The 121,184-nt window shown below is 47.2% G+C and overlaps 1 protein-coding gene and 1 long non-coding RNA gene across 3 annotated transcripts; one reads left to right on the top strand and one right to left on the bottom strand.

Annotated features, from left to right (window-relative positions):
• Positions 1-685: 685 nt before the first annotated feature.
• SLCO2A1 (solute carrier organic anion transporter family member 2A1) lies at positions 686-119,583 on the top strand. 2 transcript variants are annotated; one of them, XM_084639494.1, is made up of 15 exons: positions 686-878; positions 33,937-34,048; positions 60,704-60,841; positions 73,645-73,807; positions 81,380-81,595; positions 86,556-86,654; positions 89,761-89,894; positions 92,373-92,454; positions 93,825-93,989; positions 95,049-95,238; positions 102,332-102,488; positions 107,694-107,863; positions 115,573-115,637; positions 117,451-117,571; positions 118,619-119,583. In XM_084639494.1, exons 2-15 carry the CDS (start codon positions 33,953-33,955, stop codon positions 118,737-118,739), a joined length of 1,917 nt encoding a protein of 638 aa, XP_084495620.1. In that variant the 5' UTR covers positions 686-878; positions 33,937-33,952; the 3' UTR covers positions 118,740-119,583. The 2 variants fall into 2 exon arrangements, with proteins under 2 accessions (XP_084495620.1, XP_084495619.1); XM_084639493.1 differs by lacking the exon at positions 686-878 and having other exon boundaries at positions 33,643-34,048.
• LOC311526448 lies at positions 70,707-72,725 on the bottom strand. The gene is made up of 3 exons (XR_014713012.1): positions 72,690-72,725; positions 71,471-71,627; positions 70,707-71,002 (listed from the first exon to the last, which is right to left on the bottom strand). It is a non-coding gene; the product is annotated as an uncharacterized lncRNA (long non-coding RNA).
• Positions 119,584-121,184: the final 1,601 nt, after the last annotated feature.

Genomic DNA, 121,184 nt, shown 5'->3' on the forward strand with positions numbered 1-121,184 from the left:
GCTAGAACCCAGGGGCTCAATTCCTGTTGAGCACCCGACCAACCAAATCACTACCTGCTCCTATCAGTAGGTGATGCTGGGTTTCTCTGGGCCTAGTCCCCAGGGAGGGAAGCCTGCACATGTGGTGGAAGGATTGTGTCCCCAGCTGGAAACAACATGTGTTCTTTGGTCTGGTACTCCCATGTATCCTCCTGGCCAGGCCCCACAAGACCTTTGTCTTCTGCTTCCTTGCTGAGGCCTGCGGTTCAGTAAACCCTGCCCAATCTGGAGGAGGAGATATTTCCCACATGGAGGAATGTTAGCCTGAAAAGCAAATTCTGGAGCACTTTTGTGATTTTATTTTGTGCTCAACTCTATTGCTTTGTGTGCTGCCACAACTGTCCAGGGACTGCAAATGCCAAGTTCCCCTGCAGAATTCGGGGCTGCCAGGGCCAATAGCAGAGAGGTCAGCTTCAGCCAGCAGGATCCATTTCCAAGGGTGTGGGTCCTCTGGTAGGCAGGGAGGTTGATGTGACTCATGCATTAGGTGGTTCCTTATCATTTTGCACAGAGGGAAAGCCCATGGGGGAGTGGAAGAGAGATAGCAGGCAGCATGGATTAGCGTGTGGGGGAGCGCAACTTGTGCTCTTTGGCTGAGAGCACAGAGAGCTTGCCCTTCTCTCCATTGTGGTGGGGAGCACTCAGAAGCACGCCTGAAATGGGAGCAGCAGGAGCCACTGCTGAGGAACTGGTGGAGTGCACCCACGGAAGAGTTCCAGCTGAGGCACTGGTGGAGCAGCACCCACCCCTGATGGGAGAAGAGGAGGGCTTCCAGGCAGGATTGACCAAACCCCCTCCTCCAATCTCTCCTGGGGGCGAGGAGAAGGAAGGAGTCAAAGGTAAGTAACATATAGCAGGGTTTGATGCAACATCAACCTCTCTGGAAAAGTCTCGAAATCTGCTAAGTGGAAGAAATTGCCTCAAGTTTCCTCTGTAAGATAGTTCTGAGGCCCTGGCCGCCATGCAGATCTCTGGCCCCTTCGCCCCCCTCCCCCCATTGCGGCCGTTCACACACCCCTGTGCAGGGCCCAGGCTCATACCTGGCCTGCAGCTCGTTGTGGTGATTGAGAATTATCTGTATGGCAGCAGCAACTGAGCTCAGCCTGCACAATGAGTGAGAGCCCCTGAGCCACCGACCTTAGAGGGGCTGCCGGTTCTCTGCCGGGCAACCCCTATACAAATCCTGTGCACAGCTTCAGTGGCAGGGGGTTTCCATAGCCAGTGGAGGGGGCACTCAGATTTCCAAGCTCTTCCCAGAGTATGTTTCCCTGCAAGACCCCCCCAATGTTACATGCTCTTGTGTTTGCCATTTCCGTATTGTCTGTTGTTCCTAAGAATGACCTCCTGCGGGGACAACTCCGTGTTTCTCATTCCAGTGCCAGTTTTGGTCACATAACCATCTGCCCAAGAATCTGTGTTTCTGGGGCCCACAACAAGCTGTATAGCCTAAGTTTCCTTCCCCATGACACTGTTTGCGTGGCAGCAATTTCACAGGCCACAGCCTTGCTGCGGTTGTTAATAGGTCTCTGTAACAATTTATATTGAGTTTCCAGGAAGTGGCAGCCAATGGTGCTCCTTCTGGGGCACATGATCTCCTCATTCCCTGACTTTCCCCAACTTATCATTACAGCTTATTTTGTTGTATTCGAGCTGTGCCAGCTTTTATTTATTGTACCTGCACTCCCTTTCCATTTCGAGCTAAGATTGCCCAAAGTCACTTGTTCCAAGAGTTGTTTGTCTGTGGTAAGACTACATCATTTCCTCTTCTAGCTCCAAATGTAATAGAAAGGGAAATTATGAAGTCCCTTCCTCTTTATATCTCTCCATTTTAGGGTTCTGGACTGCACCCATTACCATAGATCAGCTCCCTAGTTAATGGAAAGGCCTAATAAGGGCCCTAATGAACTTGATGGAGTCTTTGGTTCTTTTCCCTTCCCTGGAGGGTAAGTTGTTGGAGAAGGGTAAAGAAGGTCATACAGTGAGATCTAGAAGGGGCTCAGACTGGATAAGTCAGATTTCTTCGGGAAGGTTGCCCCACAGCTGGACACTGTCCATCGAGAATGCCTTTTCTACAGCCTCCCAGGGCATCTTCCTGGCCTCTGTGATCCTCATTCTTTCCGAGGAATGCAGCTGTCTTGGGGAGATGGGACCTGATCCATTCATGGTTCTGAAAATTGGGAACAAGATCTTAACCTGGCATTGGAAGCTGACTGGGAGCCAGTAAAGGGACTTGAGCATGGTCTTGATGTGCCTATCAAGTGGTATCAAGTGGAGTGCCCCAAGGGTCGGTCCTGGGGCCGGTTTTGTTCAATATCTTCATAAATGATCTGGAGGATGGTGTGGATTGCACTCTCAGCAAATTTGCGGATGATACTAAACTGGGAGGAGTGGTAGATATGCTGGAGGGGAGGGATAGGATACAGAAGGACCTAGACAAATTGGAGGATTGGGCCAAAAGAAATCTGATGAGGTTCAATAAGGATAAGTGCAGGGTCCTACACTTAGGATGGAAGAATCCAATGCACCGCTACAGACTAGGGACCGAATGGCTAGGCAGCAGTTCTGCGGAAAAGGACCTAGGGGTGACAGTGGACGAGAAGCTGGATATAAGTCAACAGTGTGCCCTTGTTGCCAAGAAGGCCAATGGCATTTTGGGATGTATAAGTAGGGGCATAGCGAGCAGATCGAGGGACGTGATCGTTCCCCTCTATTCGACATTGGTGAGGCCTCATCTGGAGTACTGTGTCCAGTTTTGGGCCCCACACTACAAGAAGGATGTGGATAAATTGGAGAGAGTCCAGCGAAGGGCAACAAAAATGATTAGGGGTCTAGAACACATGACTTATGAGGAGAGGCTGAGGGAGCTGGGATTGTTTAGCCTGCAGAAGAGAAGAATGAGGGGGGATTTGATAGCTGCTTTCAACTACCTGAAAGGGGGTTCCAAAGAGGATGGCTCTAGACTGTTCTCAATGGTAGCAGATGACAGAACGAGGAGTAATGGTCTCAAGTTGCAGTGGGGGAGGTTTAGATTGGATATTAGGAAAAACTTTTTCACTAAGAGGGTGGTGAAACACTGGAATGCGTTACCTAGGGAGGTGTTGGAATCTCCTTCCTTAGAGGTTTTTAAGGTCAGGCTTGACAAAGCCCTGGCTGGGATGATTTAACTGGGAATTGGTCCTGCTTCGAGCAGGGGGTTGGACTAGATGACCTTCAGGGGTCCCTTCCAACTCTGATATTCTATGATTCTATGATTCTATGGCAGCCCCAATTGCAAAGGAGGTGGGCATCCATGTTCTGCACTAGCTATAGCCTGTGCTTTGTTTTCACATTCCTCATCAGGTGCAGTGAATTACAGTAATTCAGCCTGGAGGGAACAAATGCATGAGCCACCATGTCCAGGTCCTTGCCCAGGAGGAAGGGGGAGAGTTTCCTACTGAGCTGGAATTGGCAGAAAGTGCATTTTGTCACTGTTGCTACCTAATCATGTAGGCTCAGTGAAGAGATAGTCAGGACTCCTAAGTCTTCACAGTAGTTTGACAAACGAAATGACAACTGATGCTTTCAATGGAAAGGGATGGGAACAGTCTCCTGGCTAGTTCTTCAGAGCATTTCCCCTCTCCTGCTCAGCATCACTTGGATCTTGCCTGAGCTGAGTTTAAGTTGGCTACTGTCCCACCGAGAGCTGACCTTTAGTACGTTTGTGGGGACATTGTAGCAACAGCATTGGTTGCATCTGTGAAAAATGATATACAACCGCATACCATCATCATGTTGTTGGGAGCAGAAGGGTTGAAAAGAAGGGGGGAGAAAATGCATCCCTGGGAAACCACACGACTGAGGGCCTTCATAGAAGAGGAGCCATTATGTACTATCATTCTCGGGCTCTGCTGGAAAGGATCTATTAGCACAGAACTACAGCAGGGCTCCATCTACTCCAGCCACACCCTGTGAGCAAGTTAGCAGTACCTTTTGACCTATCCTGTCTAGCAGAGGCCAGGTAGTATGAGCATAGAGATATTGCCTGCATCCATAGTTTTGAGGCAGTCATCATTCAGGAAGCCCCTTAGAGACAGCATAACATCTCCTATCCCTGCCTAGCTTCATGGCAAATATAACCTATGGCTATCCTGTGTTTTCCCTGATGGCTATGGAGAGCTGCCTCCAGAAGGAGGAATGTCAGTGGTGCCTTTGAGTCTATTCTATCTAAATTTAATGGCCATTGTTTGCTTGACAGCTTCATTGTGTATGTATCAAGTTATTTATAAGCATTCCTAACAGCCAGTTGCGGAAGCTCTTATCAAAGCCTCTGTGTGGTGGAGGAATAGGCTACAGGCACTTTCCTGACTCAGATGCTGGACAGAAGAACCCCACCCCAGCCCTGATGGACTGGCCAAGAGGCATGTATTTATCTTCCTTAGTAACGGTTCTCTGAAGGAACCGAGAGGAGAGGCAAGCAGAGGAATAAGATGACCTGTGTCCGTTTCCATCTGGTTGTGGAGACGCCACTTAGTGGTTCCAGTCAAGAAACACTTTCAAAACAATGTAATCGGAAAGATAAAACAGACGAACAGACACTTTTCAAGATGCTATTCCCAGAAGCGGCTTGGTTTTTCTCACTGCTGCAACTCAAATTGAGAGCCGTCCTTGGAAAGGAAAGAAAAGGGGGGCCAGGGGTCAAACAACAGGAACAGACATTGAGGAAATGATACCTAGCTTTAATTAAGTGCATGTGCAAGGATAACATGCCGCTGAGTTTGAGTCATGGGTTTTTCCTTCTCAGTGATGATTGAAGCACAAGTGTTTGTGTGGGCGGAGGGTGTTGTATCTTTGATGCCATTTGGGGCCTAGTCTACCCCGACCAGGAGGAGAGTTTGAGATTTCCTCAAAACAAAGGCAGTGCACATGGTCGGGCTGTGAACACTGGGCCCAAGTCCCCTGGTAACGTTGTTCCTAGGCTTGTTGGGGGAGATTTCCATCGGCAAAAAGGGCAGGTTGGTGCCCATGTCCCTCTGGAGCGTTGGGCTCCTGGATGCTCTTTGTGTCTGTGGAAATCTCCTCCTTCATTGTCCTTACCAAGCTTCAGTGATGCTGGCTAATGCCAGCTCTGCCAAATGTAAACAGTCCTGCTGAACTCCCTTTCCCTCAGGCAGGCTCTGTGAGGGGAGGAGAAGGAAAGGGATTGGTCAATGCACACGGAATGAATCTCTCTGTCTCCCCAAAGGACCATACAACATTCAACCTTCCTTGGATTCTTGAGGTGTCAGTTGTGCCTTTAAGTTCCAGCCCATATGCTGGGGCAGAGTACAGAGCCGCCCCACCCCACAGGCGATTCAGGAGGGTTTCTCCCCCATACACAGACAATGCCTCCTGGAGCTTCCTAGATCCACAGAAAAGGAGCAAACAATTGGCTGTGCTGCTTTAAAGGGATAATTCACCAGGCCCTGCCTACATGCTGTGTGAGCTTGCTGTTAGTTGGCTGCAGCAATAGCTGCTATGTGATGGTGCCCTGCAGACTGTCCAGAGCCCATGAACCATATTGTCTTCTCTTTCGGCATAACCTGAGCTCTCATGACTCCCCCGTCTTTAACTCCTCCAGCTTTGGTCTCTGGGTTGTGATGACAAGGAGTGCTGGAAGTGGGTTTCTCTGGAGCCTCTCACCATTGCTCCTGACTCCATGCAAGTACTCTTATTTTGTGTTTAAATAAAATCTTTGATTAGGTCCAGGAGCTACACTCCAATCACAGTTGCCAGCCGTCAATTAGGAACACAGCATCCCCAGGCCAGATGGACAGTCATAGATTCTAAGGAAGCTTTCTGATCATCAAGTCTCACCTCCTAGATAACACAGGCCAGCAAATGTCACCAAATCATTCCTGCGCCTAGCCCATCCCATCTGGATGAACTAGAGCCTGTCTTCTAGCAGGACATCGGATCTCGATTTAAAGACTTCACATGAGGGAGAACCCATCACGTCCCTTAGTGATTTGTTCCAGTGGTTAATTACCCTACCCGTAAAATATATGAGCATTATTTCTAGTCTGAATTTGTCTAGCTTCAGCTTCGTACTATTGGCTCTTATTGGACCCTGCATATAATGGAAAGACAGATCCAGATGAGGAGCTAATTCATCCTTACATGCAACTGCATTAAAACAAATATTAACATGAACTGTGAGCACATGCGGGGAGCTTCAGTGCAGATAACAATACTGATGCTTCACAAGGCGATCTGTATTTCTTGGCACTGAGTTTTCTTATTTGTGCTTTTAGGTCAGTGATTGTCACTCATCACAGCAGCTGTAAATAAGTCAACCTGATTTCTTCACACAAAGCCCAAGTTCATTTGACCTTGCTGATACCCTGGGAGTGCGGAACTATGCTTGCTGGAACTGGTCCAAAGAAGTGGTCTATGATTCATTCCTTCCTTCAGCTTCACCGCAGCAGAGGTGGTGGTTCCCAGATGTCATGGACTGAAGCAGTTCATCAAACTGAATGCAGAGGGGGAAGTATGTGACCATCAAGACTTCTGGGATAGGCACCATGTTGCTTGCCGGCTTTCGCAAATTTGAATAGATTTAAGAATAAGGACAGGCTTTCAGAGAAGTCTTGTGGACAGCATGTGGATACCAAACATTTCAGTGCTGGGACAATTTCCATGTAAACCCCCCCCCCTATCATCTTTTAAGTCTCTAGTTGCTTGCAAGTGTCTTAGGAACCACAGTGCTGGCATTTCATGAGGACTGAGCCTGGTGTAGAATCTCAGCTGTACTGGAATCTCTAACCAACAGGCCCGTGTGCCTACCTGCCTCCCGCTATTTCTCCAGCCTGCCCCTACTGCTATAGGAATGGAAAGGAGGAGGGTAGGAGAAATATGAGGGAATATTTATTTGGTGTCATTTTTCTTGTCCCTCTGGGGCAGGGAGCAGCCAAGCTGAACATCTCCGGCTTTCGTTTTGTCCGCAGCAATACTCATGTGATGTCCCAGAGTGACAGAGTTACAGCAGGAGCGATCACTTCATTGTTAGGTGCTGCCCCCCTGGAGGAGACATTTAACTGAGATCCCTAGTACCCAGCTCCGGTGGACCTCATTGACATTCTGTCTCTCAATGAGACGGTTTCTATGCAACGGTTTCTCTTGTTTCACGCTGTGAGGGTCAGGACTGACTGGACTGTTTGTTGTTTGTTTGTAGTGTGTCTAGCACTATGCTGCCCCAGCCTGGTTCAGGCCTCTCTGTGCTAGTACAGATGATAATGAGACTTCATTGCTACATTTGGGTATGGTACAGTTACTGGATACAACTGTACTGCCGTTAACTGCCTCAAGTGCTGATGGTGATCTGTTGAGGTATTTCTAACGATTACCTGGCTATTGTTGGGGATGGCTTTACAATGTGAAGGGTATGAAGATGGTAGAAGTTGGGATTTAGGGGTACTCCTGCTGGAGGAAGGGATCAGGCTAGCCGGTGAGCTGACTCTACATATGATTGTAGTAAAGGCTGGCCTTGGCTGGAGTTTCCCTCAGAAACATCAGCCCTGATTCTGTCCAGAGCTATGTGTCATGCCAATCTGGATGGAATGTCTCAAGTGTGTTTGTGATGAGAAAATAGCTCACTCCTGCCACATCCTCCCAGTCACTAGGATCCCTGCAAAGCTGGGCCAACATTTCTGAATGGTTATTGTTACTTTTCCTGACAAAGACGGTCATGTAGGATTGCCCATTTTGGTTGGATGTATTTCTGGAGGTTTCATTGCATGACATCTTTAATTAAAGATTAATCTTTAATTCCTGGAGACTCCAGGACAATCCTGGAGGGCTGGCAACCCTACTGTCATTCCCTCATGAAAAAAGTATTGAGGCCATGCACTAATGTGAAACCAATTTTGACCCTTATTCTCTGCCACAGGGGAAAGAGGACATTTGAATTTATTCTGAATCTGATTGTTCCTTGGTTTATTCCCTCAACCCTTGGCAGCCCCTTACCTCTGCCTTGCTGACTGGGTGCAACAGCTCCTTCCAGCTCTAGACACAGCTTTTGTGGGTACTGTGCTTCCACGCATGGCGCCTTCTACCACAACTGCCCTGGAAGCCCCCACAGGGCAGAGGCAGCATGATCCAGTGGATAGGAGAGTGGCTTGCAATTCAGGACACCTAAGTACTAGTCCCAGGAAATTTGCCCCTTGGGGAATGTGGTTTCATCTAAACCAAAAATTTCTGCAGGAAAATGTCAGTCTTGCCTAAATGCTTCAGTTTTTTGTAAAGAAAAACCAAACAAAATATTACACTGCAAAATTAAATTAAATTTTTCTGTTTCACAACGTCAAATAGAAAATACTTAGGTTTGACACGTGGATTCAAAGGAAACATGATTTCAAATGGGCATTTTGACTTATGTTGACATAAAAATGACTCATTTTGAGGTCAAAATATCATTTTTTTTCATTTTGAATTAACATTTTTAAATGGATTATTGTGTTTCTAAATTGCCAAATTGCCACTTTTCAGAACTTTTCATCCCACAAACATTTCAGATATTTCAAATTGTCATCCTGATTTGGGACAAAAATGTCAAATGATCAGAATTTCCTGGGGGATGGAAATTCCATTTTCCAAACAGCTGTGGGTCCGAGTTCTTCCAAGCAGAGACGGTCTCACAAAGGGGACGGTCTCAGGGGACACCATCACAGGGCCTAATAACATCAGCCACACTATCAGAGGCTTGTTCACCGGCACATCTACCAATGTGATATATGCCATCATGTGCCAGCAATGCCCCTCTGCCATGTACATTGGTCAAACTGGACAGTCTCTACGTAAAAGAATAAATGGATACAAATCAGATGTCAAGAATTATAACATTCATAAACCAGTCAGAGAACACTTCAATCTCTCTGGTCATGCGATTACAGACATGAAAGTTGCGATATTACAACAGAAAAACTTCAAAACCAGACTCCAGCGAGAGACTGTTGAATTGGAATTCATTTGCAAATTGGATTCAATTAACTTAGGCTTGAATAGAGACTGGGAGTGGCTAAGTCATTATGCAAGGTAACCTATTTCCCCTTGTTTTTTCCTACCCTCCCCCCCGACTTTCTTGTTACACCCTGGATTTGTGCTGGAAATGGCTCACCTTGATTATCATACACATTGTAAGGAGAGTGATCACTTTAGACAAGCTATTACCAGCAGGAGAGTGGGGTGGGGGGAGAGAAAACCTTTCATGGTTTGTATGTATAAGAACATCTTCTGTATTTTCCACAGTATGCATCCGATGAAGTGAGCTGTAGCTCACGAAAGCTTATGCTCAAATAAATTGGTTAGTCTCTAAGGTGCCACAAGTACTCCTTTACTTTTTGCGAATACAGACTAACACGGCTGTTACTCTGAAACCTCTCACAAAGTGTGTGTCTAGTGCTCAGTGTAATGGGGCTTTAGAGCTTGGTGGGGGCTTTTAGATGCTAATACCATACAAATAATGAAGGGAGATTCCACCGCATGGAGGGGAAAGCAGAGCTGATTAACCTGTGGTGGGGAGGGAGGAAAAACCTGGAGAAACATAGCTGGCTCTCTAGCCTTGTCCTCTCCGGGCGGGCGGCTGGCTCATCCCTCTTCATTCCACTGAGTAAGAACCATGTGCAGGGAGTTCTGTCGGGGAAGGGGAAGGGAAGAATGTATAGGAGACCTGGATCCCTTTTTTCTTGCAAACACAGGCTCTCCATGAATGCGGAGAGGGCACAGGGAGTCCTTTCCTTTCTGTTTATTACCATGCAGCTGTTGAAAAGCCCACTGTGACCCTTTTGCTTTCCATGCAAGCTTTTCCCTATGGCTCTGTGCTTTTAGGGAATGTCTTCACAGCACAAAATGCTGTGTTCTTAACTCAGTTTAGCCTGTAGCAAAGTGTTGGGTTGAACTCAAGCTGCTAACCCAAGTTCAAAGCCAAGTTGCTGTGTCTTCACTGCTATTTTAATCCAAGTTTGCTAATGCAGGTTAGTGAACTGAGTTAAGAACACACCTTGTTTTGCAGTGTAGACATGCCCTTGGAGGGTCATAGGCCACACTAGTCTCTGATGAAGCAAACTCTTTACATCTGAGTCATTATTATTAATTGTTCCCCACCGTACGCAGCACTACACGCTCATTTGTGAGGACAGGCTAGTGACCCTGGAGTCTCTCTCCCAGTTCAGTTCTTTGTTTCTGTGGATTTCTATTAGTGAATTGTAAATACCCTGGTACCCTTTGAGAAAACTGAGAGCAAGGGCATCATGCCTGGCTGGATCCCACCTCAAGAAAGAGGAGAAAACAAAAGAGAAAGGAATAAAAGACGAGAGAGTGAGGCCATGTCTACACTACAAAATCGTTGACCTAACGTACATCGGCATACAGCTATAAGTTATAAAATTGCTTGTGTCTGCATATAACCTACACATCTTCGGGATGTGGTGTTCTGTCCCATCTTGTGGCACTGAGACCACTTAGAGAGAGAGTTAATGAGTCTACTCAACAGCCTTAGCTAAGAGCAAGTTGGCTTTTAGCTCATGCAGTAGAGGCTCATGCACTAAGCTCCAGAGGTCCCATCCTGCCCGCCGATGACTGGGCTCTGTTGGCATTACAAGTGGGGGCTCGTGTGGGATTTCAACTGGGAAGCCCGCTTATAACGCCGACACACCCCGGTTGTCCGCAGGCAGAATCGAACCGGAGACCTCTGGAGCTTAGTGATTGAGCCTCTACCGCATGAGCTAAAAGCCAACTGACTATTAGCTAAAGCTGTGGAACAGACTCATTTTATCTCTCTCTTTAAGTGGTCTCAGTACCATTAGATGGGACAGAACACCACACCCAGAAGGTGCGTGGGTTACATAGGCACACTTGGCTCCTTGTGTGAGCAGTGAGCATCCTCATCAGCAGCACTTGTATCAATTGTACTATCAATGTGGAGCATTGTGGGATGGCTCCTGGAGGCCAGTAACAGTCAATGTAAGCAATGCAGTGTCTACACTGACACTGCATCAACCTAATTACATCGACCGTGACTCTATACTGCTCGTGGAGGTGGTGTTACTAAATATGCATAGAGAGGCACTTAGTTGGCAGGAGGCAAATTTAAGTGACTACACTTCCACAGCTAGGGTGATGCGAAGCAGCTTACATTGGCCTAACCGTGTAGTGTAGACCAGGTCTACGTGAAACAACCCCAAGCACTAAAGCAGCCTCCAGATGAGGCTGAGTTCCAAGGCTGACGGGAAACAGGAGCCAGCCGCTAAGGAAGGAAAATGAGGACAAGAGGAAAGCCCCACCCCAAAGAGGAATGTCTGCAGGAAGACGGGGTTGCAGGACAAAAGAAGAGCAGCTGCAGCAAAGAGGCCCAGATCTCAATGGGGAAAAAGGGGAGGGGCCATCTCCACAGGAGCAGAGGGAGGAAAAAGATGAAACTATCTAAAAGGTGCAGAAGCAGCAAATAAAATAATTGAAAATCAGAGTTTGTGGAGGTTCCGGAGTTGCTTTTCCAGGGAAATGGAAAAGTCTGGATTTTCTGTGACCCTCTGTCATAAATATAAAGGGAAGGGTAAACCCCTTTGAAATCCCTCCTGGCCAGGGGAAAGCTCCTCTCACCTGTAAAGGGTTAAGAAGCTAAAGGTAACCTTGCTGGCACCTGACCAAAATGACCAATGAGGAGACAAGATACTTTCAAAAGCTGGGAGGAGGGAGAGAAACAAAGGGTCTTTGTGTCTGTCTATATGCTGGTCTTTATCGGGGATAGACCAGGAATGGAGTCTTAGAACTTTTAGTAAGTAATCTAGCTAGGTATGTGTTAGATTATGATTTCTTTAAATGGCTGAGAAAAGAATTGTGCTGAATAGAATAACTATTTCTGTCTGTGTATCTTTTTTGTAACTTAAAGTTTTGCCTAGAGGGGTTCTCTATGTTTTTGAATCTAATTACCCTGTAAGATATCTACCATCCTGATTTTACAGGGGGGATTTCTTTATTTCTATTTACTTCTATTTGTATTAAACGTCTTCTTGTAAGAAAACTGAATGCTTTTTCATTGTTCTCAGATCCAAGGGTTTGGGTCTGTGGTCACCTATGCAAATTGGTGAGGCTTTTTATCCAACATTTCCCAGGAAAAGGGGGGTGCAAATATTGGGAGGATTGTTTATTGTTCTTAAGATCCAAGGATTTGGGTCTGTAGTCACCTAGGCAAATTGGTGAGGCTTTTTACCAAACCTTGTCCAGGAAGTGGGGTGCAAGGTTTTGGGAAGTATTTTGGGGGGAAAGACGCGTCCAAACAGCTCTTCCCCAGTAACCAGTATTAGTTTGGTGGTGGTAGCGGCCAGTCAAAGGACAACGGGGGGAATATTTTGTACCTTGGGGAAGTTTTGACCTAAGCTGGTAAAGATAAGCTTAGGAGGTTTTTCATGCAGGTCCCCACATCTGTACCCTAGAGTTCAGAGTGGGGGAGGAACCTTGACACCCTCTCTGAAAGCTTTAACAACAGTGCTGAGGAATGAGCAGGGCCAGGGAGGTCTGCCATTGCAAGGAGTTCTGCAGAAATCAAAACTGCTCACAGTGGCACATGCAGGCTGGGACCAGCTGATTCATCAACAGAGGTGTGAATGCTTTTTGGGGAGAGAGGGTCATGGGAACCCCAAGGTCTTGGGGAGGCAGGCAGGGTCTGGGTTCTGTGAAAGTTTCAGCAGAATTGCCATGTTCCTGGGGAAGGCTTTGATTCCATCAAATCAGCACGACTGGATGGAAGACTGTTCTGTAGGAAAATACCCAGCCACTCTTCTGTGGGAAAATGCTGATTCGATGGAATCAAAATGTTCTGTGGATACCTGGCCATTCTGTCAAAACTTTCTTTCTCCCTGGGCTAGCTGGGACTGGTGGGCTGCCGGGCTCCCAGGTCCACAGGGCTGGCTCATTCCTTGGTTAGCTCCCAGGCTCTGTGGCTAGCCCCTTCCAAAAACATCCAGCCTCTTCATCCATGAGGAAGGCCATTGGTAAGCCAAAAATTCCATTTAGTCTCCCCTGAAATGAAATTTTTCTGCAAATCCTTTCATGTGAAAAATTTCACATTTTTGATTTTTCATCGTGATTCAGGATTTTTTTTTAAGGTGGTTTTTCACAGGAATGGATTTCTATTTTCCAACAAGCTCTGTTAAGGAGTACCAAGTACGTTCCCTCATCCACACTGGGGGAGCCAGTGCAGACCTCACACTGATGACATCAGGTCTAAGTCCAGACCAGAAGACTGCAGAGAAAGAAGTGAAGAAGCTGTCTGATGTTATATTTCCCTGGGAAAAGTGTGCAGCCCCTACTGGAATGTCAAAGGAAAGGGGAGAATGCAGATTTCAGTGCAGTGAGGGTCAGCAAACAGGAATGGAAAGTAGAAAACCTGAGTGATTCCAGGAGAAGCCTTAGAAAGCAGGAAACAAAGAATGGAAAACAAGGTGGAGAGGGTATGGCAAGACTCCCCAGGGTCCATGGAGACTGTCAGTTGCATGCCATCAATGTGTGAAAAGAGGATCTTCAGAGCTGGTAGAGCAAAGCAGAGCCAGAGGGGGAGGAGATAATGTTCTTCTAAGAAAGGGCCACTGTAAGATGTGCAAAGGTCTGCTGCTGTCATGCTGAGACAGATGGAAGAGAACTGGAGGAAGAAGAGATATTAATAGCAGGTGTGGGAACAGAGTCAGAGGACTCACTCCACTGGTTTATTAAGTTTGTCACAGTGGTATGAAATTAGCCTTTCATGCATGCTTCAAACACTGCTGAAAGGAAACCACTTCTGTTGTATGACCTTCATTAAGTACCATTTTCAAAGGCTCATAACGTGGTCCAGTCAAAACCAATTTGCACTAGAATGCCCCAAAGCGCTTCTCAACAATGATGGCTATTTCCCTGCCAAATTTTCAACTTTCTACCCCCAACTGTTTCACTGAGACTGCTGTTCAAAACAAAGGTGGGAAGAATGTTTTGGGGGTTTTTAATAACAGAGAAAGTGTTTTTCTTTCACTCTCTTCTTAATAGTGGCTGAACTAATTTTGCTCAGAAAATGTCACCTTCTGGCAGAGATCAAACCTGGAAGATTTCAGCCCAAATGGGAAGCGTTTTGGAAAGTTATAAGAAACTGAAAACAAAGGGTTGGTCTTAAATGCTTATAGAATTTGAACTACAGTGGTTGCTGCTACTCTAATAAAATGAGTAAATACTATATAAGAATATTTATTTTGCTACAAGAATGAATTCTCTTTTCTACTGTTTACATTGTGTACTGCTCATCCAAAGGGACCTGCTATTACATACTGAATAGTACTTAGAATTTAAAGACCTTCAGTGCACCCACCATGAACCCTCTGTTGAAGCCAGATATTAGAAATGAAGTGTGCTGGATATTTCTTTAATTCTCTGCCTAGTGAAACAAACCTTTTCCAAAAAATTTCCAATACACTCTGATAAAAAACCCAGCATTCTGGCTTACCTGCCCTTATAAAATAATGCTAAGAGAACAAACATGAGCAGTCTTTCTCTTGGAACTGCCTGGTTTTGGATTGGCTTCTGCCTCCACCAGGTGGTGTTTTTTAGTGTTTAGTATTTATTTCATTTATCATTGTGACTATCTTTTGTGGCTTGTACAGCACTCCTTGTTCTTTGGCAAAGGGCAGAAGTGGGGAGCAAGCAGATTAGAAATAAAATCATTGTTAGGCTGAGATTTTCAAAGCAACCTATGGGATTTGGAAGCATTAAGATTAATGGAAATTGGGTATCCAAATCTCCTAGACAGCTTTTTAAAATCTCAGCTTTGGGTTCTACTCCTTTGTGGATGTGGGTTGTTGCAGAGAACATTTCATCTGTCTGAAGTGCATCAAAGATTGGAAAACTTGTCACTACGGCAGGTCTAAACTTTGCCATGACATTTTTTTCAATGGAAAATGGCTTTTTCCTCTGAACTCAAATGTCTACATTTGTCACTGAAAAATCAAAAACTGATTTTTTTTGTCTTTCTGTTTTTAGAAACCAAAACCCTTAAATTTTGGAGGGTTATAGTTTTGCGAGGTTTTTTTTTACCAAAACCTGAAAATTGTCAAAGAAAAAATGTTGATGAAAATGAAAAAAGTGTTCTTTTTTGTCATAATTTTTCACAAGAGGGGGAAGAAAAACATTTCCCAACCAACTCTACTTGTCAGTTTCACTTTCCTGATGCTGGTCCATAACTGGAGCAGTAGCAAGAGCTGAGCCATCAGCCAAAGATCCAAATAAGTGAGTGGGGGAGCATCCACTGAACAGTGGGGGAAAACAAAAAAAGGAGAAAAACCTCAGGTTTTGTCATTTGTCATTAAAAAATAAAATATGTGGGGGGGGGGAAGAATTCTAGCTCTGTAAGTTGCAAAGAAAAGCTTAAATAATGACTCAAGTGTAACTAATGCAGTTGCGTCTGCCTGAGGGCCTGTCTACACAGAGAAGTTTAGTAGCATAATTTAGCTATTGCGTTAGGTTCTCTGCAGATTCAGGGCTTGTCTACATGTGGAAGTTTACTGGCATAACGATACTGGAATAATCACCTCACTGTAGTTTTACTACTATTACTCCCCGTGTTGACACTCATTTTGCAATAAGAAGGCCTATTTTTGCTTTAGCTTATGTCACACCGGAAGTGGTTTAAGCACTAAACCATAAAGAGGCACTTATTCCAGAATAAGAGTGTCCATACATGCAGTTATACTGGTATAATTATTCCTGTACAGTTATGACAGTAAATTTCCCCATATAGGCAAGCACTGAATCTGCAGAGAACCTGACACAATAGCTTTGAGAGGAGGAACCAATGGAGCGATGTCTGCCTGAATTTGCAGAGAGCCTGATACAATAGCTCTAAGAGGGAGGATCTGCCCCATGTATTTCCATGGAGTGTTAACACCAAGACTCACTGCTCTAAGAAAGCCCACCAAGGGGACTTTTGTGTGGGGCAGAAGGGGAAGAGTACAGCAGGCCTAGCCAGTCCACCCAAGCAGATATCTCCTGCCAGCTGAGGTAAGTACTGGGGTCCCTGTGTTGGCAGCCTTATCTCTGGGGGGTGGGGGGGTGTCTAGAGGGTGTCCCATGGCCAAATTTCCTGGGGACCTGGATTGCATCAATCCAGCTCTGCAAAGAGTGAGAGGGTTCTGCTGGCTAGGGAGCGGCAGCCAGCGGGGCTGAGTGAGGGAGGGAGGAAGCGGGGAACCCCTGCACCCAGACCACTCTGGAGGGAGTGCCTGCAGGAGGTGGCATTTATTTATACACTGGGGAGGAGAGAAGGGGTATGGCTCGGCCAGCTCACTTTTCACAGCAAGGGAGGGGGAGCAGGACCTGAGCTGCTGGGAGCTTCCCAGGCTGGGAGGTTCCATGTCCTTACCTCTCCCACTGTGTAAAGTGGAGCAGCCCATCCTGCCCCTGCCCCTGCCCCCTCACATCAGAAAAAGCAACAGCCAGTGGCAGGGCCCTGCTGGGTCGGGTGGCTCTGGGCATGGAGGGGCCAGGCCGGTGGCTGGGCTGGCTGGCTTTGGGGTTGGAGCCAATGGAGCCTGCACAGAGGTGGGGCCAGGAGGGCCTGACACCTGCTGTGCTGAGGACCTTCCCTGTCCCCCCACAAGCAGCCCAAGAAGGGGTCCTCTCTGCACCCCACCAGACCCCAAATACCTGGGTGGGGAGCTGCTTGGGGGCTCTGTCATGAGCCTACCCCCGGGGCCCAGCCAAGGAGCACATGGCACCCCTTGTACCTAGAGTGACCAGACAGCAAGTGTGAAAAATTGGGATGGGGGTGGGGGGTAATAGGCGCCTATATAAGATAAAGTTCCAAATATCGGGACTATCCCTATAAAATCGGGACATCTGGTCACCCTACTTGTGCCTGGCTGCTGGTTCATGGAGGCAGTGGCGGCGGCGGCGGCGGCGGGGGGAAGCTGCTATTGAGCAGGGGGCTGCTGTGGAGAGTGAGCTGTGTAGGGGAGAGGGGTCAGCAGAGGCTACTGCCCCGGGGAGCGAGGGGCGCCTGAGTGGGCATGTCAGGCATCATGCTATGGGCTGGCACTCAAACACCACGGTGATGGCGCAGCATAACAGCCCCTATAAAATAGTCACAATTTGATCCCTCTGGGGGCCTGGCACTGCATAGCCATGCACCACACCTTATTTGGGGCAGATTGTAAAACTTCAGCCTAAGACATCACAAAAATGACTTATGCTGCATTTCAATAGCCTTCCAAGGAAGTCAACCCTCACTCACATCTGTCCCTTCCCACCTCATGTGCATTTCTGAGCTGGGCGTTGCTGTGCAATTTACAGTCTCCCACAGCTGCAGGAACAAAACTGGGTCAATGGTGGGAACCTGGAATTTGGCTTATGATGCCTGCTGGAAAGGCAGGTGCAAGGTCTAAGCCAGAGCTTTTTGATCCATTTTCTTGCAAATCTTACAACCCGTAGTCACAGGGACTCCATTACCTTCCCAGTGTGGAAATAAGATCAACCGTTTTGACTGTGAATAATTTAAAGTGATTGATTAACTCAGCCTCATTCTCAACTTGCAGTGAGTAGAATTCAGTTTTCTAGAGTGTTCTTTGTTAATCAAATGTACTTACTTTTTCCAACCCACTTGTTTCCCTCTATGACTGGTTCACAAACACTTAGCTGCTGGTATTGTTCCCTGATATTTGAAATTTGAGTTGTCATGAGGCACATAAACCACATGTTATTGTTTCTTTTCCTTGACTGTGGGAGAGTAACTCTTATAATCAGCAGAGCCTGAAAGGGTTTGACTCTCTCCTGCAGAAGTAGAAGTAGAGCAAGGTAGCAGACTAACAGGAATAGGGAATTTTAGCAAAATGTTAAATCTTTCTCTTTCTAGACCACACAAGCCTTGTTTAGGGCATCATTCCTGTCATAATGAGATGACTATAAAATGTATTGTCAAGGAACAGAGTTATATTAAATTCTTTCTCATCACATTCACACAAAGCAATTGCCTGAAAATCCTGCTTTGAATGGGGTAGTTAGCTTCTTGTCTGAGGGCATGGCTACACTTGCAGATGTAGAGCGCTGTGCGTTAAACCAGCCCTCAGAGACCGCAGCAGGGAAAGCACTGCAGTCTGTCCACACTGTCAGCTGCAAGCGCACTGGCATGGCCACATTTGCGGCACTTGCAGTGGCATTGGGAGCGGTGCATTATGGGCAGCTATCCCACAGAGCACCTCTTCCCATTCTGGTGCTGTGGCTTGTGGGAAGGGGGTGGAGGGTGCAGGACATTCTGGGTCCTGTCCCAAAGCCCCGTGATGCATCGGTTCGCATCCCAGCAATCCCTGTGCTTCTGTCCATATTTGGCGCCATCTTTCAATGGTTTTTGTACTGTGCACTCTGTCTTCCCTTTCGGTCTGCGGGAATGGAGCCCAAACTGCTGAGGAGTACGCTGACGAGTCTCGCCAGCATGCCACGTTTGGCAGTCAAGTTATTCTTTATGATCCAAAGTGACAGTGAGGGCTCCGACGATGATATTGACTCAAGTAACGCATTTGACATGAGTTTGCTTGTGGCATTCATGGACATGCTCACCACTGTGGAACATCACTTTTGGGCTTGGGAAACAAGCAGTGAGTGGTGGAATCACATCATCATGTAAGTCTGGGATGACGAGCAGTGGCTGCAGAACTTTCGGATGAGAAAAGCTACTTTCATGGGACTGTGTGCTGAGCTCGCCCCCACCCTGTGGCGCAGAGACATGAGATTGAGAGTTGCCCTCATGGTGAAGAAGTGGGTGGCTATTGCAATCTGGAAGCTGGCAACTCCAGACAGCTACCAATCGGTCGCTAACCAGTTTGGAGTGGGGAAATCGACCGTTGGAATCATGTTGATGCAAGTTTGCAAGGCCATTAATCGCATCCTGCTCAGAAGAACTGTGACTTCGGGTAACATGCATGGCATTGTGGATGGCTTTGCACAAATGGGTTTCCCTAACTGCGGAGGGGTGATAGATGGCACACATATTCCAATTTTGGCACCAGCCCACCTAATCTCCAAGTACATTAATCGGAAGGGATATTTCTTTATGGTTCTCCAGGTGCTTGTGGATCACCATGGGTGTTTCATTGCCATTAACACAGGCTGGCCTGGAAAGGTGCATGACGCACGCATCTTTCGGAACACTGGCCTGTTCAGGAAGCTGCAAGCCGGGACTTTTTTTCCAGACCAGAAGATCACCGTAGGGGAAGTCGAAATGTCCATTGTGATCTTGGAGACCCCGCTTACCCTTTAATGCCGTGGCTCATGAAACCCTACAAAGGGAGCCTTGACAGCAGCAAGGAGTGATTCAACAACAGGCTGAGCCGGTGCAGAATGACTGTGGAGTGTGCTTTTGGCTGTTTAAAGGGCTGCTGGCGCTCTCTGTATGGGAAGCTGGACCTGGCCGAAGACAGCATCCCCGCGGTTATATCCATGTGCTGTACCCTCCATAGCATTTGTGAAGGGAAGGCTGAATGATTCACTCAGGCATGGAACTCAGAGGTTCAACACCTGGAGGCTGAATTTGAACAGCCAGAGAGCAGGGCTATTAGAGGGGCCCAGCGTGGGGCTGCAAGGATTAGGGATGCCTTGAGGGAGCAATTTGAGGTTGAAAGCCACCAGTAATGTCTGGTGCCCTGCATGGGAGTGAAGTGCAGTGGTTCCAATGTTAGTAGGAATCTGTGTTTGCTAAGCTGACTTGCAGTGCCTGTTTCTTTCCTGGGCTAAGGTATCTTTTACTTTATGCAATAATAAAGAATTTTTTCAAAGCTAAAAAATCCATTTATTGAAAAACAACTGCTTAGGAAACAGAAAAGGCAAGGGGGTGAGGTGAGGAACAGTACAACCACAGATTTGCGTATGTCCTGTTATCATAATCAGCCTTCCTGTCTGGAGTGCTGTGCAATAAGTGCTGCACTTCAGGATGGCTATACTGCATGGTGATGGGGATTGAGTGCAGTGGGTAAGGGTCATAGTTTTCAGGGCTGGGTGGTGAAGCTACAGGTGTTGGAGGCAGCTGGTGGCGGTAAGAACCCAGATGTTGGGGAAAGTGGGCTGGAGGTGACATGGGGGCACAAGGGAAAGAGCTTTGGTACAAGGGCTTCAGTGGGGGCATCGGGCATGGTAGTGCTCCATCTGCATGGCTACGACTGCCTGGATCGAGTCCGCTTGGCGATCCATTATGCTGATCAGCTGATCCGTGCTTTGCTGCTGGAGCACTGTGCTTTTGTGCCGGCGCGCCTCATTCTGCTGGTGGATCCTCCTTTCACTGTCCCGCCGCTCCTGCACTTTTCGATTTTCATTACTTGAATGCTGCATTACTTCATGCAACATGTCTTCCTTGCTTCTACACGGCCTCTTTCTGATTCTTTGGAGTCTTTCGGCTGGTGAGAACACGGACGGCTGAGATCTCAAGGTTGCATCTGTAAAGGCAAAATGCAACACTTAACAGAGGCAGCATTGTTCACACCAGACAGAGCAATGATTCTCCTGTACTTAAGGGCAAGCACAGTCTACACAATAGCATAATTTGTCCATCCCAAAGCGAGTGCACATAACCCATGGGAGCCCCAAAATGGGAGTAAGCACAGGGTCGAGCGTGACTGATTGTTTCACGGCTGTACTGTCCTCTGGGTTTCTGTGCCTTGGGGAGAGCCAACAGTGGCAGGGGTCCCCATGCTGAACACTATCCCCACATTTTCCACAGGAGTTCGTCCTGAAAGATATCTTGCTGCTGAGGGTGACCTGAGAAGCAAGGGAGGGTCTTCTACTGCAATGCGGATTCCACCCTGGCCCATATGCAGCTTGCCTGTGTGGAGTATGGAGCAATGGTCCCCCACCCCTCATGGCACAATGGCATGGACAAGTTAGCCTGACTGGGACAAGGAACATAGTGGCTCTCCCAAGAAACCTGGGCAAGTGCATTGCCCAAATTCTGACTGAGACCTTTGAAGAGATCGCTGAGGCCGATTACCACAATGTGAGAGCACACATCAACCCCCTATTCCGCATCTAGGCACGCATGCAGCCCCAACCCTCCTCACCCCAAGAGCCCACACCGAATATCTTCCTTCCCAAAATAAAAGCAGCTTGCCAGGAACCTCCTCTGGTATTTGTCCTTCCCCAAGGACCAGCCACCATGACTGGCTACCTTCCTCTTGGCTTGAGAACAGCTCCTGGCTGCATGCCTCTAGGGATTCTGGGGTGTCTTCCTCCTCCTCAGTACCCTTGCTCCCACTTTGCTCCTCCTCCTCCTTCTCCCGCCTTGTTGAACTGGGCTCTGAAGTGTCCATGGTGGTACTCAGAGTGGAGGTGAGGTCGGCCCCAAGTATCGCGTCCAGTTCTTTGTAGAAATGGCAGGTCACATGGGCAGCACTGGAGCAGCTGTTTGCTTCATGGGCTTTGCGGTAGGCATTCCGCAGCTCCTTCACTTTAATCCTGCACTGCAGGGCGTCCCGGTCATGGCTCCTTTCCATCATGTCCCGTGATATCTGCCCGAAGGTATCATAATTCCTACGGCTGGAGCGCAGCTGGGACTGGACAGCTTCCTCCCCCCCAAACACTGATGAGGTCCAGCACCTCGCCATTGCTCCATACTGGGGATCACCTGGCACTTGGAGGCACGGTCACCTGGAAAGATTTGCTGAGAGCACTCCACGCCTGGCTGAGCAAACAGGAAGGGGATTTTCAAAATTCCCAGAGAATTTAAAGGGTGGGTCTGATGGTTGGTCACCTGAGGGCAGGGCAGTAGAGTTCAAAGTGATGACCAGAGTGTCTAGAACAGGCATTGTGGGACACTTCTGGAGGCTGATCAGAGCACATTAACAGACCAGAGTGTCCACACTGGTGCTGCGGCACTCCAGCGGGGGTGCACAAAACAGTATTCCACTCGTCAAGGTGGGGGTACCAGGAGTGAACCAGCTGCGGAGTCAGAGCGCTTTACGTGCCTTGCCAGTGTGGACGGGTAATGAGCTAGTGCGCCCAGGACTCCTTTAATGCGCTGTAACTTGCAAGTGTAGCCAAGCCCCGTGTCATGTAATTGCCTCTGGTGCAGGATACTGACACTCTAACTTGTAAGTTTTTTGAGGTCTGAACTGTCTGTTTATACAGCTCTTAGGTCAATGACCTCCTGCTCTTTGAGCTGGACTCCGAGTTGCTATGGCAAAACAAACAATTATTTCATTATAGTATTACTATGAGTGTACTGGTCTGGTCCATATTTACTGGTCTGCATCCTGTCACCTTTATGCTAGGTTCTCATTCATGGTCAGCAGACATTTACCAGGCACCCATCTGGCCACAGCCTTGCAAATGATACAAATGATGGGAAAGGATTTCTTAATCCCTGCCCTTTTTATTGAGAATCCCAAGTGAGGTATGCTCGAATCATCCATTTCTCACTTCCTCTTTCTGAAGGTTGAAGGTTGTTTTCCTCTCTGGGCTCTTATGGTGTGAAATGCTCAAAGGCTGAGACTTTAAAATCTGTCTGAGGATTTATATGCCAGGTTCCATTAAAAATAATGGGTATCCATATCCCCACCCCCACCCCACCAAAAAAGGCCAAGCTTCGCCCTTCTGTAACTCCACTGACTTCAGAGGAGTTACCAGCAGGGAGGAATTTGACCCTGAAACTCAAATAGCCTATTTATAAGCAAGACACTCAGAATACAGTGATCAGACAAAAAAAGTCTGCTTAAGAGATCTAGTCTGAACCACTACAAAGCTCATCTAGATAGGCTCCCCTGGGGTTCAGTTACACTACTCTCTAGAAACATAAAGATTCTCTTTCTCCCACCCTGGCCCTTCCAGGATCTCAGCCTGCTAAAGTCACATCCCTCTGGTATCCAGTCTCCCAGATCACCCTCACAGCCTTGTGCCTTTCAAATTTATTTGATGTTCCTGATTTACTATCTACAAAGGCTTGCCTTCACCATCATCCCTCACGGGGGTTGTCTAAAATAGGATGTTGAATTTAAAGCAGGGTCAGTTAACACATTAGCTAACTCTAGACTTTTCCCTAATGTAGAAATAGGTTGCCTTGAATTATCTGGTCGAAATCAATTCTAAGGGGGAGCCTAGAGTGTTACTATGAATCTGTGCTAGGGAAATGGTCAGGGCTATGTTAACTGACCCTAACCTAACCTTGACCTTTTCTCCTAATCTAGACATACCCCAAGGGGTGTTTCCCTGGGCCTGCTCCCATTCCATTCAGGATTGTATTCACCTCTGGGGTTAACCACTGTCACTTCCTCTTTTGGTGTTCAACCTTTGTTTTCTCAAATGTTCCTTGGAAGGTAGAGCCAACAATTGCAATCCTCCACCCTGGGAGGAACTGATTGTCTGCTGTTGGAAGAAGTCCTTTTGGGATTCTGATAAGCCCTCTTTCAAGTGTTTGCTGTTTCTGAAGGAAGGCGTTAGCTTATGAGTCAGCTCAGTCTGTCTTTCAAGCAACAAAAGTTGCTTCCTCTTACCAGCAATGCTGATCTTGATCAAAGATGATTATTGGAAGAGTGAAACCAGTCTGGCTGTCACAGTTTGTAAACTGCTGTCATCACCACAGTCACTGACACAAGGTAATTGTGTGCGCACACCCAGCCCTGGTTGTGAAGGGAGCGGGTAGATCCTTGTCTGGCTCCCTTACTTGCCTCTGTGCCAAGGCTCTGAGGTGGAGTTTTGACTCTCTGCTGTGTCATGTAATGACCCATCCCATATTTCCAGTGAAAATGACTTGCACGTGCAAGTTTAAAAGACTCTACACATGAGAACTCAAGCCTGCAGGGTTCACAGTTAAATCTCAGTGAACAGTTATACTCAGATGTTCATGGGTAACACTTACAGAAAGAGCACAAATGCAGCTGCAGCAAATTCATTTTTAAAAGCTAATGGGATAATGTTGTATCTACCTTAATGCTGTTTGGAACGGCCCAGCCCATGCATTGAGACCAACAATCCCCAAAGAATTCCACCATGGGCTTTCTTTGTTTACTTCTCTAAGATCATTCCATATGCCATAATCCTCCATCCTCTCTTGCTGTCTACCCTTCTATCAAGCCATTTGCCTTCATGCCCCTTTGGCATAGAGCTGGTTGGCAATTTTTTGACTAACAGGTTTTTGTTGGAAAATGCCATTTCATCACACCCAAAACTTTTCATGGGAACATATCAGTTCCAACAAAATTTTCACTAGGAAAAGTTTTTCAGGTCAAAATCAGAGCAAGGACTTGAACCTGGGTCATCTAAATCCCAATGGAGTACACAAACCACCTGCCTATGCTGGAGTGACAGGCTTGTGAAACACCTTCTTGCTCCCAGCCTCCAGCTTGAGAGAGTCATGCTGGTACTTAATGGAGTGTCAGCTCCCGGACAGCACCAGCCTTTCAGTGACTCAAGCACTTCCCTTTGGTCTATGACAGCCCTGACTTTGCCTTTCAGGTTAACACAAAGTGCACCTCAAAGTCCCCTTGAAGCATCCCCCGTGGTACCCAGCCCCTGACATTGGCTACTCACAGACATCCCAAATCCTCTGCCCCAAAGGAGCAGTGTTATCCTAGTTTTACCTTAAAGTACTGCTCCTGTGTAACATACAGCACTTGTAATGAAACGAAAGGTTTATTTAAGAATGAATAGGAAGAGGAACAAAAGGGTATAATGGAAACAAATGGTTACAATACAAAACAAGATAATAAAATGTGAACTATGGACTACACTTATCAATAGTTTCCTTGCCTATCTAATAGAGTTGGTTGTTCCCCCAAAGTTCAGTCTGTTGCAGAGCTGGCTGGTTTTCCAGGAACTAGGATCCAAACTTTCATGAAAAACACCCCCACTCAACAAGTGAATGGATCCAGTGAATGGATCCAGAGGGCCTCTCCCCACTATGAGTTATAATGAAACAGTCTGTCTTTATCCATGGGCAGGGCCAACCCCTGTCTGTTGTAATGTTCCTTCTTGACCTCCAAGGGGTTTCGATTGTTTGCAGTTGTGTTCCATTGACTGTTCTGGGATGGAGCAATGCTGGACAACTGAGCCTGGCATTACATCGCTGGCTGACCAGGGAGGGGTGACCATTCCATTTGCATGAATAGGCCATCACTGAATAATATTACTGCCTGGCGACACCTTTTAACCTTACGACCATCAGGGCATAAACACCAATATAGCTATGTTATTCCTTAAATATCAATATCACGCATACACCAGGATTATGTGCCAGGATTATGCTTTCAATAGAGACTTTATATGTTACCTTTTATGGACAATTACCCTGTAAGCAGTGTATTTGATGTAGTGAATTTGTAGATCTGAGACTAAAGTTGTTTGCAAAGATGAGAGGACTCTTTGCCAAGGGGTCTTTGTATCACAGGATGATCTCCATTTTCCTCCTGGAGCTGTTCTGCTTTATATACATAATTAAATGTTCAGTGGGCCAGAGAGAGACTGACTCTGCAGCCCTATGATTCAGGCAATTAGCTGGGATGTGGGAGACCCAGCTCCAAGTCCCTAATCTGTCTGATTTAATGAAAGGACTTGAACCTGGTTCTCTTGCATCCCAAGTGAGGGCCCTACCCACCTAACTCTTGGCCATTTTGGGGTGTCTCTCTTTCTCTCTCTGTTTTTATATGAAAAATTTCCAGAGGTGTCAGCTTTGCTCCGATACAGAACAGGAATATTTTTGAAAAAGTTTAATGGGATGGGGAAACCATTTCCCACCCAGGTGTACTTCAGTCATCTGTTCCACACCTATCACTGTGTTTAGAGCTCCCCACCTGGCCCTGTGCTGAATGACCAACCTCTCTTCACTCAGCCCCCTCCTTTTAGCTCATGTCCTCCACAAAGCCTTGCACCAGTAACGCATCGGGATGGATAATTTCACATAAAATGACAGGCAATGTTTCCACTGTTTTGTGATTTATCTCTCACCTTGTCAGCTGGTGCATTGTGGGCCAGATTTTCAAAAGAACTCTTGGTCAGATTTCCAAGGGCTCAGCACACTCACTCAATTTACAGAGTACTCAGCTTTCATTTAAGCACCTAACTAGGGGGGCCAGATTTTCAAGAGAGCTCAGCAGTCAATAAGCTTGCATTGTGCTGAATTTCTTGAAAATCAGGCGGGACAGGTCAAACACAGAGAGCCTGACTAGCACTGATTGTGTGTCTCTGTGTTGTACAGTGTGGATCATATTAATAATGCTCCATTGACAATAATAGACAAGAAACATTCAGCTTTGGGTCTAAGTGTCTCACCTTCAGAACATCATGGTTAAATCACCAGACTGGGATTTAGGAGATGTGCGCTTTAGCTCCCAGCCCTGCCACAGGCAATGCTGGGCAAGTTGCGTTATCTGCCTTAGCTCCCCAGCTGTAAAATGGGGAAAATCCTTCCTTTGTCTATTTAGACAGTAAGTTCTTTCGGGCAGGAGCTGTCTTTTACTCTGTATTTGTACAGCACCAAGCATGATGGGACCCTGATCTCAGTTAGGTTCCTGTAATGTAATATAAACAGTAATAATAATACCAGGCATTCCTGTACCAATGAATCTTTTCGGCCATAAGAGGGGAAAAAACAGTAAGACCAAAATTTTCACTGTTCTTAAGAATCTGTGACTCCATGTTTCGTGCCTTTCAGGGCTGAAGCCCAAAGGTTTCTGATTCTATCTTTGCTAGCTTACGTTACATGAAATAGTCCATAAAGTGTTATATATAGCTGCACATTGTCCCTCTCCCATCAGGCTGTGGGGAAAACAACAGCGATTGAAGTGCTTGCTTTCCCCCACAGGAGTAACTATACTTTCATTCTGCTGTATGGGTGGTGCTAAGTGGCTTTGTGTCTGCATTGAAAGATCAGCCAGTGGCTATATAAAGAGTATGTCTTGTGAGTGCAAAATGCCAGGCCAGCATTCTCTAGAAGCTAATTTGGAAGGCTGCAGTGAATGAATTGCCTTTTATTTTAAAAAATAATAATAATTAAACAAACATTTTGCTGAGCCCGACTCCAGTGTAGCTGGTGCCCCCGCCCCCATCAGCACGTACAGAGCACTGTGAAATTATACCACTTGCTGCTGTCCTGGACAGAGGTTCCTCCCAGAGAACAAACAGCAGTATCTCCTCTTGCCTCAGGAACAAGCAGTGCTATTTTTGCTGCTAACACCTTGTACCTGTGTGTGTGGTGCTGCCATTGAGAACTTGCAGGCCAAAGATCACTGGGAGGAATGGGTTGGGTAGAGAGGATAGAGTCGAACTGAGACCTGGAAAACAGTTATTTGGCCAGTGTCAGATGAAAATCAGCTGGAGGAGAGCAGCCAGTCTGGACCTCACCCCTTCGAGGCACCCCCAACTTTTTTGGCACAAAGATGAAGGAAATGAGCAGAATTCCGGTTATTATTAAAGCTGCCTGCGTTGGGGAGGCAGGACGATTTCATCAAGCCTTGTGTAGCACAAGCTGCTACAGGGTATATCCAGGGGCGGCTCCAGGCACCAGCAAAACAAGCAGGTGCTTGGGGCTGCACATTTCTAGGGGCAGCATTCTGGCGCCAACCATGCCGCCCCTAGAAATGTGCCCCCGCCGCCCCAGCTCGCCTCCGCCCGCTCTCCTGAGCGCCCCGCCGCCGCCCCACTTCTCCCCCCTCCCTGCCAGGCTTGCCGCGTGCCAAACGGCTGTTTCCCGCGGCAAGCCTGGGAGGGAGGCGAAGCCGAGCCGCGGTTTGCTCGGGGGAGGCGGCGGCGATGGAGCGGAGGTGAGCTGGGGTGGGGAGCGGTTCCTCTACCCCCCACCGCCCCCGCCGCTCCGCCTGCTCCCCTGAGTGCCCCGCCTCTCCCTCGCGGGAGGAGCAGGCTGAGCGGAGGTGACCTAGGGCGGGGGGTTGCGGTGGGGGAGCTGCAGGAAGCGGGTGGGGAGGAATACGGCACGCCCAGGGTAGGAGGCGGGAAAGCAGTTGGGGGGGGGGAAGCACGTAAAAAAAAGCTGGGGCAGCCAAAAAATTTTTTCCTTGAGGCAGCAAAAATCCTAGAGCCAGCCCTGGGTATGTCTACACTGCGATGGGGAGATGCGGTTACACCACATGTGGATCAATGCTATCACCAGTAAAATAGCAGTGAAGCCCTGCCCACCGCGGACCCTGGGTACAGGCTCAAGTGGCTTGGCTGCTATTGCTACTCAATCTAATTAGACACAAGCTAGCTGAGGTCCCTCTACGCATGCTGTGATCACACCTCCACACGGCTGTGTAGACATACCCTTAGAGGGGAGGTAGCAATCTGCAGGCTGGGCGGAGCCCTCCTGTTTTTGGTTGATTCAAGCTCCACTTAACCATATTTGTTTCTACGGGCTTAAAAGGGCCTGCTTCCCCACGGTGTCCCTTCGCTTCTGCGCAAGTGTTGTTTCACTGCCATCAGTGGGGTGGTGCCAGCCAGAAACTGGAATAACGGAGAGGTGGATCAGGCCCGATATACTTCTGTCCGATTGCTGCTTTGGAGGAGAGTGAGGTGGGGCAAACAGTCTGATGGTGTAAATGGGGGGAAATGGGCCTGATGTTAGGATCTTTGATGGCCTCCTTGAGCCACTTTCATGGCACAAAGGGACTGCAAAGCTGGTGGATCTCACCAGCTGGGAATAAATTCTGCATAGGGGAATCCATGGGTGCCTGAAGCCCCCACTATAGCTTGGAAAAGGGGGCATGGATGGAGTATTCCCAGCAGAGGTGAAAGTAAGCTGGTATGCCCCGGTACGGCATACCGGCAAGAGCCGGTGCACCGTACTGGGGCAGCCTGGCTTCCCCAGGGGGCAATTTAAAAGGCCTGGGGCTCCCAGCAGTGGCTGGAGCCCCAGGCCCTTTAAATTGCCATCAGAGCCCCGCTGCTGGAGCCCTGGGGTAGTGGCAGCAGGGCTCCAGCAGCTATTTAAAGAGCCCGGGACTCCCTTGTTTCTACTGCCCCGGCCCTTTAAATAGTCGCCGGAGCCCCGCCGCTGCTACTCCAGGGCTCGGGGGCTATTTAAAGATTGGGGCAGTAGAAGCAGAGAAGCTGCGGACCCTTTAAATAGTCCCCAGGGCCCTGGGGTAGCAGGTGCTCCAGGGACTATTTAAAGGGCTGGGGTTCCAGCTGCCTCTGCCGCCCTAGTCCTTTAAATAGCCCCCAGAGCCCCCGGGCTGCTGCTACCCTGGTGGTGGGGGGGAAGGGGAAAGAAAAGGGGGGGCACTTACCTTACAGGGTGGGCTGGGCTTGCTCTGACCCCCTCAGCCCCGCCCCTTCCGCCCTAGGCCCTGCCCCATCTGGGGGCCAGAGCTAGCCCCAGCGTACCGGTAAATCACTCGACTTACTTTCACCCCTGATTTCCAGCTCCCTGAATGGCCATTTGCGGCAATGGGGAGCTGGGATTAATTTAGAGAAGACCTGAGGCCTTAGAACTGGGGAGTAGCCAAGGTGATGTATTGTAGACTGAGTTCACTCAGACCTGAGGACTGGGGCCAATACATCTAGTATTCTGGCCATGCATTTCTGAAATACGCGACCAGCTTCCTGCTTTCTACCCTCTGGGAATACTGTCTATTTGTTTTATAGTCCTATTCTGCTGCCCATTACCACATCCCACATATGACCAACTGGCAAGGGCAATCTTAGAGCAGCAGGTGGGAATGCCAATAGTAGTTGGGCTCTCATTCAGTTTACTGCACTGGTTCCTTTTCCTTTAATTCTAAGTGTTTAATTCCAGTGTGGAGTTATTCCATAATAGTGTAAAAAGTATGATGATTTTAGGGAGGATCTGATTTCAAAGCCTCAAAAAGAAAGGCATCCCTAGAGCACTGTAAGCCAAACCAAACCACATGTATCTGTGATTTTCCTGCTAGTACTTAATTTCACCAGTATCACATAACAAAGTGCAATAATAAGAATTTGAAGCTAAATTCCTCTCCCTCTCTGTGCTGTAAATCAGTTTCTTCCTATGCTCTAAATCCACAAGCTATACCACTCAGCTTGCCAAGACTCAACTGTGGAGCAAAGATTCAAAATGAGGAAGATATAGAAAATTCTTAAGATGAGGCAGGATTCATATTTTCAGCAGAAATATGTTTTGCCACCTCCATTGCATGACTCATTGTTTTCAGGGCTGTAATTTAAAATAATATAAGAGCAAGACCACCAGCTCTGTGCAGAATGTGGGTAAATTTGGGTCCAGAATTTGGGGTTTCTCTTATAAGTAGACAGTAGCTGAGAGGTAGGACCACACCTCCATGATGGCCTGGGTTAAGTTGACTGTTAACTGAGTAATCAAGCACCTTCTGCAGATGATGCCTTCAGTGCCACCTGCGTAACCTCTAATTGTTCGAATCCAATAACAATCACAGTCTTAGAATAAATTAAAGTGACAGTGCTTTAAAGAGCAGATTGAAAGGTAAAAATTGAAGCCATTGGTTGATTAGGTTTGTGTGTGGGGAGAGACATGGGAGCTAAACGCGCTTTCATTTGAAAACACACTTTTGAGGCGCAACACTCCCATCAACCCAGAGTCAGACTTTGTGGGTGTCATGTCGCTTGTATACTGGAGAGCTATACAGAGTGATGCTTAGCTGATTAGTGGAAACGCCCCATTTGGTAACAAAGGGTGTGTCTGCCTAGTACCTTCAGACCCAGTTGGAGCATTTTGTTTTTGAGATGGGCTTGGGGAACTGTGACATAATTTTTTGCCAACTAAATGCAAGCAACTGGCTCCTAGCCCCGAGGAGCAATTTGCACAGGGCATGCCCAGCGAGCCAGGGCACTGAAATCCCAAGCGTAACTATCTCCTTGTACAGCAATCAGGCCTGACCCTCACTGCCTTGGACCTATAAAGTCATTTACACAGGTGCAAAGTGCTTCAGATGTTAGCTACCTGGTCGGCATAGACCCACCTTACGGGAGGATAGGGGGAGAAGTCACCATTGTTATTTGTAGTTTACCAATGAGGACACTAAGACGGGAGAGTTAAGTGATGTGAGCAAGGTTACAGAGCCAGGTTTAGAACATTGGAATCCCTTATTCTCAGCCCATGCTCCATCCACGCTGCCTCCTGCTGTTAAACACGCTGCCTCTCCTGCCATTGAAATACCCCCTGTTGTGGCCAGAGGTTACTGCACTAGGTGTTTTGCCGAGGACCTGCCTTGGAGTGGAGGGGAACTTGTGCTCATCCTAGTGCTCACCTCAGCAGCCTGGCTGGCCTTGCCCTCCACATAGTCATGAACTCATCTGGAGTTCTCCTAAACATTGAGGGAGCTAGGGCCAGGGTCTTTTCAGCCCAAGGCTGAGGAGCTTTAGGGGAAATCAGTGGCTGGCTCTCAGACCTGATGATCTACGTTTTCAAAGCTGTCATTGCACATGGGGGTAGGGGCCGGGGGGAGAAATTTAAGGAAATCTGAGAGTTTTCTTAGGCTCCTGGAATCAGTGGGGATCCTTGAGTGCAGGGTCGTGGGCCCCAAATCCAGCTCCGACACACCTCAGTCTCAAATTCAAACCTGCCCCTGTGGTGTTCAGGCAGCAATTCTGTTACCTAAAGGGGAGTTTCTCCCTGGCTGAGCCACTATAACTGATGCTAAACAGCTCCCAGTTTAAAATCCAGAGCACCCCCAGCAGCTCACCCAGAAGTTTATTTACTCAAGTTGGCCAAGTATTCCAAAAAAGAGTTCCTGTGTATTAATTTGATTATTTTAAACTATCAGCTTTGCTCTGCTCCTTCCTTACTGTCTTTGCTTTCTGCTGATGAGAGTAATCAAAGGTTACTGGCCCAAATGTTCTTGGAAAGCAAATTCTAGCATTCATGGTGGAAATGTCTGCATGCTTGTGCAATCAGGATGTGGAGACAATACCATGTGACTTACCTGACCAATCACAGCTAATCAGTTCTGGTCACGTTTACATTTGTGAGCTGTCTAAAGCTTTAAAAAAAATATTTGTTGACTGTTCATAATGAATGAATATAAAGATATCACAGTCCACTCATGGATACTTTGCAAGGAGAAAAAAAGAACAGAGGAATAGCCAGAGTAGATTGGACCATCCAATATCCTGTCTGTAACAATGGCTAAGTGCTTCAAAGGAAGGTGTAAGAAACTCTGTAGGAAGTATAATCTTCCCCCAGGAAAAGCTTTTCCTAATCTAGAGCTTCACTGAAGTGCAGAAGCCCTTCAAAAACCCTTGTTTATTTTTTTGATATTTACTATTATAACTTTGGATATTCTTGTTATCTAAATGTCTAATATCTCTATAAATGCTGCTAAACTAGTATACTCTGTGATATATTGTCTCAATGCGTTCCACAGGCTAATTGTGTGGAAAAAGAGACTAAATTAACTGCATAAATTGCTTCAAGAGAATTATTCACTCAGCTCTGTGTTTAGCACCAGCTATGCCCCCAATCCTGCAAACTGCTTTGTGCAGGGATACTCCAGTATCCACTCAGAGCTCCACTGAAGTCAAAGGGCTCCTGTGTGGGTACAGGGATCTGGCTGCATGAAGCAGTGTGCAGGATCATGTGTAGCTTTTTTATAGGTCATCTTATCATCCCCAAGACCACCTCCCTACTAGCACAACCCTTAGGAAGAAGCAATTTACAACTAGGCTTTTTGGTGTGTTTGGTATGAAGGCACTTGAAGAACACTAAAATAAATTAGACTGCTATTGTGATGCTATTTCCTAGGGGATCCCTTTGCCAGGTTTTCTCTCCCCTGCATGATTGTACACATTGGAAAGCTTCAGGCATCATCCATTCAGTCTGGGGTTTCTGAAAAAAATATTCAAATTGAAACCCAGCTCCTCCTCCGAAGCAAATGAAAACCTGCCCTCCACTCCTCCTCCTCCCCCACCCTCCCGCGTAAGGCAGTTTAAATAAATCAATTCTTTGTGCAAACATAACCCCAGCAAGGTCTCTGAAAGAACAGCTCTCTGGAAATTTACAAACGCAGTTTTTCTGCAAGTGAAAACAAGCAGAGAGCAGAACATGCTAGCATTGTGTGTGCTGCAAACCTCCCACCTGCTTGAGAGAAAGATTTCTTCCTTTCTTTCGCTCGCTCTCTGCTTCTAAAAGTTCCCCTTTGCCAGTCTCACCTGCTAGAGACACGAAGGGCAAATTAGCACAAACATAGTCTGCACGACAAGTAGGCATCCTGTCACCCTTTCCCCCTGGGACACCTGAATTAAAAGATGGATCAGCTCCATCTTTTAGGGTTTTTCCTGCTGCCCATCACTGTAATATAGTGGCATCTTTCATGTTAATAAGAGTGGCAATAGCAAAGCCCCTCTTCCTGGACACTCTAGCTTTCATTAGGTTATACAAACTCTGGTAGGAAAGGGGATTTTGGGTCGGGGGCGAGAAGAGGGTGATTGAGGCCGTGAATATCTTTATGATGGGAAAGCTGTATCAAATGTTTTGCAGCACTGCCTCAGGAATCCAACTCTGCATTGGTGTCTTCTATGAGCCACAGGACATGGGGGGAGGGGAGGAGAGGAAGGGAGGAGAGAGAGAGCCGACCTGTCATTGGAATGTCATATGTGTGACAGATTGTTACTCATACCTGCCTGGGAGGGGTGGTGTTTGAGCCTGGCTCAGCCTCCCTGTGCCTTTAAAGTTCTCTTTACACACACAAGAAAAGAGGGAGGAGAAATAAAGTTTCATCATCACTATTTCAGAAAACAGTCTTATAAAAACTTCATGCTCACACTCACTAAGTCTCACATGCTTGGACAGCTTTCAGTTGTGACTTATCAGAATCCAGGCTGGAGGAAGGGAAGGAGAGAGGTTTATATCAACAGACAGCTGAGCACTTCGGCATTTTGGTATACTTCTGATTTACTGGCAAGTTAGGGAAAAGAGAGAGGAAACTAACTGTGTGCATTGACCTCCAACAGCAATTCTAACCAAACAATGGGAGTTCAGCCTGAAAACAGCAAAGCTCCAGGCGTCAGCAGTAGCCCCCAAAACTGTCGCACCTGTTACCAGAACATCTTTTGCAATATCAAGGTAAGGAGCTTAACTTTGTATTACTTTTCTTCCTTAGCTGATTGGGAGAATGAAGACATATTTGCTTTTCAAATTTTCACAAGTCTTTTACCAACAGCAGCATTGGTCCTGATTCACACTTTTTTTAGCTCCTAGAACTCAGTGCATTTGTTAAAACGCAACATTTCAAACTCCCTTGTTCTCCTGCAACACCAAGTACTAAGAGAAGCTGGCAAGCATGTGGCAGGGCAACAAATGTAGATTTGGGGTACAGTAGTTCTTGACATGGTGAATACTCGCAGTATAGTGCAATGCAAGTTTCTTGTTGAGATAGTTGTTCACAATAAGAGAGGCACAGACACATAGGACTAGATTAACAGGTGGGAGAGCTATGCCGATTTACACCACCTATAGATCTGGCCCCCTACTGTTTAACCCACAGCGTGTCTTTTGTTAGGGAATTATTGGGATCATGGTGTGAAAAGAAAACACTGCCTTAAAATCATATGAATTTGCTTGGAAAATCTCTGCAAGGACAATTCAGTTGTTAATACGGTTAAAAGTGTGAGAGATTTCTCAACTGGTTTAGTTCTCCCTTCCTGTAGTCAACAAAGAGGTGGATTTATTCACCTGCACCCTTTATTTACAGGGTATGTCCACACTGGGAGAGAGGGGTCTTTTTTTTAAAATGCCACAGCTAAAACCCTGCTATAGACAAGGTCTAGAGATGTTAAAACTCCAACTTGCCCTGTCTATGCTAGCATTTTAAAACATGTTAGTGACCACATTTTGAAACACACCTTCCCCCCCCCCCCCCACTATGTGCTTTAGTGCACTCTTTGGGCCAGACCTTAGCTGGTGTAAATGGTGTGACAGGTGTTAATGGAGTTGTGCTGACTTGCACCAGCTGAGGATCTGGCCCTGTCTGTTTTGCTTGTTAGAACTCCCCCTAAGGACATATTAATTCTTTGCTCCCCCAACCCAGAGTCTAAAAAACTGCCAACAGCTCCTAGAGAACTGCTGGGAGATCTGATTCCTAAACTAACCTTGTGAAGCTTTCTCTATTTCACAGACACATGTCTATATTCTTTTACTGGTGTGAGTAGCATGAATGGGAGGGAGTAACATGCACTGTGTCAACAGGGAAATAGCCCAGTGTGTGTGAGAGCATGAGCCAGCAGGTAGGTGTGTGTGAGGGATGACAGAACAGATGGGGTGGGTAGTATGCGGCTGGCTGGCTGCAGGGGTTCAGAGTGGCACAGCAGTGGCATCGCTCCCTGTAAGATCTGACTCCCCAGTGTAAGTGACCGACTGAGAAGCAAGGCAGCAGACCAGCCATCGATCTCCAGGCTGGCAGCAGTTGTCAGTACTGGTGCACTCTGCCCTTGGGGCTGGTGACTTCCCAGTGGCATCAGATAATAGTTGTTTGTTTACCATCTGATAGTAGCACTGTAAGGAAGGTTTGTCAGCACTTCCCTTAGGAACCAAACCTTTTACCGCAGCAGGTCTCAAATGCCCCAGGCTAAGCCAGGCACTGAGCTCCCAAGCACACCTTTTTTCAACCTGATTGTCTTTTTAATCATTTGTTTCCTTTTCCTCTGATGGGCAAAGAACAAGCCCTCCCCCGTCTCACCTTCTGAGGGTCTGATGCTTCTTGGGCAGTCCTACAGCAACACTGACAAAATTACATCAGTTAATTTGTACCATCCCTTCTGCTCTTGGTTACACCAGTGTAAATCCACAGTAACTCCACTGAAGTCTTAGCCCTGACTGTCAGCTGCATCAGCAGCTTTGGACTGCCTTGCTAGCACAGAGGGGCCCTAACCCCACTGACTGGACTGTGAGGGATTCTCCAGTGGTGCAGAGCTGGCTATGTCATCGTGGCTTCTCTACTCCCTGCTGATCTCTGGCTACCATAATTGTTGAAATGTGGTATGCAGGCAGTCAGACTAGATGATCAGATGGTCCCTTCTGGCCTTAAACTCTATGAATCTATGAAATTCACCTTGGGCTGTTGGCAGCTGGTCTAATTTAGATTACTCCAGTTTATACCAAGCGACAGACTCAGGGTACAGCCAGCCCAGGACTGGAAGTCTGAAAACCGGTCTTAAAAACCACCTGAACTGTGCTCTCCTGAGTGGCCGTGTGTGCTCCTCAGCAGCAGCCCAGGTTTGGGCCTAGGCTTTACTGCAGATTTATGCAGTTATAACGGACAGCAGAATCTTTCCCACAGTGCAGCGTGTACTACTCCTGTTGGCACAAAAGGCTCTTGGATGCCCAGAGGGAGGTGGGAAAAATATCCTGAGACCTTAAAGAAATCATTGGTCTCAAGACTGTTTTAAGGTTGAAAAATTTGTTAGAGTGGAAACAGTTATTTTACAGGATAGTCCCCTAAAAATTAATATCCTTCTAACTAGTTTCGGAGTAGCATCCGTGTTAGTCTGTATCCGCAAAGAGAACAGGAGGACTTGTGGCACCTGAGAGACTAACACATTTATTAGAACGTAAGCTTTCGTGAGCTACAGCTCACTTCATCGGATGCATAGAATGGAACATATAGTAAAGATACACACACACACACATACAGATAAGTTGGAAGTTACCATACAAACTGTGAGAGGCTAATTAGTTAAGATGAGCTATTATCAGCAGGAGAACAAAACTTTTGTAGTGATAATCAAGATGGCCCATTTAGACAGGTGACAAGAAGGTGTGAGGATACTTAACTTAAGGAAAAAGAAAAGGAGTACTTGTGGCACCTTAGAGACTAACCAATTTCTTTGACAGGTTTCAGAGTAACAGCCGTGTTAGTCTGTATTCGCAAAAAGAAAAGGAGGACTTGTGGCACCTTAGAGACTAACCAATTTATTTGAGCATGAGCTTTCGTGAGCTACAGCTCACTTCATCGGATGCATGCGATGAAGTGAGCTGTAGCTCACGAAAGCTCATGCTCAAATAAATTGGTTAGTCTCTAAGGTGCCACAAGTACTCCTTTTCTTTTTGCAATTTATTTGAGCATAAGCTACAGCTCACTTCATCGGATGCCACAAGTCCTCCTTTTCTTTTTGCGAATACAGACTAATACAGCTGCTACTCTGACACTTAAACTTAAGGAAATAGATTAAATATGTGTAATGACCCAGCCACTCCCAGTCTCTATTCAAACCCAAGTTAATGGTAACTAGTTTGCATATTAAGTCAAGCTTGGCAGTTTCTCATTGGAGTCTGTTTTTGAAGCTTTTCTGTTGCAAAATTGCCACCCTTAAATCTTTTACTGAGTGGCCACAGAGGCTGAAGTGAAGTGTTCTCCTACCAGTTTTTGAATGTTATGGTTCCTGATGTCAGATTTGTGTCCATTTATTCGTTTGCAGAGAGACTGTCCGGTCTGGCCAATGTACATGGCAGAGGGGCATTGCTGGCACATGATGGCATATATCACATTGGTAGATGTGCAGGTGAACAAGCCCCTGATGGCATGGCTAATGTGATTAGGTCCTATGATGGTGTCATTTGAATAAATATGTGGACAGAGTTGGTATTGGGCTTTGTTGCAAGGATAGGTTCGTGACTTAATATGCAAACTAGATACCATTAACTTGGGTTTGAATAGAGACTGGGAGTGGCTGGGTCATTACACATATTGAATCTATTTCCTTAAGTTAAGTATCCTTACACCTTCTTGTCAACTGTCTAAATGGGCCATCTTGATTATCACTACAAAAGTTTTGTTCTCCTGCTGATAATAGCTCATCTTAACTAATTAGCCTCTCACAGTTTGCATGGTAACTTCCAACTTATCTGTATGTATATATATATATATATATATCTTACTATATGTTCCATTCTATGCATTGGATGAAGTGAGCTGTAGTTCATGAAATCTTATGTTTTAATAAATTTGTTAGTCTCTAAGGTGCCACAAGTACTCCTGTTCTTCTAACTAGTGTTCACCCAAATCCAACATATCTTCATGAGAGAGACAAGGCGGGTGAGGGAATATCTTGTATTGAACAAACTTCTGTTGGTGGAAGGGACAAGCTTTCGAATGCCACAGAGCTCTTCTTCAGGTCTGGGTAGCTCGAAAGCTTGTCTCTTCCCTCAGCAGAAGTTTTTCCAGTAAAAGATATTACCTCACCCACCTTGTCTTTAATATCCTGGGACCATCCCGGCTTCAACAACACTGTAAACAGCAGGTCTTCCTTGTGTTTTGAACAGTAAATTCTGCACCATACCTCTCCATTCATGAAGCTGGCTTGGGTCTGATGGACCCAGGGACCTCCTGTCAGTGGAGCTTTATTCAGCTGATGCGTGCAAAGCTTCAGGCTCCTCTTTGACCCCTTGCTAAGCCTGGATAACCAGGTAGCATGCCTTCTTTCACCTCCAGCTTGATAGGAAGCTCTGTCCCTTCCTCCTAGTTGAGGGCCTAAACACAGAGATCCATGCATTGGTCATCACCAGGCTGGATCAGTATAACTCATTGTATTTGAATCTGAATGTGAAGATGATACACAGGGTTCAGCTTGTACAGAATGTGGCTGCCCACTGTCTATGTGGCTCAGGCCACGGTGAGTACATCAGGCCTGTGTTCACGTCCCTCTGCTGATTCCCAATCAGCTTCCAACACCAATTTAAAGCCTTGGTCCTAATTTTCAAAGCTATTAATGGATCAAGCCCCAGCTACACCAAAGGCCAATTTTGATCTTTGAACCACAATAGCTGCTGTACACCTCTGGAGCAATGCAGAGCCTACAGCCCAGAAGGAAGCATGTGAGAGCTGGGAACAAAGCATTCTCTGTTGAGGGGATTTTGCAAATCCAAAGTCTTACCATCTTTAGGAAACATTGTGAGGCCTTCCTCTTTGAGAAAGACTTTCTACCATAAGTGACATTCAATAGATGAACCACCTCTTCTATTTTCCTCCCTGCCAATGTTGCAAAGGAGCCTTTGAATAAGTTAGTCAGACCCTTTAGCATTTCCAAATGAAGAAACAGTGAACTAGAAGAGTTATTAGTATTATTAATATTAGCTATTTCTTTACCTTGTAAATGTGTAAAAGTTAATGCTTTTCACAAGACAGAGAAATAGCTAAGCCTTTGTGAGACAATATATTATGTATATATATTTTCTACAAGTATCTTAACTAACTAGAAATACTGAGATTTTCTCTCTGTCTACAGAGATAGACAGATGGGATGGAAGTCTGGGTCAAAAATGATTGCCCCTGAGGTTGAAAAGTGACTGACAGCCAGTGGCACCAATGCCCTCAGTCAAAAGATGTAGTGGCAAATACAACAGGAATGGCTGGGAGTGTTATTGTGCCATGTGGGTTTCATCTTTAATCAAAGGGCAATAGTTTGCCCGGCAGCATAACCCCCCAGTTTATAAAGCATTCTACCCGTTATTTAAAAGATACATGCTGGCACGACAAATAATGTATTAAATAAGTAGCTGGCTCTGTACCAATATTCACTTGGGCTCTGCTCAGAAACTCAGAAACAATTACATGATCAGGGCTTCAATGAATAAAGCCAAGTGTCCTCATATAAACAATAGCAGGTGCTGAACACAGCTGTAATTCCAATACACCAAAATTGCTAAGGGACACAACTCCATGCTCTTGGTGTCCCAAAACCTCCAACTGCCAGAAGCTCAGACTGGCTGTCCTGTTCTGGCATTCCCTCTGAAGGACCTGTCACTGACCACTCTCGGAAGACAGAATACTGGGCTATTGGTCCACTGGTCTGACCCAGTGTGGCCCTTCTAACCGTGCACTCCAGGTACTGATAATTTATTAGCTCATATTTATTAGAGGTGGCAGTATTCACAGGCCAGCATATCCAAAGTGCCTTGCTTGAGACTGATTCCCAAAATAACACAGCTTTTTAAAACAGAGCATCCTGTTCCCCCAGCACTCTCCCTCCCTCCCTCATCTACTGTCGAGTGAGCCCAGAGTATCACCCAGTCATTCTGAGGTGGGACGGGCTGTGCAGCTACTCTGTGCGGTTGCAGTTAGAGGGGGCTAGCACTCCTTAATCTCTGTGTTTGGAAATAGGATTGTGTTAGCCAAAGCCCTGAGTGATCTCACCTGCTGCTTTGTTGTCTTGGCCTGGAGAACTGTGGGTAAGAGGAAGCAAGGCAAAGCTCTGGGTGTCAAGCGGAACCAGCTGTTGCTGATAGAATGAAAATAAAGATTTGAACACAACAGCTCTCTGCGTCAGGCTGCTTCTAATGTCCTGCAAGGTCCTTGTAGATCAGGGTAGGACAGGGGACTTCTCCTAATGGATGATTAGAAAGTATCATTGATGAAGCAGGGGGAATAGGCTGAGAGCAGCAATTGAGAAAGGTCTTGTGGATGACATGTCCATGGTTTGTGATTGCTGCTGCAATAACAACTGTGCTGGCCCCCCAGCCTTTGAGGGGTCCCCCTTTGCACCTTATTGTAAGTGTTGTTGGTCCCTTAGGGTGCAGCAATTACTCCCCCTTATTATTTGTGTCACTATGTTTAAATTATAGCACCCAGAGTCCCAACTAAGAGGAGCCTAACAGGAGATAGACTCTGCTCTGAAGCGTTTACAGTCTGAGTAGATAACACAGACACAGAGAGAGGGAGGAGAAACTGAGGTACAGGGAGATGAAGTTACTTGTATGAGGTCACACAGCAGGTCACTGGCACAGCAAGGAACAGAGTCTCAGTTTTCTGAGTCCCAGTCCAGTGCCTTAACTACTAGACCATGCTGCCTCTTATCGCCCTACTGGTGTTCATTCCATCCTTTTAAACAGCAATTGAAAACTACTTTGGCAGAGTCATTTTCTATTTAAAAGTGCCCCCACCCCCTGTGGCAAACAGGCACCTTTCTATTGTGGTTTATTTACTGTATCTTGTTTAGTTTATGGTGTTTTAACTAGCATTGTCCGTGCAGTGCCCTAAGAACTATGATGGGCCAGGACACTATGTACACAAAACAGTTATTAACTTAGATGGACAGGTCTGCACTCAGTGAGCACTGCAACAGAGTGTTTTTCTTTATTGTGTCAAGTGTTTGAAATGTTTTATGGAGTTAAATAACAGAGCTACAAAGTGAAAGTAAAAAAAACAGAGAGCAATAAATTCGAAGACATGGGCAAAGGGAAAGGAGATGTATTTTCAGATGGGCTTTGAAGCTAGCTGGAGTTGCAGGAATGCAGTGCCCGTTGGTCAAGGCTGCGAATGGACCATTATATTCTCAACCCTTTGAGACTGCATAATGGGAAAGAGAGAAGGCCTGAGCAAGATGGTGGGAGCAGACATAATGATGTAGGTAGAAGCAAATCCACAGAGAGCCTAAAAACCAAAGAAGGCATCCTGAAATGAGTTGGGAGGAAGTGGAATCATTTGAATGTTTCTGTGATGAGGTCATGCTTCTCTGTCCACCTGTGAAAGTGGTCAGTGGCACTCTGTTCATGCTGCTATCTGGAGAAGAGAGGGGCCAACAAAATGGAGCTGACATAATCCAGGTAGGGTGAGATGGAGACATGGAGGAGGATGCCAATAGAGGTGGAGCTCAGGTAAAGGCAGCGCTGTACATAAACAATCATAGCGGCAATAGGAAAATCTGTAGATACTGGAAATGTGTGAGGAGACGGCAAAACCAAGGTCAAGGCTTACTTCACGTTTCTTCTGATACTGGTGACACCAGGATATCTAAGTCCAGCAGGGGAATGGAGGAAAAGTTTATCAGGTATTTAGCTTACTCAACTTATGAAGACGACACAGGTCATCAAAGATGTAGAAATATGTATGTATGGTGGAGTAGCCTCAGCCTAAAGCCATTCGATAAGGTATACAAATGAGAGAAAGAAGGTGGATGGGAAATAGCACAGGATCAAAAATGGGCTCATGGGACTCTACCAAAGAGGGCTGTGGTACAGAACAATTACCACCACCAGAGAAAAGAGGGCAGGAATGCAACATTGACAGGAAGGAGGCAGTGACACCTGCACAGATCTGTAGGAGGTCCAGGAAGGACTTCAGACTGCTGAAGGCTCAAGGAGAAGAATGAACCCTGGTCCTTGGAAAGGAGAAGGTGTTTGGTCTATAAAGAAAATCAGTTTGTGTGCCAGGGCTGGAGCAGAGAAGCATACTTATGCTGCTGCGGTAGTTGGAGAGATGAGGGCTACTCTCTCAGGAAATTAGCAGAGGTAGGAAAGGTGGTAGCTAGGATGTCAGGTGAAGTGTTTCAGGATCTAGGGAGGGTTTTTTAAAAAGGGAGCAAAGTGCAACAGGGAACTAGGAGAGAAAGGAAGGGTCTGGGAAGAAAGAGGTTTTGAGGGACTGGCTTACGTCAGAAATGTCTGAGGGACAATGGCATTGTCAGGAAGGAGAGGGAGAAAATAGTTGGAGAGAGATGCGTGAAGAGCAGGGCTGCTGTTTGTCCATAAACATGTGGGGAGTTCATAAGAGAAGGTGAATGAGGGACTCCCAGAACCTAGTTCCCAATCATTCCTTCACACTGCTCTGGCAGTGTTAATTCTGAACTGCCAGAGCGGGGTAAGTCTAATTAACATGGTCCAAAAGGTATAAACAAGAATCACAGCATCCATAAGAAAAAAAAACACACACTTCTGGGTATTTAGTGCCAGGTCTGCTATCCTTACTCATGCCGGGCTGTGCCTTACTCCAAAAGCGGTGCCCCTGAGTTCAGTGGAAGTACTCCTGGAGTAAGGTGCTACTCCTGTGAGTAGGGATGGCAGAGTCTGACCCTTACTGCCTTTATGATATAGTCACTTTCACAGTTGCAATCCATGCTGCCGTTTTTATTGTAATGACTTGGGCTGGGATTTACCAAGGTGCCCAGCTCTCACTGGAATTCAGTGGGATTTGAGCTCCTAACTCTCCAATCTATTCTATATAGGTTCTTATGCTGTAGTCATCACTATAGTATAGTTGAGAGACTAACAACTTTATTTGGGCATAAGATTTCATGGGCTAGAACTCACTTCATGAGATGCATGGAGTAGAAAATACAGGAGCAGGTATAAATACATGAAAAGGTGTGAACTGCCTTACCAAGTGTGAGGTCAGTCTAATGAGAGAATTCAATTGGCAGCAGGATACCAAGGGAGGAAAAATAACCTTTGAAGTGGTAATGAGTGGCCCATTTCAGACAGTTACCACTTCAAAGGTTATTTTTCCTCCCTTGGTATCCTGCTGCCAATTGAATTCTCTCATTAGACTGACCTCACACTTGGTAAGGCAGTTCACACCTTTTCATGTATTTATACCTGCTCCTGTATTTTCCACTCCATGCATCTGATGAAGTGGTTCTAGCCCCCCCAAGAGCTTATGCCCAAATAAATTTGTTAGTCTCTAAGGTACCACAAGGACTCCTCATTGTTTTTGCGGATACAGACTAACACGGCTACCACTCTGAAACCTATAGTATATCTGAGTGCCTTCCAGACATGCATTAAGCAATGTGACTAACATCTGGCATGTGTTTGTGCTCTGATCCTCTCCTCAGGGGAAGAAGCCCATGCAGTGGAACATTTTGTTTTGTGAATGTTTTAATAATATGTGAATATAGACATACAAGTTGCTATCTGTTCCTGGTCCCTCTGATGTAAATCGGTGTTCTGCCATTTACTTTAGTAGGACCAAAGATTTGATGAAAGAAATGTTGTGCTCTATAAGTGTAGCCATTAACCTGTCATGTTGTGGAACTCTGTTCAAAAAGTTGTTGCAATGCACGCTGATTGCCTTTTATTTAGCTGATGAAATATCATTAGAACAGAATATTAACAAAATCATTGGCACCTGCTCAGTAGATAGTTTGATTTCAGGCTGGTAGTCAGGAGATGTCGGGATGGAGGAGATGTCATGACAAATTAGGGGGAATCACAGTTTTAAAGAAGGAAGCAAATCCCTTGTACTTGGCCAGGAAATGCTGAGAAGTAAGTATGAGCTGGATGAGTAGAGAAGGGGATTAATGGCAAGGAAGAGAAAGCAAGAGAGGAAGAGGGAGATTTTGCATTGCTGAGAACATCCCTTTGTACGTGAACAGATTTCCTAGTGGATATGGTGATGGGATGTGTGTGTATTTTTTATAAAGCTCAACTCATGCTTGTAATGATCTGGAGCTGGTGTGTACTACAGGTGGTTTTTTGATAGGGTCAGATTGGTAAAAGGCAAAGAGTTCGCACCATAAGTAAGAGAACTGTAGGAGAAGGGTCAAGAAAGGAGGGATTCAGAGAGCAAGCCAAGATGAAAAGTTTAGTGGGATCAGGTTTCTAGGAGCAGTGAAACAGGGTAATTTTATGAGGGGTGAGGTGGTTCAGTGTCCAACCGTAACCAAGGAGTGGTCAGTATAGATAAGATTATCATGAGCAGAATGGAAGAGGAGTGTTGCTGATAGTGAGAGCTAGGGTATGACCAGGCATATGGGCGTGAGGGGAAGAGACTGTGTAAGATTGTGGGTCAAGGAAAGCAAAGGGAATCTGATATGGGCATGTTGTGGAGAGAAGAGAGCTCATAAACATAGTGAAAGTGCAAGGATCAAACCATATGGCAAGAAAATAAACTTACCAGGGTAATGAAGACTGCACAGCAGAATGACAAGCTGAAGCCATTGGAGTGAGAAAGCCTGAACTGTGGAAATATAAGGCACTGGGAAGAAATTCTACTGGCCAAGCAAATGGAGACATCCAGGTAGATGAGACCTTGATCAGACCACCTGGCTAGACAATGTGTCAATAGCACTTGTAATTACAGCAACAACATATCATGTTCATGTTTCAGTAGCAGCCAGAGGTTTGACTCCCCATTGTTCAAACACATAGCTCTGAAGAGCTTGCAATCTAAACTCAGTGAGTTGTGTTAGAACAGACCATAGTAACTATTTGCTGTGCTAAGGTGGTGAAATGTTCCATCACACTGAGGAATGGCAGAAGCCGCTCCGTAGTTCGTGTGAATGTTATATGAAAGATACTTACATCTGTGTTCTGCATAAAATGTGCATAGATTGTTAACAACATCACCATTAAGGGACATCTCAACTCCTGACCCCTTCTGGTTCATGCCTCTATGAAAGAGACAGGTCCCATCTACTCTGCAAAAATCAACAGTGTTGGGGAACGTGGTTGAAATTCAGTTCTATTTTGCAGTGTGGATCAGAGGTCTTTTAACCATGTCTGTGAATTGTGTCACAGGGTCAGAGAAGACTGGAGTAGGATTTCTTTAGCTCTTTGAAGGGATGTAGGTTCAGATCTAGTCAGCCCCAAAAAGCTCAGTTGGTACTGGAGCTGGTGTTGGTGATTCATTAGGACCCCATCTGGACTGAGAAGAGCCCCAACATAGACTAGTGCAGGCAGGCACTCTGCAACCAGTTCTCTCAGCCCTTAATTCAGGAAAGTATCCATGTTCAGGGAGGTGCTTGACTAGTGTGGGTTTAACTTTAACCATGTGCACAAGTACTTTCCTGAATCAGCGCCTCAGTGAGCATGAACAACAGCCCATGCTCTTCAAAGGAAGACCCATCATCTCAGTGTCTGCTAGAGACAGATATAAACTAAACTCCAGATCTGAACATCCCCAGCCTTGGAGAGATTTGAAATCTGGATCTGAAATTTGAGGCTCGGGCCCACTGCTTCCCTGTAACATCTCTATAGGAGAAGTGAGCACAGCACTTCCACCTATAGCTCTCCCAGTGCCCCCAGTTCTTGCCTAGTGGGAGCAGCATTTATCACTGTTCTGGAAAAAAATCACATGTACACTTGAGATATTGATTAGCTCAGGAAAGGACAAATATCTTTGCATTTGAAGTGTGACTTCAGGAAAATATGGATTGTTCAGCAATAGGAAAACATTATTTATGCTAATACTGTGAAGGGGATGGCCAAGATGGGCTTTAAAAGGAGTTAAAATTTTGTCTAGTTTAGTTTCTTATACTAGAAATAAAATCTAAGCGACGAATTCTGTCCTTGGTTTCTATTGACCGTAGTGAGAGCCACAAGTACGAATGGCAATTTGCCCCCCTGCCCCAATTTACACGGTTTACTAGGGAGCCAGTTACTGTCCCTCATGATGGTTTTTAGTGCAATTTGCATGCCAGTGCAAATGACTGTTTGTAGCAGGGCTGAGAGAGGCCTCTGCTGGAGTGGCTGTGAACTCCTGCCCGAGCAGCATTGCTGCAGCCTTCCTGGGACTCCTGCTTGGATAACTGAACATTGTAAGTGAACGCTGGTTGGTACAAAGTGGCAAGCCAGTGAAGATGGCATCTAAAACAAAAGCCAGTGGGCGTTGGCTGCAAGAGTCTTGACACATTGGTGCGCCTGTGTGTGTTTGTCAAGTTTCGTCTTACAAAAGAAGAGTGCGTTTACTTTTCTTCTGTGTTTGACATTTGACACCTTATGACTCAATCCATTATACATGGAAAGGTTCCCTGGTGTATTAAGCAGTGACTGTTAAAGACTGATTGCAAAGGAGCAGATTCTTATTTCTGCTGTTTGCTGCTCATTAGTGGTATATAAAGATGGCCTGATCAAGTCTGTATTTAAAGGTTCTTATTGTTTACCTTAGAAATCTTAGGAATAGCAAGGTCTGATATTCTGGTTTTTACTGGAGAACTCTTTGGAGGAGCAGGAAAATTGTTCAGCTCTCTTGAAGAAAAGACAATATCGCATTTTTCAGAGAAAGCTTTTCTCCCAAGAGTTGGTGAGGCATTTGAGTTAAACAGTGTATAACATACACACACCATAAAGTGTGTTTTACACATCTGACTAAACATTATTATTTGTAAACGGTAGTGCCCAGAGATCCCAGCCAAGGTCATAGCCTCATTGTGCTACAGACAGGTACTGAGACACAGACCCCGTCCTAAAGGTCTTCCAGTCTAAATAGACAAGACAAAGGATGAGAGGGGAAACAGAGCTAAGTGATGTGTCCAAGGTCAAATGGCTGGTCAGTAGCAGAGCTGGGACCAGAACATGAGTTTTCTGATGCCCACCGAGGTTCCTTATTCATTAGGCCATGCTGGCTCTACACAGCCCCTCCCCATGCAAGTTTCAGATTTTTGGATGTCATCACCACATTAGGCTTCCAGCAAAAATGGAGACGTCAAGACCTGTTATTTCTAATATAAAAAACCAAGCCAATTACTTTTTTAAAAAGGCAGCAGTTTGAGGCCTCCTTTATGCGTTGTAAAAGAGTAAAGCAAGAAAGGGACAAACCCCGTTTTGTTTTGGAGTTCCGCCTTTATGCGACAGCTTGCTGCTTTGGCAGTGAGAACACTGCTCTACAGGCTGAGCCAAGCCCGCTGCAGGCAACAGAACTACTCACCTTGCCTTCAGTGGGACCCATAGAGTACTCGTGACTCTAGACAGGCACCAATGGATACTGCCTATGGAACTCCACTGAAACAGCACAAAATACTAAACAGCAACAACAAAAGCACACCCTTCCCCCCTCCCTGGACTGACTGGGCTGCGTGAGCAATGAGTTACCTGTGAACAGCAAAGCTGATTGTTATCTCCAAACCAGGAGCCATCCAAACCACTGCAGCTTCCAATAGTAGGACCTGTCTTTGCCTTAGCCTGTACCCTATGCCATCATCTTCATAAACTAAATTACAGCTTTGCCCCCATTAACTCATCTTTTCCCTGGAGTGAGTTGACTGAATTAGACCAAGCGCCCAATTAAGACCCCCAACTATATTCAAAATTAGTGGATGAAAGTGAAAGGTACCTTCTTGGGTGTGGCTAAAGCTTTGAAAAATAGTTTCACTTCTAAGCACAAAATAGCATGGCTGGAATTGTAGCAGCACAGCATAGTAGATAATGTTTCCATTGAGGTCAGCAGGTTCTGAACCATTGTACAATTATAATAGCAGCATAGCTACTACAGAAGAGCTAACAAACTTCCTGAAAAGGCCAGCCCTTTCCACATGTTTACATCTCCCTCAAACCCTCCCCCCCCCCCCATTTAATTTTTGGGAGCATGTCTCCTTACCACAACTATGCTTGGTCGAGTCATATATTGGAGTGTATTCACTCAGATGAGTTCTCTAAGTGTCTTCACTTCTTCTACTGCTCCCGAGACAGCTGTTCTGTACATTTTCACAAACGAGGCTCTGACTCTTCCCATCTGGTTAGGCAGCCACATCACCATGGCTGAGCTCCTCAGCACTTATATGGGTGTTGACGAGTGCCTGTAAAAACTGAAATGACGGTTAATGAGGTGGCACAGGTAAGCATTTTGCAAGAGCATAACAGGCCAGATCCTCAGCTGGTGTACATTGCCGTCACTGGGCCTCTCCCAAAGGAGTGACATCAATTTACACCCTCTGAGCACCTGGTCCTAGATATTTTAGGAGCAGTAAAGGGCTATTCAGCCAGCTAGGATTTAAAAACTCTTGCTGCTTCTTCAACTTTGGTTCCTTCTTCTGGGAAGACACCTTGCTGTCTTTCAAATTCATGTTTTTCCATTGGCTTCAGTGACTCTCTCCAGTACTTCAATCTATATATTTATCCCAGTTCTGCCTGGGGGGCAAAGTGTTAGATTATGTCCCTTCATTTTGAAAGTGGTTGCTGGTGGCAAGGAGACAGCATGATCTAGTGGCTAGAGCACAGATCTAGGGCTCAGGAGTGCTGGGTTCAATTCATGGCTCTGCTGTGAGTCCATGGGCAAGTCACTGCCGCTGTAATGAGAGCCTTCCTGTTTGCTCTCACACTATGGGACCTCTGCACCCACAAATCAGCCTGCGACCTCTTCTGGGTGCAATCACCAGTGCCTTTTATTTACAGTGTCAGATCCCACCGCCTTCTATTTACAGACCGCTTCCACTAGCGCTCCAGGGGACAGCTAGCTTCTCCAGCAAGAAGGGACACACACCCTTGGCAGCGGCTGCCGCTCCACCGCCCGCCTGCCTGCCAGCCCTATATTGCCAGCTAATGAGGCCCGTAGGTGCTTCCCTTCTATCAATTAGGCATGGCATGCTTAGCCAGCCCCAATTAATGCTTCTTAATTGGAGCTGGGCTAACAGAGGGCTGGCTCATGACCTCCTGGCCAGCACCCTGTTACATGCCTCCCCCCTTATGAGCCGCCAGGGCTAGCCGACCTCGACCCCTCTGCCTGGGGGGCTCCTCCGGGGAAGTTCCCCGCTCTTGGCCAGGCAATCCCTGGCATCCTCTCCTGGGGTTTTTCCCATCCCCTACCTGCAAAATGTACATTGCTCAGGAGGGGTGGCTGCCCCTCAGTTCCGCCTCTGCCCGCAGGTCATCACACCAGTCGCACCCCTGCAGCATCCCATCCCCTGTATCCCCTTTACTTTTAGTAGGGGGTCAGGATCCATCCCACCATCCTGTGGGACTCTCTGTGCCTCAGTTTTCCCCCACACCACTCAACATTCCCTCCCTGGGGAGTGGTGTTGTGGGGTGCTGCAATTGCCTCCTCTCCTTTTCCAAGGGGCTCAAGCTGGCTAGCTCCCCCATACACCCTTCCTGCCGGTCTTCTTGATCTGGGTTCTGTTGTCTAGGGTTCTCTTCTTTGCTATCTCTGGGACTTTGCTTATCTTACCCACTTGGGATCCTCGGTCTAGGGATATGCTCCTTCAGGGCACCTCTCCACTTCTTTCTCGGTAGTGGGCCCCAGTCCCTACTTAACACCACCGGGTATGGTAGCCCCTCTAGCACCCCAACCTGCTTCCCCTTGAAGCGGCCCCTCACTTCGAGGGGCACCTGGGTCACTGGGCAGGACCTCTTGTCCCATGGATACACTCAGGGGCCATCCTTGCCTCCACGATCAGCCAGTGCGGCTTCACCAGCCCTAGCCCCCTCTGTACGAGCAAGCAGGCTGACACGCTATCTACCAGGCCTGTTTGGGGGTTCCTCCCAATCCTCACCGGGATGGTGGACAGTTTCTGTCCCTCTTTCTACCCCCCAACTTGAGTCCAGCCACAAAACTCAGCCCACCCATACTCCATATCAGGGCAGTCACATTTTGTATGGCCAGGTCTCCCACACTGCCAGCAGACAAGCTTGGTGGGCCTCTTGGGCGCTCCTCGGGGCTCCCCCTTTCTCTCTGGGCCTTTCCCAGAAAAGGTTCCATCTCTTTATTCCCTGACTCCTTGTCTTTACGGGGTCTGTCCTCCCTCTGGGGACCCTCTGCCTTGATATATTCCTAGGTCAACCTGACCTCTGCCTCGACGGTGATAGGCTGATGACACCTCACCCAGATGCGGATATTCTCAGGGAGGCTCTGCAGTCATTGTCTTAGGACCAACATATCCATCATTTCACCCACCGTGCATGTCTCTGGCCTCAGCCAGCATATGGCCCAGTCCATTAGTCTCTGGGCATACGTCCGGGGCTGCATCGCCACCATCAGTCAGGCCACCCAGAACTTTTGGCAGTACTGCTCTATAGACAGGCCCATCGAGTCTAGAATGGCCACCCTCACTACCTCATAGTTCTGGGCTTGCTCATTGCTCAAGGCCATATAGGCCGCTTAAGCCTCTCTCATCAGGCATGGAGCCAGTTGGAGGGCCCAGGTTGCCCTATCCCACCTGGCACCCATGGCTACCCCCTCAAAGGTCCCAAGAATGGCATTTGGATCATCCGCCGGGCTCATTTTACAGAGTCCTCAGCCCGGCGGCCAGGTGCCATCCCCTCCTGCAGGACTCACCACTCTTTGCAGGAGCTGCTGTTGCATGCCAGTCTGCTCCCATATGAACTCTCACAGACTCTGCTGTTGCTCTGCTTGCCAGGACAGTAGGGCCTGGCTCCCAGCCTGGTGGGACTGCTAAAAACTTTGCAGGGCATGCTGCATCTGCTCCTGCTGTTTACCCATCCATTGCAGGGTCTCCTCCATATTCGGGCCACCAACCACTTCACTGGCTCTCGTATCCTGGATGAGCCCCCCATGTGATGAGTGCCTTCCTGATTACTCTTGCACTATGGAACCCCTGCACCCACAAATCAGCCTGAGACTTCTTCTGGATGCAATCACCAGTGCCTTTTATTTACAGTCTCAGCTCCCACTGCCTTCTATTTACAGACCACTAGCACCCCAGGGAACAACTAGCTTCTCCAGCAAGTAGGGACACCCCCTGCCCCTTCACTTCCATCTTGCCTGCCAGCCCTATATAGCCCCCTTGCTAATGAGGCCCGCAGGTGCTTCCCTTCTATCAATTAGGTGTGGCATATTCAGCCAGCCCCAATTAATGCTTCTTAATTGGAGCTGGGCTAACAGAGTGCTGGCTCAGGACCTCCTGGCTAGCACCCTGTTACAGCCTCACTCTGTGCCTCAGTTCCCCTTCCAACCTTTTGTCTGTTTAGACTGTAAGGTCCTTAGGGCAAGGATTGTCTTTCAGCATGGTGGAACTCTGATCTCTGTTGCTCTCTCCTGATGCTACTGTAATGTAATAACCATGGTAGTGTGAGAAAATATACAGTGACTGTAACACTCTTTCATACCTGCGAAAGCTTCCATTTTCCTCTTACTAATTAGTTTAGATTCTTCATGCTTGGAATTATCTCTGTTGCCTTGTGCTGAACCCTCTTCACACTGATAATAGCCTTCCTGAGGCATGGTGACCCTGTACGCGTAGAGTTTCAATCTTCAATTCCTCTGCCCAGAGCTGCCCTAGGGGAGAAACTGGGGTGCGCTTAAGGACGTTGTAAGAAGCTTCCGGGTCTATGTGAAGAAGCGGGCCTGCGGGAGGAGGGCTTGTTTGTTTCTAAAATTAAATCTTAACCAGGCTTATTGGATGAGTAATTTTATCTGCAAACCTGGGGATGATGGGGATTCTGGCCCCTATTCTGGCTGCTTTGTGTAAGAGTTTGATGGCCTGGAGACTAATGGCTTGATCGTCCATGTCGTTACACCAATGTAGCTCTCTGGAATGGCACTGGGCTAATGTGTGGCTGTTGTAGCAGGGTGGAGAACCAGCACTTAGCCCAGTGTCCACAAAGCAGGTGAGTGTGGGTAGGCACAACACAAGTTTCCTCCATGCTGGGAATAACTAAGGTCAGAATAAATCTTGCATCACTGACACAATAACCATAAGCACAGTGGGCCAGATTTTCAGCTGGGGTAAATCACGGTAGCTGTGCTCCTTTTGGAGGAGCAATGCTGATTGATGCTGGCTGAGGAGCCAGCACCCTTTTCTCGCTACATGAAAAGCAATTCTTATTTTATCACAGCACAATGACCTTAAGTCTGACCCACCTGCAGTAAACATACGTGGGGGGTTATCTAATGTCTCAACTTTGCTTTGCCCTGGAGCCAACTTCAAAAGCATTTTATTGACTGGTTTCGCTAACCCCCTGGATGTTCCCCCCAAACTGTTACAAAATAGTCCATGTTTCATAACAGGGATGTTTAAAATATATTCTCAGAAAGTCTTTAGTTAGTGATTGTTAAGGGTAAACAAAATTGTTGATGGTGCGTTATCTTACATAAGCAGTAATAGAAAGATATACAAGATAAGAATATGGCTGAGTTGACCCAGTATATAGCATGGGCTAAATGTACTGTTAATATAACGAAAATTGTCTTCTCTATGTAACATACTAACGATTAGACATTGTGACAGTTCTGTAAAAACGATAAACCAAATCTAAAGCCCAGTTTCATAATTAGGCCAAGTCTTAATTAGGTAGACCCCCAGTGAGCTAGGCCTCCCTGGTACCTCTCTGCATGGCACATAGGAGACTGCAGGTGGGCCATGTAGAATGAGAAGATAGTGCTGCTCGGAGATTCCTCTGTCTCCACCTCAGCAGCTGCCTCAGTTTCCTCCATAAAATATCCTTGTAGCCAACAGACCCTGCTGGCAAGGAAAGCGGAGCTGCTTGAAGCATGTTCCCCCAGTACCAGGCGTTACATTCCATGTCTAAAAGCCAGGGCCAGTTAATGCTTGGAGCACCATTAATAATCCTCCTTGCTGTGTGACTCCCCTTACTACTGACACACAAGCTGGCAGCCCAGTAGCCAACTGGCAGCAGAGTGGAAGCTGGCTCAATTGTCATCATTGTAGAGGGGGGATGGGCTAGCCAGGTGCAGAGGAAGAGTCCCACCATGTGACTGGCCACAATTCCTGGACATAGATTTGTATCCTTGTATTTGTATCCAGTGCCGGCTCCCCAGATGAGCTGGTGAGTTGTCGGGCTGCTGTGTGGTATCCAGAGCATGAGGATTCTTTGTAGAGTTCCCCTTGTGCCAGTCAGTCCCATGGGGTAAGTCTGGAGGAGTAGATTTCTGCTGTGTGCGATGCCTTTCCCTAATGCCCAACAATGCTATCCATTTTGAATTGGACACCTGGCGGTGGAGAGAGAATAGTCCCAAGGATCCAAGAATGTGGGGAAAACATTCCTTCTGTGCCATGCAGTAAGGTGGGTGCTTTTCCTTAGCAAAAATGTTGCCCTGGAAGCTCCAGGTCTGGAGTTGGCAGGGGGAGTTGTGTGTATGTGGGTGAAGATCCTCTCCCCAGGCGCTTGCTTCCCTTTTAATGTAACGTGTGGTTTGGAAGGGAGTCAAGCGTCTTGTATAAACAGCCTGCAGTCATGAGCACTCAGCCACTCTGAAGGGAAATGTCAAGGTGATTAAAAGGGGATTGAGGGAGGCATTTGTGCGTGCGCGTGTTTGTGGGTGCATGTGGGTGCATGCCTTGGCTTTTCTGCACTTCACTCAGTGTGCCTATACTATTGCACCTTGGTCAGGAATTCACTCAAAGCTCTGAAAATCCTGCTGGAGATGGGCAGGCTCCCCGCTGCCTCTGCTAGAGGAGGGTCAGTGAACTATGGATAAGAGTGGCACACAGGATTTTTGCATGCGAGCGGTTTCCCCCGTGCCATTGTTCCCACTTTGTGTCAACATCTCACCTCCCTCAGAATGAGTTGATTTGTTCTTATTTAAACCCTTTTTGGTAAAGGTTTATAAAAGATGAGTGACCTGTCACCGAGGTGCTCAGTGCATGCTGCAGGCAACTAGGTTCTGTGCCTAGCACTACCATTGACCTGCCATTGACCTTGGGCTAGTCCAGGGGTCGGCAACCTTTCAGAAGTGGTGTGCCGAGTCTTCATTTATTCACTCTTGGTTATTTAGATAATCCACGCTCTGAGGCGCTTACAATCACCCACTATGTGTCAGGACAGCCCCTAACCCAGCGATCCCTGAGCTTGGCTGGGTATCACTGCTGTGATCCACTTCATAATAATAATAGTAATAATAATAAATGCAGAACATCTTGAGGAAAGAGGAAAACCCAGCAATGTTTAAAGAAGAAGGAGAATTATAGACAAATTATTCTGAGGGAGAAGGGAGAGATTGAAGCCAAGTGCAGACAGGCCGGCACATAGAAAGACACTAGGGGAATGGTTAGAGAAAAAGAGGAGGTCAAAGACCTGCTAAGGGACATGCAAAGCTACAGTGGGAGTTTGATGCCCAGCTCCCATTTGTGCCTTTGAACAACTTCCCCTTCATTATCACAAGCCGGATATCTTCTCTCCTCAGAGTGATGCTTTCAGTCCAGCTCCTCAGTCCTCCTCAGGCCAATGCTCAGGAATACTCCAGTCATCCAAGAAGCGCCTTTCACCATTACTTATGCACAATGCCTCTGTGGGATTTGGACATTCTTAGTCCAGTAAGCACCCAGTTTGCTGGATGTGAGGGAACTCCTGGATCAGGTACCTAGCTATATCAGCTCGAGACTGACCAAAGCACATCTGGAAAACTCCACAATCCAGCCTGGCTCCTGAAACTAACCTAGATCAGAGGTTGTTTTGTAATATTGTGGGTGGTATTCCAATTTCAGCTTTTCCAGAGTAATAAAACTCCCCTGCCCTTCAGTTCCCATCCCCTGGCCTCACAGCCATTGATATCAGGTGCTGGTCTTCGCATTTGCCTGGTTTCCGTGCCCACCTTCACTTGGGATGGTTCCACCTCCCTGAGTTTGTTAGTGTGTTGTTCACTCTGCATACAGAAGCCCGCAGCAAAGAGTATTAAAAATCAGTATTATTAAACCAGCCCCTTCAGCTGGGGTCACCCAGGCTCCTGTGCGGGGAGGAGAATCCTACACATCAGTTACAGTAGTGGGGAAGGGAGAGGATCAAATTGCTGCTGCATAGAGACAGGGCCTTAGGGCATGTCTATACAGTCAACACCCCCCATTCTCCTGGTGCTAGAGAGTCTCAGAGCTCAGGTCAGCTGCCGCGGGTGCCCAGTGCAGGGCTAAAACTAGCAGTGTAGACATTTAGGCTCAGCTGGAGCCTGTGCTATGAGACCCTCCCTCTAGCCGGGTTTCAGAGCCTGTGCTCCAGGCTGAGCTAGAACGTCTGCACTGCTATTTTTAGCCCTGCAGCCCGCACCTGACTCCATTGACCTGGGCTCTGAGACTCACTGCCGCAGGGGGTTTTCACCATCTAGATGTGCCCTTAGGGTCTCAGCTGTAAAATGGATAGTTGTTTATATTGCATTAGCACTGGCAGGCCCCAGCTGAGATATGCTAGGTGTGCTACAGACACACTGTGAGAGACAGCCCCAGCCCCAAAGAGCTTCCAGTCTAACCAGAGGGGGAGGGACGTGCCCAAGTAGGTCAGTGGCAGAGTCATAAATGGACCCTTGGCCTGCTGAGCTACAGCCCTAGCCACCAGAGCATGCTGCCCCCATCCCGCTCTAACCATGGCCTGCTGAGCTACAGCTTGTGACTCTGGGCATTTTCTATAATATATTTGTGAATCCTGTGTGTGCCTCAGTTTCCCCCATACTTTGCATTGCTACTCAGTGGGGAGTGGGGGAAAAGGTGTTATCCAGTGCTTGCACTCCCCTGCCTTAGCAGTGGTTACACTCCTCCATCTGTCTGCCTTTGGCCCCATTGGCACTCCTTCCCCACGGTCCCTCCCTGCATCGCTCTCTGCCTCAGGCCCCACTGTCACGCCTCTCCCCACCCCCTCTGTCACCCTGCCTTAGCCTGTCAGGGGTCTGGCCAACGAGAGTCAGACGGATTCAATTCCTGTCAACACCCCTCAAGAGGGTTCCTTCTGCCATCCAGCCAGTGACTCCTAATGAAGGGGATCATTGGCACGAGGGCAGAGAATTCCTTCTCTCATCACCACTTACTCTCCTTCAACAAGTGTATCTGCTGCTCTCCCCTATCCTGTCAATTGTGATGTCCAGTCTCTCCATTTTGGACTCCTCTGCTGCATCTAGCCCTTGGTTTCCTTCCCCATCCTCGCTGTCTTCTGCTGCCATCAAGGTTTCTGCTTTCAACCTTTCTTCTCTCCGAGCCTGGGCTTTCATCTCCCAGCTCTGTCCGCCCTTCCACTGCCCACCTTTGGCTCTCCCCAGAGCTCTGGACCTTCCTGTTTTTTTCCATGCTGCTGAGCACTTTTGGAGAAGGGCTTGGGAGCCTGCTGACTCTTTCCATGTAAATTCATCCTCTCAGGTCCGCCCTCTCCTTTGTGTACAGCTTTGCTTCTCTTGCCTAGCCCTTTGCACCATAGACTCTCACCAGCTGCTCTGTACCTTCGGTGCTCCCAGCCCCCATCCTCTAATGCTTCCTAATTAGCCCTCCTTAAGCAGGATCCAGCTGGATTTTCAAAAACTAGTTGAACATGATCTGTCAATGAGATTCTTCCTCTCCACAAGAAACCACCTTTGGCCCAGGCTTGACTCGGAGCTCTCCTTTCTATTGTTGGCCTCTGACCCTCAACTTGTCCTCTTGAGCCCATCCCCTCCCTCACTTCTCCCTTTCTTCTGGCTCCAATTTCTCTGCCTGCAATCATGCTAGTGTATCCACTCTACCAGATATCTATGTCCCCATGGAGTCTCCTCTTATCCTGCAACCTTACTCTTGAGTTTGCGAAGGAGCCTGAACCAAAACCCCAGATCTGGATCCTGGTTCAGATCCAAGTTCACAGCTTGAACCTACCTCTGTAATAATAAACCAAATCTGAACACCCAGGGAGAAATCCTGGCCTCACTGAAGTCAATGGAAAAAGCTCCTTTTGACTTCAGTGGGGTCAGGATTTCACCCCAAGAAATTTGGGAAAGTTCAGGTGTTGATCCAGATATGAAACCTTCAGATTCCATGCTGTTTGGATCTGGGGTGTTGGTGCAGCTCATGGCAGAGACATAAAGATTGGATATAGGGTTTTTGGTTTGGACTCAGCTTGGGGAAAATCACCAGTTTCCTTTCACATGCTTCATTTTCATTTCCAGAGGACACTGCTGCATTAACATTGCATAAGATCTCCATGTATGATTTAGTTGGGGATTGGTCCTGCTTTGAGCAGAGGGTTGGACTAGATGACCTCTTGTGGTCCCTTCCAACCCTGATATTCTATGATTCTGTTCTATGATCCTATGGTCTTTCCCATCCGCCCTCACAGCTGTGTCTGGCCTCTCAGGCGCTACCACCATACCAATAGAGAATAATCCTTATTATTATCCCAGCCACAGACTTGAGGAGTTTGTTAGCACTGTGATACCTTTCATCCCCAGTGTGCAGGTCCAGGCTTCCCAACTTTATCTTTGCTGGGCATTCTTCCGGAGTCCGGCAAATATTTGATTTCCTGAGAATTTACATAAAAAGACTTTTCCCTATCTTTAATAATTTTTTAGATAGTATTGGCACAGTTTGGACAAGTCACATTCCCAAGAAAATAAAGGAAAACGGAGCTTGCTAAATATAGATCAAAGAGGTTTGAGAGTGTCCTATTCCATCTCCGGAAGCGGATGACTTCCTTGCTGTATTTTACCCTTGCTCTTTTGATCGTATTCCCGCCCCACCCCAAGTAGCCTACATATTCCCTCTCCAACTCTCTATTTGTTGCGCTAGCCCATACGTTTGGTTTCCTCTGCCAGGCCCCATAGGTAGTGTGGCCCTAGGGATCCCAGCTCTCTGCTTCTCTTGTCATGCCATAAAGATCTTTAAGTCGTAATAATACTTTGCACGGATACAACCCCTTTCATCTGTGGTTCTTAAAGCTCTTTACAAACAATAACCCAGCCTCTTAGATGGGGGATAGTTTCACCTGTTTTATATATGACTGAAATGGAGGCACATCTTGATGATAATGGGCCAGATCTTCAACTCCATTTTACACTGATATACATGAGTTGAGAATCTGGCACTGAGTTATTTGCTTGGACAGCACAATAAGTCTCTCTCTGCAGGGCAGGGACTGTCTCTTTGTTAGACATTTGTTCAGCACCTAGGACAATGGGACCCTGGCCTCTGGGCACCAGTGTAATACAAATAATAAATCAGTGCAGAGTTAAGAACACAACCCAGGATTCTCAACTTCCTGTCCCCTTTTCTAACCACTAGACAACACTCCTTCCCAAACTCAATCAATTACTTCCCAGCAGGGAAAAAAGGATATGTTGTTTGCAGCAACTGATAAAATGCAATAAAACTATGTATTCCAGGTTATTAAACACTATAAATATTTTACAGTATATAATCCTTAATCCCCAGCAGCCATAAAAGTGAACACATGCATAGTACTACTGAGTCATAATATTTAGCATTTCTCTTGCATAATTACATGTTCGATGCCCTGCACAAATGTTAATGAATTAATTAAGAAGGAATAATGCATGCAGTCCTTTCAGGAGACCTTTCCATCTTCATAAGCATCTATAGCCAGCCTGCTACTAAAGAACCAGAGTCCCCTGCCATGCGTTTTCCTACTCCAGGGTTCTGGTGGTGCAGCAAGGAAGCAGGTTTAGCTGCAAAAGTCACAGGAGGTCTGTAAAGCAGCTGCAGTCGAGGCAGTAAACCATTTATCAGGCCATGACTGCCCAGCAACTGCTTGCATAGAGTGTTAAAGTCCAGAATTCCCGGCAGAGTTAAAAGTCCAGCTTGTTCTAGCACACAGATATCCTGGGAAGGGGACCCACAGCAGAATTTCTCACACTCACAATAGTGGAAGATTCCATTTCAGCTTGTACCATATCACCCACCATATGAAGGAGTAAGCCTTCCCATCCTGCAGCCTCCACATAGGGAGTGAGCCACTCATACTTACCACAAGCCTGATCTAGCCCCTGCTATGGCGTTTTCACTAATGGCTCCCCCATCAGCCTTGCCATGGAAGAGTACACTTGGGTGAAACTTACTAGGCAAAATGCTGACTGAGGGATTCCTAGCTCCTAAACCGGTCAAAACAAAATGTATAGGTTCCTGAGTCTAACTCTGAATTTACTTTTTATTAAAAATCATAATCACTATTATTAGTATTTCAGCACCACTAGCAGAGCTCAGGGCCCCATTGTGCTGAGCACTGCACAGCCACAGAATAAGACACAGTCCCTGGCCCCAGATTTTACAGCTTAAATGGGCATGGAAAGACTTGCCCAAGGGCACACAGCATGTCAGTGGCACAGCTAGGAACAGCAGACAGGCTTCCAGGATCCCAGGCCAGCCCTACCCATTGTACAATGCCGCCACTACCCGAGCAGCTCCGGTTTCATTGCTCAGCTAGTCAGCTACAAAGAAAACAAAAGCGTGTGGGAGAGAGGCAGTACGTAGGGTTACACTGCAGCAGGCCGGTGCTGAACCGCTCTCCTCTGGCTGTGGCATGCCTGCTGCTCCTGCTGCAGTTCCTTTCTCCGTAATGGTGTCCCCAGTTTTGCTCAGCCGTGTCTCGCTGGCTTTGGGCCTCAGCTGCACCCTAGAAACCTCGGTGTTAGCCAGCACAGTGACTCCCTCAAAGCCCCTCTGCAGCTGTGAGGTCCATTGGGGAGCAAAAGATGTCAGACATGCGGTGGTGAGACATGGGTAGGGCTCTGGATGCATCGGCGCAAGGGAAGAAGGATGACAGATCCCTTTAGCTAGGGAGTCAGTGTGCCTAGGGTCTATTCTGCTAGCCGGCAGGGAGCAGGGAACACAGAACTCTAGGGAAACCCACGAAGATAACACGGAGCTTTAGTTTTGTCTTGTTATAGATGGCAAAGAACTGATGAGTGACTCTCCTGGAGTTGTTGGGCGGCACAGGAATATTTAGCTAGGTTTCAGGACACGCTTTACCAGCTCTTACCATCCTCCCACAATCCCTCATTGAAAGCATTCAGCCTGCACAAGGCAGGAGGTCTGTATAGTTCTTGTGGCACCTTACGAAAGCTCATGTTCAAATAAATTGGTTAGTCTCTAAGGTGCCACAAGTACTCCTTTTCTTTTTGCAAATACAGACTAACACGGCTGCTACTCTGAAACCCGTATAGTTCTTGGCCATAGCTCTGCCCATAGCTCGTCTCTGAGTCTGTGAGCTGGGAGTGCTGCAGAGGGGGATGCTTGCCTTTGGGGGAATCAGGCCAGCGTGAGAATGGACCTCATGTCACTGTGCCAACAAGCCAGAAGCAAGACGAATGGATCCAGAAGCCGAGCTCCATCCTGGTCTCCTCAGTCGGCTGTAGCAGAGACGGGGCCTTGAGAGCAGATAACATAGCTGGGGAATTGTGCCCATGCACAAACAAACTAATAATGAAATCACTCCTAAATGAAGGCCTCTGACTGATGAGGTTGTGAGGGTGACTCCTGGACCCAGCTGATTGTTAGGTTTACGCATGCTGTGTGTGATGGTTGTAAAGCGGATGTGGCCATGACTGTTGACTTGGTTACACGCCAGCATGGGGTGTGGCTCTTGGCTCCGTAGGGGCGTCGCTCAGTTACTAACTGTAATGTCATGTTGTTTTGCTCACAGGTGTTTGTGATTTGCCATGGCCTTCTCCAGTTATTCCAGCTTCTTTACAGTGCTAACTTCAAGAGCAGCCTGACCACCATTGAGAAGCGCTTTGGGCTCTCCAGTCTCTCTTCCGGCTTCATCTCCAGCCTGCATGAGGTAATTGCCTGAGATGCATGTGAATGGGCTCGGCTGGGAGACGTGAGGTTGGAGGCATTTCTCTTTTTGAAGGAGCTCTGGGCCCTATCTCTGTGTTTCCTTAGCAAAGCCTACAAGTGCCAGATGAGCTGATTGCTGGGTCTGCCTGCCAGAGACTCCCACCGTCGGGGTAAACAGAGATTTGGGAGGAGCAGGAGTCTAAGGGACTGTGGGACTAGAATTGTTGTCTGGGGAGTAGAGTACTGCTCCAGACAACCCTTTCTTCCCTCTCCTCTCACCCTCACCTCTCCTCTCACTTTTAAAGGGCAGATGCTTCCTACCGGAACTGGGCCATCTGCCCTGGTGCTCCACCTCTGTCTCTGCCGCACCACTTACAGTACTCCCTCCCACCAGCAGGGGTGCTGCAGGATTTCAGGGTCACAGTGGGAAAGCTGGGAGCCAGCAGGGGAAGCAGCCAGCAGCAGGACATTTGGACCTCATCTGCACTACATTCGTGTCCCTAAAATTCCCCGTGGCTGCCACACCCAGCTGTGACAGCAATGGTGGGAATGCCATTGTAGTCAGGGCTCAGGTGGGCTCAGTTGGGCGCTGGTGTTTTGCCCGTCATGTCACACTCTGACAAGCATGACAGTTTCAAATTTCAGGGGTGGCCTTAGCCCTGTCTACACTGGTGCTCCCACCATTTGCTACAGAGGGGTGGGGCCATTTCAGGGAAAGAAGTATAGTTTGCACACAACTTTAGAGGATGGCAGCTAGTGGGACTCTTCATTAGAGGCCACTGTGACCTGGAACACTCTAATCCTCCTAAGGGGATAGTCTTAGCGGAGACGTAAGGGGGAGAGAGAAACAGCTAAAGCTAGAACATGGTTCTCCCGCTTTAATCACTGCTGGGAAGAGAACCTGACCTACATCTTGGTGCCTATCTGCAGTGGAGGCAGGCTACTCCCATGGTTTTAACTGAAATGAACGTCATGCCAAGACCTCAGAAGTGCTGCTGGGAGCAATATGTAATGTCTTGTTACATGAAGGTGCAACCCCCAATTTGTTTCATGGGTATTTGTTAAAACATTACTGAATCCTTCGCATCACCTGGGACTAAAATAGAGCATTACCAAATGCTGGTAGGTTTTATTATAGCAGCGCTGGAGTAGTGCCACCATAATTAGGGATCTGTCAGCATTTTCCATGAGAAATCCCTGTTTTCAGGCATTCCTAACTCAGATTTCATTATTCACTCTGGGCTGGGATCTGGCTTACAACTGTGGTGTAGCCCCTGAATTGTAGGTTTTTTGTTCTTTCCCCTGCACTCCTGGTGCCCAAGAGGGCCCATAGATCCAGCTAGACTGGTGCAAAAGGGGCTGTAGGACAGGTATGAATCCCCTGGAGAATGCCACAGATGCATAGGCCCCTCTGCCCAGGCACAGAGTCAGTTCTGCTTGCTCTGTGCCATCTCTGCAGCAGCTGCAGATGCATGCAGAGTTCTGGGGAGGGCGGAAGGTTCAGCGGTGCCAGAGTGGGGGCAGGTTAGAGGAAGGAGGGCTCCAAGTGTGAGTGAGGGGAGCGGGGGGCATCTCTGGGGCAAACCTGAGCCCCGGCAATTCCATGCTCCTGCAACGGGGACATTGAAACAGGGGCACAACTTAAGACCCTGACTCAGCAAGGCACTTAAAGTTAGGCATATATTGAAGCACCCCGCTGAATCAGGACTACGGGCAGTCTTGAGCTCTGCACCAGTGATGCACTAGACCCTGCAGCCCCTGAACAGGGAACATGTAAACGGTCCCCTTCCACTCCTGCAGGAGTGTTAATGTGAATCAGTGCCTCTGTTCACCAAACACTCTCAGCTCCTTCTGGCCATTGCTAAGAGGAGAGACAGCCATCAACAGCCCCAAGAATGGAGTACGCTCCCCAGTGCTCCCAGCCCCTGCTGGCCCTGAAGCAAAGGACTGACTTTGAACTTGCATTCCCTGCATGGTTTTGGGTAGCGGTAGCACTATATTGCTGGGCTGGCCTCAATTTGGCTGTTTTCAAGTTATAACTCAGCTACTCATGACTCAGGAACAGCTGTGATTTAAACCTAAAATTTGGCAGGTGGTTGGTCTTTGGCATGGGGCAGAGTCAAGTCTGGAAAGGAAAAATGTAAAACCTCAGAGGTGTTTAATTAACAAGATGGCTGCTGCACGTGCACAGCACGTTCTCTCCAAGAATTCCATCAAGGCTGTTCCTTATTACACGTACGGCTCCTGAAATGGGAAGCTCCAATTGGAGAAACTCAAGTAACATTGCAATGCAGGTCCTGGCACGAAATCAGTGCACAGTGGTATACAGAGGCCAACAGTTAGCTAGGCATGGTGAGAGGTGGTGTAGAAGTGCCTTAGACAGTAGCTAGTTAGATAGCACTGGTCAGATACCCAGGTAAATACTTCTCTTTCCTTCTTTCATCCTAAACATTTTATTTCCTTTTTCCTTCTAGTGCATTCATTCATTCTCTATAAATTTAATTTGGCCCATTAAGATTGTTATCACTTCCCTGTGGGAAGGCAGGTTGCCAGCTTCCTTCACATATGGGTGATTAGGCTGCCGCTCACATAAATATGCCGTATCTCTCGCAGTCTGGCCATCTGTCTCCCGCTCTCCACCTAGAGATTGGTTTGGAGTGATTGCTAGATGTCTTGTATGGGATATTTAGCTTACACAAGGTCCTATAAAACCCTCCTGTTCAATGTATATGTGGAGCTGCTGAGGAAGGTACTGAAATGACTTGGGTAATAGTATCACTTCTATGTTGTGATGTCATGCAGCTCTGTCCTGTTCTTATGGGTTGTGGATGACACGGATTTTCAGTCTAACCCAATTGCTGGGCAAGATTTGGATGTTTAATCCGGACAGGCATAGGTTCCGTATGTTCAGATTTTTCAAGAGAGTTCAGCATGTTGTGTGTTGAGCCCTTCTGAAAATCTGTCCCAGAATGGGTTGGGTAAGGATCTTGAGGGTAAGTAATAAGTGGAGTGGAGGTGTGGCTCCATCTGCATCAGTGAGGGGGGTCTCTTCTCTCTGTTCCAAAGCAGTTCACAGAAGTGCTTTTGGATCCCTGTTTCCTCCTGGAATCACTGGTGCCATTGGTGCCCTCAAACCCCTTTTTCTCACTTATGCCAGGCCAGATTTTTGTGAGCTTTTTCTCTCGGATCTGGATGTCACCACTGTGATCTCTGCCTCAGTGACTTCTAGGTTAGATTATTGCATTTCACTGGAAAGTTCTCTGGTTCTGAGGTCACTAGGGTACACCAGCTAACAGCCCTAGATGTAATTGTCTGGGTTCTAAATGTTCTTATTGGAAAATCTTAATCTCTGGAATTTACTTCCTGCACTGGTCTGACTAAGTCCATGTTTGTCCTTTAGGGCATGATGCCCATTTCTTTTCCCAGGTTCTTGTGTGGGGAGTGAAAGTTAGCGATTGCTCAATTCTGAGGAATTATTTTTTTCTCTTGCTGTGTAACCAATGGTCAAATACACATACACCCCAGAATGCGTAATTGGGTGTATTTTGTGAAATAAACAAATACAGCTTATCTGGTTCCTGTGAAAGTCTAATATATTTCATTCACATTCGTATTCTCAGCACTTTCTGGGACAAATGCTGGCGCTCCGCTTACTTGGAATGGTACTTGCTGTATCTACGTAGGGTGCTCAACTGACAAATTATGGATTTAGGGTGGGATTTTCAAAGAAGTCTAAGAAAGTTAGTTGCCCATCTCCTGTTGCCCAACTCTCCTAGTCCCTCTTTGAAAATTCTAGCCTTACAGATATTCAAAAGCACTCAGCACTGGCCTGATTCTGCTCCTGTTAAGTCAATGAGAGTTTTACCACTGACTTCAAGGGCAGCGGAATTAGGCTAATGCTCATCATCTTTGAAAATCATAGAATATCAGGGTTGGAAGGGACCCCAGAAGGTCATCTAGTCCAACCCCCAAATCCCACCCTAAGCTTTTAGTGTCACAAATTATACCCATCATCCACATCCATATGGGTTTACAATGTGCACCCTAGCAATGCAGGGTGGTCATTCTCCTGGAAAGTGCATTTCCTGTGCTCCAAACCATTCTAGATAAAAGTCCACATCCAAAGTCCGTTGAAGTGAGTGGGACTCTTTCCGTTGACTTTGGGCTTTGGCTCAGACCTAAAATGTGGTGAAACAGCTACCGAAGTTCCAATTTGAATGGGCGAAATAACCAGCTTTAAGTGATTATAATGTCAGTCCCCCTGAAATGTTCTGGCAAAGCCCTGAACCATGTCCTAACACTCACAGCTGGGACACACCAATTTCCCCAGGACTTCTCATCCATAAAAGATATTGCCCTGTGCTTAGACCCTTCATCTTCAGAGCAAGGCAGATAACATGTGAGACGTTCCATTACAGCAATAACTTTTAGGGGGGTGAAATAACAGTCTCTGTCATCCTGTTCAGAGACCATCGATTTTCAAACAACAGAGTTGTCTTTGTTTCAGCACTTTATAATATTTTTATGTGAGTTCCCCGCCTGTCTTTCTGGGATTATAAAGTTTTCTCATTTACTATTAAAGAAATTTCAACAATCACAAGAGACAAACGAGTCAGGCCACACAAATATATAAAAAAGGATATTTAGACATAATTAACTAATTTAATAATGTTAAGTTTGTTCCAACTGACAAAACCCATGTAAATATAACTTTATGCAACTCACCCATTTTGGCTATGAATTGTACGCTCTGTAGAATTGTTTTGAGATCTCTACAGCTGTGCTAGGGAAATGGCTTCAAACTGAACACCTAGATCCAAACATCACCTCACATTACAGAGCTTCAGATGCCAGAGCCAGAATCTATCTCTACCAGGAACAAATGGGAAAGGAGGTGGTGATGCAGTGTGACTTTATCACTCTATTGTGGGGGGCGGGGGAGGAAGGTTGATAGTTTATGCCAGCTCCCAAAAGGGACATTTCCAAAGCATCATGTGGGGATTTAGTTGTGTTAGTCCAGGGGTTCTCAAACTGGGGGTCAGGACCCCTCAGGGGGTCACGAGGTTATTACATGGGGGTCATGAGCTGTCAGCCTCCACCCCAAACCCCGCTTTGCCTCCAGTGTTTATAATGGTGTTAAATATATAAACAAGTGTTTTTAATTTATAAAGGGGATCGCACTCAGAGGCTTGTTAGGTGAAAGGGGTCACCAGTACAATAGTTTGAGAACCACTGTGTTAGTCGTATATTCAAATCCTTTAAGGGGATTGTTATGAGGGGATTGTTATGAAGTATATTTTTGTGTGCATGTTGAAAGCTATCTAGGGCCAGATTTTCACCTGGTGTGAATCAGCATAGCCCCGTTGATGTCAATAGAGCGAGGATGGTTTACACCAGCCGAGGATAGGAAGAACCCTAAATCATCCAACAGTAACAGGTGTTAACTTGCTGGAAGCTGAGTGGAACCCTTTCTTCTGGCAAAGCCTGCCCCAATCCATGACAACCCAGACAACAAGAAGCCAAGTCTGGAATTCAGATGATCCACTTTGGTGTTTTAAGGAAACCTGCTGAGCTTTAGCACATGAATAGGTCCCTACCAAAGTCATGGTCATTTTTGTCAATTTCACAGTCATATGGTTTTAAAATTAGTCAGTTTCACATTTTCAGATGTTTACACCTGAAATTTCACAGTGTGGTAATGGTGGAGATCCCAACCCAAAGCAGGGTCATGAGGGGTCACAAAGCTGTTGTAGGGAAGTGGTGGGATTGCCACTCTCACTTCAGTGCTGCCTGCAGAGCTGGGCTCTGAAGGCAGCAGCCGTGGAGCTTCCTGCAGCCAAGGGAGGTTCCCGGAGTTGGGTCTGATCTCCCTGTGCTGCTGGAAGCACCCCAGCCAGGGACTCCTAGCTGCTGGTCCTAGCCAGGCTGGGAGGGACAGGAGGACTTCCTCTTCCCCTGCACAGCTGCTCTTGGCCGGGAGGGTGTGGGGTGGAGGTCAGACCCATCTCCAGGTACCTCTCCTGGCTGCCCTGGCTTCAGAGCCAGCTGAAGCTTCCTGCACCCAGGGGAGGTACCTGGAAGTGGGTCTGATCTCCCCCCAAGAACAGTCATACAGGAAAAGAGGAAGTCCCATCCCTCCCCAGCCCAGCTGACACTAGCAGCTAGAGCCCAATGCATAGTAGGAGCCGCCCAGCTGAGGCGCTCTGCCCCACCCCCACCTCCATCCCCATCCCTCCTCCTCTCCTCCAATAGCTAGATTTCCCAGGGGAGCTCTGATTTCATGGTCCGTGATTCATTTTTCACGGCTGTGAATTTGGTAGGGCCCTACACATGAGCAATAACATTGTCCTTTAAAAAACAGTAATAATGCACAATTTACCCCAAAGGGGATATTTAAAACAGGCTAGTGATTCCCAGAAAGGAGTGAAGCCCAGTCTAGTTAGATCATTATCTGGCCTTCTCTGGGCCCTCACACAAACACATTCAACAACCACAAAGCAAGAGTAACTGTTAGCGGAATGATATCAGATTGGAGGGAGATCTCAAGTGGGGTTCCACAGGGATCTGTTCTGGGTCCGGTGTTGTTTAAAATATTAATTAATGGCCTGGATGTAGGTATACAGAGCATACTGATCAAGTTTGCAGATGACACAAAGCTAGAGGGGTTGCCAATAATTTGGAGGATGCAGCTAAAATCAGAGGAATCTTGATAAACTGGAGAACTGGGCTATAGACAACAAAATGAAATTCAGCAAAGACAGATGTAAAATGCTACACTTAGGGAAGAAAAAACAAATGCACAAATACAGAATGGGGGAACTGAGCACTGCTGAGAAGGATCTGGGAGTTGTGGTGGATCACAACTTCAACGTAAGTCAGCAATGTGATGCTGTTGCAAAAAAAAAAAAAAAAAAAAAAGCAAATGGCACTTTAGGTTGCATTAACAGAGGCATAGCATGCAAATCATCTCTCTTGGATGGTTTAGATACAACAAATCCTGCATCTCGGCAGGGATTTAGACTAGATGACCTTGGTGGTCCCTCCTAACCCTATGATTCTATGATTCTCCTGGGCAAAAAAAGGTCAGCTTCTGGCCAGCATTGCTTTCCTGGTTTTCTGGCTGTTCCTTTGGGGAGCAGGGACTCCAGACACCCCATGTGCCTGTCTCTCTCCCCTCTTTCTTTTTGTTCCATTGTCTCTTTTTCTCCTTGCATACTTTCACTCTTTCTTGAGGCCATCCTCTGTTTCCCTCTCTCCACTCACTTTCCCTTCTTCTTTTCTCTTTCCCATCAGTCATAAGCATTAAAGCCTGGTGTACACTACAAACCTGGGTCAATGGAAGCTGCCTTATGCCTACCTAAAAATGTATGTGTCTACACTACCAGGTCCCTTCCACCAACCTAACTCGCCTGTAATGTCGACTTAATTACTCCTCCTCTGTGAGAGGCACAGCACTTAATTCTATATTGATGGGTCAACAGAGAGGCAGTGTAGATGCAGCACTGTGTAAGTCAATTGAATTGGCCGCCAGGAGGTGTTCCACAAAGCTCCGCTGTGACCGCTCCAGAGATTGTTTTCAACTCCGCTGCACAGCAGCCAGGTACACAGGAAACAGCCCTTCCACTGTTAAAGCCCTGGGAACTTTTGAATTCCCACTTCCTGTTGATCAGCGCGGAGAGTTTGCCAGCCCAGCTGGGCTGATCATGGCACTCCAGCCTTCAGTACACAGGAGGTGGTGGACCTTAATGGTCTATGGGGAGAAGAGTTTGTGCAGACATGGTTCCGATCCAGCTGAAGAAATGTAGACATCTATGGAAAGATTGTGCAGGGCATGTGGGAGAAGGGCTACAGCAGGGACGTACAGTAGTTTTGCATGAAAATCAAAGAACCAGAAGACAAGGGAGGCATACCAGAAGACAAGGGAGGCATACTAGAAGACAAGGGAAGCGAACAGTCATTCTGGTTCTGCACTACAGACATGCTGCTTCTACAATAAGCTGCATGTGATTCTTGGCAGCGACCCCATCACTACCCCCCAAACCCAGCTTGGATACCTCCCGGGAGTCTGAGTCCTAGGCCACCTCAGACAACAACAAGGAGGACATTCTGGATGAGGAGGAGGAGAATGGGAGACAGGCGAGTGAGGGACCATTCTCCCTGAGAGCCAAGAGCTATTTTTAATGCCGGAGCAGTTCAGCCAGTCGCAGGACAGCATGGTGGCCAAGTGTGATGCCAGGGAAGGAACCTTTGGTGAGTATGCAATTCCAATCAAACTGTAGGGGTTGCATGTTTTTATATTTTATGTTTAATCTGAAGAAAAAATTAGGTGCAGTGGGAATTTGCTTCCCAGTGGCCACTCCAGCTATGCAGAAGGTGCCCCCCTGGAAAAGACTGTTTATGTGCACAGGGATGGCCCAGGAATCCTCTATGGAGATCCCCAGGAAACTTTCATGGAAGTACTCTGTAATCCTTTGCAGCAGGTTTCTGGGAAAGGCTGCCTTATTTCTTCCACCACGGTAGGACACTTTCCCACACCACTCTAGTATTAACCTGCTGGTACCATTGTGGAACACAGCATAGCAGCATAAGGACCAGGTCTGAACCCAGGTGCTTGCAACATCTGCTCCCTTGCTGCCTCTGTTATCCTCAGGAGACTGATATCACATAGGGTCACGTAGAGGAGACAGTGGAAGTTTTCCTTACAAGTGCTCATACCGCAAACAATAAAGCATGTGATTCCCTGCCCATGGTGATTTCCACGTCCCTCAGCCATGGTGTCCCTAACATGCCTGTGGTTTGGGACAGGGATCGGTGTTGACCTCAGAATCTGCAAACCCAGGGCAACCGCTACCAGCAGTGTTAAGGGAAGGGGGAGTGGGCTTTCTGTGTTCTCTCATGGCCATCCCCCTCCCCGGTATCGCGTCAGACAGGTAGCAATTTGGGAGGCTTAAGGCTGGTCTCTGGTCTCAAAGCAATGTCTATGTTGCAAAGGGGAAGGGGCATTGTCCACCTGTGCTCCTGATGCAAGTTTCCCACAAAGGTGCAGCACAAGGCCCATCATTCATCCTGCTGGGCCATACTCACCATGGCTGGAACAGCAAACTGGTCCATTGACTAGCTAGAGATTCTGAGTATGTTCTGGCTTGCACTTGAGTGTAATAAAAGGAGGGATTTTTAAATAGCAACCTTGTACCAGACCCCGGGTATGCACTGACAATGGTTGCCTTGTGCTTTGCTTGCCTTACAGTGGAAAGCTTGGCTTTCAGCACATCCTCCACACTGGCAGAGAGGCTTTCGCAGATTAGAAGACAGAAAAAGAGAATGTGTAATGACATGTTCAGCGAGATAATAACGCCTCTGGGACAGCTGACACGGAGCTCAGAGCCTGGAGGATTTCATTGTCTGAAAAACTGGACGTGGAGAGCAGGAGAACATCCCAGGAGCATAAAAAGTGTGCCCCACAGGATGAGATGCTGCGGATTATGAAGGACATGTTGAGGCATCTGCTTGAGTTTCAAGGCTAGAATCCCTCTGCAGCCCCTGTAGAACAGCCTGCAAACTTTGCCCTATTCCCAATCTCCCTCCCCCAAAACTTTCCAGGAGCTGGGGGACAGGGAGAGGGAAGGTGCAATATCCCTTCTACTTAACACCAGGGAAGGGTACTAAGAACAAAAAGTGGCCATTCAAAGACCTTTCAGGGTCAAGACTTCTGTGCTTTCACAGGCAAGCTGACTTGGTTTCTTCCCTCCGAATTTTATCCCACCGCTTGCCCAAGATTAAATTATTTTTCTGTTCCTTTATATTTGTGCCATAAAAGTCAACATTTGGAGAATGAAATACTCTTTATTTATTCCAAAAATGGGGTCCTTGTGGGAGGAGGGGAGGCACAGGGAAATTAATGCAATGGCGTCGATGGTATGGGAAGGCACAACACAGATAAGCGGCACACATTACTGTGGCTCATTACTGAAATGTGTTTTCAAAGCCTCCTGAAGACACAGAGCTCCTCACTGGGCTCTTCTTATTATTAAAGGCACATTCCACCACTGTTCTGCAGTTGCTCAGCCTGTTGTTGAACCACTCCTTACTGCTGTCCAGGTGGCTGGTGTACAGCTTCATAAGCCATGGGAGCAAGGGGTAGGCTGGGTCTCCAGGATCACTACTGGAATTTCAAAATCATCAGTGGTTATTCTGTGGTCTGGAAAAAAAGTCCCTGCTTGCAGCTTTCTGAACAGACCTATGTTCCTAAAGATGCATGTGTCATGCATCTTTCCTGACCATCCCAGTTGAAGTCGATGAAATGCCCCCTGTGATCCACCAGCACTTGCAACACCATTGAGAAGTAGCTTTTCAATGTATGTACTCTTTGGCAAGGTGGCCTCATGCCAAGATAGGGATATGTGTTTCATCTCTAGCCCCACCGGAGTTAGGGAACCCCACTGTGGCAAAACCAGCCACTATGTCCTGCATGTTGCCCAGAGTCACTACCCTTCTTAGGAGAAGTCTATTAATGGCCCTGCAAACGTGGATCACAATAATTCCCATAGTGGATCTACCAACTCCAAATTGATTCCCCACTGACCAGTAGCCGTTTGGCATTGCAAGCTTCCACAGAGCAATCGCTACTTGCCTCTCCACTGTCAGAGCAGGTCTCATTTTAGTATTGCTGTGCTTCAGGGTTGGGGAAAGCTCCTCACAACATTCCTGGAAAGTGGCCTTCCGCCTTCAAAAGTTCTGCAGCCATTGCTCATCATTCCATAGCTGCATAATAATGTGATCCCACCAGTCTGCAGAAGAGAAGAATGAGGGGGGATTTGATAGCTGCTTTCAACTACCTGAAAGGGGGTTCCAAAGAGGATGGATCTAGACTGTTTTCAGTGGTAGCGGATGGTTTCAAGTTGCAGTGGGGGAAGTTTAGTTTGGATATTAGGAAAAACTTTTTCACTAGGAGGGTGGTGAAACACTGGAATGTGTTACCTAGGGAGGTGGTGGAAACTCCTTCCTTAGAAGTTTTTAAGGTCAGGCTTGACAAAGCCCTGGCTGGGATGATTTAGTTGGGGATTGGTCCTGCTTTGAGCAGGGGGTTGAACTAGATGACCTCCTGAGGTCCCTTCCAACCCTGATATTCTATGATTCTATGAGTCAGTGCTTGTTTCCCAGGACCAGAAATGGTGCTCCACCATGTTCAATTGCTGCATGACTGCCAGCAGCAACCGGGAATTGTTTCATTCTATGGCTTACAGCAGGGCTGCTTGAAAGACATCACAATGTTCCATGTGGCAGCTCCTGTCAAGCTTCCTTCCCCACTCTGAACTCTAGGGTGCAGATGTGGGGACCTGCATGAAAGACCCCCTAAGCTTATTCTTACCAGCTTAGGTTAAAAACTTCCTCAAGGTACAAACTTTGCCTTGTCCTTGAACCCTATGCTGCCACCACCAAGCGTGTTAAACGAAGAACAGGGAAAGAGCCCACTCGGAGACGTCTTCCCCCGAAAATATCCCCCCAAGCCCTACACCCCCTTTTCTGCAGAAGGCTTGATAAAAATCCTCACCAATTTGCATATGTGAACACAAGACCCAAACCCTTGGATCTTGAGAACAATGAAAAAGCAATCAGGTTCTTAAAAGAAGAATTTGAATTAAAGAAAAAGTAAAAGAATCATCTCTGTAAAATCAGGATGGTAAATACCTTACAGGGTAATCAGATTCAAAACATAGAGAATCCCTCTAGGCAAAACCTTAAGTTACAAAAAGACACAAAAACAGGAATATACATTCCATTCAGCACATCTTATTTACCAGCCATTTAAACAAAAGAAAATCTAACACATTTCTAGCTAGATTACTTACTAACTTAACAGAAATTCTGAAGAGCATTCCTGACCTGGTCCCGGCAAAAGCATCACACATACAGATAGACCCTTTGTCCCCCCCCTCCCCTCCAGCTTTGAAAGTATCTTGTCTCCTCATTGGTCATTTTGGTCAGGTGCCAGCGAGGTTACCTTAGCTTCTTAACCCTTTACAAGTGAAAGGGTTTTGCCTCTGGCCAGGAGGGATTTTATAGTTCTGTATACAGAAAGGTGGTTACCCTTCCCTTTATATTTATGACAGCTCCTATCTCAGCTCTGGAAATACTGCAGGATAAGATGTGCGGTGTTTGTAATGCTCACAACAACAGTGCACAGCTGAGCAGGGTTCATGCTTCTCGGGCTACGTGTGGCTAAGCCTGGATTTTGAAAAAGGCATGAAAAAACATGGGTTTGCCATTGATATCAGGGTAGGAAGGGAGGAAGCTGCATCATGGGAGATTGAAGTCATGTTTCGGCTCCCCCCTGCAACAATGTCTTGGTCCCATGAGGCATTGCAAGTCCATCCCAACCCCACCTGCTGTTAGTTGCACTGTGGGGTAGCTATCCATGGTGCACTGCTCTCTGCATTGAAGCAAGAGCTGCTAGTGAGGACGCACTCCACCGTTACAATGAGTGTTGTGTGGACATGCTTTACTGACTTAATTACTGTGGTGGGTGGACATCAACTTAAATTAAGTCGACTTAACTTCGTAGTGTAGACATGCCCTAAGTCTGCCCTGTCAGAGGGGATGCTGTGAGGTGCTGTCTCAGGACAGGGTGGCTAATGATGCCTTTGTAGTGACCTCCACCCCTTTCTCTCAGTGCATGGTGCCCTGTTGTGCTTTTCATTTTGGTGATTGTAGCATCCAGAGGCCCCAGTGGAGAATAGACCCTCAGACATTCGTGTCCTTCCTGCCCTCCATGACATTCTCTCCACTTTGCTCTCCCCACCCCAGATTGGCAATGTTGTCCTCATCATCTTCGTCAGCTACTTTGGCAATCGAGTTCACCGCCCCCGGCTTATCGGCTTGGGGGGCCTGCTGCTAGCCCTGGGGGCTTTCCTGGTGACCCTTCCACACTTCCTCTCTGACCGGTACAAGTTTGCCCAAATGAACACGGGTAAGTGACTTGATATCCTCCTGGGGGTTGTAACTCCCCACCACATCCGCTGGGGGCAGCATGAGCCTTCCCAGTCAGGATACTCACCCTCTCCTTCTCCTTGCCAGGAGTGCACTGGGGGTGCAGAACGTGTAAAAGAACTGAACTTGTTGCAGTATTGCCAGCTGCAAGAGAGCAGAAATCCTGAGATTTGAAAAACCCACCAAATCATGGCTTTTACTCTGTTGTTTAACTCCCCTCCTCTGCTCCTCTGCCATTGTGCGTGTGGTCATTTTGGGTTGAAAAGACAGCCTTTACTGCACACACACATGCATCCGTCTCCTTGACTGCTGGGTAGAGACTCCACTGAACCTTTAAGACAGGCAAAATGTCATTAATTTCCTATGACTGTATCAAGCTCTGCCCTCCTAGTCCCCCCCATCACTCCCTCCCATTCCTCGCTGACCCTTCCCCCCAGATTTCCTTCCCATTATCTGGTACAGTCACCTGCTCATTCATAAGTCAGACACAAAGAATCATGCCCTTATTTTAGAAAACATGAGCTGTATTTCCCCTCACACCTCAATTATGATGGGCCGGTGTACAAACCCTAAGAGGGATGGACAATGTGGACTGACTTCAAGACTGATGCTTAGCTGGACAAGATTTAAGACCAGAGAGATTTATGGGTTTGAGCCAGTTTGACATAACTACACAACCCATTTTGAGTGCAGTGACTACATTTATAATCCTTAAACATTATTTCTTTTGAATTACTCCTCATATTCAATGCATTTCATACATTTCTTTTAAATCCTTCTGCCTGCTTTGTATAATTGTGATCAGCTAGATAAATTGTCCAGTAATAATGACAGTTTTATTTACAAAAATGGATCCAATTATAATTAATTGCAGAAATAGCTAAAAATACTTCATTTTTATTGTATTTATCCTTCCTCTCTGCTGCCCCAGAACCACCCCTGTCTCTGGGATCCAGAAACTGCTACCCAGACTCCCCCTCCGACCCCCGCTTCCTTTTCTCTTTGCCCCCAGCTCTTGCGGTAGCTCTTCCCCAACACCACAACCCTCTGTTCCATTCTACTCCTATAGGGCCTGATGTGGCAAGGCTGGGGCCCTGTTCTGCGCCCCACAAGCTCTCACTCGTAGCGCAGCCCATGTTTCCAAACCAGCCCTGAAAATGGTGGGAACAGAGGAACTTTATGCGTCATCACAAGAGCTGCCATTGCAGGCTCCGCAATCACGGGACGCGTGATTCATTTGCTAGAGTCAGCAGCACTGTTGTTAGTTACTGTTTTCTTTCAGGGATCAGTGGAACAGACTAACTGACCTATTGAAAACAAATGATCTACCGCCAGATGTTTGTTTAGACAGTGGCTGTGTGGGCTGGGGAGGTGGGAGTCAAGAGAACTGGGTTTGATTCCTGGGACAAGTCGCTTCACTTCTGTTTCCCCTGTCTACTGAGGTTGCAAGTTGTTTGGTGCAGGGATTATGTCTGTGTACAGTGCCTAGTACAATGGAGCCCTGATCTCAGTTTGGGCCTCTAGGCACTGCCGTAATATAAATACACAGCATCATATAGTGACCCCTGTACATATACCTGGAACTTTGCTTCGCTAACATTCCTGCCGCCGGAGCTGATAACTGCAATAAGACAAATGCAGTTGTCCTGCAAGGGGGCGTGAAGACATTTCCAGTGAGGAGAAGCCTTCGTAAATGACATTATGGCTTTAGGACTGTGGATCTCAGCTCGTCACAGCCATGCCAATGCACAGCTTTGACTTCCACGTACATATTCATTCAGTTGCATAGTAACACTGAGGCATCTCAGGCAGTGCATTTCAGGGCAATCGCTGCACTTCTTGGAGGGCTTAACCCCACTTGGCCCTCTGCCCTCACTTCTTCTGACACCCATGAGGCATGCTGCAATCTCTGTGAAATAACTTGCCTATCATGTCTTATTATTTAAGTGAATGCCAAGATGGATTAGGGCCAAAGGATCCCTGCAGGATGGGGGATCTTACATGGTGGATATATGTTGCCTGCCCAGAGAAGTTAATGGACATGCGTGCATGTCTCTCTGTTTGTTAAAAGAAAAGGAGTACTTGTGGCACCTCAGAGACTAACCAATTTATTTGAGCATAAGCTTTCGTGAGCTACAGCTCACTTCATCGGGTGCATCCGATGAAGTGAGCTGTAGCTCACGAAAGCTCATGCTCAAATAAATTGGTTAGTCTCTGAGGTGCCACAAGTACTCCTTTTCTTTTTGTGAATACAGACTAACACAGCTGTTACTCTGATCTCTGCTTGTTATGTGTCAGCCTTCCTGTGCCCTGCCGCCAGAGCAATTCTCTTGATAAGCAGGAAGAGCTGGAAGCATGATGGTGCTTTGTGCTCAGCCCCTTCCTGGGGTGACTATCTTGGAACAATGCGGGGGAGGCATCCAGAACTCTAATTTGAATGCAAACCACTTGGCTTCCCATTTCTGCAAGCCCTTTCCCATTTTCAGGCATATCAGCAGCAATCCTAGGTTTACATGTGCCAGCAAATGTCTCAGTTTGCTGCCTGACAAGACGTTGCTGATGATGGTACCACTTCAGGCTGGCTAGAGATGGAGGCAGCACCCATCAGGAATCTGTAACTTCCTCCTTCCAGGGCCAGCCTTTTAAGTGACCACGCTCAGTTGGAGTCAGATTTCCACAAGAAGATTGTGAAATTCTGAAAACCCAGCCCTTAGACTTAGTTGTTCTTCTCTGTAAAAAAGGAGATGGATTCAGACTCACTAAAGTCTCCCTCCAAAAGGGCGTGTCGCTCGTGCAATAATTTGAGGCAGGGATAGGATTGCCAGCCCTCTAGGATTGGTCTGAAGTCTCCAGGAATTAAAGATTAAGTTTTAATTAAAGATTATGTCATGTGATGAAACCTCCAGGAATACATCCAACCAAAATTGGCAAACCTAGGCAGGGACTGTCTCTGACTTTGTACAGCACCTGGTGTGATAGACCTCAATCTCAGTGAAGACCTTTGGGCACTACTGGAATACAAATAACAATAATGGGTCTCTGGCTGATTCTAACTCAGCTGAAAGGGTGTGGGGACAGCAGGGGTGAAAGTGAGCCGGTACGGGCCGGTACGGCGTACTGGTAAGAACCCGCACTGGCCCGTACCCAGCCCACATTAAAGCACTCCCTGCCCCTTTTGCCTTCCCTGTCGGCAGCTCTGCCGGTACGGACCCTACCAGCAGGGCCGCCGATGGGGTAGGGATGGGGGAGAGCACAGCAACATTAAAGGGCTGCCGCGGCAAAGGACTGTCCTTAAAGCGCTGCCCCTTCCCCCCGTCGGTTGCCCTGCCAGTAACCGGGGAGGCAAAAGGGGCAGGGACATTAAAGCACTGCCACAGCAAAGGACCCTATAGCGCTTTAATGTCCCTGCCCCTTTTGCCCTCCCCCCCCCCGGCCGCCAACAGGCCTGGGGGGACGACAAAGGAAGCAGCTGTCCTGGGGCCGGCGATTTAAAAGGGCCCGGGGCTCTGGATGCCGCTGCCACTACCGCAGCAGCGGCATCCGGGGCCCCGGGCCCTTTAAATCAATGGGAGCCCTGGGCCACACAGCATGGAAGGGCTGGCTGGAGGACCCCCGCCCCGGCCCACCCTTCCGCTCAAGGCCCCGCCCCTTCTGGGGGCTGGAGACCCCCTGCCCCGCCCCGTACCGGTAAGTGTCCTCAGTTACTTTCACCCCTGGGGGACAGGGAAACCTAAAGGCAAAGCCCCCTCGCTTTGTTATTCCAGGGCCGTGCTTCCTTGCTCTGGACAAGTTGCCATGACCAGTGCTCTTCTGAAGCCCAGGTTCTGTAAAACATAATTAAAAAACAACTCTCCATCATGGAACTACACGTTTTCCAGAGTTCATCCTCTGTCAAATACGAAAAACAGGTTCTTACCCATATCACTAGCTGCCTCGCTTCCATCCATGCCCAAACATTTTTGTTTGAAAAGTTGGCTGATTAACAGACAAGCCCATGGGTAGGATGTCAGACAAATGCCACGTGTCCCTGTGATCTTACCAAGAAGCCTTGGTCCCACAGCGAGACAGTTTGTGAACAATGATTGGATTTACAACAGGATTTGTTCTTTATTGACCAATGAAATGGATCAGGGAACAGGTGTCATCTGCTCTGATTCTTTTCTTATTAGAGCCTCATATGTCAAAATGCCTGAACCAAAACACAGCCTTGTGGCTTCTGGCTGTGGCATTCATGGACAGGTGTGTCCACATCGAACGTGTCTTGTGCACCTGGGCTGTGTTGTTCCAGGTGTTTCATGAAGCTGTGCTGGTGCATAAATTGTGTCTGTTGCACTGGGGTTGTGGTATAGCATGTGCCTTACCCGTGCTCCCCGCCGATGTGACAAATGCTGTTGCACTGCAAACTGGTGTGGGCCCAGTGATGGAGAAGGCCTTGTGATTCTGTGTTTAGACATGGTGCTGCACAAGCCCAGTCATGCACATTGTGCTGTTACGTGGTGATATGAAAAGGTGGCACAGTTACATCCCTCTCTACAGACCTAGGCCTGCGAACTCCCATAGCAGCACCATGAAGTATTCTGGGGAGCTCAGTTGGCCACTATTTGTTATTTTAGTTACCCAGAACTAGAGGGCACTGAATAATCAACTAGCTCTGAGATAAGTTTTCAGGGAGTGAGAAGAGTGGACAGATTCTTTTGCCATGCTGCACTAGGCAGCCTTCTATTGGTGCCAGACTCCTGCCTGCTCCCGTGGTAATATGGTTTCCAGAGGCAATCCCCTGAGAGCTGGCTATGTGCATTTACAGATTGCATTGCCACAGGCTTATTTGGAAGGCTCAGAATGCTTGTCAGGAGTGCTGGGGTCTCTGTGGGTTAAGATATTATTACTGTTATGATTAGAATGTATAGGGTCCAGATACCCCAATCAGGATCAGGCCCCTGTTGTGCTAGGTGCTGTACAAACACACAAGAATTTATAGTTCCTGCCCCACAGAGCTTTGGGTGGCATTCTGAAAAATTCCTAAATCACTTAGGGACAGAATTGTAAAGGCAAGTAGATGCCTAGTGAGTTTTTTGAAGGCTCTAGGCACTTAATTCCCATTGGAGTAGGTGTAACCCACACACCTCCTGCTTGTGGTTTCTGTCCCATGTAGTGGCACCGAGACTTAGAGAGAGATATTAACGAGTTTGCTCTACAGCCTTAACTAACAGTCAGTTGGCTTTTAGCTCAGGTGGTAGAGGCTCATGCCCGAAGCTCCAGAGGCCCCAGGTTCTATCCCACCTGCCGACAACCAGGGTCTGTCAGTGTTACAAGTGGGGGCTTGTCCAGGATTTCAACTGGGAAATCTCTGAAGCTCAGGATGTGCTTCCTCAGCTAGGGGAAATATGTAACCCGCACATCTCCTGGGTGTGGTGTTCTGTCCCGTCCAGTGGCACTGAGACCACTTAGAGAGAGAGTTAATAAGTTTACTCTACAGCTTCAGCTAACAGACAGTTGGCTTTTAGCTCAGGCAGTAGAGGCTCATGCACTAAGCTTCAGAGGCCTCAGGTTTGATCCCGCCTGCTAATGACCAGGTACTTTTGAAAACCCCATTATACATCTATATGCCTCTTTAGCATCTAAATACCTTTAAAAACCTGACCCTTTGGTCCTTTTGAAAATCCCACCCTTTAAATGTAAGAACGAATCTCTATCAGGATAGAGGGTTGGCAAAACCAACCAACCCAAAACCCAGAGGTATCCACAAGATGTTGCTAGCTGACTCCCGATTGGGTTGTTTGAAAGCAGCCTTAGCAGCTACAACAATTGCCCTGGGGAGGGAATTGGGAAAAGGAATGGCTAGGAGAGCACTGAAGTGAATGGAAAGACTCCAGCTGACTTTATCTCATTCACCTCAGCTGGGGGCTCTGGCTATCAGGGGACATTGTCAAAGCAGTGCCCAGGGATTTAGCCCCTCCATGGGCCATGATAGCCATGTCCTAATTTTTCCAGCCAGATCTGTCTCTTCTTCTCAGCTCAGAGTCTTAGTTGCCCTTCCTGGTACCCATGCCCTGACTGTTCTCAAGCTCCAATGCCAAAGCAGATGAAATAGATTTAATCCTAGGGGTGTCTCACACAAGTTACCTTTTCTTAAATTGTGAGGCCGCTGGGTATACCAAGGTTTTTTTCCTTGTGCACATGTTAAGTTAGCTTTAAATAAAATCTGTCTGGTGGCTTTCTCTAAGTAATAGGAGTGCAGAATGCTGAACAGAAGAGAAATAGTTATGTTATAGGTCTGGCGTGTATTTCTGTGCTCATTAAGTTGCAACCAACTTGATTTTACAAAACAATATTTGGCATGTGGTTAATATGGTTGTATTGCTTCTGCTTTTCTTTAAAGCAAAAATCTCCAATGGTTAAGGAGGCTCCTTCATGCTGAAAGCACAAACCACTCACATGCAAGAACTGCTTTTAATGAACTTGCATAAGGATTTTTGTGGTAGCCTGTTATTGGGATGCACAGTCCTATTACGCCAGCAAAAATCCATAATCACCTGACAAACATTTGTTTCTGTTTTGTTGTAATTTGCTCTAACTACAGAAAAGCCACAGAGTCATTTTTTCTTAACTAAAAAGAGTTGCTGGGAATGTTGAAACAATTGGGGAGAACAAGACACTAGAATGAAAAGACCTAGTGAATAAATGCCCTGAAGTCATTACATTTCATTTATGATGCCTTTATTCTACACTGGATACAGATTTTCCCCTTCCCAAATAACCATAATTATTTGGCCTGTTTTAAATGGAACCAACAAGCACTTTGATCGATAGATTGAAACCAGATTTACTTTGGCCTCTGCGAGGAATTCAGTATCTTCTCTTGCAAAGCTAAACTGGAACTTCTTAGAGCAATTCTTCTGGGTGAACACTGTTATCTTTACTCCTGTACCAAAAGTGGCTTACTGGAGAGCATCTGTTTCCTCCGTCTCTAATCAGAACGGTCCCCGCTCAATTTCCTTTCTACCCTGACCTCTGAAACTAAAGGTAACATCATGCCTTGAAGGAATGCTAAGGTGATGACAGCTGCTGATTAAAACGAGGACGTTCCCAGTTCTAGCTGAATACCAACACCCAAGTGTGGGTGACCAGTAAGCAGGTTTAAAGAGGGGTCTAGGTAGTTAGCTCAGCCTCAGCTGTGCATTGAGTGGGCAGTGCACCTTCTATCACCAGCCATACAGTGCAGTCCTACTCCATGAGGTGACTGTACATGTGGTGTGGTAGAGTTTATTCTCTCTGAGTGTGTGACCTGCTCAGTTTACTAATACAAAAAACAGCCCTGTAAACTCAGCCTGGGCCTGAATGTCAAGCTGGGATTTCACTTCTCATGCATCATCACCTCTCATAAAACTTCAAATTATGCCCTCAGTAACACCTACGCAACCCCAAGAAGACAGGGGTGTGCTGAGGGCAGAATATGACATGAGGTGCCAGATGGTAAGAGGTCATAGTGGCAAGTTCTAATGGTCAGTGAGTGGGTGCTCGGGCTTATAACACTCCTACCATCTCATTCCAGGTAACAAGAGTCACACCAAGGCCTATCTCTGTCACAAGGAGGATATGTTTGTGTGTCCCAGCACCACCCAGGACCCCCGCAAAGAGGCAAGCAGCATGTGGGCATTGATGGTCATTGCCCAGCTGTTAGCTGGGATTGGAACTGTTCCCATTCAGCCCTTTGGGATCTCCTATGTGGATGACTTTGCTGAGGCAAACAATTCTCCACTGTACATTGGTAAGTCCCATGTCTGTAGGGCTTCTGCTGCTAGGATTTTACCTCAGAAACACCCACAAAACACCCCAAAACAAACCATAAAGTGAATGCTACATACCGGAAAAATACCAGAAATGGCTACTCACTTCATGTTGACTTCCGCCCTGTCCCAGTGCAATTTGTCCCCGCTCCCTGACTCGTATCTAACATTAATTCATGCTGGGTACTTTAAACCTGCCTCAGCCACTGAGTGACAGCATATTCCCATATTTCTGTTGGACATGCTATAGCATAGTACACACACACAGGGTTTAAAACAATACCACATTACAAACTCTGGATGCAATTTTAAAAATTGTATTAAAAAATTTAAAAATCCAAATTGTTTGAATGTAAATTTCAGTTCCTGATTTCACAAACATTGTCCTCTTTGACTACATTGAGATATTGCTATGATGGCAAAGGACAAATCTCTTTAGATAATGATAAATGTATTTTTATTATATTTTGAATAATTAAATATTAGTTGCTTATTATGGTAAATATATGAGTGGTAAAAAATGTAGGCCTAGTGCCGGGAAGAGAGTGCCACTAAACACTAAACCATGGGTTCAGTAACAAGGATACAAAGTGTAAATTAATGTAAGTCATTTTTATACATGTAATAAAAATTAAAGTCGATCGTATTTAGACACAAATTTTGGGAAGTACCCAAAAATTTTCTCATTGCAAGGTACAAACAGAGAAAATCCCCAACCCCCCCTCCCCAATTTTTGGACATACACATAGAATGCAAAAATTCCTAAAAACAACCCCCCAAAATCATATTACTAAACCTCAACAAAGGGAAGCCATACATTCCTGCAGGATCCCACTGGCCTGGACTCTGGGCTGCTGCTCCTCACTGCATTGGTGCAGACTCCCTGCCGGGTAGAGCAGTCACCGCTTTGTTGAAATCCTTCTGTGAACAGAACCTAGGCCATCCAGGAGACATTCCCCCACTGGAGAAAGGATGGGCTGCTCCTCAGGGAGATAAATGGGGAGCCAGGAGTTAGCACTTATACTTATTGACGATGATCTTTGGCCCAGACATTGGGGCTGGCTGAAAATTTTCCATCAAAACTGCTTTTCAGTAGAAAATTGGGGTTTCAACTAAATGATATTCCTCAAAAACCGGTCTGCTTCCTGTGGAAAATGGCCATGTTTCATCAAACACATAAGCGCCTGAAAACCAAAATATTTTGATTTAAAATGGTGCCTGCTGGAACTTGTAGGTCAGGTGCTTTATGCTTCCGTCCTCCTCTATGGGCTGAGTGCTCTGGCTGAACTACATGCCATGTTGTACCATGGCCAGGGACTCCTATAAGGTACAGCCTCCCCTCACCAAGAGGGAGAAAATGGTGCATTATAGGAGATGCAGTCTGGCCACCAAGCCCAGCCCATAGACGAAAATGGGAGCATAAAGCACCCGAACTACAATTCAGACGAGGCACCGTGGCATGATTTTGAATCAAAATATTTTGGTTTTCAGTATTTTGCCAAAAAATCAAAATTTTCCATAAAGGAGAAATCTATTGTCCAACTGTCAGCTGTACTAGACATTTTTATCCACAAGTCTGAGAAACCATCGAGTGACTCTGCCTAAATTTGTGGGCTCTCTGCTTTTCCACCAGCCCTGTGGCTGAGTGATTTAGGTGGGTACCCATTAAACATGGTACTTTATAAAGAAGCCTCAAGCCAAGCATGGAAAAGAATAATGAAGCACATCTCAGACCACCTTCCCCAAGGAACTAATCAGACTCAAAACAATGCAAATCCATAATCAGAGTGGCAGACTTGAACAAGGGAAAAGTCAGCCACAGTGTTTAGACGAAACAAAATTACCACCTGAAGCTGTGCAGGGCACGGACCTCTGATGTTTTGCCCTGCCATTGGTCATGCCCCTGCACAGCACCTAATGGCCCTTAAATGAGATTCTCCTTTGCAATGCTACACTGCCTCTCCCTTTATTAGCTGGCTGCCCTCCTTACATTTGTGATGATTATCTATGTCGTATGGGCATGACAAAGGGAAGGATCAGAGTAGCTGGCAGTGGCTCAGGCTGCGTGGGTGTCCAACACAAACACACATGTCAGAGCTTGTTACTCTGTTTGCTCTCTGAGAAATCGTTATGCCCATCCAAGGGAGAAAAATGGTAGGAAAACCATCTCCCGACTCTTATTTAATATTGATTTATTATTCTGCGAGCTGAGGTACTACAGCCTTCAAGGAGACAAACATTACAGAATGCAGACTCAGAAAGTCTGTGTCTTGGGTTTGAAACAGACACTTTTACTACCCAGCAGGTAGCCACCTATTGCAAAGGGAGAGTTCTCAGCCTCAGATGCTCTTCTGTTCCCAGGGAAATGTGGGCTGTGGTTTACAAGGTGGGGCTTCAGAACTCTCACCTTATTTTTGCCGTTTGAAAGTTCACCCCCATGCCAAGTGCACTGAGAGATGATAGCCAGGAGCTCAGTTGGGTCTCGAGGTAACATTTTCCAAGGTGACTTAGAAGCTTAAGTCACATTTTCAGAAATAACATGGGCACTTAGACACCTAAGGGCTGGATTCACAAAGCTATTTAGTCATCTAAAGACCCAGGTAGGCACCGAGTAGGGTTTGCAAAAGTGCCTCAGCAGGTTAGGCACCTAAACCCTATTGATTTCAGTTGGAGTGTAAGTCCAATGGGAGTTGGGCACCTAAGTGTTTGAAAATCCCACTAGGTGTCTATCTGCTTCTTTAGGTACCTAAATATCTGTGTAAGTTGGACCATAAGTGCCTAAGTCACTTACGGTACAGCTACACTGCAAAAAAACCCACACAGCACCGAATATCTGCGTCTGGGTCAACTGATCAGCTTGTGGGGCGCACACCATGGAGTTGAGAATAGCAGTGCAGACCTTCCTGCGTGGGCTGGAGACCAGGCTCAGAAACCTGGAGGGGGAGGGATCTCGGTGCCTGGGCAGCCCCAGAGCTCACAAGCCCAAATCAGTTGACCCTGACTCTGACACTCGCTGCTGCGGAAGCGGGGGGCATGAAGCGTAGATGTAGGCACTCTGGAAAACGTTGCCTATAGGTTCTTGTCGGCAATCCCTGCTTTCTAAACTTTCTGTAGAAAAGAAGGTGGGATTGGCAAAATTAAGGGAAGGGGCTTGGGGCTTGGTTTTTTAAATACTCTGATTTTATTTCCTCCATCCCCATTTTGCCAAAAAGGTTAGAAAAGTTTCCTGTAGGAAGCAGGAGCCGCAGCAGCTGGGTCTTCGAGAGCTCTCAATGGCAGCTGCCTGCTAAGAACTACAAGGGACAGATTTTTAAAAAAGCTCAGACTCAGAGGCAGGTTTTCACGTGCTCAGTACCCATCAGTGGGCCCAGCTTGTCCACATGCACCTGACGTGCTGAGCTCTGCTGAAAAGCTGGCCAGAAGGGGATGTGCCTAATTAGTAGTTACAGATTTAGGTCTCAGTTGCATGCACAAAACAACCTTCGTCTTCACTTCACTCTGTAGGAGGAGCCAGCACTAGAGGACTGAGTGCCCTTAGTACCTTTTTGGATTCCACAGTCTGGCGTATTTCACATCAGAGACAAAATTGTTCTTATTTTAATTAAATGTAAATTGACCATTTAGATGTATACCATGATTATAGGAACATAGACTAGCCAGAATGCATCAGACCCATCCAGTCCAGTATCATCTCTGACAGTGACAAGCCCCAGCTGCTTCCGAAGAAGGGGTAAGAATGCAACAGTAGAAGATGAGGTATAATCTACCCCTCGCAACCCCACCACAGGTCTCATCCTGACCTCTAATAGTTTGAGATTGGCTTCAGCTCTGAAGCATGAGGTTTAATATTCCTTACAGAATTTATGTTAGCATTAACATTATAACTCTGGATATTCGTGGTTACCCACAGAAATGTCCAATCCATTTTTGAACTGTGCTAAATTCTTTGGCTCAGTGACTTTCTGTGTTCCACAGTCTACTGATTAATAAAATAAAAGCAACTCTTTTCCCAAATATCCTTACTCTTCAAGAAGTCTGCTTGTGTTATGTTTTAGGAATAAATACTCTGTCTTATTGTCTTTACAGGAGTAGCACACTTGAAGCAGTGTGGTTATGTCAGATACCTTCACAGCTACGCTGCATGGAAGCCCCAATTCAGCAAAGCACTTAACCATGTGCTCAAGCCACCTTGACATCAATGGGACTTGAGTATGTGCTTAAAGTTAAGATGGTGCTTAAGTGCTTTGTTGAAAAGGGATGGGGCTAAGTGTTTTGCTGAATGGAAGCCAAAGGCACATGGTGTTCAGTCTCATAAACCCACAATGTACCTATGTACAGATCCTCTGAGGTATTTAAGTGCCTAACTCCCATTGGTTTCAATGAGTTAGGTGCCCAAATACTTTTGAGGATTGGGGCCCTGGTTCCTGCAGACACCTGACTAGTTGCCCACCTTGACATGTTGTTTGGCTTACTGATCCTGCGAAGTGCTGAGAGCCCTTCACTCCTATAGGCTGCAATGGGAGGGGAGGGTGCTCAGCACCGCACAGTCACAGGGATGGCTCATCACTGCTCTCGTCACTGCAGATTTCCATAGCACTGCAATAAGTAGCTGGTGATGCACAAAGGGTAGCAATAAGCATTGATTGCAACATTGAAATACATCTGCGGGACCTTGATTTTGACAGTTTGGATGGGATCCTTTTGAATGGCAGCTGCCTATATCATCTCTAATGCGTCTGTTGAATAAACAGTGCATATAACAGCTGAGTAATAGAGGAGGCATTAATTATCTGTCAGTTGGTAAGAGATGATTTATCTCTCCTGTGTGTTGTGACACCCTTCCTGCCTCGCTTGGGAAGATAAATGCCAAATCAACAATAAAGCAATTACTCACTCGGTAATCTGCTACTCACTCTGGTGCTTTCTCACTCTTGCTTTCAGCAATCCTGTTTTCCATCGCTGTGTTCGGCCCGTCTTTTGGATACTTGCTGGGGTCCGTGGTGCTGCGGCTTTTTGTGGACATTGGGAGACCTGACGTGAGTGAGTATTCCACAAATAGCACTGGACTTTCTAAGGCTCCTCTCTGCATCAGAAGGACAACGGTCACTTTGATAGGCCTGCTGGCTGGAACATGTGCCCTGGCTGTGGTGAATCAGGAAACCTTTTTCCAGTTGAAAGGTCGGGTCTGGAAGAGCCACACAGAATATATTCTAAGGCCTGCGTATGGCCACCAGCGAGGTCTACTCTCTGGGGAAAGGTGATAAATTAGTATAACACTTGACGACAGGCAAAGAGCATATTGAGCCAGAACCCATCTGTGGGTTTTCTGTGTGGTTTATTGACTTGCTGAATGGAAAATATTTGTAGTGATTTCTAGAATCTAGCACACTGTGGAGGCTCAGGCAGAGCAAGGGTGCTGCTTGAGTGGTACTCTACGCCAGCTGAGCTGGTAGGGGCAAATGCACTTCTGAAAGGTCCACTCCACTCCCAGAACAGCATAGAATGGGCCAGGCTAGGTTCACTTACTTGCTGTATACCTGGGTAGGTAGCATGCTTAGGTGATAGTGTAATGTGATGAACCTCAGGGCACCTGGCTTCTACTCCTGGTTCTACCAGTGATCTGCTGTGTGCCTTACCCAAGTCACATTCTCTCCCACCTTGTCTATTTAGATCATAAGCTCTTCAGGGCTGGAACTGTCTTTGTGCAGGGCTTAGCACAATGGAGTGCCAATCTCCGCTGGGGCCTCCAGATGCTACTGGAACACAAAGATGATTGTTATTAATTATTTGTGTTGCGGTAGTACTGAGGAGCCCTCATCATGGACCAGGACTCCATTGTGCTAGGTGCTGTACAAACCCAGAACAAAAAGACAATTGCTGTGGGGATGTGGGCTGGAATATTGTTAGTTTGGGGTTTAATCACGTGCTTCCACAGTGCTACAGCCAGCCAGGCAGACATCTATTGAGAAGAGATGCCACATGCAGCAAAGTAAAGGTAGAACGAGAACCCAGCTCCCTCCAATTTGTCTAGCTCCCAGCAGTAGGGAGTCCTTTATCTACTGTACATGCAGGATCTATTGTTAGCAAATTCTCAAATCATCTTCATCATTAGTGTGGCTTTTCCTGCGTTTCCTCAGAAAGATCTGGGCATGTTACATTTTCGTCTGGTGCCAGATAAGAAAAATAAATGAGTCGAGGGCAGGAAGTGTCAGCAGAGCTAGGCTTGGTCTCCGTGGAGACAGACAGATTTAGCATCCTCTCTGTGGTCGCCCCTTGATGACATCACCCACCCAGGAATGGTTTGGTTCTGGTCAGGGAAGCCAGGCAATTGTTCTGGCCGGGTGTGGGCTTTGCTTGCACTGGATCCTGGTTTATTCCTGGATGTCAGGAAGTCTGGCCTGAGAAGCATACACTTAAGCCTGCTGTTTGTTCCTTTTCCACTCATAAAGGCCTAACAATGCAGAGATGCGCTTTCCATGCCAACCCCAGTGCTCTTTCAACTTCGGGTGAGTAATGCCGCCCGGCCTAAGGATGTCTGTGCTGGAAGTGCAGTGACCCTCTTGTCTCTCCTCTAGTCCCTGGAGAAGGGTGTGAAGCTAATACCTTCGGAAATTGCTCTCATTAAGGCTCTCTCTTCGCTAGCTGAGATGACGGGCTCTTCCCTTAAGCTCAGTGAGCAGAAAGTTGCCAAACCTGGGAACAATGGGACAGGGATTCTTTCCAGGAAAGTGGCTACTAAAATTTCCAGTCACCTTCTTGACTCTACAGTCCATCTATTCATCTGGATTCCAAACATGCCATCTACCCAAAGGCAAAGGATAACAGAATAGAGACTTCTTTAACTCCTTCACCACTGAGTGGCTTCTTGGGAAGAACTTTGAATCCTGCATAGTTAGATGCTGTATAACTTTTCCAGGCACTCCCAGAGTGCAGGGCTGTTTGGACATGGAGTCCTAGGTTAGGCTCATCTCCATCAGATCACGGGCTCTTTCTAGTGTCAGTGAAGGGTTAAACCTGCATTCTGCGCTGCTAGTGCTTGATCCTGCATCCATTACAAATAATGACAGAGCTCCTGTTTCCTTCCGTGGCATGGGATCATCAGGTAGATCCCAGGCCCACAGCAAGCCCCACACAGACGCTGGCCTTGGCCTAGAGATTAACTGCAGGCCTTGAGACCCACCAGTCATCAGGAATAGACACTACTCATAGTGCTAGGGGTTTCTCTGCTAGAAATGACAGCAGCTGGTTTGCTGATGACACAAGGCAGGCAGGGCATCGTGAACCCTCAGGCCCATGTCCAACTCCTCTGCCAGCTTTGCTGTGCCCTGGACCAGCTGGACTCGCAGCCTTGCTTGGACCTGAGCCTGGCTGTGCCTGCATTGATGAGGCTGTACAGAGCTGTTGATCGCACTCCCTGGGAGGAATTCCTGGCCAGTCAGCATGCTGCCTTTGCTTGGCTGTGACTAATGGACTCCAATGGCTCACTTCATGTATTGGCTTTGAGAACTCCTTCGGTCCTGCTGCCTACATTCAGATGATGGGGGTGGCTGCGAGGGAAGTGTTCCAGCGTGGGCCTTGGCCATTCAAAACTAGCTCCTGGTAGGGAAGGGGGAGAGTATGGGAAAAGGCCCCTCTGTAGGATCAGCTGGCCATGAGCAGTGACCCCCGTGGTGTGGAAACATTTAGGGACAGATCCGTGGCTGATATAAGTCTATGCAGCTGCATTGACTTCAATGAAGAATGTCTCTGTGACTTCAATAGAGCTATGCCTATTTACCCCAGCTGGGGATCTGGCCCTTAGTCTATTTTACAGGAGGCTTCAGAAAACCTTCTTGCTCCCCTAACCCCTAAGAAGTGGCTTAGAGTGGATTAAATTTTTTCTCTTTGCTTTTATTTTGGGTCAAGAATGTGTAAAAATAAGAACTAGTTAGGACAACCATGCACAGGGATCGAACCTGAGACCCTGAGACTAACACATGTGAGTCCCTAGGTTCTGAGATAAAAGACTAGCGCTGGTGAGTCAAAGGCAGTTGCAGACTCGTATATCTCTATACATAGTGTAGCCACCTAGGGGGCCAGAGCCATGTTGTGCTAACGGGAGTTGTGTTAGGGCACTGGGTAACTTCACTCCTCCCTGTGTTTTCAGATCTCATAAATTTGACACCACACGATCAACGCTGGATTGGAGCCTGGTGGCTGGGGCTGCTCATCTCTTCAGGCTGCCTGCTGCTCATCTCCATTCCCTATTTCTTCTTCCCTCGGTACATGTTCAAAAGGCAGGTAAGACCCAGGCATTGTAGGGGCAGAACATCATCTTGCTCAGTGCAGGTTTGTGGTGTTTTATGTGGTGATACACATCTCCTTCCAGGGCAGTTATGGGGAATGGAGACAAGGGATGGTGGACAGCATGGTGGACATTCCGATATGTGCTTGTGAATCTTGGCAAGTGAATCTATAAGGGACAGACTCCTTTATTTTCTTGAAATTAACCTGGGCAGAAGAGAGAACCAGAATTGGCCTTGGGCAGGCAGGTGGCAAGCTGAGACTTCTTCTTGTCTGCTTCTCTGTCCATTTGGTTAACTCATCCTCCCCGCACCTCATTCGGTCTGTACGTTCTGTCCACCTGGTGAATCCTTTCACACACTAGACTGGGAACTCTCTGGGGCAGGAACTGTCTTCTCTGTTACTTGTCGCTATGGTGCCTAGCACAATGGAGCCCTGGTCCTTGCTCAGAGCTCCCAGGCAGAGGCGACGCGGGGGAGGGCATGTGGGATCACATGCCCTCCCACCCCAGATTTGTTGTTTGGCTTGTATTGAGCATGCTCACACAGACTATTGGCAGGCTTGGGTTGTCTCAGCTCCCAGGTGTTGTAATACAAATAATGTACAATAATAACTGGATTTCTTTCCCCACATGGAAGGTACTCTACACTGCACTGTTTCCTCTTGTTTTATCACTAAAATTTACAATGAATGAATATCTGATTACCAAACTATGTTACGAGTTGGTGATCTCAGTCCACACTCCAAATACAGCCATTACACTTGGCACCTGGGTGCCAATGTCATCCCAATAGTTGGGCAGGGATATTAAACCTCTCTAGATCTGGGCCCGCTGGGTCAAGGTTGAGGCATGTTGGCTGAACAGTGTGGAGAGGCTTGTGATGTCTCTGGTTTGTGGATAAATGAAGGAGTTTCATACAACGCATCACTAGTCTATGGAACTCATTGCTACAAGCTATCACTGAGGCCAAAAACTTGTCAAGATTCAGAGAAGGATTGGACATTTATGTGGATAATGAGAATATCTGGAGATATACAGAAAACAAGAGTTTTAAAAGGGACATAAGCCCTTCTGCTTCAGGGCTTTAACCAAGCTCAAAATGCTCGGCTTCAGGAAGACATTTTGCCTTGGGGCAGGTTAACCTATAACTGCCCACTGCAGGAGTCCTTCCATCTGAAGCAGCTGGTGCTGACTAGCATTGGGGACAAGATACTGGAGTCAATGGACTGCTTGCATTTCCTATGTTCCTATTTCATTCACCAAGGCTGTCAGTCTTTTATCACCACTTAGTTGTATTTTTGTGTAAGACACTATCCTCTCTGTAGGAATCGAAGTTTCACTGCACCTTGCACCAGTCTCGTTAGCCTCTTTCCTCTCATCTCCTTGCTATGGCCCACCTTGGCATTCTCCGCTTTCTTGCCCCTTCTCTCCCTCCCCTTACAGTGGCATCACCACCCCCATCCTTGTCCTGTCTTCTCCAAGATCATGCTCTCCATCGGTAACAGGGACACCAGCAGAGGGCTCCCAGGGGTAATTGTTCAAAGTGGAGCTCTGCTGTGGGGTACCAGCACCACGCCGAGCTGTGTAGCAGAGCTGGTTGGGAATTTTTCCACAATGCATTTTTTGGGGTCAGAAATGCTGATTCATTGAAACCGTTTGCAGGAAAGGGCCGGTCTGGACAAATTCCCCATTTCAAGAACAGTTGGGGGAGGGGGGAAGGTTTGAAATTGTCAGAATGTCCCGTTTTGATGTTTTCAACATGAAAAGTTCTATTTTTTGGTTTGAAACGGCTCTTCATTTCAAAATTTAAGTTAATTTATAGTTTAAAAAATCAAAATTGAAACAAAACATTTCATAATTTTCTTTCAGCTGACCCCACTGGAATCCCCCCGCACCCCCGATATTTGGTTCATGACAATTTTTGAGATTTTTGACTTTTCATCCCAATTTAGGATGTGAATTTTTTTCAAAATCTCTCAGACAGGAAAACTGCTTTCCATCCAGCTCTACTCTGGCACCTAATGGGGGCAGACTCGAGAAGCCACTCAGATAATTAACTCCTTCACTGCCGCAGGCTGAGCAAGTGCCTCAGCCTTGGCAAAAGATCAAAGAGAAGCTTAGCTCCAGCAGGCGGAATGCCAGGGGACACAGCTGGCAATGTCCAGCTGCACCAGAGATGCACATCTCCTTGTCTTCCCCTTTATGCACCCTGGGGCACTCCCTGCGCTGAGCACCACAAGGATTGAGTTGGCTCTTGTGTCGGAGCAGGCCGGCCAGTGCTTTGGAAGGGGGTGTCTAAGCTTTCTTGATTGTCACACTGCCACCCATGCCTCTTTGTGTGACCACAACTGCATGACAGCAGCCTCTCTGATACAATTATGGGGTAGTTTCCAGCACCCATCACTCACTTGGAGAATGCTAAATGTCTGCCAGTGCCTCTCGGCGTAAGCTGTGCTTCTCTCTGCTCTCCCCAGGATGCAGGCGCCGAGGCAGACATGCTGAAGAAGATGGAGAAGGCAAAGGCTGAAGAAGTCTCCCTGACAGAATTCATTAAAAGTAAAGGGCTCCTGTTCTAGTCTTGCACTTTCGCTGTTTGAGTGGCTGCTAGTGCACTCAGGAACTGGAGTGACTCACGCCGCCAGCACACTTACCACGGCTAGGCAGGCACTGCGTAACTTCCTGGTACATTGCTGCCTACGCTTCTTAGGCCTTGCTAGCAGCACTCACAGCTAGTCTAATCTGGAGCTGAGGGACAAATCTTTCAAAGTGTGCCCAAGGCTCATATTCAGAAGTGACTTTAGTCTCCCCAGCTGCAAGTCAATGGGACTTAAGCTCCTATGGCCCAAGTCTCTTTGAACATGGGCCTGAGGCTCCTAAGTCACTTAGGCACTTTGGACAATAGTACCCAGCGTGTTGCTCCTGCCAAACTCTGCAGGGGATACAAGGTGCAGATCAACGGCAGTAGGCACTGGGTCTACCTTCAGACTTGTAAATGTAATCTAAGCCAGCCTGTTTAAATGTAGCTCTCTCCAAAGGAAAGGGATCTCAGGGACACAAGTGCATTCTGACACATAGCAATTACATGTTGTTAGCAGAGGACGTGCCACCTTCCCTCCGGGGTAGCACACTGCTTTGCTTCCTGGGAGCTTCCAGACAAGGATGTTTCCTCTTCCTCACATGGACAAATTGCCTCTAAAAAAAGGTGGTCAAAGTTAAGGAGTTGATTAGTAGAATGACAGTGGTCCATAAGTGACTTGGGGTCAGTCAGCTGTCTGTGGCATATTGCTAGGCCCAGTTTGATGCAGGTTGTCTCAGATTGGCCTTTAGGAATAATAAATTACACTGTCATTTATTCAAATGAACAAGCAGTTAATTTTCCTTGCAATCAGAGTCCAGGAGTTAGATCTTCACCTGATGTAAATCAGCATGGCTCTATTAAAGTCAATGGAGTTTCATCAGTTTACACCAGCTGAGGATCTGGCCCACATTTTAACAAGTCAGCATGACACAGATAGACAATATTACAATCAGGGCAGGGTGTCTAAATTCAGAAGAACAAAGACACAGAAAGAAGGTTGATGGTAGGGCTCAAAGCAGCCTTACCTCCGGTCTTGGCAGTTTATAGCCCCAGCACCTCTGGGCTTGCTGCATCAGTTATGAATGTAAAAAAATTGCTTGAGCCCCAGCACGTAATTGCTTGAGCCCCCGGGACCTCTTTCATTAAAAATTAAGCATTGCTCATCTCCCTATTCCAATATGACAGTTCTTCTGGGACCTGTCTCCGATAGCGGAACCCACATGTGCTCCAGAGGTTCCTGTATTAAATCATCATAGAAAGGTTGTTTCTAAGCTTTCTTTTCATGGGACGAGCTGTTGGCATGACCTCTTCCTTGATAAATTACTTCTTCCTTCTTGTTTCCTTGTAGAATTCCCTCGGATCTTTCTCAAGCTGCTCCTCAACCCCCTCTTCATTCTCCTGGTCCTGGCTCAGTGCAGCTTCTCCTCAGTCATAGCTGGTCTCGCCACCTTCCTCAACAAGTTCCTGGAGAAACAGTACGGCACCACCTCTTCCTATGCCAACTTCCTCATTGGTGAGACACATGTCCGTGTCCCCGTGAAAGGGGGCGATTGGCCCTGAATTCAAAGGGAAGATTTGAAATGCAGCAAATGCATTCACAGATGGGGGGCACCCAGTCCATGATTTCCATGGCTTTTTAAAATATAAAGAGAGAAAACATGGGAAGTACATTCTCCTGGCACTGCATCTGGGGAAGGATGTAGGCAAGATTCAGAGACTTCCACCCTCTCTGGTCTTAAGCCAATCCAAGTCATTTCCCTTTTCCTGCCCTGAATGTTTGTGAGGATGAGGCCATGGTGACACCCATCAGTCGGGTTGTCCATGGTTGACCTTATTGTTAGTGGGCTAGAGACTGCTCTCATGTACACCATGCGACCCATTGACTTGGGTAGGGCAAAGTAAGGTAGATCTTTCAAATCAATTGGTTAGAGAAAGTGCGTCAGTGGAAAAGTATCTTACACCAAATTTGACACTTAGTAGATGTGTAAAATTAATGTAGTCTCCCTGCCATGGTCAAGATCCTCTGCCACGCTACAGCAAAGGGGCTGTGAAGTCAGTTTAACAATCCACCTAGGAATTCCCCTAGCCTCGAGAGGAACAGAGCTGGCCTAACGATCATGCATCCGATGAAGTGAGCTGTAGCTCACGAAAGCTTATGCTCAAATAAATTTGTTAGTCTCTAAGATGCCACAAGTACTCCTTTTCTTTTTGCGAATATAGACTAACACGGCTGCTACTCTGAAACCGGTCATACATTGTCCTCCTCACAGCCCCTGACTTAGGATCACAGCTGGGGAAGAAGGAGGCATGGCCAAATTGGTGCAAAGGTGCTGCTTAGGGTTTATGAAAAATAGATGTGATATCATCACTGAAACATCCCAGCCTGGGGTAACTAGTGCGCACCAGATACTGTGGCAATTAATTGGCCTCAGGAGATTGAAGGGTCTGTGGTTCCCCCTCCCACCACAAATACCTAGCCAGCCCTGCTCCTCTGAATGTCAGTACTGAACGGCTCTTGGCCAGGAGAGCTCTCCCCATGCACTCATGGCTGCTGCCTCTTCTGTCATTGCAGGAGCTGTGAACCTGCCTGCCGCCGCACTGGGGATGCTTCTAGGAGGAATCATCATGAAGCGCTTTGGCTTCTCCATCAAAGCCATCCCACGGTTTGCACTGGTGGTGCTCCTCATCTCCGTCCTCTGCTGCCTCCCCCTTTTCTTCATGGGCTGCCCTACACAGACCATTGCTGGGGTTTACCCACCCAGGTAATGCAGGGCTGTGCCAGTGAGGAAGGCTGGCTGAGAGTATAATCCTGCTTGGACATTAGAATGGGTTTCGAACCTAGGACCTTCGTAGCTAAAAGCAGGAGCCTCTCCAACTATAGCCAAAGGAGTTAATCTGTTAACCAGCAGCAGTAGTAGACTCTTATCTTCTTACACTAGAGGAGGCCCCAAAGTGCAGAGTGGGAAGTAATGTCCAACAAGTACTCAGATTAGTTCCACCTCTCCTTCACTCTCTCCCTTACTCTGCTTCTTCTACTTTTCTCTTCCCTTCCTTCTTTGGCCAATTCTTTGTCTTTCCCTCCTCTCCCCTCACTGAGTCCCTGGCCCAGTTACAGCTCACACAGAGCCCACAGACTTCTGTTTGTTTATACTCCAGCCACACTACAGTTTGACCACACCACAGACACTCCACCGTACAAGGCCATGGCCACCTAGGGACTTCACGTTTGCCACGGGCCATTCAGGAGTTCATGATGAGAAGAGCACGGTGAGGCCTTCCCATAGCCATCCCACAGCACACACTGGCTTCCAATCAGGCCCGGCAGCTCACCGCTTCTCCTTGTAGCAGTTGCAGGAGGCTCTCCTCCTCACTCACTCACTTCAGCCAGGTGCAGAGGGAACCAGGCTATCCCCACAGCAGGCTCTCACATATGCAGCCCCCATAACATTGACACACTCATTTGCCAGGCAACACTAACCCTCCACGTTGCTCCCTTTGCTACCTTCTGCTCCTCGAGATTGCATATCTTGGGATGAGCCAAATCAATCATATGTCTCTGCTGTGACAGTGCAGAGTCTCACAACCACCCAGAAGAGGAATGTTACACACCTCCCCTCGGTGGGCTCCCCCAGGACTGACCGAGCAGGAAAGTGTTTGGAAAAGGGTGAGTATTCTGTATCCGGCTGCCTCTGAACCAGGGGGTGCCACTGTGCAATGACATCATCTTCAAAAGGGCACTCTGAATGCTGATTGGCTGTCAGGGTTAGCACATCCTGGGAAGTTCCGCCTTTCAGAGGTGGTCCTTCCAGGAGTCTCATCCGAGTATGGTCTCTGTGTCTGTTGGGCATGTGATCTATTTCAGCACCATTTCCCATCTAATCTCTGCAGCTGCTGGCTATAAACATAACCAGTTACTGGGCTCAATACAGGGGTAACTATGCGACATTCTAGTTACCCCAGGCCTGGGCTATACAGGAGGTCAGACCAGAAGATCATTATGGTCCTTTCTGGCCTTTAATCTATGTCCAACCTGCTGGTCCTAGATATACCGGCCAGAGAATAGAGAGGGTGTACAGCACAGAACACCCCTTTCCAAACAAGTGCAGTCATAATGTTTACCTGGTGACTCCCATATCAAGCAAAGCTACCTCTGTAAGTTTCATCCTTACATTTCCCTAAGGGAGAGGGGCTCTGGCTCATGGAACACCTGCCCAGTCAGAAGGCGTTAGTATAGCCAGCTGGCTCTCGCACTCCTTCTCTCAGAAAGTAGCCTCTCTGGCTGTGTGAGAGGGAACACTTGACTCTTATTGTCCCCTTTTACTTATTTAAGATAAAGTTGCACTTGGTCTCCATCCCAAGCTCGTCAGTTTCACCTTATTCAGACCATTTCCCAGCTTACTGCCAATATCTTAAGAAGGGGCTTCCACACAAATGTTTCTCTTGGCCTGTGATAAACCCTCTGTCCCAGGGGTGCGCTGCTTGCAAACAGGAGGGGCCAGAGGCTGGCCACTCTATCCATTCATCCCCCTCCTGCACCCTACCATAGTTAAACAAAAACACATATTTCTAACCAAGGAAAGCGACACCAGCACTCGGCAAACAGACCTCTAGGCAGTGGCTGGCAGTGTTTGTATGGTGCTCTCGAGATCTGCACTGAGTGTACTTCGTTAGGAGTGGTTAATAGTCATTGGGAGTGTTGGCAATTTTAAAAATCTACTAGTGATCCCCAAAAATATTTGTCTGTGTGTGGAGGAGCTCTAATTAGCCATACAGCACAGTGTTCAGTCTGTATTGTTTGGATTCGGGGACGGAGGCAGAGGGGAGGAGGAGGAGGGGAGAGGAAGCTGGTAAAGGATTTAAGAGACAGGAAGGACAGTTTTGTGGGTAGAACATTGAGCACATTACCACTGCAGTTCCAGGCCACTCACCTTCTTTGCAGTCTGAGATCAGAGTCTGGACAAGTGACGCAGAGCCGCGGAGGGTTGGGGTTTGCAGGCTCTTTGGAGATGCCATTTGGAGCTATGGGTCAGCACACCTGTGCCCTCTAGTTGTGTCAGGATTCACAAAGATGTTCGTGTCTGTCCAGTCGCTTTCGGGGGGCAGGGCAGTCAGCTTGGGGGCAGTGTCTGCTGACCAGGTGCTGGGATTGAATTGCCCCCATTACTTCCTGGGAATTTGCTGTGTTTTGGTGGAATGCAGGGAGCAGATGCCACACTGCTGAGAGATATCTGCATGCTGTGATGCTGTGTATTGAAGTCTGACTTTACCTAATTCCTGCCTTGGAAATGCTGGGGCAAGGTCAGGGAACGTGGCCCTTGGACTCCAATACATTGCCGGGTGTTGGTGATGGTTTTTAATTTTATGTTTTAATTTGAGATCATGTTCCTCACTGTTCCTTCCCAGCTTGAAGGCGTGTGCTGGAGTTTCTCCGATAATTATGTAACACTGACAAACCCCGGTCGTCAGTGGGCGGGATCAAACCTGGGACCTCCGGAGCTAAATGCATGAGCCTCTACTGCATGAGCTAAAAGCTATAGGCCCATTAGCTAAGGCTGTAGAGCAGACTCTAATCTCTCTCTCTCTGTGGTCTTGGTGCCACTAGCTGGGACAGAGCACCACACCCAGGAGGTGTGTGGGTTACAGTTGCATGGGAGGAGATGGCAGGTTGGAAGACTATGGTGGAGAACAGGCATTTGCCCCTTTGCTGCCATGTCTACGCAGCCTGGGCAGGACACATAGTGAGTTCCCCACTGCTGACTTTAGGGAACTGCTGTACACAGAACCCCTGACTGGCAGAAGTGGAGGGATCCACATTTTTTGTCAATTTGAGTGAGGAGGGCAAAATCCTACAGGTCAGATAGGGCCAGGAGAAGGGATTTAACTGGAGACTGTTTCTAAAGAGAGATAGGCCCCCTTCCGCCTCATGATGAAGGCCCAGTGAACTCAACCCACTTCCAGGGCAAGGTTTGGGCTCAGCACTTTCTGGCTATTGTTTGAGCCACTCCAGACACTGTGTCTTCTCCCCAGTGGCTCCTTTCATCTGCTCCTCTCCTTCCCCTGCAGCTTCCTTGGGTCAAACCAAGTACCAGGCTAGTCAAACTCTTACTATGGTCTGTTGTCTATTGGCCTATGCTTTCCATTCAGAGATTTCCCGACACCCCCCCCCAAGAGGGTGTTTACCCCCCCGAACCCCCCCCCCCCCCCGTTTTGTGAACTAGTTACATGCAGAGTTGCCAATTTAATGATTGGAAATTTGAATTGAAATTGAAACATTAATACATACTTTAAAAGCATATACAGTGTATGATAAAATACGTGTATCTGAAAAAGTATAATAGATTTGAAAAGTATGAACATAGACTAGCTTCCTTGTACAGCTGTTTATGACAATGTCAGTGCATTCATTTTGGTGATGTTGGCCAACCTAATAATTTCAAATTATGATTTGTAAGCAAAGTCTAAATGAGCTCTCCCTGACAGCTAGTGATGAGCTGCGGACTGGGGGGAAAGGCTTCGGGACCAGATTGTATTTACATTCATACCTAATCTACCTAGGTATCCAGCAAACAGAGCTGTGTTACCCAAGTGATAGATTTTGGCTGGGGTTGGGTTACAAATCACTTGAATGCGGGGAAAGAGGTATAATGAAGTGTTGTTATTCTTATTGTATGAGTAAAGTGCAGTAGAACTGTACTTAGCCTGTGCTGATTGAGGGCATCGAGAGAGAGAGAGAGAGAGAGAGAGAGGGTGGGGACAGGTGTTTTGCTTGATGCTCTGCCTGAGTCACAAGTACTATTAGACCTGCCCCTCTCCACTGTTTAAAGACAGAGCTGATTAGGCTCCATGGATAGTCTTTATTTTGTTAAGTGATCACTACAGCTGAAATCACTGATAATCAGGTCTAAGTACTTAGACCCGCTGTGGGACAGTGTTTCTGTGGAAGAGATGGCCCAATCTGCACTAGCTGAGAGCTCAGCTAAAATTACTGACGGCTGGGTGAAGCCTCCAGAGACCGACACAGAGGTCGCAGTGGCAGGTGGCACCAGAAGATGAAGGCGCAGGGCCATTGGCAACAGAGCGATGGAGTGAATGGTGGCACAACAAACAACAGTGGCCAGAGTGAACAGTGAGCAGCTGGAGGAACAAACAAGGTGCCTTCTTGTCCCCCACCTGGGAGATGAACTCATGTGAAAGCACCTCTGAACTCTGAGTCTCCACTGACCAAGGACAACACCGGTGAGTGTGAATGAGGCTGTTACATAACACAGTTCATGTGAACAAACATAGCTGTGGCATCATACTTTCTATTTAAGCAAAAGATATCACACACTACAAACTGGAGGCCAATGTTAAGTGCATTGTCACTTGTCCATCCTGAAGTTGAACACTGGTTCCGAACAAGACCAGAAAATGCTCACTGTCTTTCTGCAAGAAACTCAACTGACTGGCTAGACGCACGTGGTGCAACAGTGAAAGACTCAACAGTTGAAAAAGTGAAGAACTCTCTCACCACATTCAAAAAATGTGCATACAGGGCGATGAAAGCACTAATGCAAATGGTCATCAAGTATTAATTCATTCTGTATGTTACCTTGATGTCAGTGGTAGGCCAGTAGGTGCATTTCTAGATGTTCAAATTATAGAAGACAGATTGGCTAGATCTGTGACAACCCACATCTTAGAAGAGTTAAATGCTTGTCAACTGGACCCCAAACAGATGGCTGCTTTTGCATTTGATGGAGCTGCAAACTTCTCTGGAAGACATGGTGGAGCACAAGCTTTGCTCAGAGAAAAGTGTAACCCTAGTCTCTCCTATACACACTGCAGAGGCCATGTACTCCAACTAGAGCTAGTACGAGCTGCAGATTCTTCAAAAGATATTTAAAAAGCTATACATTTAATGTCTTCATTATATTCTTTTTTCAGCAAGAGTCCAAAAAGACTGAATATCTTGATAGAAGATACTTTGGGACTGAAGTTCAAAGTAGTCCAACCTGGGAAAACCCTCTGGCTTTCTCATGAGCAATCCTTGGCTGTTGTCTTAAAATTACTCTAGCCATTATTACTGGCTTTGGAAAGTATCTACCAAGATGGGATGGATCTAAGTAGTGAGGCTGGTGGATTACTTTTGCTACTATGTTCAGAGAAGACTATTGCCATTCTCTCTCTTGTAAATCTACTGTTGAAACCACTTGGGTCATTAAACAATGCCATCCAGGCATCTGCTACAACAGTAGTAGATCTTTGTCCAGCAATAGAAGCTACATTTGGATCAATCAGAGAGCTATCCATTGAAAAAGTACTGGAAGAAGCAAAGACTTCAATCCAGAAGTTGACTAATGAAGGCATTTATAATGAATCCTTAAGTGAAGAGGACAAGAAGTGTTTGTTAAGACAACTGAAAAAGTACACAGACTTGATTCTTAAAAACCTACAACAGCGACTTCTAGATTCTACTCAACCTCTACGTAGCTTTTACAGATCCCTGTCTTATAAAACACTGACAGTTGAGTAGAGAGAGGCACCACCAGCAATGGGGCTGCCATGTGCTCAGGACAGAATAGAGAATTTGAACACAGGGTGGAATATATGACGAATGAATGAAGATTTGACTTCAACTTCTTTTTTATCATCACTAGTGGCTTGACCCAATCTTTATGCTATGTTTCCTGGGCTGAAAGAAGTAGGAATTCATCTCTTGCTACTCCCAGACACAACAGCTACAGCTGAGCATTCTTTTTCATCATTGAATAGAATTTTGTGGGTTTTTTTTAAAGAAGTCGCCTTCTGCCTGATCATGTGAATGAACTAATGAGCATATCAGTTGAAGGAATGGAAATACTGGACACACAAGAAGCCACCAAAGATGAATGCATTGCATTCAAGAAGTTCATTAACAGAGTTGTGCAAAATTATAATAAGAAACCAAGAAGGATATAGATGTAGTGATTCATAGAAGGCTTGAGTAGCCAACTTTAATTTGTGTGATGATTTTAAAATCTAATAAAAGGGTCATGAAACATTTTTCAGTTTTTACTATGGTGCCATACAGCCCATCTTCACCCTCACGGTCTCACCCCTCATTGGCCCTGACCCTCCCACCCCCCTACCCCTTCCCCGTAAATTTGAACACCCCCCATAATTTCAATTCCTGGGGGAAACACTGCTTCCATTGCTCTGGAAATCTTCCCCACCTCAGTGCCAGCAGCCCATGAGCAGTGGAAAATCCCTTTTACCTGAAAAGCCCCAGCTGACTGTTAGCTATTTGCTGCAGGAAGTAAAGCATATGCAGTTTGTCCTGTCATCCACCACGCCCTAGGATTTGACTGAGAGTAATCCCTGAAGATGGATTACTGGGTAATATATTACTGCAGAAGTTTACTGCTCCTCCATAGTGCTAAGGAAAGAAAAATCAGTGTAGTGAATTTTGTCCTGTGAAGTTTAAATGCAACCTTTGCCTCAATTTGTGTGTTTGAGCTAGCATGCTTCCAGTTTCAATTCTGATTGAACTGACTTCCCCCCCACTTCTGATTTGGATGTTATGTGGTTTCAGACGGATGCCTTAGCCCAATTAAATTTCTCCAGGTATCTGATTATTAGTTTTCCTCCATAAAAAAGTGTGTGAATGTTTGTTTGCATGCACATGCGAGTAATTACTGCTAAGTTCACTGTAAATTTTAGCAGTACCTGCCAGGGCATAGGAATCAGGCACAAGGCCAGGCTACTGCATGGCAGTGACCCAACACAAACAGAGACAGGGAGATTGGTTAACCACGCAGAGAATTCAACAGGGTGGGTTTTTTTCCCCATCCTATTTTCTTTTCTTTTCTTTTATTTTTTCCATTTTCTTGGCAGTACATCGAGTTCCCAGTCACAAGCTAAGTGCCCCACTGCGTGCTCCTGCTCAGAGTACCTCTTTCACCCTGTCTGTGGAGACGACAACGTGGAGTACATCTCCCCCTGCAAGGCTGGCTGCTCGGATTCCATTAATTCCTCCACGCCCAAGGACATGGTAAGTAGCAGCAACTTGGATTCCAGGGCTGGGGAGATGACGCACTGCTGAGCCATCTGGCCCACAAAGTCACATTGACGGGCCAGAATCTAAACTGTTTTCTGGAAGCTCATAAGATTAGGTGTCAGGAGCCACCTCTAGCTATGGTGATCATTTTCTCAGAATCAAAACCCAGGGTGCTTTTGTGGTGACATTGTTGTGGGCTGCGAAACAGTCCTGACAAAGGGCACTTCTCTCCAAGTGTGTGCTGGTGTTGCCATGCCAGCTTCTGACTCACCAGCAGCATGTGCATACTTCTCTGTGCACAGGACTTTCCCCAGTAGCTTCATGTTCAGAATAAGGTGATCACAGAACACTTGGACAAGTATAATTAATGTTGCCTCAAAGCAAAAGAAGAGCTTTGATGAGGCCCGCAATCATTTGACTTTCTTCCTCTTCACACCAAACATGGTTTATCACCCCAGATGCCTGTTCCTCTGGATTATTGGTTCCTTGTTAAACATTGAGCAAATTCTGCTTGGCATAGTGATACATCTCGAACAAGCATTGTATAGCTATTAAACATTTCTAAAGTTTTAATCAAAGCAATGAAAAATGGGGACATTTCCAATGTCCTGAAAGCTGAATAGCCCTAATCTTTTTAGTCTCTCCTTGTATGGAAGCTGTTCCATACCCCTGTTCATCTTTATTGTCCTTCTCTGAACCTTTTTCAGTTCCTCTGAGTTCTTTTTGAGATGGGGCAACCAGAACTGGACACAGTATTCAAGGTGTGGGTGCACCGTGACTTTATATAGAGGCATTATGATAATTTCTGTCTTATTTTTTCTCTTTCATAATAATTTTTAACATACTGTAAGAGTTTTTGACCACTGCTGCACACTGAGTGGAAGTTTTCAGAGAACTATCCACAATGACTCCAACATCTCTTCCTTGGGTGGTAACAGCTAATTTAGACCCCCATCATTGCATATATATGTATAGTTGGGACTGTGTTTTCCAATATGCATTACTTTGCACTTATTGCCATAGAATTTTATCTGACAATTTGTTGCCCAGTCACCCAGCTTAGTGAGATCCTTTGTAGCTTTTCACAGTCAGCTTTGGACTTACCTATCTAGAACAATTTTGTATCATCTGCAAACTTTGCCACTTCACAGTGCACCCCTTTTTTCCAGATCGTTAATGAATATGTTGAACAGCACAGGCCCCAGAACAGAACCTTGAGGGACCCCGCTGTTCACCTCTCTCCATTGTGAAAAATGACCATTTATTCTTACCCTTTGTTTCCTTATCTTTCGAGCAGTTACTGATCCATGAGAGGACCTTCCCTCTTATCTCATGGCTACTTTGTTTCCTTAAGAGTCTTTGATGAGGGACATTGTCAAAGGCTTTTTGAAAATCCAAGTGCACTGTATCTACTGGATCACCTTTCTCCATGTGCATGTTGACTCCCTCAAAGAATTCTAATAAATTGGGGAAGCTCATTACTGTTTAGTTTGTCAGTCTGTTCTAAAACCTCTTCTATCGACGCATCAGTCTGGGACAATACTTGAGATCTATTGTCCAAAAAGAGTAGCTATGATGTGGGAATCCCCTTCGCAGCCTGTGCGGTGAAAACGGATTCAAAGAATTTATTTAGCTTCTCTGTGATGACCTTGTCTTCCTTGAGCGCTCATTTAGCACCTTGATCGTCCAGTGGCCCCACTGATTGTTTGGCAGGCTTCCTGCTTCTATCTACTTACATTTTTTTTTTGTTACTGTTGGTTTTTGTGTCTTTAGCAAGTTGCTTCTCAAATTCTTTCTTGGCCTTTACATCTTATTTGCCAGAGTGTGTGCTCCTTCCTCTTTTCCTCATTAGGATTTGACTTCCAAATTTTAAAGGGCACCTTTTAGCCTGTAATGCTCTGCTGTTTAGCCAGAGTGGCATTCTTTTGGTCCTCCTGCTATCTTTTTTCATTTGGGGTATACATTTAGTCTGAGCCTCTATTATGATGTTTTTAAGTACTTTGCCTGCTGCTACAGCTACAACCTACAGGTCTGCCTGGGAGCAGCCATGCCCCAACCCTCCACCTGGAGGATGTTAGCAATAGCTCACTTGAGACACATGAGGCTCTGCCCCTGAGGTCCAATTGGCAGCGTCCCAGCGTGGCTGGTTGGCCTGCTGGCCCCGTTTAAGCCAGCAGCAGGAAGTTATCTGAACTAGTGGGCTCCACCCTGCGCTGAACTCTGTGCTTTGTGCTTCCTGCTTCCCGCTCCTGTGTTCCCAGCTTGATCTCCTGGTCTACTGACCCACCTGGCCTGTTGGCATCTGATTTATGGTTCTTGACCTACCGTTTGTCACCTGCCTCTGAGCACATGGTACCTGACCAGCCTGACTCGTGGGTCGGCTCTCCAGTTTGTCTCCGGCTTCTGACCTCCTGAAGTCCTGACCCAGCTGGCTCTTGACCCCTGTCTTGTGACTGTGGACTCTGGGTTCTGACTGCTAGGTCTGCCGCCCACAACCCAACTGTGACAGGCACTTTACCCTCGTGACTGCTCTCTTTATTTTCCATCTAACTATCATCCTTATTGTTGTGTAGTTCCCCTTCTTAAAGTTAAATGTTAGTGGGGTGGGGGTTTTGGTGTATTTCTCCCCTACAGGGATGCTAAATGTATTTACCTTATGGTCGCTATTACCAAGTGGTTCAGCTATCTTGGACCAGATCTTGTGCTCCACTTAGGACTAAATCAGGAATTGCCTCTCCTTTTGTGGGCTCCACGATTAGCTGCTCCAAGAATCAGTCATTCATGGTGTCTAGAAATTTCATGTCCGATTCATGTCCTGAGGTGCCATTTACCCAGTCACTATGAGGATAGTTGAAATTACCCATTATTATGATATTTTCTGGTTTTGTAGCTTCTTTAACCTCCCTGAGCGTTTCACAGTCACTGTCACCATCCTGTCAGGTGGTTAGTCGTATATTCCTACTGCTAGACTGTCAGGGTCCCCCCCACTCTGAACTCTGGGGTACAGATGTGGGGACCCACATGAAAGACCCCCAAGCTTAAATTCTACCAGTTTAGGTTAAAAACTTCCCCAAGGCACAAATTCTTTTCCTTGTCCTTGGACGGTATTGCTGCCACCACCAAGTGATTTACAAAAAATTCAGGGGAGGGTCACTTGGAATCCCTATCCCTCAAAATACCCGCCCCCCCAAGTCCCTTCACCCCCTTTCCTGGGGAGGCTTGAGAATAATATATAAACTAATTGCCTTAGCAATGTGAGTACAGACCAGACCTTTATCTTTAGGACACTAAAATCAATCAGGTTCTTAAAAGAAGAACTTTATAATAAAGAAAAACGTAAAAGAATCACACCTGCAAAATCAGGATGGAAGGTAACTTTACAGGGTAATAAAAAGATTTAAAACACATAGACTTTTATTATTCAAGCATCAAATTTCTGTCCATAGAGATACTATGGTTCTGTTTGAGTCATTTCTGATTTTCTCCTTATTTGGCTTATGCTGTTTTAACATATAGTGCCACTCCCCCACCAGAGTAACCTACTCTGTCATTCCTGTATATTTCATATCCTAATATTACTGTGTCCCATTGATTTTCCTCATTCCACCAAGTTTCCATGGTTCCTGTTATAGCAATATCCTCATTTAATGCCAGTCACTCTAGTTTACCCATCTTAGTATGTAGACTTCTCGCATTTGTATATAAGCACTTGTATGTTTTACCAATATTCAGTTGGTTATATTGAAATGGATTCTTTTACATTTGACTGTTCCTTACTAGCTCCCACCTGTACTTTGCCATCTTCTTTCCTATCCTCTTTACAAGGCTATGGAGTTCCCACTTTAATAAATTCATCCCTGAAGGATGTCTCCGCCTGAACTGGGTGCTCCTCTGCATCTATCCGCTGGCCCCAGCCCTTAGCTTAAAAAATTCTCCACAACCTTTTTAATTTTACATGTCAGCAATCTAGTTCCACTTTGGTTCAGGTAGAGCCCATCCTTCCTGTAGATGCTCCTCCTTCCTCAAAAGGTTCCCCAGTTCCTAATAAACCTAAATCCCTCCTCCCTACACCATTGTCTCATCCATGCATTTAGACTTTGCAGTTCTGCCTGTTTTACTAACTCTGCATGTGGAACTAGAAGCATTTCAGAGAATGCTACCATGGAGGCCTTGGACTTTAATCTCTTACCTAGCAGCCTAAATTTGGCCTCCAGGTCCCCTCTCCTGCCTTACCTGTTGTCATTAGTACTTACATGTACCATGACCACCCTGGGCCCCTCCCCAGTACTACCTGTAAGGTTATCTAGATGTCTTATGAGATCCATTACTTTCACATCCAGTAGGCAGTTCATCATGCCATTCTCCTGGTCATCACAAATCCAACTATCTATGGCTCTAATAATTGCTTCTATTATTATGGCCTGTGTCGTCCTAATAACTGGGTTCCCTGCCCTGGAGGGATATCCTCAGTGCAAGAAGATACCATGACATCATCCAGAAGGTGAGTCTCAACTATGGAATCATGTCCTTCCACTCCAGCTTGATGATCTCCTGCCCCATGACTTTCGTCCTCCTTGACGCACAGGGACTGTCAGACAGGAGATGGGACCATTCTATGCTGTCCCTAAAAGTCTCCTCCCTGAACTTCTGTCTTCCTATGCTCCTCCAGCTCAGCCACTGTGGCCTTCAGAGCCCGTACTCCGTCTCTGAGAGCCATGAGTTTCCTGTACCGTATGCACACATATGCCATCTGCCCACAAGGCAGGTAATCGTACATATTGCTCTGAATGCAATAAACTGGGTAGCCCCTTGCCCTGCTGCTCATCTGCCTGCATTGTTGTACTCTTGTGGCTTTTTTATGTAGCTTGAATTTTCGATATGTTTGTTAGGTGTTTTGTTTTTCAGTAGGACTTTTAGCAACTGTGTGTGATCTAGGTCTTCCTGGGCTATGCAAGGTTCCTACTGAGCAAGCATCACTAGTAAGCACTGAATGATGACTTCACAATATTATTTTTTTAATATTGGCCATATTCTGCTCTCACTTTTGCCACAGGAACTCCTGCCACTGAGGCCAGTGCCATTACTCCATGGAAAACTGGTGGGAGAAGAGAACTGGGATAGTTAGAGTCCTGAAAAGTCTGCTCCAGATATACTGATCTCAGGAGATGTTTTACTGTCTTTTTTTAATGCCCTAAACAGATCTACGTGAACTGCTCCTGTATCCGCACCAAGAATGGACTGTCCTCAGCAAAGACAGGTTCCTGTTTGGTCAGCTGTTCCCATTTACTCCTTCCTGTCATATTCCTCATCTCGTTTGCTGCCCTGATAGCATGCCTGTCTCACAATCCCCTCTACATGATGGTATTACGGTAGGTGACAAAGTTCAGTTTCATGGGACCTCATATGAAGTATCACATGCAAAGAACTGGCAAATTTCCTCCCCACCTATGACCAGGTCTTCTGTTTGACCTCTCTGCACTGTCTGCCTCCTTCCTGACTGCCTGGGGTGACACACCCTCCTTGCCCATGTATAATAGTCTTTGACTGTTTGTGGCACCCCTACATGGACTTTTGAATTGGAGCTCAGGGAGGGCAGTTGGGGAACTCTTTCTCTGACATGGTCTGCTGGATGTGGAGTTGGGGATGCTATACGGGCTAGTGGGATGAGTGTCTGTGTGTGGTGGGGTCTCCAAAAGAGTTAGACTTTATGCGGCTGCATAGGTCACACAGCCTAGGTCTATCACTGGCAAGAGGCAACTAGGAGACTGGGTTTGGTATGTTGTCTTTTAAAGAAAGGCCAAGAAGTGTGGGCCAGGTCTTCAGCAGGTGCTGATTGGCTGAGCTCCATGGGGGTCAATATCAGAACTAAGGGATATCAATGGAGCTACATGGATTTATGGCAGCTGAGGATCTGGCCCTGTATCTTCTTAGGCTCGCAGTCAGAGGTGAATTAAGACAACCCAACCCAAATCCACCAACTTTTTGGACCCCCTTAAGACACTGGGCTCCCCAAGAGCTACTTCCTCCTCACTGAATGTAGCAGTCCTTGCCTTTTTCTCATTCCTCTGCCCTTCATCCCCATCTCCCCACTGCATGCTTTTCAGTCCAAAGCTACTTTCTTCTCCAGATCAGAATTCACCTATCTCCTCCAGTCCTGGCCAGAGACCCCAATTTCCAAAAGAATAGCGTCCTTCATATGCTCAAGGAAGGTGTGAAATTGCTGCGTGGCCCCAATGGAACTTGCCTGTTAGCTATCTGAATATACCAAGTGTGGCAAATTGCCAGTACGATTATGATGGGTTCTGCACTTCCTCTTCTTGGGGGGGATTCAGGGTGCAGTTTCCTGCCCCTGAACTAGGGTATTTACTGTCCCACTAGTAACCCAGAGAAGGATAGTGGAGAGGGAGGGACCCGGGCCCGCCCTCTACTCCGGGTCCCAGCCCAGGGTCCCTAGGGATAGTGGTAAACCACATGAACTAGTGCTTCCTTCCCCTGGGCTACTTCCCTCTCCAGCTCTTCAGCTTGTGGGGCTTCCTGCCCTCTGTCTCTTTACCTAGGGTCTTTGTCTTCTAGCCAGCCACGGCACTTCTCCAAACTCTCCTCTGCTTCAACTCCTCCAAACTGCTCTCTGCTCCAACTCCTTCCCCTGGCTGATTGAAGCAGGGGGGTTTTATCAGGTGACTAGCTTCAGGTGCTTTTAATTAATCTATAGAAACCTTTCTTCCCTCTACAGGGAATAAGGCATCTCCTCATCCTGGGACTTACATATTCCTCCTATATTATGCTCCTGCTGCCTTCTGGCCATGCTGTATCACATATCCTCCCCCCCTGCTCAACACCATGCTGTTGGGCTACTTGGGACGATAGGCAACGCTTTCGTGACAAACCATCTGCGTTGCCGTGTTGGCTTCCGGCCCCATGCTGTACTCAGAAATGAAAGGGTTGCAGAGATAGGAACCATCTAGTCACTCTTGCATTCTTCTCCTGGTTTCTATGCATCCACTGGAGCGGGGCGTTGTCTGTCACCAGGGTAAATCGCCGCCCCAGTAGGAAGTAGCGGAGAGTTTCCATGGCCCATTTTATCACCAGACATTCCTTTTCAACAACGGCGTACTTTTGTTCCCTGGGGAGGAGCTTCCAGCTGAGATACAGGATCGGGTGTATCTCCCCTACCATCTGCGAAAGGACGGCTCCTAGCCCTACTTCCGAGGCATCCGTTTGTAGGACAAATTCTCCCTTGAAGTCTGGGGCTATGAGTACGGGATGGCAGCAAAGGGCTGTCCTTAAACCTGCGAATGCACCTTCTGCTGCATCAGACCATTTTACTATCTCGGGGCCCAGAGCCTTTATCAGGTCCGTCAATGGCCCTGCTCTTGTGGCAAAATGAGGGATGAATCTCCAACAGTACCTGACTAACCCGAGAAATGCTCTGACCTGCTTTTTACGGACTGGCCGAGGTCAATCTTGTATTGCTTCCACTTTGTTCCACTGGGGTTTTACCAAGCCTCTCCCTACTACATACCTGAGGTATCTCGCCTCAGCTAGTCCTATCACACACTTGAGAGGGTTGGCAATGAGGCCGGCTTTCTGCAGGGCAACTAATACTACTTCTACTTTCCCTAGGTGCGTTTCCCAGTCAGGGCTATGGATGACCATATCATCTAAATAGACGGCAGCACACCTGGCATGGGGTCGCAGCAATTTATCCATAAGTCGTTGGAATGTTGCAGGGGCCCCATGGAGTCCGAAAGGGAGGACAGTGTATTGGAACAGGCCATCAGGTGTAGAGAAAGCAGTCTTCTCCTTGGCATTCTTGGCCAGGGGAATTTGCCAATATCCTTTGGTCAGGTCCAGAGTGGTTAGGTATCAGGCCTTGCCTAACTGATCAACTAGCTTGTCAACATGTGGTATCGGATAGGCATCGAATTGGGATACTTCATTCAACTTCCGGAAGTCATTGCAAAATCTCAGGGTGCCGTCAGGCTTGGGTACTAGGACGATAGGGCTGGACCACTGGCTGTGGGATTCTTCAATAACCCCAAGTTCCAACATCTTCTTCACTTCTGTCCTAATTTCCTCTCTTTTAGTTTCCGGTATCCGGTACGGTCTTATCGTCACCCTTATTCCAGGCCTGGTGACCATATGATGTTGGACCAGTGTCGTACGGCCCGGCTGTGTAAAGAACACATCTTGGTTCCGTTGGATCATATCAATGACCTCTGTTCGTTGTTCTGGGGCTAACTCAGGGGATATCCTCACCTGCTCCTGTGGGTCGTCCGTCTGAGGTGGAGCTCTCCGAATGACCAGGCATGTCTCTCGGTCACACCAGGGCTTCAGTAAGTTTACGTGGTAGATCTGCTCTGGTCTTCGGCGGTCTGGTTGTCTGACCTTATAGTACACTTCCCCAATGGCTTCCACTATCTCATATGGCCCATGCCAGCTGGCCAGGAGTTTGCTTTCCGTTGTTGGCATTAGCAGCATCACCTATTCTCCCAGCTGAAATTTCCATACTTTCGCCCAGCGGTTATCATATGTCCGCTGGGTCTCTTGTGCTTTTTCCAAATGTTCTCGTACTATAGGGGTTACTATAGGGGTTACTTGAGCTATTCGCTCTCTCATCTGTGTCACGTGCTCAGTGACATTCTTTCCTGGGTTGGGTTGTTCTTCCAAGTCCTCTTTGGCGATATCTAATATTCCGCGTGGGTGGCGTCCGTATAGGTAGCTCAAAGGGAAAGAAACCGGTGGACACCTGGGGACTTCCCGTATTGCAAACATTAGGTATGGTAGAAGGGTATCCCAGTCTTTTCCGTCCCGTGCTACCACCTTCCAGATCATACCTTTAAACCGCTCTACCAGTCCATCTGTTTGTGGATGGTAGACTGAGGTCCATATGGCATGGATGTGGAGCAGGGTACCTAAGTCCTTCATTAATTTCAACATGAAAGGGGTTCCTTGGTCAGTCAGAATCTCCTTAGGGATGCCCACTCTGGCAAAAACCTGAAGTAGTTCTTTTGCTATTGCCTTGGATGTGGGGTTTCTTAAAGGAATGGCTTCTGGATATCGTGTGGCGTAGTCAAGGATGACTAATACGTTTCAGTGGCCCCATGCTGATCTTTCCAGTGGGCCCACTAGGTCCATGGCTATCCTTTTGAAAGGGACTTCAATAATAGGCAAAGATACTAATGCAGCCCGCAAGTGAGGTCGGGGGCTATGCAACTGGCATTCCGGGCAGGAGGTACAATAACGTTGGACCTCCGCACGTATTCCTTGCCAATAAAATCTTCTTAGGACTCTATCAAGTGTCTTGTCTACTCCTAGATGTCCCCCAAATAAATGAGTGTGAGCTAACTCTAGTACTGCCCTTGTGTGTTTCCGTGGGACTAAGAGCTGCTCTACTTCTTCCCCTCAAATTTGCACTATTCGGTACAACAGATGACATTTGATCACATAATACGGCCTTGGGCCTTTGGTCTTTCCTTCCACGGGTACGCAATTTACTTCCACTACCTTCTCCCTCACATTTGCATATAGCGGGTCATTGGCTTGGTCCTGCCTGAAACTGTCACGTACGGTACCGATTTGACCTAACTCCAGGGGACCTATTTCTTCTCCACCCCTTGGGTGGCCCCTACTTGGGCTAGGAACCACCTCTGAGTCTTCACTGGCCTGAATTGTCTCCTGGCCTCCTGAACGGGTTCGCTTACCAACAAGGGAGGCTTTCTGGTTCTCTGCTAGAATCCTGGTCCCTAGCCTTTTATCTGCCCTCTTTTCCCACCTAGACTTTCAGGGTTTCCCGGGAGATGAAAATAGCTCTGGGGCAAATTTGGCAAAAATTGGGGTAAGACTATCTGTAGATGCCTCCATCTCAGCCAGGGGGTTGCTACCCTCCCCTTGCTCTACTTGGGGGAGTAAGTTCTCAAACCCGGGGAAGTCCCTACCAATTAAGACCAGGTAGGGGAGCCTAGAGACCACTCCTGCAGTTACCCTGGTAGTGTTTCCCTGGATCTCAATCTGTACTGGGATTGTGGGGTAGAAATTTACGGTGCCATGAACGCATGATACCCCTGTGGTTTTGGCCCAGGTTAGTTGGTCCTGCCCCACCAACTTCCCCGAGACCAGTGTGACAGCACTCCCGGAATCTACTAATGCTATGGTCGCAATACCCTTCATCTTTACTGACCTTGTATACCCATGTGAGGTCATTGCAACACCTGCCAGGTCGATTAGGCCACATTGTTCCCCAGGATCCCACAGATTGCACTGCATAGGCTCTTCCCTGTTGGGGCACTGGGCTGCTATATGCCCCAATTCCCCACACTCATAACACCGACCCCTTATTCCAGTTGCCGCCCTCTGCCTGGGGTTATTTGGTTGGCCCCCCAGCCCTCTCTTCCCAACCCCCCAGGTCCCTTCTTGGCCTCGGGCCATTCCTCAGTGTCTTTCCTCCCAGATATGGTTCTTCTGTAGTTCTTGACAATCCAGGGCCTTGGGTTTTGGGCTGTCTTTCTGGTTTGCTGTGTCTCACCCCCTGGGGTCTGGAACAGTTCCCGGGCTCCCAGCTGTCTTTCCACGAGGGAGACCAACTCATCGTAGGTAGAGGTGTCATTCTGGCCATCCCAAGCCCGAAGGCCTGATGGTAGCCCCCTCGTATACCGGTCCAGTACCAGGAGCTCCATCATTTTTTCAGAGCTGAATGCCTCAGGGCGCAGCCATTTCCGGGTCAGATGGATCAGGTCAAACAATTGCAATCGGGGTGTCTTGTCCTCTGTATACTGCCATTCATGAAACCTCTGGGCTCACAACGCCGTTGTTACTCTGGATCTGGCCACAATCTCTGCCTTCAGCTGGGGGTAATCCTCCGCAGTCTCTGCAGCCATATCGTAGTAGACCATCTGGGCCTCTCCACACAGGAACGGGACGAGGATACCAGACCACTGATCTCGGGGCCAGGCCTCCCACAGGGCTGTTCTCTCAAATACCAGGAGGTTCGCCTCTACATCATCCTCCCGTGTCATTTTCTGTAGGCAGTGGCTGGCCCGTATAGTCCGGGTTCCGTCACAATTGTGGTTCTGCTCCATAAGGGCCTTCATCTGGTTTGCCAGCTCCTGTAGCAGAGCTCAGTCCTGGGCAGCCTGATTCATCAACAATGGATTAGTCTCCTGCTGCACCTGAGTCGCCTCCTGTTGGGCGGTTGCTTGGATTCGGGTAGCCTCCTGTTGGGCCGCAGCGGCTTGTATTAGAGCCTTGACCACGTCATCCATCTTGGGGACGGGATGGTTTTGGTTAACCCTGCTTTAAGTCCCTAGCGCGGAGATCCCACGTCTCACACCACGTATGGCAAATTGCCGGTACGATTATGATGGGTCCCGCACTTCCTCTTCTTGGGGTGGGGGGTTCAGGGCACAGTTTCCTGCCCCTGAACTAGGGTACTTACTGTCCCACTAGTAACCCAGAGAAGGGTAGTGGAGAGGGAGGGACCCAGGCCCACCCTCTACTCCAGGTCCCAGCCCAGGGGCCCTAGGGATAGTAGTAAACCACTTGAACTAGTGCTTCCTTCCCCTAGGCTACTTCCCTCTCCTGCTCTTCAGCTTGTGGGGCTTCCTGCCCTCTCTCTTTGCACAAATCGGGTGTCTCTTTACCTAGGGTCTTGGTCTTCTAGCCAGCCACGGCACTTCTCCAGACTCTTCTCTGCTCCAACTCCAAACCACTCTGCTCCAACTCCTTCCCCTGGCTGATTGAAGCAGGGGGTTTTATCAGGTGACTAACTTCAGGTTCTCTAATTGACTTCAGGTGCTTTTAATTAAGCTATAGAAACCTTTCTTCCCTCTACAGGGAATAAGGCTTCTTCCCATCCTGGGACTTACATATCTCTCCTATATCACTCTCCTGGTGCCTTCTGGTCATGCTGTATCACACAAGTCATTGGGCCAAATTCAGATGTGATGTAAGTGGTGGTGTAAGTTACATTCCACTGAGTAGATGCAGCAGTAAAATCAACCAAGATGCTGTGGAGCTCCTCCCCATCTTTACCTTCATCCCATCTGCTGGCTGCCTTTCCTGCTACTTCCCCTTTCTGTCCTTGAGCACACCAGTTCCTTCCACCCACTGCCAAGGAGTGACTTACATCACCAGCGACCTGAGCAGCATTTTGTCTTAGAAACGGGTTTCTAACAAGAAAACCGCCTTGTTTCTAAACCAAGTTTTGCAAACATTTTTTGTTTTTGATGACATTTTATGAAAAAACAGAAACAGAAAAAAATTCAGTTTTCAAAAACAACCAATATTTCAAAAACTGGAAAATGTTTGTTTGGGGAGAGATTTTTGAAAACCAGAAATACTTCAGTTTTCAATATCCAACAGGTTTGGGGTTTTCATAGAACATGTAACTGGAAGAGACCTCTTGGGCCACAGTCTAGTCACCTACTGTCACAGACGTGTAATCTGTCATATAATGTTTCAATATATTTATCAAGCTCCATCTTAAAGCTAGTTAGATTGCTTCCCCCACTGTTCCTATTGGAAGACTATCCCAGAATCTCGGTCCTGTGATGGTTAGAAACTTTCTCATTTCCAGCCTAAATGTACTCACGGCCACTTCATACCCATTTGTTCTTGTGCCAATATTGTCTGTTAGCTTAAATAGCTCTTCTCTTTCTCAGGTGTTTACCCGCTAATGAATTTATAAACAGCAATCAGATCCTCTCTCAGACCTTTGTTTTCAGTTTTTCATTGGAAAAATTCTGCAAAATATTTTGGGGGGAAATATATCCCCTTTCTTTTGAAATTTTTCACAGAAAATACTTACGATCTTCCAGCCAGCTCCAATCACTAATAATGTCCCCTCTGAATCTGGCCCATTTCCTCAGGAATTACTTAAACATCCCTTTGCCCCACATCTTCCACATCAAGAGAAATCTGGCTTGACTGTATCTTTAAGCCTTGCACATCCCATGAGACGTGGTGAGCCCCAAGCCACTGGAATGCAGATTCCAACCTGTTCATTATCTGCACAGGGCAATACATCAAAAATGATGAGTCCAGCTTTTGGATCTGATCTTCTCTAACTTCTCCCCTACAGGTTGGTGAACCAGGATGAAAAGTCATTTGCTATTGGAGTCCAGTTCTTACTGATGAGACTGTTAGGTGAGTGTCTGTCTGACTCGAGCTCCCTGTACAAGCCACCAAACTGGGAGGAAAGAAGCATGTAAATCATATAATGTCATAGCGCAGGTCTGAGCTGGAGACTGGAGAGAGGACAGCAGGGTTCATCAGAACCTCACATTAGCCCTTTCCCTTCCCTTTTGGATTGGATTTCTTTTGACTGTCTAAGCGCTTGTTTGCATGAACTCTTAGTTTGCAGCAAGCCAGGGTCTAAATCTAGCCCCCGCTAGCCTGTTGTTTGCTGTGTACACCACTGCTGTGCACTAAGAGTTCCCTAGCGCACTTTGAGCTACCCCACTTGAAACAGGAGTAGATTAGAGCACACTAGGGAACATTTAACACATAGCAGCAGGGTCCACTTCGATGGTTAGTGTGCGGCAGGCTAGTGTGAGGTAGATTTACACCCCAGGAACTGACTGTCTGTGTAGACAAGCCCTAACTTACCTTTCGGTCTGTGTCTCATTTATTTCTTTGTTCATATGAAGCAGAACCATTTTTTTTAATTCCTAAGAGGTAAACTTCTCTGGGTGGTGGAAGATGGTTTCTGTGACCCCCATTCAGCTGTCCCAGCAGACAGTGCACAGTCTGCTTCCGTTGAAACCCTCCATCAGACGACACTTAGATCATTTCTCATGTCAGGAAAGTTGGCATTTTTGACAGTTGTCCAATCTTCACATTGTAAAGTACAAAGAGGGGCAGCCCTAGTGACCAGGAAAGGCTGGATGAGCCACAACGCTGATGTCCTGACAACTTCAGACATTAAAGTTCCCTCAACACTTGGAGCAAACATTCTGGGTCAGATTCTGGGCTGGTGTAAATGAGCAGGGCTCCATTGACTTCAGCAGAGTTCCGCCAATTTACATTAGCCAAGGATCTGGCCCATGAGAGAACTGTGCTTTTAAATAGCATCCCTCAGAAAACGGTGCAGCCACTATCATGCCGGCAGGAAAGGAATGTAGAGCCCAATTCCCATTTACACTGACCCCGGTTTACACTGCTGTGCGGGCCAGATCTTCAGCTGGTGGAAATCATCAGACCTCCCTTGACTTCAGCTGGGGATCTCTCCCACCAACGTCAAGCGGCTGTAAGGGGAGCGTAAGTGTAACTGACACCCGTTTCAAGGCCCCATTAGTGGTGCGAAGTGGGTAGCCACTAAGGGAAGACTGGGGGAAAGCAGAAATGGAGGGGTCAATTTCAGTGACAGGTTAAAGTGAAGAGGAAGGTTTCAAGTTGAGCTCTGAAGAGAGAGTGACTGGAACTGAGGCCAGTGGGGTGCTGGGATGTTTTTAGTCAGGCATGCAATTGTACACTTGCATGCAAAATGGCAGCCTCCCTGCAGCATGACCTGGCATGCACAGGGCGCACCTGGTCACGCTGCGCACAGGACGCCATTTTGTTGTGCATCCAGGGGTGGGGCAGAATCGCTCCATGGGCACAGCCGGTCCTGGCGCTTGCAATGCACGCCTTGCATACAGCCACAGCAAGCCACTGACTGAGTTCCGGCTACAGGGACCAGACAAGCATAGGTATGATGGGAGAGTGCTGGCATGGTGCCCAAGCAGCTGGGTTGGCTTATAATGGAAAGGGTGCTCCAGCTGCGGTAAAGCAGATGCAAAGTATCAGGCCTGCCTCCAGGAGGAGCAGGATGCCAGGCCGGGTTTGAGGGCTGGCTGGAAACACCCTCCATGCGAACAGGAGAGGGAATTTAAACAGGCAGCTGTGTCTATATTGTGGGGCAAGGAGTGTGACTCTGGTCTCACATTCTTTCTTCCCCTTCTCCCCCTGGCCACGGCAGCCTGGTTACCTGCTCCAGCTCTCTTTGGTGTCATCATTGACTCCTCCTGCCTCCACTGGAATAAGCAATGCAGCAAGCGAGGATTCTGCGCCTACTACAACAACGACTTCCTTCGTAGCAGGTACTCAGAGCCCGCTCTCCTAGGGACAAGCCCATCCCTGACTTGGAATGGGTCAGGCTGGTGGTTCTGAGGGAGCCATACACTCGCAATGTCCTCAGAGCCCCAGGCCCTGGGGAGTCCATTTTGACAGTCAAGCGGTGGCAGAAGGTGGCATTGGGAAGGGGGTTCCTGAGAGAAGTTTTTCTCTTTTCATTGGCTCCAAGGACTGAGACAGACTTCGGGGGGTGATCAGGAAACTGGCTGCATGCTCAAGATAGTCCAGGGACTTGGAGGCAGACAAACCAGAGCAAGGGAGGGGATTGAGACTATGGGAAAGGAAGGACATGTATGAGCATGGTCCGAACATTGCTGCTACTGTAAATAGTGGGATAAACCAAAGACCCTATCCCTCAGCAGTTTAGAGATGTTCCTCGCTCACTGGGTTGCTAGGTGTGAGGCAAGTAACCTGTCTCCTGCCTGGGTTATATTTTAGGGATTTAAAATATAACCCAGGGATTTTCTTTTAGGATAGGTTAAAGTGTAGATAGGAGAGGGCTCCGAGTTAGGATGGCCCCCTCTCACCCACAGAGCGCCGGTCTCATCGCAGAGCCCTCCGTGCAGCCCAACTAACTATCAGAGCTGAACAGTTAGTGGTGTTATTGGTGTCCCAGGAAGGCTGAAAGCCCACCGTGGAGATTGGGGCAGAATTGTGGTAGGTGCTGGCCATGCAGGAGACAGTCCCTGCACTGAAGAGCTTCCAGGCTAAACACACAAATGTTGGGAGAGGCACACAGGGGAGCCAGGTGTTGCCTGAGGTCACAGCACTCAGTGGCAAAGCCAGGAAGCCAGAGCCCTAGCTATGGCACTGCAATGCCTCTCCTCAGTCAGCTTGCAGACTCCAAAGGTTCAGCAGAGCTCGGGGCTCATTCTGAGGAAGCAGCAGAGCCATCTTACTGAGCACAGGGACCAGCCATCCCAAGCCCGATGGCCTACCCACAACGGATCGGATCGGAGTTTGTCCCTAGTAGTTTCACACCTCTCTTTTTCTCTATTTCTTTCTCTTGACAGATACATAGGCCTCCAGATGGGGTACAAACTCCTTGGCATTCTGCTGCTAGTCATCATCAACTGGCGGGTGAAGAAGAACAAGGAATACAACGTGCAAGATAAGGCAGCTGGCCTGGTCTAGCCCTGACCTGCAAACGGACCCCTGAGCGCACCCTTCCTAGCCTATCCATATTTACTACCAGTACTTAGCCTTTTCATGTTATTTTGTAAGAAAACAACTCCTTATTAGCGTCTGAGCTCCACTATGCAAATTGCTCTGTAACCCAGCTATGCAGACCATGGCCAGACATCGTTGCACTTCCAAGGAGGGGAATGGAGAACAAACTGGGCTTTCCAGTGTGGATTTCCCAGGACACGTGGAAAAGAAGAGCCGGTGGGCGAGAACCCGTGAAGAGACCTATTTGAGATCCGAGAGCAAGGTGTTCTCCAGCAGAGCGTCACTCATCCCCAAAGAAAAGGGGATTTATTTTTGTTTTCTAAAGGAGAAATAGAAGAGGGGTCTGGCCTGTGAGGAGGAACCCCTGGGCTGCCCCAAGAGCATCTAGCCTCTTGGAAGACTTTGAACATGCAGGAATGGCAAGTGGGAAAAATTCTACTTGGGGTAAAGCTGTTACAGCTGCTAAAGCCGTGTGTATAGGCTGGGGGAGGGGGACAAGGAGTGAGAGCCCTGTCCCACTGCTCCAGAAATTCCTGTCCACCCCCTGTGTCTGTGAAAGAGCTTGCTTCAGTCCAATGTATTCTATCTCATGCCATGTATGCTATGCCTGGCCTGGCAGGGGGACCAGAGGAGGGAGGGGGACCGGTCATGGCATTAGCATCAAAGAAATTTATAGTCTCTGCTCAGAGATCTATTCCCTCCCCCTCACACACAGGCCAGCATGGACACAGATAGATGAACTGTATGAAGTTAGTGCTAGTAGTTTATTTTGCAATGTCATGTTTTTAAATAAAACCCACGTTTACTACTCTCGGGTGCTGTATTGAATGCCCTCTGGGAGATCTCCTTTCTGCTCCCCAGGGCTCTGCTTGTGCTGACGGTCTCCGATCATGGAAGGTGCTGAGCATGAGCAGCACCTTTCACTGAAGTCAGTAGGCGGGGAGGGCCCCAGCACCTCACAAGATCAGGCCCACCTGGGCAGATAGTTCTGTGTAAGAAGGGACAGAATTAACCCAAAGGAAGTTCGTCAGGAGAGTTCTCATTGAGATCCGAGCATGCGCAGCATGGGTCTGCTGGGCATGGAGGGGTGGAAGCAGTTTCTTTTGGCACCACAACTTTCAGGCTCGGACAGAGGTTCTGCAGGAGACTTCGGAGAAGGGCTGGTCTATACTTGTGGACTTCCCAGTCTCTGCTTCCCCACATTCTCCAGCTTGGGGTCAGAGCTTCTTCCTCCCCCGAGTCCCCCAGTCAAGAACAGGCTGCAGGAGCCGGACTTTCAAATACCCCCTCACAGGGCCAGATTTTCTGCACATTGGTTGCTGGGCTCTTTGGAAAATCTGGTCCCTATTTAGGTGCCTAAAGGGAGCTCAGCTCTTTTGAAAATTTGGGCCTACTGATCTGTGCTCAGCACTAGACAGCTTGGCACTGAGATCTCTGGAAAGCCTGGTCCCACATGTCTTAGGAACCATGTCCTTGTGATTAAGGCACAGGTGGGTAACAAGGAGACCTGGGTTTCATTCCCGACAGTGCTATGGACTGTCTGACCTTGCGCCAACACTTTCAAAAATGGCCACTGATTCTGAGAGCCATGACTTGAGACGCCTACAGGGGATCGATTTCCAGCCTTGGGAAGTCAGTGAGACTTGGGGCTTGGTACTGGGGACAGTGATGGAAGCAGAGCCATGCACTTCACTCTTAGATTTATTTTGGAATGGAGGGTGGTGAAAAAGCAGGCAGGCATGATGATAATACACAAAGAGGTGTAAGCAATGCCTGCTTGGGGTGGCAGTCAACCCCCCTCTAGTTGTGGCTAGGCCAGCTAGAAGCTGATGAGCCTGCTCCTCGTTTGGGGAATCAAGGGGTCTCTTTTAGCTCAGGCAGTAGAGGCTCATATATTAAAATCCAGCGGTCCCAGGTTCAATCCCTGTGCCAATAACCCACCCAGAGACATCATTGCTACACAGACACATGCTGAATGGGCCAGGACACAATAATGCCCTTATTCTGGTCACTTGTGGGGATCAAACCTTGGACTGCGGGCTTTAAAAGCATGAGCTGCCACTGACTAAACTCTATTAGCTTGGAGGTAGTAGCAGGTTCATTAATTTCTCTGTATGGTTTAGCCACTAATGGGGGCAAAGAGCCATGCTGGGTTAGCAGGGTTTGCATTAATGTTCATTCCCTTTCACAACACCACCCACCTTCATCCCAAAGCTCCCTACTATTTCCCCCCTCCATTTTCTCCAGCCTCCATCCAGCTGGGTGTTGTAGGGAATAACTGTCCTGGTACCCTGCTCCCAAAGCACCAGGGGGTATTTAAAGGTGTGACTGCTGCTTTAGTGTCAGATCTCTCTGTTGTCCTCCTTAGCTTTTGGAATCTGCAAAGGAACAAATCTCAGGCAGCTTGTG

The sequence above is a fragment of the Lepidochelys olivacea genome, assembly GCF_965140295.1.
Source record: "Lepidochelys olivacea isolate rLepOli2 genome assembly, chromosome: 9".
NCBI lineage: Eukaryota > Metazoa > Chordata > Testudines > Cheloniidae > Lepidochelys > Lepidochelys olivacea.

Bases quoted from the DNA above. Each gene is read 5' to 3' on its own strand.
- SLCO2A1 (XM_084639494.1), top strand. From the start codon at position 33,953: ATGGGAGTTCAGCCTGAAAACAGCAAAGCTCCAGGCGTCAGCAGTAGC. The intron at 73,808-81,379 runs GTAAGTGACTTG...ATCTCATTCCAG, and splicing joins GTTTGCCCAAATGAACACGG to GTAACAAGAGTCACACCAAG. The intron at 95,239-102,331 runs GTAATGCAGGGC...TTTTCTTGGCAG, and splicing joins GCTGGGGTTTACCCACCCAG to TACATCGAGTTCCCAGTCAC.